The following is a 143,141-nucleotide window of genomic DNA, read 5'->3' as shown; positions in this document are numbered from 1 at the left end:
CGTGTTTCTCAAAGGGCTTGCCTCCCCTGGACCTGGCTGCTGTCATTGTCACGGACTTATCAACCTATCATCACTAAACAGGCACGGCTGCCTTTGCTATTTTCCTGTAACTCTCAGTCTGCAAACTCCACCTGCAGTGAGTCTGTACATAGACGGTGTGGGTGAGCCACCGGACCCACTTCTCCCAAGCAGCTGGACATGGCAACCTGTCTCAGTGTCTTGTGAGGACAAAGGCCCCCACCTTAGCCCTCTAGCTCTCCTCAGTCTGTGACTCAATTGCCTCTCAAGACACACTTTAGTAAATCATCTGGTCATTCTATCTGTGCAATAGTCGGGGACTGGTTAGGAGAAGGGAGCAGGTTCTAGAACACTCACTGGTACACAGATGACCAGATGATTAGTATGTTACATAGCACATTAGATGTTACATAGCACAGAGACCTCAAAACCACAAAGGTTCAGATTTCAGTATTAGCTGTGCCACTTACTGACAGACCATGAGATAGTTAATCAACTTCTCTGAGCCTCCTTTTCCGCTTCCATCAAAAGGCAATGGTGAGAGAGGCAAGCACTAAGCGTGGGGGAGCCAGATGATTGCTGTGTAACAGCTCAGCTGTTCATCCACATTGCATGGCCACCAGGCACTCCTGTATGGGTCAGACATCAACCTGGGTTTATCTGTGATGTGGCTGTAGAGTGGACAACGTGAACACTCTGGATTGTGGGTGGAGTGAAGCAGATTGCTCTCCAGGGTGGGAGGGGTTCTCCAATCAAGTGAAGGCCCAAGTGAAAAGAAGAGAAGCAGGAGAGAGTTCTGCTACAGACTTTGGGCTCTATAACCTCAGCTTTCCTGGGGCTCCAGCTTGCGGAACACAGAGCCTGTCTGCTTCCATGATTGCATGAGCCAATTGCCGTCCTAATCCCCCAAACCATCTGTCTACACCTAGGTGGACACTGATGTTGGTCTGGTGATTCTTGAAGGTGTGGATCCCTCCTGTCTATCCTGGTTTCCTGGAGAACACAGTCTAATGTGCCCTAATGCATGATAGGTCACACTTAGTAACCATGGAAGCTGAAAGGGCCCATTATCTTTATCACTGCACTATACACGTGACCAGTCTGTCCTTAGCCCCATATCGAGACGCTCATTAAGCTTTTGTTTTGTTTTGTTTTGTTTTTCAAGACAGGGTTTCTCTGTAGCTTTTGGAGCCTGTCCTGGAACTAGCTCTTATAGGCCAGGCTGGCCTTGAACTCACAGAGACCCGCCTGCCTCTGCTTCCTAGGTGCTGGGATTAAAGGCGTACACCACTACCACCCAGCTCATTAGCCTTTTTTTTTAAACTCTTAGCCCGCATACAGCATACATATACACATGGACATATACATACTCAAACACACATGCAATACACACACATACAACACACACATATTCACACACATATGTATATGCATGCAGACACACATCTATATATATTCACACAAACAAATCCACACATGCACACATGCACATGAACATACACACATATAGTCCCACACCTACACATGCATATATATATATACACAGAGATTCTACAGACACACACAGACTCACACATGCACACATGAACATGAACACATGCACATGGGCAGACTCACATACGCACACATATACACAGACTCACACATACACATATTTATGCATTCACAAATGTATACATGCACATACTTATGCACATATGCACTTGTACATACAGAAACTTACACATACACTTGCACACATACAAACAGACCCTTGCATACTCTAATGTACACACTCAGAGAAACCCATGGATGCACACATAACATACACACCCATACATACACACATACATACACATGTTCTTGATGCAGTTCTGGATCTATTGGTAGGAGGCAGGGGGCCTTTAACTCCTGAATATGCCTTGTGGTTTCTGCCTCTGGCCTCTCTACTCTTGGTGGTAAGCCTCTGGCTCCCAGAGCCCCTGGGAATCTGAGGTTACATTCAGTCATGCTCCTCCTCCCTCAGATCTGCAGGGCTGTGTCCTGAGGGAAAGGAGGCCTGAGTCACTGGGGACAGCTTCCCAGGGTGCTAGTCAAAGGAAAGCTGAATAGAGAATATGTCCAGTGGGGGCCCCCCAGGACCAGGAAGCTTTCCCCGCCACCTGTCTCTCACCTCCCACCCATCCCAGAGTGGCTTTCAAAAAAATGGCTCAAGGGATAACGGTCATGGTGCTGAGAAGATCCAGATGCAGTCCCTTTAGGGCGCCACACCCAGCCCTAGCCTCTTAGCAGCCCACCAGGTGATCCCCAACATACTCAGCAAGGCTGTCGTGTCCCTTTGCAGCTAGCTCGGACCCGGGTGAGCAGGAAGCCTGAGAGTCAGACTGGGGTCCTGCTGCTGAGCTACAAACCCAGGACGTCAGATGTCAGTATAAGCCAGGGGCCTGATAAACAGCTTCCTCCACAGCTGGAACAATGACCTCCGGAATAGGAACCCAGTGTCCCCCCCTTACGACAAACTTCCCAAAGAGGGTGGCCTGGACACAGCCACATACAGAGGTAATAGCCCTACTTAAGGGAAAATGTGTGACTTCAGGTCATTGCTGGGCCTCTATGGCCTCTGCTTCCTCATCTGAAACATGGGAGTGATCAAGTTGCTAAAGCAACTTCCTCGGGTATTCGAGTTATAATAAAGCCATGAGATGAGCCACTTCGGGTGGGTCCCTGACACAGGAGACTTATGAGACAGGGAAGGATTGGCACTGTAACACCCAGCATCACCCCAGGATCTGCAGAGTCCCCACTAGCAGGGAGCCCCATTCCAAATGGAGCTGCCTGATCCTAAACTTCCAAACCTTCCAAGACAGGTGCTAAAGAACATTGTTTTCTCTGTAAGTTATTCGGCTGTGGCATTCAGTCGCAGCAACAGGAAATGGGCGAAGATGCCAGCCCACAGAAAAGGGTCAGCGGCCATCAGGATCATCAGTGAAGGAACGCTCCCCACCAAGCTTTCCTTCAGATACAGAAGGAGGGAAAGAGGGGACACATCTTTCTATGTGGGGACTCTGTCTTTTAGAACACACAGGCATGCCTCCAAAGCACTGTTTCTCCCAAATGGCTTTGTCATATGCCCATATGCAGGAGGGGAGTTTACTGAGCACCTGGCATGTCTAGCCCTACCCCATTCCTCCCGTGGTCAATAGTATTCTCATTTTAAGGTAAGAAAACTTGAACGTACCTTGCCAAGGTCACTGGCCCATGATGGTAAAGCTGGGATTTGAACTCGGATCTCATGGTGGCACCCATGCTGCCCCTCTTCCACAATACTAGGACATCTGTTCAGCAGCAGGGGCTCCTGATATGCTCCTGTTTTTCCAGTTAGAGATCCATGTCAATATTTATAGGCAAAATCCGGCTGTAGATGTCAGTCACACGGTCAACACATTCTTCTGCAAATATTAGGAGGAAAGGTTAGTATATGCTTTGATGTGTTAATCTTCACTGAGCAACAAGTCCCTAGAAGACTATGTCCTATTACAATTTAAAGTTAAATTTTATGTTAAGGTTTGTGGAGATGTCTCGCTACTAAGAGCATTTGCTGCTCTTGCAGAGGATCCAGATTCGGTTCCCAGCACCCATACGGTGGCTCACAACTGTCTGTCACTTAGTTCCAGGGAATCTGATGCCCTCTTCTGGCTGCCTTGGGCACTGCATGCATGTGGTGCACATACACACAGGTTCACATATGTATATATAAATAAAAATGACTGAGTAAATCTCAAGTTTTTGTTCTATTCTAATTATATAGAAGTTTATTGAGTTGTATAGATTTCAGGTCCAGTTAATTTTTATGTGTGAAGTTTTTATTTATTTGCAAGGGTTTTTTTTAAATAATAAAGTTTAAAAAAATTTAAAAAGAACTTTTCTTAATTAAAAATTTAAAGTCACGTTTATTTATTTATTTAGTGTGAAGAGGGTTGAAGAGTATCTTGGGGGAGTCAGTTCCCTTCTTCCGCCTTGCAAGTTCTAGTATAAATCTCAGGCTGTCGGGCATAACGACAAGAGCCTTTATTCATGGAACCATCTAGCTGGCTCCTCACACTTTACAATTCACAAAGGAAGAAGCAAAGGTGCTCTCTCTTTCTCTATGGGATATCTCTCCTTCCCCACAGACTTTGTCAGCACCCTCAGATAAGGTCAGAACCCTCATCTCTCTCTCCCACAGCGTGCTGTGTCCCCCAGAACTCCACCGCTCAGGGTTCCTGGGACAGGAATAACAACCCCAGCCACAGTAGTCCAAGTTTTGCATGAAGCAGAGCCGAGCTTCAGGAGTGTGGCTGGAATCCTGCAGGTCACTATGGCCATGCCTTTTTTTTTTTTTTTTATGAGACTGGGTCTATGTAGCTCTGACTGTCTTGGAAAGCACCATGTTGACCCACAGGCTGGCCTTGAACTCATAGAGATCCACTTACCTTTGCCTCCCAAGTGCTGGGCTTAAAGGTGCGAGCCTCCACAGCACCACACATGACCATTTTAAAGGTGAAGAGGAAACTGAAGCATCCTTTTGGTTCAAGGAGCCCTTCTCTGAGAATGCTTACTTCCAATTAGAGAAAGCGGGGGGGGGGGGGCACTGGAGAGATGGCTCTGTGATTAAGAACACATACCGCTCCTCCAGGGGACCAGAGTTCTGTTCCCAGCCACCTCTCAGGCAATTGACAACCCACCTATTATCAACAACTCATGTGCATGCACACACATGCACACACAATTAAAGATAATAAATGGTTTTTTGGTTTGTTTTTTGTTTTTTGTTTTTTTTGGTTTTTTAAAACAGGGTTTCTTTGTAGCTTTGGTGCCAGTCCTGGAACTAGCTCTTGTAGACCAGGTTGGCCTCAAACTCACAGAGATCCGCCTGGCTCTGCCTCCCAAGTGCTGGGATTAAAGGCGTGTGCCACCACCACCTGGCATAAATTTAAATTTTTTTAAAGGAAGAGGAGAAAGAGCAGAAGAAGAAAAGGAAGAAACCTAGCATGGTGGTACATACCTTTAATTCCAGCACTTGGGAGGCAGAGGCAGGCCAAACTCCATGAGTTCAAGGCCATCCTGGTCTACAAGAGCTTGTGCCAGGACAGGAGAGTTCCAGGACAGTCAGAGCTACACAGAGAGACCCTGTCTCAAAATAAACAAAGAAGAAGAAAAGGAAAGGAAGAGAGTAACTGGGACAGTGTGACGGAAAAAAATAGAACACAGACACCTGGGCTCATGAACGAGCCAGAAGTAAGCCCTAGGTAGCTGTTTCAGGCTCCTCTAAAGGAACAGAGATGATGGAGTTAGTTATATATTCAAAGGGGATTTATTAGATGTTTGCAGTATGTGGTCTGAGTAACTCCAACAGTTGCTGTCTCACACTAGAAAAGCTGAGAACCCCGCAGGGTTCCAACTGTGAGGCTGGATGTCTCTGCAGTCCCAGTCTGGTGCTGGAGTCTTGGAGGATCCTGGACAGCTGCTGTCTTCAGTCTATGTTAGAATCCTGAAAAGGTTGGGTTGAATACCTACCAAAGCCACAGAGTAGATGATCTTGTCAGCAAGAGTGAGAGCAGGCAGCTTGGTGGTGACTGGCTTGCCGCTTTAATCCCACGCTGCATTTGGGTGGCAGAGGTAGGTGGAGTTTTGTGAATTCGAGGCCAGTCTGGTCCAGGACAGTCAAGGTTCCACAGAGAAAAACCTATCACAAAAAATAAATAAATAAATAAAAAAGCATGAGAGAAAGCAAAAATTTCCTTCTTCTATGTCGTTTGTCCTTTTTCGCTGCCAACATTTATGGTGGCTCTTCCTTCTTCAGATAATGCAAATAAGAAACTCTCTCACGGGAGTGCCTCGTGGCTTGGGGTTTAGTTGAATCCAGATATCAAGCTGACAACCAGGACAAGCCGTCACTCATCTTTTAATTTTTCTAGTGTTCCACTTTGTAAGGGTTCTGTTGTGCATTTGGTGTGACAGCAGGTGCAGTGGCACCAAACATCAATGCCAGTCCATCCTAACTCTAACAGAGCAGATACAGTGCAGAACCTGGGCAGAGGTGGGGGGATGGGGAGGGATGGAGTTCAGGCCCAACAAGGATGTCCATCAACGACAGGTAAATCTCTACTTTGTTATATTGAGAATTGTTCCATTCTTACAACCAAATCATCACATAGATCAAATTTATCACATTTAGGAAGAAAAAAAAATCTCTTTTTTCTCATTATTATGTCTTTCCATATAGCTTAAAACTAATTTGAGCAGTCTTTCAAAGGAGCCCATGATTTAGATAGCAATGGAATAGAAGAATGGTTTCGTCATCGCACCAAAAGTCTTTGCACTATAAGTCAGAAATAGCTGCACAGGAAGACGTACAAATCACAACCTGATAAAGCGCATGACTTTAGTCCCAGCTCTTGGGAGGCAGAGGCAGGTGGATCTCTGTGAGTTCGAAGCCAGCCTGCTCTACAGAGAGAGTGAGTTCCAGGACAGACAGGGTTACACAGAGGAACCCTGTCTCGAGAAACAAAACAAAACAAAAAACAAAACGAACAAATGCAAATGGCAACATCTACAAGGAGCAAAAATTCCAGAGTTAACGAGCAGTCGTCCCGCCTCCCCGACTGCCCTTGCTGCTTACTGCCACCTTCCAGTGATATTTATTTTATTCATTTTTCTAAACAGACATTAATGAATCTGAGGACTTCCGTTGTGCCCTTTGCCTCAACACAAGCCAAATGGATTTATTCTCTTCTGTTCAATTGATTTATTTTTCCAATATTCTAGTTTGCATTTCATGGGTCACTCATGAAGTACTGCATGTCTTCTGGGTACACAGTTTAGACATTTGGATTTTGTTCATTCCTCCAGGACTACACTGATCTTGTTAATTAAATTATCCTGCGGAGTTGTGTGGTGGAATTAGCAATGAAACATTGGCAGGAAGAGGATGAGTAGAATGGGGTTTCAGTGACAGATCTTGGGGGCTGAGGCATAGCTCAGTGGTAGAGCACCTGGCTGCCATGTCTGAGGTCCAGGGCTTGGTCCTCAATACCAAAAATAAATAAATGAATAAATAAAGAAGCAGGGCTGGCGAGATGGCCCAGACGTTAAGAACACTGACTGCTCTTCTGGAGGTCCTGAGTTCAATTCCCAGCAACCATATGGTGGCTCACAACCATCTGTAGTGAGATCTGGTGCCCTCTTCTGGCCTGCAGGCATACATGCAGACAGAACACTGTGTACATAATAAATAAATAAATAAATAAATAAACAAACAAACAAACAGCAACTGAAGTCAGATGGTGGTGGTGCAAGCCACTCCCAGAACTTGGGAGGCAGAGGCACACAGATCTTTGTGAGTTCGAGGCCAGCCTGGTCTCCAGAATGAGTTCCAAGACAGCAAGGGCTACATGGAGAAACCCTGTCTCAAAAAAAGCAAAATAAAGCAAAACAAACAAAAGAAGACAAACAAAGAAGAAGAAGAAGCAACAGCAGCATCTAGAGAAAATAGAGCCCTTAGGCTCCTAGTTTTAGAGGTTGTAGTCCGTGGTCTTTTTGCCCCATTGCTTCTGGCCTGTAGTGAGGCATGGCATGAGAGGAGAAGCATGTGGTACAGCCGAACCATTCATTTTGGGACCAGAGAGAATGGTCAGTGGTTAAGGACACTGGCTGCTTTTGCAAATGACCTGGGTTTGATTCCCTGCCCCCACAGAGCAAATCCTTAACTCCAGTTCCAGGAGATCTGATACCCTCTCCTGAAAACATGAGGCATGTATGTGGTGCACAGACATGGATACACAGAAGATAAACTATTAAAAAGGGTCGGGAGGACCATTCACTCTATCGCCAGGAAGCAAATGAGAATCAGATGACCTGACTCCCACAATCCCCTTTGGAGGGCATGCTTCCAATAACCTAAAGATCCCCTACTTCACCTCTTAAAGGTTCCACCTCCTCTCTCCCATAGCAACAAGACGACTGGGTGCCCCAGCCTTCAGCACATGGGCCTAGGCAATACATGCCAGACCGAAGCTGCAGTGGGGCCCACAGGCAGCTATGGTCCTACCCCATCATAGTGATGGAGGTATATGACACCTCACAGGATCTAAGTCTGTGGATACTGTCCTCGGCACTCCCGCCCACATTGTCAACATCCTTCCGTGTTTCTGTCCTGAGTTCTGGGACTTCTACCCTGGAAGACAGACGATGGCGCTTGGATCTTTGGTGCTTCTCCCTCCCTTCATTGTTGTGGAGTTGACTTAGAGCAAGCAAGCTTCCTCTTGATGACCCAATTGAGTCCAAATCCTCAGATTTTCTTCCTAGCACACAGATCCAACAGCTCCCCACTTCCTCATCATGAATGCTGTGCTTATATCCTCCATCTCCAAGACAACCCTCCCAGGAGCTTCCTAGATACTCTCTAAGTATTATGAGCCCCAGGGGACCAGGCCACCAATCAGCATGAGGCTGGGACAGGGACAACAGGCCATTAAGCTCTGTAAGAGCAGTCAATCTGTTTTCCTGTTGAGTCATTTCTAGTGAGCTGAATCCACTCATGGAAGCCTTGGGGTTCTGGGGAATCTGCTATTTGTGATGCCGTGGACAGAAATATACAGCATTACACTCTCTACTTAGCTCATCAGCCTGCCTGAGCGCACCCAAGCCCAGGACTCTGAAACTGCCCTGGGATTCATCTTTTGAGCCCTGTGAGCCAAACCTGCTGCTTAGCTTTGTTATTGAAAATATCCTAATTGGGTGTCTGATCTCAGATTGTTGCTAGCAGAAGGGACCCTGACACCAGGCAGTGATCCGAACGCGCTGTAGTCACGGCGATGATCGGGGACTCAGCTCTTCCTGAGTCTACATGCACAACCTAAGATTCCTAGGAAGAAGCTGAACCGTGTAACAAGTCACCTTTGTTCAGAGGGTGTGAAACCCAATGAAAGAATTAAACCACTTTTCCAAAGATTATAGGATTCTAAGTAATATTTTTCAGTGTTTAGAACCTGTCCCCTCCCACTATGACACATGCTGGGCAAACACTCTACAACCCAGCTGTATCCCCAGCTCTCCTTTTATTTTTTTATTTCGAGAGTAAGTTGGCCAGGCTGACCTTGAACTGACAATTCTCCTGCCTCAGCCTCCCTAGGAGCTGATACTGTAAGCCTGCACCACCAGATCCTGCCTGCATAGTATCTTAGACACGAACTGTTTAATTTTCTTGACTTTCTTTGGTATTGCAGGTCTGAGTAGAGGCGTGCTTGGGTGGAAGAGTAATGGCCTGTGTTATAGACTGGATCTAGAATGTTCTCACAAAGTCTCATGCCCAAACCTTGGTTGCAGCCCATGATGGAAGCTTTAGGAGCTGGAGTCTAACGGGGAAGTTAGATCACTGGGGCTGTGACCTTGAAAGGGATCATGGGACTCCAGCCCCCTTTCTTCTCCCTCACTGCTTCCCAGCAACTACACAACCCGAAGCTCTGCGGTCCCATAGGTTCCTGCTATTACATTCTGTCTCCACACAGGCCCAAGAAAACGGGCCAAGTGACCATGCACTGAAGCCCTGAGCTGGCAAGTGAAACCAACCTTTGTTCCTTTGAAGATGATTTTCCCCAGCATCTTGTCACGGTGATGTCAGGTCTGCAGCAGCTGAACTGTCAGCTCTTTGCAGCCACTGCTTAGTAAAAGTCATTTAAAACACCTGTCCTTATTTTGCAGGTGTCCTTATTTGCTTCATTATAATTTCCTATTATTTTCCTTTGGCACAAATAAGAGAATAGAACATTCATTCAGTTGTATGCTTACTGAAAAATGATTATTCCCGGCTCGGGACGTGCCTCAGCTGGTAGAGGGCTCTCTTACAGTGAACCCTGGGCTTAGTCTCCAGCCCTGCAAAAAACTAGGTGTGTTGGCGCATGCCTGTAACTCCCGCGTACCTGGCTTTCTTCGACCACCAGCCCCCCAAATCATGAACGGAGATTAATTACAAATGCTCAACCTTAGTTTGTCTCTAGCTTTTTTTTTCTTTCTTTAACTTAAATAAACCCATATCTAGTAATCTGTGTGCTGCCCGAGGCTTGTTTACCTCATCCACGTACTATCCATCCTGCTTTCCTGTTTCTTCCACGTCTGGCTGGCTGGTAACCAGCTGGCGGGCTGACTGGCTGGCTGGCTGGCTGGCTCCCCTTTTCTCTCTGCCCACCAACCCTGCCTCTCCCTTCTCTGCCTAGCTATTGGCCATTCAACTTTTCATTAGATCGATCAGGTGCCTTAGGCAGGCAAGGTAAAACAGCAACACATCTTTACATAGTTATACAAATATTCTATTCCACAACATCCCAGTACTCTAGAGGTAGGGACAGAAGGATCAAGGTACAAATGGAATTCAAGACTCGCTTGGGTTACAAGAGACCATGTCGAAACAAGACAAGACAAATGAAAACAAAATGCCTCCTAGGCTGTGGGTATTAGCAGAATGAAGCCAGTATACAAAGTCATAAAATGTGGTTACTGCCCTTGGGGGCATTCCTTCTAACATGAGTGTTCCTGGTGCTGGTGGGTGATAGAGCATGGATAAGGACCCAAAAAAGGCATCCCAGAGCCAACTCTAACATATAGCATGTGACATGAGTCCTGGAAGAAAAGTAAGTGCTTACTTGGGTAAGGACTAGGTGAAAGTATGTGAGGCCTAGGGATAGTTTGTGCCAAGGTGGGGAGCCTGGAAGAGCCTGGGGTATACTGAGAATGCACATGGTCTTATTGGAAGAGCCTGGGGTATACTGAGAATGCACACAGTCCTATGGGAAGAGCCTGGGGGTATACTGAGAATGCACACAGTCCTATGGGAAGAGCCTGGGGTATACTGAGAATGCACACAGTCCTATGGGAAGAGCCTGGGGTATACTGAGAATGCACACAGTCCTATTGGAAGAGCCTAAAGTATACTGATAATGGCACACAGTCCTATTGTGTCGATTGTCAGGTAGAGTGGGTGTGTGTATACACGTGTGTGTATATGCGTGTATACATGTGCATGTCCTGTGTGTTTGAGAGAGAAGATAATAAAATGAAGAGGTGATATGTAATCTTCATGGCATTGCTCATTTATATGTCTGCCATAGGTAAGTAGAACCTAGTTAAGTGTGTTCAGTCATGAAAATCAAACAAAAACTGCTGTTGGTGAGGTTGTTATGGTATGAAAAATTAAAAAGATATTATACAGGGACCTGGAGAGATGGCTCAGAGGTTAAGAGCAGTGACTCCTCTTCCAGAGGTTATGAGTTCAATTCCCGGCAACCATAGGATGGGTCACAATCTTCTAAAGGGATACCTAATGCCCTCTTCTGGCATTCAGGCAAACATGCAGACAGAACACTGTACATATAATAAATAAAATAAATCATAACAAAAAAGATGTGGCTGGGCGGTGGTGGCACCTGTCTTTAATCCCAGCACTTGGGAGGCAGAGGTAGAAGCACAGGCAGATGGATTTCTGTGAGTTCAAGGTCAGCTTGGTCTACAAAGCAAGTTCCAGGACAGCCTGGAACAAAGCAAGTTACACAGAGAAACTGTGTCTCAAAAGACAAGAAACAAAACAAATAAAAGATCTTACACAGAAACTCAGAAAATAGGCTTTTTGGGTTTGTTTGTTTGTTGTTGTTTTAATGTGTCTGGGTGTTTCTGTCTGCATGTAAGTCTGTGTCTGTACATGTAGTGCTGGTGGAGGCCAGAAGGCCACCAGATACCTCTGACTGGGATACAAGCAGTCGTGAGCAGCTATGCGGGTGCTGGGAATCAAACCCAGGACCTCTGGGAGAACAGTCAGTGAGCCTAACCGCTGAGCCAACTCTCCAGCCCCTTGTCTGATTTTTGATGCCTGGTTTAGAGAAGAGCTGTGAAGTCCTTGATAAAGGCAACAGAGGACTTTGAGCGCACAGTACCGACAGTGCCGGTGCCTTGAAAGGAGAGTCTTCTCCCTCCAGCAATGTCCCATGAGCCTTAGTAGACTCCATCTGTAAGTTAGTGTTCCACTTACTGATTAAACTCTGGATTTCAAGACCCGTATGCACTTGCGTTTCCCAGCGCCTCCAAAGCTGAAGCTGAGGCCAGGCTCTCCCTAACAGGGTCCTGAGGCGCTAAAGCCCTCGCCCTTCAACCTCTGCACCTCCTTCCTTGTTTCCCTCAGTGTCCATAAAGCCCAGCAAGTCAGCTTCTTCCTAAAGGCTGGGGTGAAGCTCAGCGCTGGAGCGTAAGGCCCTGGGTTCAGTTCCCAAACCCTCCCCAAACAAGATATGTCAATTATACACTCTTTTTCTCACAGGCTTCCACCCTGATGCTGAAGGAGACACCAACCGCTTTGGACCTTGCTCACCAGACAGTCAGTGCCCCTCAGCTATGGAGGGTCTTCACTAGGAAATCATGTCACACCTGTCTCCCACTCTGGTATTGTGAGCCCCAGAAAGCCGTCTTTGGGTCGTGAAGTCAGACTTTGGCCATCTTATTTCCAGATACAGCAGAGGGCCTGGGATGCAGGGAGGGAAAGAGAATGGAGGCCACTCTTGGAGGGTAAGGCTCACTTACTGACATAGTCCTGGGAAAGGGGATTTTCTTTCCTCTCTGGACTACTGGGGAATCCAACCAAGGGCCTTGAGTCCACTAAACCTGCATCTTACCACTGAGCTCCGTCCCCAGACGCTGGTGTTATGACAGAATTGCCATACATAGCTCAGGGAGGGTCTGACATTTGCGCTTCTGTCCCAGACTTCTGAGCGCTAGGGTCACAAGCATGTGCCAGCATCTAGCTGGGCTTTTGTTTTCTAAAATCTTCTGTGCAGAGGATACACTGTCGTTTGTACAGATAAGTAATAATGAGAGCTTGTAGCATTTGGCCATCAGTTCCCAATGAATCAACTGTGCTAGAAAACCAGCGTTAACTTCCTGACTGAAGAACTGTCCTAATTAAGGACATCCTGTAGCTATTCAAACCCCCTTCCCTCCTCTGCATACCTCTCTCTCCCACAGCTGACTCCCTCCGCATGACCCCCCCTCCCTACTGCAAGACACCAATCAGAGTTCAGACTCAAGACCAAGCACTGAGCACTTCTGGGCTCTGGTGCAAGCAAGATTTCTATAAAAAGACATTCAGAAAACAAGGAATAGTACTGCCATTTTGCCTTTAATGGAAAAGTGGCTAACAGTTACAGTAAAAAAAAAAAATCCAACTTCTAGTCAATCATTGTTTGACTTTTCAGAAATACACATACACTTGAAAGTCAATAAAGTCATTATAAAAATAAACTCTCAATATGTTTTAAAGCAGAAAGGCCCAGTCTTTGTGGCTGCACAAATGCTGAATAATAATAAAAGTCACCAGTCTGTCTGAGATGGCTCACCCCAGGGAAGAGGGAGCTTTTACTTTGGAGGACAGGGCCTGCCTGAAGCGCCTCTTCAGGTCCTGCATGTTGGGGGAGCGAGGCCGGGGGATGATGGAGGCCCTCCTCCGCTCCCCACTGAGGCCGTGCAGCTTGCTCACTTCTTTGCAGAGATGTTGAAACACGTCACAGACGTCTTCGTAGTTTTCACTAGTGGAAATTTCAAGGAAGAGACTGCCTAGCTCATTGGCTAGCTGAAGACCGTCCTGTGTCTGCACCTGCCGGGCATGCAAAAGGTCTGCTTTGTTGCCCACAATGATGACAGGGACTTTTCCATCAGGGTGGACCTTCCGGATATTCTGGTAAAGGGGCCGAATGGACTGGTAGCTCTCGTAGTCTGTGATAGAATAGACCAGCAGAAAGCCCTCGGCCCACTGCACGCACTTGGACAGAGAATCTGCTGTTTGACTGAGGTTGTCTTGGGCCTGAGGAAGAACAAAATGTGACCTGGTCAAAGAAGCTCAAACATGACACTGGAGTAACCCTCGAGGGAACACTGACTGGGCGGAGTCATGGCTAAATACAGTTGTCAGGCCTCACTTCTGCAAGAGGCTTTTACAGAGAAAGCCTCAGACCAGGGCTTGCCCTGGATTCTTTTCTGAGCTGGTATGGATGTACATGTCTAACACCCCCAACTCCCACCCCACCCCACCCCACCCCCAGCACGCAGTCTCCAGTGAACTCTGACGACTTAGGAATAATCACAGACCAGAATGGCTTAGTTTTCAGGGAACTAATTCATAACAAACAAAACTCTGGAAACTATCCAACATAAATATCTATTCCCAAGCCTATAAAAAAATATTTTTAGCAGTCAACTTCTTGAGAATGTTACAGAAACAAATTCCTTTCCCTGCACTCTTCCACGCGACCTTTCCTCCCCAGAGGGGCTGAGCAATTAATTAAGTTGCATTCCTGACTGATGGCCAGGAGGTTATCTGATTGTGATTACTGGCTTGGAGAAACAGCCGCTAACCATTTTGGCAGCCCTGGTCAGGAAGCAGGCTCTTTCCCTCCAGAATCCCACCTACTGCTTGCTCCTTTAATGTGGTGCTAGGATTTGGACCCTGGACCTGTGAGCAAGCCCTTACTACTGAGCTACATCCCCAGCTACAGCCACCACCGCCACCACCACACCCCACTACATCATCCCCCCCCCCCCCGCCCCAACCCTGAGCTGTTGTTTTTAAATTGTTCCTGAATGTTCTCTGAAAATGTTCATACCTGCCTAAGCAGCCCAGGCAATGATGATTAGCCAGGGCTGCAAAAGAAGGCATTGCTGAGGGGGACCGCTGAGGGGGAGGGATGTGCCTTAACCTGTAATCCCCACACTTGGGAGGCTGAGGCATCAAAGATTATGGTAAATCCAAGTCAGGCCTGATCTACAAAGCAAGCGATAGGTCAGCCAGGGCTACATAGAAAAACACAATCTTTAAAATAATTAGGTAATTAAAAGTAGTGTTTAAGAGCAAACTAGTTCTGATCAGCTATTCCCTTCCCCCTTGGAGGGCATCCAACATCCCAACCTCAGCTCACCTGTGACAGACAGCCTACCCCGCCTATATTTAAATGCACATTAGACATGCTGAAACATCTCACCTGGGTCCCGGAGGCAATCGCCTCAATGTTAGATGTAGCTAACACACACTACACACCCTACTGACAACCCTTACCTGGATACCTCCCGGAGTGTCCTGGATCTGCAGGGATAGCTGGTCCCCCTCCACATAGACGAGTCTCGAATACAGTTTGCCTGTACAACGAAGAGGAGTTTGCATTTGAGTTCCCACGCTCTGATCAGCGAAAGAAAGAGAAGAGGAGGAGAGGGAGGACAGACTGACTTTAACACAAAAATCAAAGAGCATGAAGCCATCTAACCTGTGTTGGGTTCATAGTCGCCGATGAATCTCTTTGTTAAGAAGCGCACAATCATTGCTGGAAAATGGAAAAAAAAATCAACTTAAGAAGTGGGTCGAGTTGGTCACTCTCACCGGAACAGCGCGCGTTTCCCCAGGTTCCCGGGGTAAATTGACTTCCCCGCGGGACACGACGGATGAGACTGGAGTGACCCTCAACAGCCACCAACCCCGTCCATAGCTCAGAGAAGACAGGCGGTGGTCTTCCCGCATCCCCGGGGGTGGGGACCGACCCCTGCTGTCTTTGGGCAGCGCGCTCCCTGGCCCCACTCACCGCTTTTGCCCACACGACCCGCGCCTAGCACCGCCAGTTTGATGTCCTTGGGCAGGAGGTAGTCGGAGGAGGATTCGGGAATGGGAGCCAGCAGAAAGTGCCCAGACATGGTTGGTGGACGCATGAGCGCGTCCCGGGACCGCGTTGCAGGATAGCCGACTGGACACGCGGCAACACAAGGCGCCAGGATGCGGCGCGGCCAGCAGAGTTGTCCCCAGCTCTCGGTTTTTAAAGAGCTCGGGGAGTGTGGTGGCCGCCTTTAGCGCCTCCTATTCCCCGCCCCTTCCTGGAGGCGTGGGAGTCGCGCGCGCAGGGGACCGTCACCCGCGGGCGTGCGCACCACCTGGCTGCCTGACGCGCTCTGCTCACCCAGTTGCGCGGGTCCCAGGCGGTGGAGCCCAAGGGAGTCTCTGCTCAAATTGAGCCTGCCGGGTCCTCATGGCACCCGCTGCCGCGGCGGTCAGCCTGGGTCACTTAGCCTGGAGCTGAACCACCAGAAAGAGCCAAAGCGGCAACTGACTGGATGTTTGTGGGACAATGGGAAGAAGAGATCCATTTTTTGTGCCTTTGATTGTCAGAGTGCTGATGGGAACTCTGGATTTGATCTTCAGCACCCTGTAAACTGGGTGTGCTGGCACACACACCTGCGACTCTAGGAGGTGGAGACAGGAGGGTCATAAGTTCAAGGTCCTCCTTGGCTACAATAGGGTTTGAGTTTGAGGTCAGCATGGACTACATAAGACCCTGTCTCAAATGTACATCTATAAATAAATAAGTAAATAATAAAAAAATTAAAAAAGGTCCCGAGGGGTGACATCATCGTGGAAAAGGGTAGGGCCATGGCAAGGGCCCTAATTTACTCATTCAGTATCAATCAAGGTAATTGCAGTCACTTACCTGTGACCTCCTTTAGGGGGCAGTCGTTGACTGCAGCTCAGCATCCAAACCCAGGCAGTCCCTTTTCTGCTGTTCTAGGGTGAACTGACTCACTCAGACTCAGGGAGCTTGATTCTGGCCTGATTCCCCCTGGTAAGTACCACCCTGCGCACTTGGTTCCTGGATCTACTTCACTGTTCAAGCATTTCCTAGTAGGTCCTGGTGGAATTTAGGATAGAGGGTGTGAGTAGAAGGAAGGGGGCACAGGAGATAATTTGGCTGGTTCTTGGATCCCACCATAATCAGACAGAAGCCTTGCAGTCTCCTGCGGTTCAGTCTCATGCGCCCAACTGCCTCCGAGACAGCCCTGCTCTTAGTCATTCCCTTTCTCTATCCCGGGTTTATCAGATTGTACGGCATGACAAACCACACAGAACTTAATGGCTCAGCGCAACGTTTACTTCTGTTCTTAATCTAGGGCAGTTTGACAAGCTTGATTAAGCTCACTGAGGCTGTAGCTGAGAACTTAGGAACCCTAGGGAAATGAGAGGCTGGCTTGCTCCACCAGACCCACTCTGGGCTGGCAGCTAACTGCTGGCTCCTCCAGGAGGTTGGTAAGGCTTGTCTTCAGAGTGGTTGAGCAGAGCTCCAAGACAGTGAGTGGAAGCGGACAAAGTCCTTGGAGGCTGGGTGGCTCTAAGGCAGACCCCCATCTCCTCTGATGCATTCTGTCAACCAAAGCAAAGCACCAGGCCAGTCTAAGTTCAAAAGATAGGGACATCACGCGCCACTCCTTTAAGGGCAGAGCAGCAAGCCATAGTGGGAAAGGACAGCATGTAGGAAGGGACAGAATGGGGTCTAGTTTTGCTGTTGAAAATGCTAGCAGATGTGCTTCCATTCAGCAAGTTGCCCAAATCAGGTCCTGTGACTGACCCTTGCTGACCACGCCCTTCACATTACTGGTTTCTGTTCACATTTCTGGGTGTCTCCCTGCCTGCCCTACTCCTTCTTTCTCAACTAAAGAATACAGAATGTTCCTGGTCATCTAGAATAGATGCTTCTCTGCTTACTTGCCCCCTCTTGAAGACACGGTGGGATCCCTGCCAGCATTGCTACCTCCATCTTAGCCTTTCAGGATCCCTTGGCAGTCTCAGCCTCAACTGTCACTACAGTTGGAATATTTGTTTGCTGTTTCCACAGGGAAGGAATCCTGCCTACCCTTATCCCCAGCAAGTGGGGATATTTAAAGGGGCAAGAACCCCCCCAAAGAAACACAGACACGTACACACACACACACACACACACACGCGCGCGCGCGCACGCGCGCGAACATACACACGCCTTCTGAATGACTAGATGGACGGATGTTGACTCCATTGTATGAAATGGAATAGTCAAAAGTCCTGTTTACATCTATTTTTTTATTAATTTATTTATTAAAAATTTCCACCTCTTCCCTGCCTCCCTTTTTCCTCCCCCTCTCCACCTCCCCCTCCCTCTCTAGTCTTAAGAGCAGTAGGGTTCCCTGCCCCGTGGGAAGTCCAAGGTCCTCCCCCCTCCATACAGGTCTATAAAGATGAGCATCCAAACAAACCAGGCTCCCACAAAGTCAGTACATGCAGTAGAATCAAAACCCAGTGCTATTGTCCTTGGCTTCTCAGTCAGCCTTCATTGCCAGCCACATTCAGTGTCCATTTTGATCACATGCTCCATCACTCCCAGTTCGGCTGGCCTTGGTGAGCTCCCTTTAGATCAGTCCCACCGTTTCAGTGGGTGGACGTACCCCTCGTGATCCTGACTTCCTTGCTCATGTTCTCCCTTCTTCTGCTCCTCATTTGGACCTAGGGAGCTAAGTCCAGTGCTCCAATGTGAGTCTCTGTCTCTATCTCCATCCATCGCCAGATGAAGGTTCTATGGTGATTGTTATGATGCTCTTGTGTTGGGACCATTTGGAGTCCTGGCCTCCAGTTGCTTTTCCCTGCTAGAGATCGTTGCTTTCCTTCTGATTTGAGTTACTAAAGGCTGTGTCAAAGTTGTTTACCAACTCTGCTTCACGAGCACGTGTTGCCTTGGCCTTGAGGATCAGAGGATAAGGTTTCACCTGTAGGCCCACTTGATGGTTGGATATATAAGCCTCCAGGGTGCGATTGAACAGAGGGCTTCTTACCAGTGACTAGAGGTCCATGTCTCTGTCTCTCTCTGTGTGTCTGTGTGTTTCAACCTCCAGCCCCTTGCCCAAAGCTCACGAACTATACGGTAGTGCATAGAGCACAGACACCCGTTGTCAACCTCCAGCCCCTTGCCCAAAGCTCACGAACTATACGGTAGTGCATAGAGCACAGACACCCGTTGTGCGCTGCACTCTTGGAAAAAGATGCTCCAAGAAATGCCTGGGATGAACTGCCATAGCAGTACTGGTTTTAATCTTGTCACAGGTAGGCATCTTTCCCTTTCAGTTTAATCAGAGACATGAAGCGGGGCTTTCCTCCCTAATGAAAGGAAAAACCTGGGCACCAAGAATACAAGACCCGTTTAAGGAGCCTCTGAAGCACTGCTGCTTTCTAGGGCCTGTTGAGAAGCTCTGTGGAGGCTGTACTATTGTTTCTTGGAGTCTTTTGGCCTCTCCCTGATGGACACAAGATGATTTCTGGAGCATCAAGTCCAGAAATAGAGAGGGAGGGGAGGCTTCCCTTGCTTTCCCTCTTTAACTATGAAATTAAACGGTTCTTGGGGGTGGGGACATAGCTCAGTGGCAGAGCCTATGCCTAGTACACCCTGGGGCTTGGGTTCTACCCTTAGCTCAGGAAATAAAGGCAAGAGGATCATAAATTCAGGGCTATCCTTGACTAATAGTAAGTTAGAGGCCATCCTGAGTTACAAGAGAGCCCGCCTAAAAGAAAAAAAAATATTCACATCTTAATAGCAAGAGCAGGAAAGTTAAAACAAAGGAGAGCAACGATACAAACAGCTGGCAAAGAGGTTGGGATGGCCATGCCGGCCATGACTGGCGTGGACGATCGTGATTCCTCCTGGACAGAGACACTATTAACATCATGAAAAATGAAACACAGAGAATGGGGGTTGAGCAGGGGCTAATTCAATCTGTCACAAACTCCCTTAGCTTTCCTGAGACAAAAAAGCAGAATGTCCAAGAGAAAACCAACAACAAAACAAAGCAGAGGAACTGCCTTGTTCTAAACTTGAGGCTATCACTTCACTCCATTTACTGCATTCCCTGTCCCTCAGTTTAAGGCAGCGCTCTCAGCCTTCCAGTGCTACCTCATGTTGAGGTGATCAGCCATAAAACTATTTCGTTGCTACTTCATAACTATTAATTTTACTACTGTTATGAATTGTAGATGTAATATAAATGTCTGTATGCAGGATATCTGACATGTGACCCTTGTGAAGGGGCCTTTCGACCCTCAAAGGGGTGGCAATTCACTGCCTTAAACATTCAATAAGGAAGATTCTACAGCCTGGTCTCCGGTGGTGATTATGTTCCAGTTTGCATTTACAGAGCACCTTGCTTGGAAGAGCTTGAAGTGTGTCTCTATTCTCCTTGGGAAAGCTCGTCACATTTATAGATACACAAAATAAGCTGAAACTTTAGTGAAGACAATAAGCCACCATGCTGGGGAATTATAAATAGGCTCTCCTGAATCAATGCTGCCTGGGTTCTATTTTGTTTCATTCTTGTGTCCACAGTTATGTAAAGCTATGGTAAAAGCTTTAAGCCAATGTAACACAGACAGGCTGAATGGTTTTTATAAAGATAATAGGAATGCGTGGGCATAAACACTACACAAATCTGTGGATGTCTAGAATGAGTGTGAAGGACAGAATCTGCAAATAGCAAATAATACCGACTGGGCAAGTTATTAACTCTTTCCCAGCCTTAAACTCGAGCTCTTCAGTGAGATTTGCCCAGGGACCTTCTCTAGCTCATGACCACTTCCACATACCATTCATACGTATGGTCAACCAACGCTTTGCTTTGTGTCTAAAGTCCCTGACTATTGAGTTTAAGGGCACTTCAGAGACTATCTGTGAGCTTCTCCCCAGGACAGGAATCAAACTTCTGCCCTCTACCAATTCCCTCCATTATCTCAACTTAACCATCAGAATAATTGAAGACCCAGTCTTTGCAAGGCCCTGTGATGGGTGCTGGTACAAACCACAAGAGAACTCTGTGGTGCCAGAACTGAGTACCAGACACCCTGTAGTGAAAGAATCAACTTAATTCATCAACTATAAAATACTTGCATTTAAAAAATTTTTCAAATATTATTTTCTCTCTCTCTCTTTCTCTCTCTCTCTCTGTGTGTGTGTGTGTGTGTGTATGCCAGAATTCAATCTCAAGCATTATTCCTTGTTGCTTTAGTTTTGGTTTTGGTAGGATTTTTATTTTTGAGACAGGGTCTCAACTGAGTAACCCTAGATGTCCTGGAATTCACCCTGTAGACCAGGCTGGCTTCAATCTCAGAGATCCACCTGCCTCTGCCTCCCGAGAGCTGGAACTAAAGGCGTGTGCCGTGCCCTGTGTGGTCTGCATTTTCAGCAGGTTCATAGGTGACTGGTACTGACAGCTAGAGAACCACAGAAAGTGACCCACGGGGGGCTGCAAGGACCTGCATAGAGGTGTGTCTGAGTGGAGATTGCAAATATGTGGAGGTGCAGAAGTCCCTGGAAAGAAAACCGGTTGATCTGCCAAGTATTAAGGAGATAAAAAAATTAATTTGAAAAGTCTCCAAAAGTGTTAACTAGCAGGATTTTGGCAGCCTCTGTGGATAGTTGCATCACAATGGTGGAGGTGGAAGCCAGATTTGTAGTGAGCAACCAGATTTAGCTACAAAAGGGACCGGGAAGGCACAGGAAAGGCTGCTGCTCGTCTGTAAGCTTCCCAAGTCTGGAGGCTGAAGTCAAGGAAGAGGCAAGTAGAAAGGGACAAGACGCCAGGACCAGAAGAATCCGTGACCATGGAGGGCAGAAAGCTGCAAGCAGCACTCCATTGCAGTCCAATCCACTGCTGTCTCACTGCATCCTCAATAAACTACGGAGGATGGGGCGGCCAGGAACAAGAGTTCTGTCACCAACTGTCCTTTGTGTCCTCCTTTCTGTTCCCAGTGCCCTTTGGCTTGTCTCACATAAGTGTCTGCCTTCTCTACCTTCCAGGTTGTCACAGCTTTCAGCAGGGTTGTGTGGCAGGGTCTTCTTTGCCCTCTGTTGATGGCAATAAGTACTCCTGACCTTAACAGGAAGCTGCAAATGATGTTGATTAAAAACTCAGACTCCCCAACAAAAAGATATATTGGGTCATAAATACTATAAAGGAACAAAAAAATGATAAAGGATCTTGCTATTTTTATAGGCCATTAAGAGACAGTCTTGACAAAATCTGGGCAGAGGTCGAATATGGAAAGGGGACAGACCACAGGCATCTATGTAGGACAAGCTTTCCAGCAAAGGAAACACCAAGCACAAAAGCTTTGAAGAAGGGTGTGCCTGGCATATCAAAGGCACAGCAAGGAGGGGAAAAGTAACCAAATCCAAGCTCTGGGCTAGAAGTCACACAAGGAAAATGTCAGAAAGCCACAGCTTGGGTGGAGGGCTTTGTAGGTCAGGGTCACTGTCTGGATATAAATGATATTCAAAATCATGAAACCAAAAATCATTTGAAGAATTAAGGCACTTCAATTATGGTCAGAAAGCCCGCCCCCAACCCCCACAAATTGCAAAGATGAAAGTAAACAAGATCCAAACTCATTTACATTTTCTCCTGCCAAATTTGCAAAGCCTTAATAACTGATGCTGGTAAAAGCCCTTAGAGAAAGCGATTTTTTGTTTTGCTTTCTCAGCACAGGGTTTCTCTGTGTGGCCCTAGCTGTTCTGGAACTAGTTCTGTAGACCAGGGTGGCCTTCGAATTCAGAGATCTGCCTGTCTCTGGCCCTCCAGAAATGGTACTATATATTGTATTAACGGCATCAGCCAGCTTTTTTTCAGTTTTTAAAGATACATCCTTTTTTAATTTATGTTATGCATGTGTTCAGGTGCATGGGTAGGCCAACAGTGTCAGATCCCCTTGGTGCTGGAGTTAGAGGCAGTTGCAAGCTGCCTATGCAGGCGCTGAGAATTGAACTCAGGTCCTCTGACAGAACAGCACATGCTCTGAACCACCAAGTCATCTCTTTTTTAACTTGTATTTTTTCTCCATGTTATGGATGTGTACCACTTTTGCGCAGAACACTCAGTGGCCAGAAGAGGATACTGGATCCCCTGGGACTAGACCTACAGATGGTCCTGTGCCACCATGGAAGTGGGTGCTGAGAATTAAACCTGGTCCTCTGCTAGAACAGCCAGTACTGTTAACCATTGAGCCATCTCTCCAATCTCCTTGTTAATCACTTGCCAAAATAACTCAAGCATCAGCAAATCACATTCTTTTACCCAGAATTGTGAAGAAGCCTATCTTTAAAGATTATGCATATTCATAGCTTGGCCATTTGTTTTAGGAAATTGTTGTGCTGTACACCAAATGATAAGAAATTTCTGAATAGGTGTCCTTAAAGTAACAGTGCCCCTAATCCAATGGTTCTCAACCTTTGGGCTGCAAGGGAGGGCTACACATCAGATATTTGCGACTCATAACAGTAAAGAAATAATTTTATGGTTGAACTGAAGAGTTACAGCATTAGGAAGGTTGAGAACCACTGCTAATCACTTCTGCTGGTGGTCATTCCTTTCCTCATTGTCAACTTCATTACCCCTTCTGAATGGAGGTTTCTCTTTGGGTCAGGGTAAATCATAAATCATAGACTGTAAGGGCACAAGGACCTTCAGGAATCATTCTGGCCCCTGTGCCATGTTATTAAAAAGGCAACAGATAGTGAAGACTGCAAGACTTTCTGGGAAAGAACAAAGCACTGTCTTAGACCTCCAGCTTTTCCCACATCACAGAAGGATCAAACAATCCTAAGTACTCATGAGCAAAATGGTAACCAGACTTCAGAAAAAGACTTATAAAGCATGGCAGAAAATAAGACCAGTTTGGCCAGGCGGCGGTGGCACACACCTTAAAGGATTAAATCCCAATGCTCAGGAGGTAGATCTCTGTAAATTCAAGGCCACCTTGCCCTTGTGATCTCCAAAACAATCAGGGCTACACAGAAAAACCCTCTCAAAAACCCCAAAGTCCCCAATCTTTGTTTTGTTGAGACAGGATTTCTCTGCGTGGTAACAGTTCTGGCTGTCATGGAACTCACTCTGTAGACCAAGCTGGTCTTGAATTCAGAGATCCACCTGCCTCTGCTTTAAAAAAAATGCACCATATTTTTTTAAAGGCCATTCATACATATTTGCTACTGGAGTCAAGCTGTGTTGAAGTAACTTTGGTGCATACTGGTGTCAAGGCTCAGCTCTGCCAGATTCTTGCAGTTAACTTATGCATAAAACACAGCAGTCCTCACATCATGAGGATGAAATAGCATACCCTAACAGATCATCAAAATTCTTGGTACTAGCCAGGTAGTGGTGCACGCCTTTAATCCCAGCACTTGGGAAGCAGAGGCAGGCGAATATCTGAGTTCCAGGACAGGATCCAAAACTACAGCAATACTAAGAAAAAAAAAAAAAACCTACAAAGGCAGAGGGCTGTAAGTTATTCAGATGGTGGCCTCTGATAAAAGCGGTAGAACAGATGGTCAAGACCCTGCCTTGCCCAGAGCTGCCAACCTATATTGCTTGCAAGCCTTACCTTAATAGCAAACACAGCAGCCAAAAACTCTTATGGAGCTCTAGCAAAACCCTTATCTTTTGTGTTCCCGCTGAAGGAAACCAAAGCCCGGGTTGTGAGAGAAACATTTGAGAACTGTGGCTTTTGTTTTGGAACAGGGTGTCACTACGTACTAGCCCTGGCTATATAGCTGCTTCTGTTATAGGAAATTTAGCAGTCACTGTATCCTAGGTAGATATTAGAACAGCTGTTTTTTATTAAGTGCTTTGACCTTAAAGAATCTTTGTAGAAAAGAGATGTTTTTCATGATGCACAGAATTGTTTTGTTGAAAGAGCATGGGTCACAAGACACCTCGGGCACACCTGAGACTTGTATTACCATGTACTGCAAATGATACATAAGAACTAGAGTCAGGGGCATGTGATACTCTCCTTCAGTGAGACATGTAAATTATATTAGGGACCTTGACATGAGGAAATATTTTCTAACAATAAATACACCCTTGTATGGCTGTTTGGGCTTCTGTCCAGAGACTGCACCTTCCTGATGCCACAAAGACCTTAAACTTTCATCAAATACCTTCTTTCTTCAACCAACTAGCACTACATGTGCACCCTATTTGGCCCCACGCATACCCAGTAAAGTGTGCAGGGCACACAGCAGCCAGCTGGGAACTACATTTTGAAGTATTTTAGATTTGGATGCAGGGAAGCTATTCTGTACTCAAAAGAAAGCTAAGTCCACAGCTGACTGGCACTTAAGAGTCTGGAATAGGAATATCACCTAAATGGACCTTAGAGAAAAGCTAAAGGCCAAGACACTAAATACAACCTATAGAGTACCAGAGGGTGAACCCTGTATAGAACCAAGAACATGAAACTGACCAGACCTGGCAAGGGCAAGATTTTGTTCCATAGATGGAGACTGAGCAACTTGAACTATTTAAAATGGGGTCAAAGACATATGACTTTGCTACTCCTAAGGTGACTGCCATGGCTTTAAATGAGACCCTTCAAAATTCATGCTGGACTCACACTACCCACTGTAAAGAAGTGAGGCTTTGGGGGAAGGTTAGGAAAAAAAGGACCAGGGCTTTTCTCACCAACCAGTGCAAACTGTCCAGGCCATACTTCCACCCCTCTCCTTCTGGCTTAAGTTTTGTTTGCCCCTTTGGAGGATACAGCTATAAGACACCATCTTCACCTCCTGCCTCAGCCTCCAAATACAAGGATTAGCATTGCACCGCCACGCCTGACTAATTCACTAGTTTTTCTATGCTGCCCCCACCCCGTGATTTAGAATAACCATCTTGCTATTTTCCTAATCAACAATGTATTTCCAACACACTAAGTTGTATCAATTAGCAGGAAAAATTTAGTAAAATCTGAATAGGAAAGACAGTGAACCAGCATTTTCTTTCAGGGAGAAGGCACCACACTTCAACTTAAGAAGAACCCTTTACAGTCCAGGTCTTTTATTTCTTTTTGTACATCAGGCCATGAATTCGTAGGGAATGGGCTCCAGCAGCTCAGGTTCCTTGCCATTAGTCCTCACAAAGTGTGCTTCTCTGGGTGGAGCAGGCTGGAAAAGAAAAGGATTATGGAAAATTTTAAAGTGCTCTTTGGAATCAATCCTTACACTTACTAACAAAATAAAGGGAGCAAAGTTTTAAAGATTCCTCAATATTAACAGCAATAAACATTGCCTGGTAGGACTCACCTGGCGCTTCAGCTGAACCCAAGTGCCCTTCTCTTTGGCTTCCTTTTTCTTCTGGTCGTTTTCCTTCACCCGCTTCAGGAAGCTGTCCCTGCTCTTCGAGTGCTTGATGTGTTCAATCCTCACATTAATTCTCTTGGCAAGAATCTTGCCCCTTGAAAGACCAGTAAGCTTTCTAAGTGCTTCATTCAAAAACCCAACAGAAACGTACACTGTTGCGACAGTAAGTTAGCACCACACTCACGCTTATGTCAATTGCTCTCACCCAAAGGAAGAAGCCCTGAGAGCACTTTAGAGCTACTTTTCTGATGAGCATGGTCTGAAACTTAACCAAACCAGGCTAATGAAGCTAGTGATGAACTTTTAATACTACCAGCAAACCCGCACCAACCACTCCAGACTTCTCAGTGAATGTCAATGTTTCCCCTGACAGGTTACAAGACAAACACTTAAGTTTGCCTGAGTTTTAAAAGGTTATTTCCTTTGCCCCACTTGAATGGCCAATGAAGACATTAAGTCCAATTGGCAAAGTGAAAGGGGGTGTGTGACCTACTAGCCACAAACAACAGCATTCTACTTACTTAACTTGCTTGTTTACAATGATGCCCACAGCATGCTGGGTGACATTGTAGACTCTTCCGGTTTTGCCATGGTAACATTTATGGGGCATTCCTTTTTGAACAGTGCCCATTCCCTAGTCAAGAGACAAAGTATTTTTTTTAACAGCAATTCCTCTTTTCAAATCCTTTTAAGTAAGCAAGGCTCCCTTTAAATGGCAACTCAAGAACTCTCAGAGCCGGTGAAATGTGGTTTTCACATTGCATCAAGCAATCAAATTGACAATCATCATTAAGTTCCAGAGCGCCAGAACATACCCAACTATTCAGAGTGTAGCCTTCACTGGGGTTTTCATAAAAAGTAATCTCAACTGTAACAACAAATTTTGTTTATTATCTCTTTAAGATATGGTCTAACTGTATAGCCCCAGCTGTCCTTTAACTCAAGAAATTTGCCTGCCTCTGCATCCAGAGAAAAGCATGATCCAGCACTCTTTTTTGTTTTAAGACAAGGTTTCTATGTTGCTCTGGCTGACCTCAAACTCAAGAGATCTATCTGTCACCGCCTCCTGAGTGATGGGATTAAAGGCCTGTGCCACCAAAAGTTGCCTAAATTCTCAACTAATTTTAAATTTCTTCTTTTATCCCTTCCCCATTTGTATTATTAAATTCACATCATTAAATCAACAGCTCTAACTTTTTTTTTTCCAAAACAAAGTTTCTGTTTAACTGCACTGGCTGTCCTGGAACTTGCTTTGAAGAGCCAGAGATTCATCTGCCTCTGCCTTAGTCCTGGGATTAAAGACGTGTATGACCACTGCCCAACTAGTTCCTAACTTCTTCCCCTGCCCACAGGGTTTCTGTGTAGCACCAGGGGTCCTGGAACTCGCCTTTGTACGCCAGACTGGTCTCTAACTCAAGAGATCCACCTGCCTCTGCCTTTCTAAGGGGTACAACACCCCTGCCTGGCCTAGTCTCTCACTTCTAATATTGACTTTTCCTCTACTCTAATTTACCTTGATGTCTACAATATCGCCCTTCTTGTAGATTCGCATGTACGTGGCCAAAGGAACAACTCCTACAAGAGAAAAAAAGCATCAAGATAATGTCTAGAGCTACAAGGAGCACTTCCATAACTGTACTACCTATCAACACAAAGCACAAATCTTTGGCAGTTCCATTAAGTATAACAGACAATTTCTCATTATTATAAGTACTGCCAGTCGAAGACTGACAGGCTAATACTTCCTTCTAGGGTTAAGCCTGCACAACACAGAATTTATCAGATTACGAGATCCATCCTTTCGCTTAGGACAGTATACAGGTGCATGCTGTTACCCACAGGTAGATTAAAAACAATTATCACTTACCATGTTTCCTAAAGGGCCTAGAGAACATATAGCGAGTGCCCCTCCTCTTTCCCTTTGTGTTTGTCATTTTGGCGAGTTACTGAAACCAGAAAAGTTAGCAGTCAAATAACAATTTAATGTTCTCAACTATCCCCTTAAAATTCATCAATTAACAACATAAGCTGGACCACCATACACACACACCAGGCTCCCTCAAATTCAGCATCTCCCGGACTAGGCTTCCCAAGAGCTAGGATTTTAAGTAGGTGTCCATGATTCCTCACGGATTAAATAGAAAGCTATCTCTCTCTCTTTTTTAAAACGAAATTCTGCCACTAAAACCAGGACTGGATATTAAAATTCAAGCCAAAACACCTTGCTACTAGAATACAGTAAACACCAATAAATACCACAACGTATTTGCGAGTAGAACAATCTAAAAGGCCAAGAACACTGCAACTCTCAACTCCAGGATAACTTTGTGGTTGGAGACCACAGAACTCAAGCCTGCACTTTGATGCTGTTAATCCTTATTAACTTTAATATCCCGTCAAAAGAATCTCTTAATTCTACACTTCCATTTGCTAATGAATTACATGTACAGAGAGAATCAGATCCCTGATAAATCTAAGGCAAGCCTCGACGATTCCTGCTATAAAGACCTACTTAAGCTGACATTCCTAACTGTAAATGATTTTCCATTTTTACAAACATTCATGTTAAGTAACATCTGTAAAGAGCCCCAAGGGGCTCTGGGCACAGGGAGAGTACTCAATCGGCAGCTAGTTTAGCACCATCTTACGTACTACAGATATTTAGAATCAGATCTTGTTTTCCAACAAGCCAATAGGTTTAGGTAACTCCAACTCCAGTTATTCCGAGTATAACTGCCTGCCACTCCTGGTCATTATTCTGAGCCACAATGGTGGCAGCCGTAAGGTTACCGTCCCTTCCTACGCTCTTAGGGCCAAATTTGAAAAGCGCGGACTGTTTCACGCACCCCGAGGGGTCTCCTCCACATCATTGCCCGGGCTGACTCGTCGGGAACCCTCCTTGCCATAGCGAAGTCCAGGCTTGTACACACCCAAGTCTCGTTAAGACCCAATGCGACTTTAAAGCCTTAACCTGACACCACATGCTCATGTCTAGTGTTAGGCGGACGCCCGGCGACCAGGACTGAGCCAGGCCGAACTTCTCCGGATAAAAGCCCCCGCCACCCACCACCAAAGCCAAAGGCCTCTAGACAGTCTCCCCACGACCCTAACACGCAGCCTCAACGGGTTGAGCCCTCGTGCAGCTTGTGAGGACCGAAAGTCGCGAGAGCCACGCGCACCCACCAACCTGAAAGATGGCTACCGCGGCCGAAAGGAAGGGGGCGGGGCCGCGCGCTCTTACAAGGAGGGCGGGCTGCCCGAGGCACGGCCTGAAGAGAAACGCCGGGCCTGCGAGGCTCTTCGAGAGAACCGCATCACCATGATAACCTGGAGACGCTGTGAGAACGCTCTCCCCTGCGCAGACTAAAGGCAGCCGGCAAACCCAAACTCACACAGGCATCATGTTAGACAGCCCGGAATGGGGCCCTCGCGGGCGTGGACTCTACTTCCGGAGCGTGCCGACGCAAGCCGGTGCGTCATGTGACGTAGTAATCTCTCGCTTTACTTCTCGGCCGGAATTCATTTACGTTCTGCGGCGCCGTGAGTTTTAGTGGTTGTAGGGTCTGTTAAGTCGCGTAGGCAAATAATTACGCGTGAACAAAAACCGTTCGTGTGTTTTTCAAGTTTTTCCCCTGTTGTGTTTAAACAACGCATCTACTGGTGGGTTAAAACTTTGACAAGCCGGGCGTGGTGCGCATACTCACAATCCCAGCATTCGGGAGGCAGAGGCAAGAGCAATATAGTGAGACAGTGTCTCACCAAAAATTTCGTTTTGACTTTCTTTCCTCTCATACCTGTAGTTTGAGCCTGTGAAGACACGTATTTTTTTTTAGCGTTCATTAATTGTACAATGTACTAGGTTTCATTTTGACATTTTTCAGACAGGCGTGTGTGAAATAACATAATTTGATCATTTTCACTCCCATTACCCTTCTCTCTTTTCCTCCCCTTCCTGACTGCCTCTCTGATTGTAGATGAGGATATTAAATCAGTCGTTATACTGGAAGCAGCATTCCTAGTCATTAGATCAGTCAATTTACTGTCATAGCCGTATTGGAAATTGAAAACATTCCCATAATAAACGAGGACTTTGAGAGATGGATATTGTTTTTATAATCGGTATTCGGGTCCATTCCTCTTATGCAATGGACCCCCCATTTAATTTTGGAGATATTAATCCTGTCCCTAGTATGCATTCGTGGGAAGGTAACCCCACTGTCAACAAAACAAGAAGCCAGACTCAGTATTCTAGGCCAGCCAGGAAGCTAGAATGCATGTCTCTGGTCTTTACTCTGAATTGAGTATCTTTGGGACAGAGTTGGTGGTGAGATGACCTTACTGAGCTGTCTCGCTTCCCTCATTTCTACTTGATTCCAAGTCTCATCCTTGAATATTTATGAATTCTGCAAACCATCATATCCTACTAATAAACCCCAGTAATAAACTCAGTAAAATCCATTGATGTGTCCAGCACGGTTATGTTCGTTTGTTTGAAATCGCATTAATTCATGCTAGAAGATAAACATCTACCATGAAGATTTTGTAGTGACATTGAAGCGCAATCTCAGTGTATGAAAAACCTGACTGTGCCACAAGGACATGTGCTCAACTATGTTCATAGTAACTTTGTCATAGCCAGAACCTGGCAACAACCAAAAGAATGGATAAGAACCTCAAAGAATGGGGGCTGGAGAGATGGCTCAGTGGTTAAGAGCATTGCCTGCTCTTCCAAAGGTCCTGAGTTCAATTCCCAGCAACCACATGATGGCTCACAACCATCTGTAATGAGGCCTGGTGCCCTCTTCTGGCCTGCAGACAGAATACTGTATACATAATAAACAAATAAATAAATATTTAAAAAAAAAAAGAACCTCAAAGAATGGATAAGAAAAATGTGGTACATTTACACAGTGGAATACTACACAGCAGAAAAAAATAACAACAGCTTGAAATTTGCAGGAAAATGGATGGAGCTAGAAAACATTATTTTGAGTGAGGTAACCCAGACACAGAAAGACAATTATCACATGTACTCACTCATAGGTGGTTTTTAAACATAAAGCAAAGAAAGCCAGCCTACAAACCACAATCCCAGAGAACTTAGACAACAATACGGACACTAAGAGAGACTTACATAGATCTAATCTACATGGGAAGTAGAAAGTAGAAAAAGACAAGATCTCCTGAGTAAATTGGGAGCATGGGACCTTATGGGAGGGTTGAAAAGGGAGAGGAGAGACAGGGAGGGGAGCAGAGAAAAATGTAAAGCTCAATAAATACCAATAAAAATGTATTTTAAAAAAAAGGCAGAAAGATAAATATCCTGTGAAACATTCAGCTAAATGGATGAGATTCCAGAGGCCTAATTAAATGCATGCCTGGCACTACATTTTTCTCAGGCTTTCCTGGTTAAAAAAAAAGAAAAACGTGAATGATCTAATTAGCCAGGACTTTAAAAAAAGCTTCAAATATTTGAACAAATTTTAATATCTGTGACCAAATTATATTCAGTTACTTTTAATTAATTTTTATCTTACTCATAGCAAAGTTTTATTCCCAAAGCAATTTTTGTTTGATTTTGAGATAGAGTCTCATTATATTGTTATGACTGGCTTGGAATTCACAGAGATCTGACTGCTTCTACTTCCTGGGTGTTGAGATTAAAGGTGGGCATCACCACATCTGGTCCAATTTTTTCTGTTCTTGTTTGTTTAGTTTTTCAAGACGGTTTCTCTGTGTAACATCCCTGGCTAACCTGGAACTCGCTTTGTAGACCATGCTGACCTCAAACTCACTGAGATCTGCCTGCTTCTGCCTCCTATGTGCCAGAAATACAGGCGTGTGCCACCACTGCCTAGCAATTTTTCTGTTTTTTTTTTTTAATATATTACTTACCTTAGTTGATTTGGGTAGAGTGTAATCAAAATGATACTAGTATTAGCCCAAGAGTTAAAAAAAATAAACATAGCTGGGCGGTGGTGGCACAGGCCTTTAATCCCAGTACTTGGGAGGCAGAGGCAGGTGGATCTCTGTGAGTTCAAGGCCAGCCTGGTCTACAAGAGCTAGTTCCAGGACAAGCTCCAAAGCTATAGGGAAACCCTGTCTCGAAAAATCAAAAAAAAAATTTTAAAAATTATGCTAAAATGAATACCAGAATTAAACATGTTCTTGCAGTGGTCCATTGTTTTAGACTTTGCCCATTGTCTTTATTTGTCTACTGTAGATAGGAAATCAGTGTGTGTTTGCATGTTAGCATGCCTACACTGTGTACATGCACATGCATGTATATATGTTGAGAGTTCCAAAAATCCTTATGCTAATGTGCAGACCCTATGTGCACTAACACTGTGCTTCATCATCTATCCCTGCAGACAGAATACAGAATGTCACCTCCCCCAAGATCCCTGGAACTTCCCTTCTACTAAATCCATTCTCCCTCCAGAATCATAAATATTCTCATTTCCTTTTTTTTCTTTTTTAATTTTATTTTATGTGCAATGGTGTGAAGGTGTCAGATTGCCCAGGGACTGAATTTACACACACTTATGAGCTGCCATGTGGTTCCTGGGAATTGAACCTGGGTCCGTTGGAAGAGCAGTCAGTACTTATAACCGCCGAGCCATCTCTCCAGCCCCATTTCTTTCTTTAAACGAACAAGAGTGCTAGGGAATTGAGACCAAGGCGTGGTGTATGATAGAAAAGTGCTACACCCTCCCTCACCCTCCACCCCCTGTTCTCAGTAGCCTGATTTCTTTAAAAACGTTGTTGTCCAGTACAGATAAGCAGTACCATACAATCTATGTACTTTTTTTACCCCCTGAGTTTTTATTTTGCATAGGGGTTTTTGAGATTCAGTTATGTTGTGTGTCAGTAATTCAGCGTGATCGGTTGCTAAGCAGCATTCCACAGTATGGTCAGACTGAAACATGACTTCTTGGTCTTTTATGTAAGATCAAGTGAGATACACTACAATTTACTTTTCTCTTGATGGAAATGTTAAATATTATTTTTATCTCATTTAATAACACTGCATAAGTTTTTGTGAACTTGTTTTCTTTGGGGATGAATATGTAGGATTTATGTTTCTGGTCATATCTTAGGTCTGTACCTCACTTCATAAAACGCTGCCAAGTAATTCCCAAAGGAAACCACGGTTTTGTTTATCTAGCATTCTCCTCTGAAGGAGTAAAGCATGCACGTATCTTATTACACGGAGGGGTCTAATTACATTGCTCAGGCTAGTTTTGACCTCTTGGAATGAAGTGATCCCTCGGCCTCTGCCTCCTAGCAGTTGGGCCATTAAATGAGCTAGCTCCCCATCAACAAGGCATTCATTTTTTTTTTTTTTACTACACGTATCTTATTTAGTTTTTATTTGAGACACGGTCTCACTGCATAGCCCTGGGTGTTCTAGACCTCACTATGTAGACCAGGCTAGCCTGGTTTCAGACTCATCAAGCTCTTCCTGCCCCCACCTGCGCAGTGCTGAGACTGAAGGCAGATTCCCCCACACCTGACTATTGTGTCGGTTGTTTCTCAAGCACTAGTGCTCAAACCCAAGCCCTCATGTTTGCTAGACATGTGCTCTGCTCTAGCACTTAGTCTTGTCCCCAGCCTTACCAGTTTTAAACACAGCTGTGTCACCAGCTCCATTGTACAGATTTTAAAACAGAAGTCGTTTCCTGATTTCCTCGTGATCAATTTATCTCTTGTTTGAGGTCATTAATACAAAGGGAATGAGAAAAATGTTGAAACAGTTAAAGAATAGCCAGTCAGTGGTGGTACCCGACCTTTAATCCTAGCACTCCTGAGGCAGAAGCAGATAGATCTCTGAGTTTGAGGCCAGCCTGATCTAAAAAGCAAGTTCCAGGACAGCCAGGACTACACAAAACAAAAATAAACAAGCAAAAAAAAAGTGAAATAAATGTAGAAAGTGGGAGCATTCATACTTCATTCACCATTTATGAGCATCTACATTCAGTCAGGCACTGCACTGAGTGATGAAACTATAATCATGAAACATGGTCCTTTCCTTCAAGGACCCACAGGGAGCCTGGTAGGAGAGAACGGCGAGCCCACACATTATACCAGGTGACAGAATAGGAGACACAGAGCGCAACTGTGGGAGTTGTGCAAAGGAAGCTGATGTTGCTGGATTGGAGGAAGTGAGCCAAACAGGAAGCTTCAGGCAGTGAGTCTGACTTAATGAAAGACTGACACTCGTCCAGACAGTGCAAACAGAGCGCCTCAGGCAGGAAGAAAAGCTTGTGAACAGGCAGAGTGGTGGGTCACGGCTGAACTCGGAGAAATAACAGTCTTCCGATGGGTGCTGGAGAGACGGCTCAGAGGTTAAGAGCACTGACTGCTCTAGAGTCCTCACATGCAGGCAGTGCACTATATACATAATGAATGAATAGATTTTAAAAAAATTAAAAATCATCCAGTGGCTATGGGAAAGAAGGGGAACAGCAAGAAGGTGGCTTTTTACAATGAAGGACATGTATCACCAAACTTGGGTAAAACACTAACCAAAACACAGCTTTGCGCTAGGGATGGAGAACACCCTTAGTTCCTGCATGAAAAAATAAACACTTTAGGTTACGAAGGGATGTTTGCATCTCTGTACACCATATTTTTATGTTTTTTCTTATGAAGGAATTTTAAAGAATTGTGTGTGTGTGCGCCTGAGTTTATGTAGGTGCACCATGTGCATGCAGCGCCCACAGAAGCCAGAATAAGGTGTCAAATCTTCTGGAACTGGAATACAGATGGTTGTGAGCCACCATATGGGTGCTGGGAATTGAATCAGAGCCTTCTGCAAGAGCAGTCAGTGCTCTTAACCACTGAGCCTTCTGTCTAACCCCAGAAAGTTTTTTTTAATATTTATGATTTATTTATCTTTTACTTTATGTGCATTGGTGTGAAAGTGTCAGATCCCCTGGAACTGGATTTTCAGACAGTTGTGAGCTGCCATATGGGTGCTGGGAATTGAACCAGGGTCCTCTGGAAGAGCAGTCAGTGCTCTTAACCGCTGAGCCATTTCTCCAGCCCCCTCCAGAAGGGTTTTTTAAAGTATGTTTGCATGCCAGGCATGGTGGTATATGACTTTAATTCCAGCACTCGTGAGGCAGAGGCAGCTGGATCTCTGAGTTCGAGGTCAGCCTGGTCTACAGAGTGAGTTACAAGACAGCCAGGGCTACACAGAGAAACCCTGTCTCAAAAAATAAGACAAAACAAAATTTTGTTTGCTTTATTTTGTTTGCTTTTTTCAAAAGACATTGGCAGTTAAGAGAACACATTCAAAGCCTGTGGGAAGTGGCCTGTCTGGTGTCTGGGGCTTTCACTAGGCCCTGTTTGAGGACCTTGTCTCTTGTTTCTGATTCACCCTTTGTCCAGACAGTAGAAACAATTAAATTAAGAGCTAAGGAGGAGGCCACTGTACTGACACAAACCTTGATAGGGTGGCAGAAGCACAGGATCAAGAGTACAAAGTCATGCTCAGCTGTAAGCAAGTTGGAGTTTTACTGGGCCACATGAGCTCTGTCACACATGCACACACGTGAAGAAGGGAGGAGGAGTTTCTGTGGTCTACACAAAATTAACGTTTCCAGAAAACTGTCACTGAAATGCTAGCAATAAGGGGAGTAAATAATATGCATAATTGAAAAGTATATCATTAAGAATAATCTTTTTTTTGGGGGGGGGGGGTTGAGATAGGGTTTCTCTGTGGCTTTGGAGCCTGTCCTGGAACTAGCTCTTGTAGACCATGTTGGCCTCGAACTCAGAGAGATCCACATGCCTCTGCCTCCTGAGTGCTGGGATTAAAGGTGTGTGCCACCACCGCCCGGCTTGGTGTGTGTGTGTGTGTGTGTGTGTGTGTGTGTGTGTGGTTTTTCGAGATAGGGTTTCTTTGTAGCTTTGGAGCCTGTCCTAGAACTAGCTCTAGTAGACCAGGCTGGCCTCTGCCTCCCGAGTACTGGGATTAAAGATGTGTGCCACCACCACCTGGCTAGGAATAATCTTTTAAGAGTAGTTAAATAAGACAGTGCTAGTGCACACCTTTAATCCCAGCACTCCCAAGGCAGAGGCAGGTGAATCTCTGAGTTCAAGGCCAACCTGGTCTACAAAGCTATTCCAGAATAGCCAAGGCTACACAGAGAAACCGTGTTTCAAACTCCTCCTACCCCTGAAAAAAAAAAAAAAGATTCAGTACATTCTAAAGACTCCGGACATTCTGATGGTTGGCTTGTTAAAACTCTGAAAGTAAACAACTAAAAAATGCCAAAAAGTCCCTGAACCTGATGAGATAGATAAGGCCCCTTCCTCCACAACAGTGTGTACTCAGTAAGGACTATTCAGGAGGCACACAGCAACTGATCTGCCTGGAAGAGATGTACTAACCTGTGGAGCTGCCTGCAGGTAGTACAGAGAGTCAGGGTTCCAGCTCTCATGAGCTGTCACTCACAGCGGGATGGCTCAGAGGTGCAGCTGCCTCTGAGTCCTTCCTGCTCCTTTAAGTCACCCCTCACCTACACTCCTATAACTAACCCCAATAAACTCAGTGAGTCACTAAATTTGACTTCTGTGGTATTGTTCCTTTGATCTGTTGTCAGTTCCCTCTCTGGGCTGAATAGACATTTGTGTTGTGTCTCCCCAGGAAAAGTGTCACAAGTAACGTGTCTTCCTAGGGAAAAAAAAAATCAGTCTTTGAGTATGAGAAAAAGGGCAGAGGCACACACTGGTTCCACATACATTCTTCATACTGCTTGGAATACTGATGCAGTGTGCTTTTGTCCCTGCTGTGACTGATGGATTGGTGATGGAGGCTTGAGCTGGGAACTTTCTGAGGCTGATGATGCCAGGTTCACTGAGAGTCAAAGATTATGAATACCTGACATGAATTCACTGGGAGGATAAGTACCTCCACCGGCCACACATACAAGTATGATCTGTATTTCACTCAGGAAACAGCCAGGAATATGTATGTATGTATGTATGTATGTATGTGTTTGTTTGTTTAGTTTTGTTTTGTTGAGACAGGGTTTCTCTGTGTAACAGTCCTGGCTGTCCTGGAACTCACTCTGTAGACCAGGCTGTCTTCGAACTCACAGAGATCTGTCTACCTCTGCCTCCCAAGTGCTGAGATAAAAGTGTGCGCCACCACTACCCAGCTTCTTTAGTGATCTTAGATCTGCAAGTTTTTCCAGGAATATGGATTTATAAACTCATTTTTATTTCTCTTTATGAACTCTACAGTTTTAGTACATACAGTCTTTTTGAACGCTCGAAGCTGGAGGTTGGAGTTTTTGTTTTTTGTTTTGTTTGTTTGTTTGTTTGTTTTTGGATTTGTTCTGTAAATGTGCTGATTTTTTTTTCTTAAGACAGGGTTCTCTGTGTAGCTTTGGTTGGGGCCTGTCCTGGAACTAGCTCTTGTAGACCAGGCTGGTCTCAAGAGATCACAGAGATCCACCTGCCTCTGCCCTCAAGTACTGGGATTAAAGGCATGCGCCACCACCGCCCAGCTCTGATTTTTTTTTTTTTAAGCAGCAGTTGTTCTTTTGAGAGAGTATCATTCCGTATCCCAGGCTGGCCTGAACTTGAGGGGCCCTGCTTCTGCTTTCCGAGGGCTGGGATTAGAGGTGTTAAGGCATCATGTCTAGCTTGATCTTGGTGATTCTGTCGTGGCTTTAGACATTTAAAAAACGTGCTCATAATTCAACCTGCTCTCCATGATGAAATAAGTCAGTGGTAAGCTATGCTTGCTTAAACTTTATTTGAGGGATATTTTTCATGAGAGATCCTTAAAAATTTTCTCAAGGTAAATCAGGTGGTGATGGCGCAGGCCTTGAATTCCAACACTTGGGAGGCAGAGACAGCCTGACCTATAGCTCGAGTACCACTACAGGTTCCAAAGTGACCCAGAGAAACCCTGTCTGGGGGGGTGGGAATCTCAAGGTTGTGTTTCCATTCGTCAGTTGAAATGGTGAGTAGCTGGGATTGTAATGATACTAGAAGATGCTTGCAGATAGGGTTCAACACCCCGTTTCTGCCTCGGGCCATCATTCAGGCATGGGGCTGTATTTTCACAATCAGAAGAATGTGGTGGGAATTATCTTGATTGTCATACTCGCTGAGCAAAAACTAAAACTTTTCTATCCATTAGAGAAATCCCTCTGGCTAAGATTTGCTGTGATGCCGGGAAATTCTGAACTAGGCTCCTTTTGGAAACACAATAGTCATCAGAATGAACCACAATGACATCAAAATATTTCTGTAAGATAATTGATACCAAGGCCCTTTAAAGTTTTAGCCCTGGGATTTGTAGCTGAAGCATAAAACATAGAGCAAACGCATTCGTCAGATATTAATGCTGCTAATTTGTGCCGTGCTTTCAAGTTCTGAGGGTGGAACTGCACTGCCGGCAATTTCCTCCAAACCAGCTTCAAAATGTTTATGATGCTTAAATTCTGATTTCTATACTGCCCTTGTAACGATTGCTCTTTTTTTTTTTTATCAGATCAACTGGCTTTGGAGTCACCTAGGAGACACAGCTCGGGTGTCTGTGTGAGTCTGTAAAGTTCTTACTGAGGAGAGAAGACCCATCTCGATTGCAGGAAGTGTCATCCTGTGACCAGGGAACCCAGGCTGAAGAAATAGGGACACAGGGTCTGGTGCGATACCTCAGTGGGAAAAGTGCCTGCCTCACAGGATCAAAGACCTGAATTAGTTCCCTGGAATCCATGTGAAAGTGGGAGGAGGAAATTGAGTTCAGAGATCTCTGACCTCCACATGTGCACCGTGGCACGCATGCCCACAACACACATATACCACACACATAAAACACACATACCATACACACACAACACACAACTACTTGATTGGTCCTGTTGAGAAGGGAGTACTTCCCATTCGTCAAATTTTCCCCATGCTGATGGGCTCCTCTCAAACTGGGAACCCAAATAAGCCTGCCCTTCCTGAATCTGCTTCTTGTTAGGTATTTTGTCACAGAGATAAGAAAAGTAACTGGAGCCAGGCGGTGGTGGCACATGCCTTTAATCCCAGCACTTGGGAGGCAGAGGCAGGTGGACCTCTGTGAGTTCAAGGCCAGCCTGGTCTACAAGAGCTAGTTCCTGAACAAGCACCAAAGCTACCGAGAAACCTTGTCTCGGGAAAAAGAAAAGAAAAGAAAAAGATCTTAGATTTTTGACAATGCTCTGATTACTCAAAGTAGACTTCAGAAAGTCATACCATAAGCACGGAGGTTCTGTCTCTATGGGATTATCATTATGTACCCAGGACTAAACATATAATATCCACACAAAATATATCTGGAAAGAGATAATGAAAAAATTAAAAAATTCTGCAGAATCCCCGGCGGGGGTCAGGCAGCAGAAATGCTGCAGGTCCCCAAGCAGTGGCAGCGGGCCATGTGTCAGCAGGCAGGGGGCCCTGAGAGCAGCCAGTCCCAGGCAGGAATGGCTGCAGGTTCCCAAGCAGTAGCTGGTCCAGGGCAGGGAGACACACGGCCACAGGCAAGAGTCAGAGACATGGATAGGCATGCCATGCCCAGTGAAGTTGGATATTTATTCAGGGAGTTATGGAGGGGGAAGGGAGAAGGGAAGAAGAGCAGAGAGAGAGAGAGAAGAGAGAAGAGAAGGAGAGAGAGAGAGAGAAGAGAGAAGAGAGAAGAGAAGGAGAGAGAGAGAGAGAGAGAGAGAGAGAGAGAGAGAGAGAGAGAAGAGAAAGACAGAAAGGAAGGGGAGAAGTGGGGAGAGGCAGAAGCTGCCTCTTTGAGGGAGATATGGCCTGTCTCAGGAGACGGGGAGTGGGTATGGCTTGTCTCTTAAAGAGACAGAACAGACCATTAGAGGAACAACTATGAAAACAAATAGGAAATGAGCTCTCCCAACTGGATTGTGTTAGTATGGAGTCATTACTTTAAAAATGATTTATTTTTATGTTCATTGGTATTTTGCCTATACATGCATCTTGTGAGAGTGTCATCTTCCCTGGATCTGGAGTTACTGACAGTTATGAGCTGCCATGTGGATGCTGGGAATTGAAGCTGGGTCATCTGGACTAGCAGACAGTGCTCTTGACCACTGAGCTATCTCTCCAGTCCTAGTGTGGGAGTCATTAACTGTGACCTTGATCTTGTCAGGGATTTTCATTCACTAGTTGCAGTCTTGCCAGGACAGTCAGCTGGTTTGTGAGGTGTGACTCTGCTCAGCTGATTGTTTTTCAGCAACATTCAGGGCTTTCACTATTTAATGGAGCACATGTTTATTGGTCACCTAGTAGGTGACAGGAGTGAGATGCTGCTGTAGGTTCAAATGACAAAAAAATCCCTTGCTCTTGAAGTTTACCTTCCAGTGAGGAAAGCGGGTGATACACAATGTGATGTTATTTATATGATACAAATATATGTATATATCTGTGTGTGGCGTGGAGTGGAGTGGAGGCAGGAGCTAAAAGAAAGCAAAAATGAGGCATCATGGATTATACTCTGGCCAGAGAAGACTTCACAGGCAAGGATTTATCTCCAAAGATCTGAAGAAGGAAGGGAGGCACAGAGGCATATCAGAAGGAGGGCAGGGCTAGGACCAAGAACAAGTGTGGGCTGTTTAGATGCACAATGTCTGAAATTGGGATGGATACTGTAGAAAGAAAACGTATTAGTTACTGTTGCTGCAGTGAACACATGCTGAGAAGAAATGGAGGGAGGCAGAGTTGACCTCAGCTCACAGTGTGAGGGTTCATTCTGGCATGGTGAGAAAAGGCAGCTCTCAACCTTAGGGGCAGGACTTAAGACTGCTAGTCACATCGTATCCATAGTCAGGAAACAGGAAGATGGATGTTGGTGATCAGCATAAAATAACCCAACAAAGATACTTTAATTTTAATAAATTTCAGATTTGTTTTATGTGTGTATTTTCCCTGCATGCATGTTTGTGCACCTCGTGTTTGCCCGGTGCTCACAAAGGTCAGAAGAGGACATCAGATCTGCTGGACCTGCACTTCCAGATGGTTGTAAGCTGCCATATGTGTGCTGGCAATAGAAGCCACGCCGTCTGCAAGAGCAACAAATGCTCCTAATCACCAAGCCATCTCTCTAGCCCCTAAAAAGAAACTTAAAAAAAAAAAGAATTAAGAAAGGAATCCTATGCGCTGGACTTAAAGGCTTGCTAATGGTATCTGGCCTAGAATTTTCAAATTCATATATACATGTATGTATGGGCATCTGGAGGCTGGGGGATGGGGAGAGGGCTTCAGATCCACCAAAACTAGAGTTACAGGTGGTTGTGTGTCACAGTGTAGGTGCTAGGACTCAAATAAGTCCTTTGAAGAGAAACTGGTGGCCCTAATTGTTGAGCCATCTCTTCAGCTCACTTTTTAAATCTTAGTTTGAGTGATGGTTTTTTTTGTGAGTTTTAATTTTCACCTTACCTATACGTGATACTTCTGCCAATACCATACAGTCTTGATTACTGTAGCTTGGTATTGTGTTTTTAAACTGGTTGTTGTCAGTTTGCATACATATGCTGTGATTTTTTGTTTGTTTGTGTCATGTCTTTTATTTCTTTTTCTTGTTTCCAATACGGAGTTTCTCTGTGTAATAGCTCTGGCTGTCCTAGAACTCGCTCTGTAGACTAGGCTGGCCTCGAACTCACAGAGATCTGCCTGCCTCTGCCTCTGCCTCCCAGATTAAAGGCCTTTGCCACCACTGCCCAGCATATTGTGATTTTTAATGTATGTATTCTGTGGACTTCAAAGCAGAGTAACCCATGTCCCCACTTTCTCAACAGCACTGTGTTCACAGCCTTCAGTCTTTCCCTCTTCTAGCTCTTTGTGAAATACCGAATAGTCTGTCATGAACAGCAGTGAGGAACATAATTGACTTCATCCATCACCCACTCTCCCTTACTTTCCCATTCCCAGTCTCTAATAAGCTCGGTAAAACATTTAGAGAACTTTACTTTTCCTCTCTTTCCTCTTCTTTCTTTCTTTTGAGACAAGGTTTAGAGTCCTTGACTTCCAATTCTCTCTGCATTACAGCTGAGAATGATCTTGAATTTCTGATCCTCCTTTTCCTCCTCTCCCTCCCCTCTTCCTCCTTCCATCTTCCTGTCCTCTTCTTGTCTTCCCCTCCCCCTCCTCTTCTTTTCTTCTCCCCTTCCCTCCCTCCCCTCCTATCTTTTCTCCCTCCTCCCCTTCTCTTCCTTCCCTGGTCAAATGTTCTTTTCAAGGCTGTTGTTATTATACTTTTAAATTCTAAATTTTCTGTTTTATTTATTTCATCATTTCCGTTTTACTTCCTTTGGATCTTTTAAATGATTTGATTGTTTGAAAATGCGTTAAGGTAGTTGGTTTAAAGTTTTTGGCTAGTAAATATTCTTCAAAGCAAGTGCCAAACATTGCTTTTCTCCTATGAATGGACATTCATTTTACATTCTTTGCATGTCTTTTTTTATTTTTTTTTAAAGAACTGGGACATTTTGAGTAGTGTCATGTGCCATCTCTGGATTTCTCCTCCAAATCATTGCTGCTTGTGTCTAAGAGAATCCTCTGAGCTCCGGGTTCACCTAGGATTCTATTATGCCTCCCAGACTGGCTTCAAACTCCTTAGCAATCCTCCTGCCGTAACCACAGCTTCTAGGGCTGGAACTACAACATTCAGAATCCAGCAATTGAACTCATTTTAGAAGAACCTATTTCATTAGATTTGTAGACCAAATTTGCCAGAATTTTCTTTAAATATGTGGAGCAAAACAAACAAAACACAGCACAAAGTTCCTTTCAGAATGGCTCTGTGGCCTGGCACTGCTTCAGTGCTTAGCGAGACAGGACTTGAAGGTCAGGGAGTGTGGGGAGGGGGTGCCCCCAAGGGCTTCCCAGGGCTTTTCTGAGCATGCCCCAGGCGTTCTAAGTCCCCTGGAACAGAAAGCTTCTTCCTTGAGGTGTGTTTTCTCTGACCTCTTCATTTCTAGGCCTTTTAGTCAACTAATCCTCCCTGTAGTATCCCTGCCCAGGCGATAAAAGTTTATTAGCGTCTCCTTTAAAGTATTTTCCAGCAACTCCACCAGGAAGAGGTCTTGCCCCTTCGAAGCTCCAAGGCAGGCTCCACAAAGACAAGCTCGCGAGCACCTCCTCTAGACAGCTTGCCGGGTCCAGGCACAGGACTGTCATTTTTTGGTACCAGCAGTCTAATGCAAGCTTCCACCCTCAAGACTGCAGCCAAGTCACCAGGCTGGGAGAGCAGAGTAGTTACCAGAATGCAAATGGCCACAAGAACTCTTAGGGTAAGGAAGCCCTACCCTGTTGACTTATATGCTTTTGCTTAGGTTATAGAATTGGGAAAGTGATCAATTTTGAAAGCCCGTTCATTTGCTTTGTGAAGGTTTAAGTTTTTGTTTGTTTGTTTTGTTGTTTTTGTTTTGCTTTTTGAGACAGGGTTTCTCTGTGTGTAGCCCTGGCTGTCCTGGAACTCTCTCTCTGTAGACCAGGCTGCCCTCGAACCCACAGAGATCCTCCTACCTCTGCCTCCCAAACTCTGGGATTATAGGCATGAACCACAACCACCCAGCAAGATTCAGTTTCATGATTCTTTTCTTGGTTAATTCCTCTGGCAGCTGTCCAAAGGAGAGACTAGAGAGATTCGCACGCTGTCAATCGCCCATGGCAAGGACATCAGTTCCTAGTTCCTAGCCTGTCCCATTTGGCTGTGAGTCTTGCAAGGCTGGGTACTCATGTCCCTGTAGGCTAGCAGTTCCACCAGAATGTAAACTATAAAAGTTTTTGTACATGATGAGGAGACACCCATAAAGACGTTCCTAACAAGATGGAAACTGCATGCCTACCTTTCCTAAAGCGCTAGAGGCAACGGTCTGCATCCTTTGCTGAGCACCTAGAACTTAGCTGCAGGTGTAATTCCTTCATGAAGGCTAAAGGACAAAGAAGGAAGGGTTTCTTAAAATGACTTGTTCTCTCTCTCTCTCTCTTTTTAACTCTGGATAATTTTAACATATCATCTGACTAACAAGTCACCTTTAATGAAATAGAACTGGAAATAGATTTTATTTCTTTTTCTTGTCTAGACTATTTAATTTTGTTCTCTTCTGTCATTGTCTACTCCCCAGAGAAGCAACTGAGTGTGAAATTTGTGGGAAGGATGCTATCCAAAGTTTCATTTTATCGCAAAATAACCTAGGAAAAATCCAGCAGAAAGCAGAGATTTCTAGAGGATACTAAGAACTTTTTGAAAAATGGACAGGTCACACACAATTTCTCTAAACTAGAGTATTTGACCATTGAGGTTGAAAATTGAGGCTGGGCATGGTGGCTTATGCCTTTCGTCCCAGAGGCCGGTGGATCTCTGTGAGTTCGAGGCCAGCCTGGTCTACAGAGCTAGTTCCAGGACAGCCAGAGCTACAAAGAAACCCTTGCTCAATAAATAGATTAATTACTTAAAAGAAAAAAGAAAGCTGATTAAGCAAATGGATGGCATAAATGAGTTGTTGATTCAAATGTGATTTTGATGAAGTGGAAACAACTGACCTTGCCATATGTTTCTAAGGATCATTAGCATTGTCTGGAATACTTCTAAAAGTGACATCTGATCCCCGGTTTGGCAGGGGAGGAGTTTGGTTACCTTTCTTCTTTACAGCCCCGTGGGACTGTAAATGCTAATATGCCTGGAAAGCACACCCTGTGACCCTCTGTTGAGAGAGGGACCATGAGCACAGTGCTGGGGCTCTCTGAAACTTAGGCCCTACCCCAGCCTACCGAGTCCGTCTGTAGCTGAGGACTGTCTCAGGTGACACAGCTGACAAATGAAGCTTGAAAAGCACCAGGCTGGGCGATGGTGGCGCCCACCTTTGATCCCAACACTCGGGAGGCAGAAGCAAGTGGATCTCTGTGAGTTTGAGGCCAGCCTGTAACATGAAGGGGCCTGCTTGTTGGGGCTTCTGTTCCGCCCAGCACTCCACAGCCAGCATACCCCAAAGAAAATCACACATAGGACTCCATAAGATTATAAAACTGATTGGCCCATTAGCTTAGGCTTCTTGTTAACTCTTGTAGTTTATATTAACCCATTACTATGTTAGCCATATGGCTTGGTACCTTTTTCAGCTGTCAGCTCACATGTTGCTTCTTCAGTGATCTGGGCAAGAATGGAGGAATTGGCTTCCTCCTTCCTAGCCTTCTCCTGTTCTCATTGCCCCGCCTCTACTTCCTGTCTTACTGACCTGCCTATACTTCCTTCCTGGCCAATCAGCGTTTATTTAAAATATAATTGACAGATTACAGACAATTCTCCTGCACCACCAGCCTGGTCTACAGACTGAGTTTCAGGACAGCCAAGGAAACACAGAGAGGCTCTGTCACCTGACCTTTTTTCTTACTAAAGATATATCTATAAATATATATTTATATCTGTCTATCTCTCTCTCTCTGTCTCTCTGTCTGTCTGTCTGTCTGTCTATCTATCTATCTATCTGCTCTTTTCTCTCCCAGAAAATTCCAAACAGGGACTGGAGAGATGGCTCAGCAGTTAAGAGCACTGACTGTTCTTCCAGAGGTCCTGAGCTCAATTCCCAGCAACCACATGGTGGCTCACAACAATCTATAATGAGATCTGGTGCTCTCTTCTGGGGTGCAGGTACACATGCAGGCAGAACACTGTACATAATAAATAAATAAATCTTTAAAAAGAAGAAGAAGAAGAAGAAGAAGAAGAAGAAGAAGAAGAAGAAGAAGAAGAAGGGGGGGCTGGAGAGATGGCTCAGAGGTTAAGAGCATTGCCTGCTCTTCCAAAGGTCCTGAGTTCAATTCCCAGCAACCACATGGTGGCTCACAACCATCTGTAATGAGGTCTGGTGTCATCTTCTGGCATTCAGGCATACATGCAGACAGAATGTTGTATACATAATAAATAAATAAATATTTTTAAAAAGAAGAAGAAGAAGAAGAAGAAGAAGAAAAAGAAGAAGAAGAAGAAGAAGAAGAAGAAGAAGAGGAAGAAAAAAAAAAGAAAATTCCAAACAAGCTAGGCTAGTATAATACAAAAGGTGCCCAATGTGTAAGTTATGCTGACAGCCATTTCCTCTTCTTTTGAATTATTCTGAAGCAAACCCCAGCTACCAGCTCATTTTATCAAGAAACTTTTCTATATACCACTTTAAAATAACCAAAATAGCAGTATCACACTTTCCAAAGTGACCAATAATTCCTTGATATCTTCAACTACTGATTGCATTGCCTTTTTTTTTTTTTTTTACAATTTTGAAATGACATTTAAAATTTGTAAGCTAAAAACAAGGGTTCAAATAAAGGCCACTTAGGATTATTCTTTCTGTTTTCTAGACTACTTTTAATTTATGTGTTTCTCCGAAACCTTTGTCGCCCTTGCGATTTATTTGTGGAGTAAATAAGTTGCGACTGTGGCATACCGACGGTTTGGATTTTGTTCACTGCGCTCCAGGGTGTTATAGTAACGTTTGTTTTCCTCCTATTTTCTGCATATTATTCGGCCTGAGAAGGACAAAAAAAATCAAACCTGTCAAGTTCTAACAACACCCCATGGATTGGACTGAGGGCGGGCGGTGCTGGGTTCATGAAGGGGTCTCATGTGTTAAGTTACTCAGTTCTAGCTAAACCAGGACTCCGGTTGGAGGCTGAGGTTGTCGGTATGGATCAGAGTGGTGCGGAAATGGCACGGACTCTGCCTGCTCTTTGCCTTACTTCTCTGAGCCTCTGGTGCAGAGTGACTGTGGTGAAGCTGTAGGACCTGAAGTTCCTGCTTTTAGGCCTTTCCTGAGGAGGCTGTAGTTCAGCAGGTCCTTTCTGGATGGTTCCATTCTAGTACACAGATTTGTTAATAAATCTGGCCCTCTCTTCTCTTGCTGTGTTAAGTAGCTTCTAGAAACTTCCTGAAAGGCCATAGGTTTCTGTGGAGAGATCTAGAAACTGGAGAGAATTCCCCTTGCTCTTCCCCCTCAAAGAAGCCATAAAAGTTAGCTGGCTGTCCTCCGGAACCTGTATCATAAGAGCTTCACTTCAGAGGAGCCCCGCCCTGCTCTGGGAGAAGGAATGAAGCCCAGACATTGAATCTGAGCAGGCAGGCTCTGCTAAGTCCCCCAGACTGTTACCGTCGGATCAGACTTGTGTTCTTTCGATTATAGTTCTCTGCACAACTATCCATAAAAATACAGTTCCCGGGTGTGGGCGGTGGTGGCGCACGCCTTTAATCCCAGCACTCGAGAGGCAGAGGCAGGCAGATCTCTGAGTTCTAGGCCAGCTTGGTCTACAGGATGAGTTCCAGGACAGCCAGGGCTACACAGAGAAACACTATCTCAAGCAAAACAAAGCAAAAAACAGTTTCTAGGGCTGGAGAGATGTCTCAGTGGTTAAGGGTATCTCCTGCTTCTGCAGAAGACTCTGAGTTGGTCCCAGCACTATTTTTTACTGTACGTGTCCATGCATGATGTGAGTATGGGAGCATGTCAGGGTGCTGTGTGGAGGCCAAAGGACAACCTTATGGAGTTAGTTCTTTCCTTCCACTCTTGTGTGGGTTCCAGGAACTGGACTTAAGTGTCATTGCCTGCTGAGACATCTCTCTGGCCCCTGTGTTGCATAAAATCTATATTCAAAACATCACCGTGTACTCTTCTGTTGTTGCTCTATCCTGCTGTAGGATCTTGGCTGTGTTGCTCACAATGGGTGAGGTAGAGACCTCTTCCCTCTTCCCTCTGAGATACCATTTAAGCTTTATAATGAATGAATGGTTTTCACAGTGGGCTATTGAAATCACATAGGCATTTGTGGCCCAGGGCCTGACATTTACACACCATCATGGCTCTCTAATAGCCCCAAGCTGATTTTTTGCAAATTAATTAATTAATTTTACATACATTGGTGTTTTGTGTGCATGTATGTCTATGTGAGGAGTGAGGTGCCACATGGGCACTGGGAATTGAACCCAGGTCCTCTATAAAAGCATATAAGAGCAGCCAGTGTTCTTAGCCACTAAGCCATCACCTCTCCAGCCTTCTAAGCTGCTTTTTAAGTGGAAAAAAAAAGTCATCAGTAAAATAGGTGATAGGTTTGGTGTTTTGGCACCTCTGTTTGCTAGATTCACATCCTCTGTGGAGTCTGATGGTCAGGCTTCATGTACTTTGTGTACTGTGTCCTGGACCTGAGAGGGCTTCATACTCTGTTCCCACTCAGAATTGGTAGTTTCGTGGTACCCAGATTAGGGTCAAAGTCAAAACAAGGTTTTAGTTGCCTCTACAGTCTAAAGACTGCTAAGCAATTATTAGGGTCAGATAGTTACTATCTCTCACTTTTTAAAAATGTCCCCACAAGACTCTTGGAACTTCCCCAGTGTAGGACTTTCAATGACTTAGGTTCTGGTCCTTGACATTTGTGTGTTACCGATATCCTAACTCTTGTCTGTTCACTAGGTCCAGTTCTAGGCATTCTTGCTGTCGGTGGCATGGATCAATGTTACTGTGAACTATCCAATGAGGTCCCAGAGGGATTGTATGCTAACAGAACGGGTTGATTCTACCTGAGACAAGTCAGTGGCCATGTCTGCCTTGATTGTGAAGGCAAAGTGCATTCTGCTTCTTTCACTGATAGAAAAGGGTAATAAAAGCATTTCTAGATCATTAGCCACAAACTGGGTGCCAGGGTGTCGCCTTGAGCATTCCACCCATAGCAACCACACTGAGAGAAACTCACAGTGGTAAATATGCAGCCTCATTTGACTCCCACTTCCCATCTCCTACTGGGATCTTCAGATAGCCACATCCAGGGAAAGCGGATCCTACAGGTCAGCCTGTGGGACTCAGAAGAGGAGCAGGGATTGTGGGAGAGGTTGCGAACAGAAGCCACCCACAGTGCTGGCACAGTCCATCGTAACCAACTGATAAAGGGAATAACACACACACACACACTGCTCTGGTGCTAAGGGCTTCTTTCTCAGGCGTACAGGTGAGTCATGGCATCTGGTTGGGGGAAGCTCTCTGGGTCCCAGGATGCACGGGTTCACATGCTCTGGAGCTGAGGCCACAGGATGCACAGATACACATGCCCTGGAGCTGGAACCATAGGATGCATGGGTTCACATGCTCTGGAGCTGGAGTCACAGGATGCACAGGTACACATGCCCTGGAGCTGGAGTCACAGGATGCACAGATACACGTGCCCTGGAGCTGGGGTCATAGCATGCACAGGTACACATGCCCTGGAGCAGGGGTCACAGGCTGCATGGATTCACATGCTCTGGAGCAGGGTCACATGTCGGAGCAGTCTAGGATGTGAGATTCTGGGAAACTCTAGTGTCCTCTTTCGATTCATCATCATTTCAACAGTCTTGATAGTGGTTAGAGCTTTGACCACAAAAGATGATTCTGCTTTTCAGTCAGGCCCAAGTAAGTTCTTCCTTTTGGGATTTAGCAGAAGAAATTGGTTATTGAGACAATATGGATGCTTGGAATGGGGAAGCATGTTTGTCCTTCAGCACTGAGAATTGAGAGGGGCTGCAAATTCTAGGCCAGTCTGGGCTATGTAAGGAGAATCTGTCAGGAATAAACAAAACAAAACAAAATGAACACCCATGGATGACTTTTATGGACGTCACACTCAAAGAAGTAAGTAAACTGTTCAAAGACAAATACTAAAGAATTCCATCTCCATTTGCCTGTTGTGGGTATGTCAGTCAGTGAGCTGAACTTGTAATAGTGTTCACTGATATCAAAAGGTCACCCACTGATCAGACACTCACAGACCTAAGTCAAGGTTTGGTGGTTTCCATAGGTGTGAGTGACCTTTAAGTTCCCGAGAGACAACTTAGACAATGGTCACCATCAGCGCTCATATGTCAGAAGCACCCTCTGTCGTACAACTAATAGGCTATGTGATTCCAAAGTTGGTAATTCACGACTGGAGGGTTGGCTCAGTGGTTAAGAGCATTGGCTGCCCTTCCAAGGAACTCTGGTTTGATTCTCAGCAGCCACCTTGCAGCCAACAACCCATGTGTAGCTCCAGCTCCCATGCAACTGTCGACCCCTTCTGGCCTCTGTGTGCACTTACACTCATGGTCACCCCACCCCCCCATAATTAAAAAATAAAATCTTGAGCACTCACAAAGTTTATTTCTACATATGCTTCTCTTCCAACACTTCGCTGAGGATGTCTGCCTTCTGAAACAAACTGGAGCCCAAAGCTGAGGGGAGCCATGGAATTCAAGAAACAGGAAATTAAGTTAGGAAATAACAAGGAAATCACAGGCATTAATATATCACAGGCTTAAAAATTGTAAGATCAAATTAAAACAGGAAGGGAAAGGCCTCTAAGATGGTCACATTTAAAGAAAAATTGTGCATGTTGACTGTCTCAAACCCTGGAAGTGCTTGATGAGAAACTGAACATTTGAGAAACCGCATACAACTCCACACACAGCCCTACCATATATAAAAGAGATTTGATTTTTTTTTTTTCGAGAAAGGGTTTCTCTGTGTATCTCTGGCTGTCGTGAAACTCACTTTGTAGACCAGGCTAACTTCAAACTCACAGAGATTTGCCTGCCTCTGCCTCTCTGAATGCTGGGATTAAAGGCATGTGTCACCAGCACCCAGCTAAAAGAAATTTGAAACTGTGTGGAAAACATTTTGTATACAAAAGTCCAATATAAATATAAAACTAAATAACCCACTACACACACACACACACACACACACACACACACACATTGTTTGTTTAGACTTAAGGTGCCACCAGAATCACTGACTTGTTTAACTACCCCTTGCGGGAAACAACTCCTAACAGTTTTTCTTACTTTGTTTCAGAGAATCATACAAGATTATGTCCGCCGCTCTTCTGAACCCTGTGCTGGCACATGCTTCCAGCCCTAACCTCTGTGACTTATATTTTTGGTTGTGAGCCTAGCCTTTAACGGCTGAGCCATCCCTCCGGGCCCTAACCTCTGTGACTTAAGCGAACAATAAGGTGCCTGGGGATGAATTCAGAGAAAGCCACTAAGATGACTAATAGCTCAAAACAGTCACCTTCGGGGAACAGGAATGAGTCAGCCAGGACAAAAGATGGCTGGAGGGTGGCTGAACAAGGGTTCCTTATACAAAGGACTGGAAAGACACAGAGGCAGGGAAATGGAAGCCACTGGTCCAGTTCCAGGAGGCCTACCACATTAGACAGCCAGGCTTCCTCTGAGCTGCAGGCCCAGCCCTGGTTTTGTTTTCTAATACAACCTCACTATGTAGCCTAAGCTGGTCTTGAACTGACTATGGAGCCCAAGCTGGCCTCTAACTTGTTATCCCCTTGACTCCCAAAAGCCAACATTTTTAGTTCTATACGGCCACACCTGGCCTGGTGGAATTCCTTTTGAATGCTGAGTCTATCCACCACAGACTTGACAAAAAACTATAGTGAGAGCTCTCTGTGCACACAGGAGAGAAGGCAAACCCAGGGAAGGATGGGCTGGGCTGATCACAAGCCACAGAGGGGTGGGTGTGACCTTTCTGGGTTCGTGCTCCTCTGGTGCTGGCCAGTACGATGTTCTCTCTTCCCATTGATGTGCTTGCAATTGGCTGATAATTGAATTCTTTTCGAAATTCCATAATCCAGTCCTCTCTTCTGCACTCTGTCAAAATTATTCCCTCAAGGTGTCGCATATGGGCTTTCCTATTTCATGCCAAGCATTTTTGGAATCATAAAAATGTTATTCTTCGTAGACGTATATGAATTCTGGAAAGTAGTCATGCTGAGGTTTGCCTTGTGTCAGTGACTCGCATCTGGGCTCAGGATGGAAGAGAAGGAGATATAAAATGAAAGGAATTCATCAGCTTCAAAGTAATACTTGGGGATGTTATGTATGAATTAAGTTACAAACGAGGTTGAATGAAAGGGTTTTTTTTAAGTTCCTTTTTATAAACTAAAAGAAGAGCATTAAAGCAAAATCCTTGTCAGGCATGGTTGAGCACACGTGCAGTCACAGTGCTCGGGAGGAAGAAGTAAGAGGAACAGAGATTCAAACCCAACCTAGGATATTTGAGACCCCCAGCTTGAAAATCCTAAAAATAAATAAATAAATAAATAAATAAAGTATCATTTTAGAAAACTGAACATTTTTGTTGTTGTTTATTTTTTTTTTCAAAACAGTGTTCCTTTGTGTAGCCCTGGCTGTTCTGGAACTCGCTCTGTAGACCAGGCTGTCCTTGAACTCACAGAGATTCCCCTGTCTGTGTGTCCTGAGTGCTGGGATCAAAGACACGCTCTACCTACCACCTGGCCAAAAGTTAGACACGCTGATCATGAAACCTCTCTCTCTCACCTTAGGTCTGGCCACCTAGCCTATGCTGGCCTTGACTCATGACCCCCTGCCTCAGCTCCTGAGTCCTGGGATTCCAGGCATGTGCTATAAACACCTGGCATAAACAACTCTTATTAGTCCTCTTTAATATTTCGGTATTTCTAAGCAGGAGACAGCAGCGTCCATATCCATTTCAAGCAGCTGGTATGGTGGCAATCAGCCCAAATCAGAGCACGCAAGCCTCCTGCCTCTGTGAGATACTCAGAGAGCAACCCTACCATCTTTTCAAATGAGTCTTGCGGAGAGCACTATCGCCCAGAGCCCAATGAAAATCCTACATATCATGACCTCCAGTCACGTTTGCAAATTCTCTGAGTCATCTTTTACTGATACCTTATGACCATAATGCCAGTTGCAACATATAAGAACTATTTTTTTTTGGTAGAAAACTGGCTATCCATTTGTGGCACATGCCTTTAATCCTGGCAGAGGCAGGCAGATTACTGTGAATTTGAGGTCAGCCTGGTCTACAGAGTGAATTTTAGGACAGCCAAAGTTACACAAAGAAAGCCTGCCTTGGGGAAAAAAAAGAAAGAAAGAAAGGAAGAAAAGAAAAAAGAAAAAAGAAAGAAATTAAGAAAAGTTGGTTACCCAAATAATAGACCATGATGAACTAAAAAGAGACAAGTTTAGTATTTTTATTATAAACATAAAAATAAACTTTCTATAGTCAACACATGTTAGATAAAAAAGAAAAGGCAAACTATAAATTTATAGAAAAATTTAAGATAAAAATAGAAAACTCTCAAAAAGAACATTAGGAAGCTCAAGGATAGTAGAGAGGCCAGCAAAATTACAGATAGGTAAATTACAAAACCAGAAAGTGCAGATTGTTAAGGAATATGTAAAGTTGCTATCCCGAGCAAGCAAGGAAAAGCAAGGTGAAATGGAAGATGGTTTTAAAAGTCTCCTGCTAACAAATATTTGAAAACAATACCCTGATAAAGAGAAGTGAGGGAAGAAGAGGACCTCTGCTCCTGTCTGGAGGAGAATGTACAGGTTTCTTTCCAGACGCTATGAGCCCTCGCCTTTTACTGAAGAGAGGGGAAGCGTTTGACTCACCACAAGCATGAGGCAATGGTTGAATGGCTAGAGTTGACAGTAAAGTTGTTTGTTTTGAGCCAGGATCTTTACTGTGTAGCCCTGACTGGTCTGGAACTTAATGTGTAGATCAGATTGCCTTGAACTCACAGAGGTGTGATGGTGAAGCAGAAGGATCTCTGTGAACTCAATGTCCCGGTCTTCATAGTGAGGTCCAGGACAGCCAGGGCTATGTAGATACGTAGAGAGACCCTATTCCAACACAACAAAACAACATCAAAAAAGAGTTCAAAGTAACCCTTGATTATGTAGCAAGTTTGAGCCCCTCTCAGGTTATAGAAGATCCTGGCCTAAATAAATAAATTAGAAAGAAAGAAAGAAAGAAAGAAAGAAAGAAAGAAAGAAAGAAAGGAAGGAAGGAAGAAAGGAAGAAAGAAAGAAAGAAGGAAGGAAGGAAGGAAGGAAAGAAAGAAGGAAGGAAAGAAAGAAAGAAGAAAGGAAGGAAGGAAAGAAGGAAAGAAGGAAAGAAGGAAAGAAAGAAAGAAAGAAAGAAAGAAAGAAAGAAAGAAAGAAAACCCTTCCCAAAGGCAGCTCTGACCTGAGTGGACATATGTTACTCTGCACTCATTTATGGCTTCCTCCCTTATGACAGAAAATTCAGAAAGAATTAAGTATCAATTTGCCATATGCCAAGGACGCCTCTGAATATGTTACAAAGATATGTTATACTCAAGAGAGACTGGCTCAGTGGGTAAAGGTGTTGGCTTCCAAGCCTGATGCCCTGAGTTCAATCCCCAGGACTTAGGTTATCTTCTGACCTCCACATGTGTGTGTCTCCACTTATGCACACACAAAAAGTAAATAAATAAATGATTGAAAAAAAAAAGAATTCTAACCGAGAACACAGACACGAGAACCAGCTGGAATGAGATGCTCAGTGGTAAAGAGAGCTTACTGCTCTTGCAAAGGAACCAGGTTTAATTCCCAGAACCCACGTGGCAGGCTTGTAACTGTCTGTATCTCCAATTTTAGGGCACTTGATGCCTCTTGTGTCCATGGTTTCCTGCATGCACACGATGCACATATATACACTAAGGCGCACACACGTACACATAAAAATTAAATAAATGCACACTGTAAAAAGAATGACGATTCACCCTGGTCCATACAAATACAACGAGACATGTAAAAGGCAGAGGTAACATAGAAGGTACAACTCGTTTTCTTTGCAAGATATGTCTTTCTCGGGACTTCTAACACTCCTGCAGATCTTGAGGGAGGGAGAAAGATATGCCAAGAGAAGAATGGAGAGCAACTGTAGCCTGACTCCTAATCCCTTGCCCAAACTAGGGCTCCCCTGAATGATAAAGGGAGCTGCTGTAAGGACAGGAACAACAGTTGTAAACAAACCGTTCAATGCACAAGTCACGTGATCTCTCCTGGCCGAAAGAGCAATTGTGGGCAGAGGTGGAGGCTAATGGAAGCACCCTGGGAGGCAATCAACTTCAGGACAGAGACTGAGTGTGGAGGTGAACGGGGTGGAGGGGGGGAGAGATGGTGCGGGGAGAGGGGGTGGGGCTGCAATGAGAACCGTGTTTCTTCAGCAGGGAACGCCATGACCAGATTTGCATCCGGGGACAACAGCCATGACCAGATTTGCATCCGGGGACAACAGCCGGGCAAGCATGTAGAGAAAGGACAAGAGGAGCACAGCCTGGAGGTGAAGTGGGGCAGAGGCTGGTGAATGAGGTGCTGGAGAGCCACGAGGCCCTGATCTCAAGCAGTATGAGGGTGGGGGTTCCGAAGGAAACGTCTCCATCATGAGAGACCCCAGAGATGGGAATCACGGGCAACCAGGGCAGACGGGGCTGGGAGGTCAAAGGAGAAACAGATGATGCCTCTGTTTCCAGCTTGGGTGCCTGGTGGCTTCTGCCCAACTCGCCTCAAGGTGCTATAAATAAAGAATGACCTCAGCTGCTTGGTTGACTCAGAGAGTCTACAGTGAGGAAGACTCTTACGGGAGGCAAGTGACCAGCTCAGCGACTGAATCACAAAATCCAAGAAGTGAGCGCTAATGGTGAAGAAGAGGTGAAGGTCCAGTATCATGAAGCATGAAGGCAGTTAGGCTGGGCATCAGGCTCCCAGAGCCTGGTCTATGCTACACGCAGGCAACCTCATGCATTGCTTCTTCTGTATCTTTGAGTCATGACCCTGATGGCGATCTTGGGCGGTGGGGTAGTGGGGGACGACGACGGGGACACGGGACAGAAATAGGAGATTCTGTAAGAAAGCCAAAGCAGTGAAAGTGATGAGTTCTTTGGGTGCGCAGAGAATGAGCAAACTCAAATCCACTACTTCCCATTCTGTCTTATCCTAAGGGGGAGGGTGTTCTCTACTGTTTTCTGATGGTTGCTTTTTGTTGTGGAAGCACATATACCTAATGTAATAGTTACCGTTTTGGCTATTTGCAGATACACGACTCATCGGTTTTGGCTGGGTATGGTCACACATGCCTTTAATCCCAACACTTGGGAGGCAGAGGCAGGCGGATCTTTGTGGACTGGAGACCAGACTGATCTACAGAGTGAGTTCCAGGACGGTTAGGCAGGGCTAGGCAGAGAAAACCTGTCTCAAAACAACAACAACAAACGAACAAACAAAGCAAGAGAAGATATCTATGATTTGGTGGTTTTAAACGTGTCCACTGGGTTTTGGAACTGTCACCTCGGTAGTCACTTGGAACGTTTTGGTCTAGAATACCTCTCCCAGTGCAGATGCTGAAGGCCGGGTCCCCATCCTTTGGCGCTCTTGGGACGTGTGGAAACTTGAGGAAGTGACATTGGAAAAGAGTTATCTTTCTGGGGCCGGGTCCTTCAAGGGAGTATTGGGTGTTTCTCTATGATTCTCCACTGCAACCAAGTGTCTTGATCGCCTCTGCCACATGTTGCCATGGTCTACTGTGTGCCACCACAGGCCCAAAGCAATAAGGGATCAGCTGGTGAAATCTGTGCAACTGGGAGGCCAAAGAAACCTTTCTTCTTTATAAGTGAGCTAGCTCCTGTATTTATGTCATAGTGAAGGAACACTCGCACAAGTTGTAACCTTTGAATTCTTTATTACTAACTAAATAAATACATTTCCAATATGAAATGCTAAAGGAAAGCTTCCATTACTCTGCTCCCCAGACAGCCATGATTCACAACTGAAGCCATACTGTTCAACAAACTATAGATCCAAGTTTGCATCTATTACCGTCAGTGTTACCATGAATGTTGTAGAAGCTAGAAGTGTCTTTGGGGACAGTTTGTGCCAGGTAGTATGCAGGCTGGAGACATAGCACTAGACTTGAGCTGTGGAGGGTTGACCTGAAAGATCAATTTTAGAATGTCTGGTATAGAGGCCAAGGAGATGTCTTAGAAGTTAGGAATACTTGAGGCTCTTGCAGAGGGTCTGGGTTTAGTTCCTAGCACCCACCCATATCAGGTACCTCACAACTGTCTGTAACTCCAGTACTAGGGTCTCTGATGCCATCTTCTGGCTTCTTCAGGAACTGCATGCACATGGTGCACATAAACTCACACACATACACACCACACACACAGGTAAATAAAAATAAACAAATCTTTTAAAAACAAATACAGTTTAATATTCTACTTGTACTATTCAGACTATACCATAAAGCAGATACACACAAGTTGCTCCTGTATGTAATTCTGGTTAAAAACAAGTAAACGTGGGTGTGCAAAGCAGAACTGAGCAAAATTTCCAAGGAATCGAAGAAGACTAAAGTCAATTCCTTGAAAAATATAAAACAAAACCTGAAAAGTCTAAGTGCTTCAGAGGTCACTTGCTCTTCCTCTGAGATGTGCTCTTGTGACTGAGGTCATATGGTGGATTGATCCAGTATGTCTCATTTCTGTCTGTGCCTTGAGGCTAGGACACTAAAAACAACTGCAGCTGGGTGGTGGTGGAGCACACCTTTAATCCCAGCACTTGCGAGGCAGGAGGCAGGCAGATCTATGAGTTCAGAGCCAGCCTGGTCTACAGACTGAGTTCCAGGACAGCCAGGGCTACCCAAGGAAACTCTGTCTCTAAAAACCAAACCAAACCAAACCAAACCAACCAACCAAACACACAAACAAGCAAAAACCCAAAACAAACGAAACAAAGTATAATCAAAGAAATTTCTGGGTTCATTTCCACGATAATGTCTTCCTTTTGGCAGGCAGTGAGAACCTGTTGCTTCTGCCTGGGTACACACACACAGTTGAACTCTGACTCTGCCTTCTTAGGACTCTCTAAGGGCTCTACCTCCCCTTTTATGAGCTCTGACTGATTTATAATAGAAAGATGACACTGTCTACACATGAATTAAAGAGCAAGCATTCATTTGCCTCTCTGAAGAGGGTTAGCTACGAGCCAGGTGTGGTTGTGTACAACATCTGTAATCCCAGTACTCAAGAAAACATTTGAGACCTTTCTCAAAACAAAACAGAAAAAAATAATTTGTGCTCTAGTAATTTAAAAATATTATTATATAACTATGTCTTGCAATTTTTTTTGGAGACAGGGTTTCTCTGTAGCTTTGGAGACTGTTTTGGAACTATCTCTCATAGACCAGGCTGGCCTCAAACTCACAGAGATCTGCCTGCCTCTGCCTCCCAAGGGCTAGGATTAAAGGTTATGTATACACATACCAGAACAGTGTACCAAATCTCCTTATAGGTGGTTGTGAGCTGCCATGTGGTTGTTGGGAGTTGAACTCAGGACCTCTAGAAGAGCAGCCAGTGCTCTTAACTCCAGAGCCATCTCTCTAGCCTGTCTTGTAAGTTTCTGAAGTATACATTTGTGTGGTTCAAATTTAAAAAGTCTTTTTTTTTTTTGGTTTATCGAGAAGATAACTTACATAGTTTTACATAGGTTCTTGTACTTCTATGCATATGGATACTTTCTTTGCCAGATCTATGTCTGTTTGCCATGTGTGTGCCTGATGCTCTCTGGATGTCAGAAGAGGGAGTCAGATCTCTTGGACATTTGTGAGCTGCCATGTGGTTTCTTTGTGTAGCTTTGGAGTCTGTATTGGCACTCGCTCTGTAGACCAGGCTAGCCTCGAACTCACAGAGAAGCACCTGCCTCTGACTCCCGAGTGCTGGGATTAAAGGCGTGTGGTATGCCATTACTGCCTGGTTCAAAACCTAAGTTTTAAAAAGTGGAACTGGAGAGATGGCTCAGAGGTTAAAAACATTGACTGCTCTTCCAGAGGACCAGGGTTCAACTCTCAGCACCCACATGGCAACTCACAACTGTCTGTAACTCCAATTCCAGGGGACATGAAACCCATAGCAAAACACTAATATACATTTTTAAAAAAGTTTAGAAAAGTACGTGGTAAAAATGTTTTCAGTATTGTCTTCAGTTCTCTCACTTCCAGTTCCTCCACTTCAGAAAATCACTGCACAACTGACTATCTAACAGTGTGCGCTCTCTCTCTCTCTCTCTCTCTCTCTCTCTCTCTCTCTCTCTCCACCCCCCCCGACTCATTTGTGTGAGTATACAATGTGTATACAATGTGTGTGTGTGTGTGTGTGTGTGCATGTGTAGGCCAGAGGCCGATGTCTGGTGTCTTCATCGTTCTACACTGTGGGCAGCTGAGGAAGCCCTGAGTGTGAGGTCCTGAGTAAACGGGTGTTGTTGAGATGGGTACAGCCCTATCCAGAGGATCCAGGGAAACATTGGCAAAGTCTTCCCTCTTGTCCTGAGATATTGACAGTGTGTGCAAAAAGAAAAAAGAAAGAAAGAAGGAAAGAAAGAGAGAGAGAGAGAGAGAGAGAGAGAGAGAGAGAGAGAGAAGTCCGTAGTTGCTTTCTATGTCACAGAAGTTTACGGCCTGAAGACTGCTTCTCTCTGGAGACTGCTCCCATCTAGACCAGCTAAACGTGTCCACTTGACCCACACCTGTAACCTGTAAACCTGCCCCTTTGTGACCTGCATGTAACAAGCCGCCTCCTTTTTCAGCTGTGTTCCCGCCTCTGTGTTCAACTCTAAATAAACTGAGCTTCCTGGAGACCAAGGTTTCTCTAGCCAAGTCTGGGTCTCCCAATCCCCGATTTCTGTTTGCGTGTGTATCTGTCTTTTCTTCACTCCCTCACCGCCCCCGTGAGGTCCATCCCCGGGACACAGTGGCACACCTTATCTTTTGAGGTAGGGTCTCTCACTGAACCTGGAGCTCACTGATTTGGATGACCAGCAAGCCCCAGGGACCTTCCTGTTCTCACCTTCCCACTTCTGGGGTTGCAGTTACACATGATCTGTGCCTTGCTTTAGTGCAAGCGCTAGGATCGAACTCAGGTCCTCGTGCTTGTACAGCGAACACCTTTATCAGTTTGGTCATCTTTGGAGCTCCAAAAATTTCTTTATTCTAAAAATATTTCTGGGTATTTTTTGACATTGCTGTTTCTTGCTATTATAATCATGGACTTTTTTTTTTCATAGAAAGAAGTGGAAGGGACAGCTATCTGTGACCCCTGAGGACCCTGCTTGAACATTTTTGGAATTCTCCCAGGGGAGCACTGCCACTCAGCAGGCATCTTCCGTAGGCTGCTGAAGGTCAGGGGGAAGGAAGGCTGGTGGGTGTCGATGTAAAAATCTGAATGTGGACGGGACGGCGGCGACGTGACAAGTCAGAGCCCAAAGTTTGCCTGGCATCCTAAGGTGCAGCTCAACTGCGCCTCAACAGATAGAAGAAAAATCACCCTGTGGAGGAGGAGAGGTGAGCTGCACGGAGGAAGAGTTTGGGTTCTGGAAGTTAAACAGCTGTGCTTGAGGCTTCCTCCCACTCAGGGGATTTTGCATCTCCAGAGTTATTTGAGTTGAGCAAAATGAGGAAGAAATGGGGAGACAAAAGCCCGAAGAACACAGAGAGGTCAGCAGGATATCACCAGGGCCAGGGGAAGCTCTTCACATTTATTGTGCTGGCTGGCGAAGGCAAATGCCTTTATATATCAGAATTATCTTAGTCCCCGCTCAGTAGTGGGGATTGAACCCAGGGCCTCCTTCAGAGTTTAGGGTTTCTCTGTATAACAGGTCTGGCTGTCCTGGAACTGGCTCGGTAGACCAGCTGGTCTCGAACTCAGAGAGATTCGCCTGCCTCTGCCTCCTGAGTGCTGGGATTAAAAGTGTGCGCCACCACCGTCAGGCTCAGAATTTAATTTTTATCTGCTGTGGAGTTGGACATGCATTTATATCAGTTTTGGTTCATTCGATAACAACTATTTACTGAACATGTACTATTTTCTCTCTGTTGCTGCGAACAAAAATACCAGTCAACAAATTTGACATGTAGGTTGAGATCTGATGAGGAAAGTCTCCCGTGCTACAAAGCAGGGGAGGGGGTGAGTTCTAGAGAGGAGGAATGGTGAGTGCGGACACCCAGAGGCTCTCTGAAACTTGTTGGCATCTGAGGGAAAAAAATGGTGAGACCAGTGGGTGACACAAGGGCCCTATGAGGGGAGGTGGGAAGATAGGAAACGGAAGGATCCTAAGTGGGGGAAGAGGAAGGGCATTGAAGAAGAAGGGGGAACGTTGGAGAGACGACTCAGTGGTTAAGAGCACTGACGGCTCTTCTGGAGGACCCAGGTTCAATTCCCAGGACCTACATGACAGCTCACAAGTGTCTGTAACTTCTGTTCCAGGTGATCTGACACAGATAGACATACAGACAAAACACTAGCATACATAAAATAGAAATAAATTATTTTAAAAAAGAAAAATGGGGGAAAGAAAGGAGTAAGGGGATGCTGCCTATGTGTGCTCAGTAGATGACTTACAAAGGAGAGTTATGTTTTCAATGAGCCCCATCATGCTAGAAACCACATGATTGGCACTTGTCTAATCTGTCTCAAATGAGGATGTTGTCTGAATTTTTCGGAAAACTCCCAGCATTGTATACTGCCCCCGAAACTTGTCTCTTCAACTGGATGGCACAGTTTGAAGAAGTCATAATCTCCGTGTCTCTCTCTCTTTCTCTCTGTGTCTCTCTCTTTGCACTCTGTAGACTAGGCTCACCTTGAACTCATAGAGATCTACCTGCCTCTACCTCTTGAGTGTTGGGATTAAAGGCAAACGCCATCACCGCCTGGCTGACTGATTTTTTTTCTTTTTGAGATAGATCCTCACTATCTTGCTGTGTAGACCAGGCTGACCCCGAACTCACACACCCTCCTGTTTCTGCCTCCCAAGGGCTCCGACAGCTGTGCAGTTTTTTAAACCCCACCCACTCTGGCTAATGTGTGGAGGCTATTTTATATACTGATATTGCCCAGGTCACAGATATTTCTCAGGGGGGTTGGGAGAGGCTGTAAATGAGAGAAGTTGAAGCACTGCTGCCCCCAGATCACCCAACGATTGATGCTGCAGCTGCCTGCTTGGCTTTTGACATCATTTTCTGTGCTGTGACAGGCCTGTTAGTTTGATTTCTTCTCTAAATTCTTTGTTATGTTTAATTTTGATGAACTGCAATGCTAAGATTCCAACGATATCATGAAAAACAAAGAGCAATTTGTTTTTAGGTATTTTTTGAGACATCACCTCACTCGGTAGCATGGTTGGCCTGGAACTTGCTGCAGGTTCTAAGATAGGCAAGTGTCTCCACTTACTCCTGGTGGATAATGACAGTGGCGGTCCCAGAGACTGCTGTTTAAGCTGGCATCACCGAGGGCCAGATTGTTCCTTTGATATTTGTATCATCTGCAAGTCACTTTGCAGCATACCCAGTGACAGCTGTTGACAGTCCACATCGCTTCGTCCAGCATTCCGGCATGCAATTTTTCCTTTGCTGGGAGACCTCAAGCTTTCCTTCACCATTCCATGTTCCAGATGGAGAAGCCGCCTCAGCTCGTGCCTCCTGCAGAAGAGCTACACATACCCGCTTGGAGCGGACAGCATTGCTCTTCATTCTTTGAGTTCATTTTTCATAAACCAGTGTCTCTTGCAACAAAGCCTGACCTTTCTGAAGGATGATGATTTTTCTTATTATTAACATATGTTTGTGTATATCAATTATATATATAAAATCATATATATGTTATGATATCCCATATCCCAAAGCATAACTTGAGAACCACTTTATTGCTAATAGGTACAACCTGGTCCCTCACTTTATTGTCTCTTTCTCCATGCATCAAGTATCTTCAGTGGCCAAAAACCCCTCCAGTGCTGAGGATCTGCTGGCCCAGAGGCAAGGGACACAACTTGACTCTCGAGCTTGCTGCTAGCCAGTCTCTCTCATTCACGCTCGCTCTACCTTCTTGCACACCAAATCAGTAAACAAGGCTTCAGGCATGGCCCAGGACAGCAGCGACAGATCTGTAAGTCAGGAGCCAGATCCAATCACCCAGCTCCTTCCCAAGCTTATGCGACAGGTAAGTCTGATAAGCAAAATGGGCTGACCTTTGCCATACATTATCAAAAATTCCAGATCCTGAGCTCCAGCCACTCTTGGGCTCACATTTAGGCCTAAGTGGCAGATGGCACGGTCCAGTCCTCTCTCCGGACTCCTCTGATGGAGGTCACTGTTACTAGTTCTTTTCTAGTTGCTAGGGTTGGGAGATGAATGGAGGGGTGTGTGTGTGTGTGTGTGTGTGTGTGTGTGTGTGTATGCATGAACACATACTTGGAGGTGTGCAGTTAGACTGTAGCAGTCTGTCCAGTCCAAAGGCTTGGATCAGCTCTGTTTTCATGACAATCATGAGGGTCTTCACCAGACTGTGGTGAGGTCATGGAAGGCTGCCTTGTTAGAGAAACCTACCTAGTTGAAACATCCCAAGCCACCCGGCAGGGCCAGTGAGATGGCTTAGCAGGTAAGGACACTTACTTCCAAGATTAATGACCCGAGTTCAGAGTTCAGCCCTTCCCCTCACCAAATCCATATGGTAGAAAAAGAAGAAACTATTGCACCGTGTGCGTACACACACACACACACACACACACACACACACAACTTCTAGGTCAGCCAGCAGGTCAAAGCAAGCAAAGGCCTTCTGTTCAGTTCCAGAGAGGACAGAATGGCTGAGTTCCTCGGATCAGGAAATAGACATACTTCCTAAAGGTCTAAATCATGCCATCTGGCTCCACAAGAGTGGAGATCTGTAGGAGAAACCTGGTGTGTGTTGGGGGGAGACCTCACCCAAGGAGGCACCTACATGCACTCATTGATGAGCAGCTCCTGGTATGGATGACCACAGCGGCAGAGAGTGCCAGCAAGCATAGCACGACTGGAGGGGTAGCTCAGGTTCTGTTGCTGGGCCTTCTGCTGGGTCTCCAGCAGGACCCTCTATGTCTGCAGAACCAGGGCCTGTCTGTGAAGCAGCAGCCCTCGGCGGTAGGCAGATGGCAGCAGGAAGGACTGTAGATCTTCAGGGTCAGAACTGCCTTTTCAAAGGCAGAGCAGTTCAGCTGTTCTAACAGCGGAGGCCTGGCCAGCACTTTCTCAGTGCTCCTGAGTGTGCAGGTGAGTCCTAGTGGACCTCAGGGAAGGAGATGCAGGAGTAGAGGTAGCGGAGGACGGAGAACGTGTCCCCCAGAAGTCACAGGGCGATTTGCTGCTGGCCTTGTGGCTGTCCGCTGTGGCTGATAAAGAATACCAACATCACTGCCATCAGACCTGGCCCGGAACATCTTTCCGGAGTCAGCAAAGCCCTCAGACTCCATGAAGAAATATCCAGCGGGCATGAGGAAGACGAGGGACAGGTTGGAGGATAGGGAAACACGGTTCCAGAGGTCCCAGGTAAGGCAGCCGCTGGATGTGACAAGGCTTTCTGCAGCGGGGTGGCCACAGCAGTCTGCCGTGGAAGGAGAAGCGGGGAACGGCAGAAGCAGGCGAGCTCCCAGGGTGACCACCAGGATACAGCAGGCACACAGCTCTGGCACCATCTTGTTGACTGGGACATCTTCATTACTCACTGTGGTGGTGAACTCAGCCATCAGAAACACCTGGCAGAAGATGTAGTGTCACCCACGGAAGTACCTAGACGATGTGTCCTGGACCCTGTTGTGAAATGGCCGCTCTCGTCTGGATAGCACTTCGCAGCCAGCTGCTTCTGTATTTTGCTCAGCATGACTGGAGGGGAAGTGAGGTGTAAGGAGGAGTGCGGGGTGAGATGTGCGTGTGGTGAAGGTGGTGGGGTGTGGGGTGTGGATTGTTTCTGAGCTCAGGGACCTTCAGGGATGAGGAAGCACCACCTGCCGAACACCAGTACTCGGCCAAGGAGCCCTTACTCTAGTGTCTGTGACAGATATAATCTGATATATATACAATGAACGAAGCCATGTTTCAGTTTTAAGTAGAGGCTGATAACCCTCTTCTTTTAGTTAAGTTACATCCCTAATTTTGACATTGGGGACTGACCCGTGTCAGTCTTGGCCTTTGCTAAGTATATGCTCTATCACTGGCCTACACCTTACTCTCCCCGCCCCCTTCTTTAAATCTGAGTTTAAATACCGACATGATTTTAGACCTACAGGTTTTATGTCATTTTGAGGAGCCTATATAAGACCTACACCCAAAATATAGATAACTCAATGTTCTTTGCTGGATTAGAAGTAAGCCTTGAAAAGTCATTGCACGAGAGGTGTAACTCAGTGGTGTAATGTTTGCCTAGCCTTAAGAAGGTCTTGGGTTCCATTCCCAACACTGATTTAAGACTACCACTATCTTGATTGATACCTACTAGCAGTTGTACACTCAGACCATATTAATAAATGCAACTAAGGATGTTGATTCATTCGGCTGCCAACAGGTAGAGATGGGGGTGGGGGACCACAGACTGCTGAGACCGAGCCTGTGTAAGAGCAGTTTCTGTACCCAGCACCCACGTGGTGACTCACAACCACCCATAACTCCAGTTCTATGGGATCTAAAGCCTTCTTCTAGCCTCCATGGGTACTGCATGCATATGGGCAGGCAAGCCGCTCATACAAATCAAATAGAAATAAATTAAGCCTTAAAAAAACTGTATTCAACAGACCACCTGGCATATGACAGGGATTCTGAAGTGGCAAACTAAGCTTGAGGATTTTATTTGCTTACCATTTTAATTAATTGTTGATTTTTTTACTAATTCGTTTCTGACAATTTCATATGTGTATTATTTATTCTTCTTTATATTTTTTGAGGCTGGGTCTCCCTATGTAGTTCTGGTTGATCTGTAGACTTGCTGTGTAGACCAGGCTGGCCTTGAACTCACAAGAGACCCACTTTTCTCTGTCTTTCGTACTGGGGTTGGGGAGGGAGGTGGCTATTACAGGTGTGTGGCACTACCTCTGGCATGATCATTTATTTTTTGAGACAAGAACTCAAGTGGTCCAGGAAGGCCTTGCTTGAACTCACTACCTAGCTGAGGATGACCTTACCATACCAGGGTTTATGAAGCGCTGGGATGGAACCCAGGACCGCCGACACACTACACAAACTCGTTGCCAACTAAGCCATATGTCCAGCCCCCACCCTGATCTTTAAAACATAGATGGCGTAGGCCCGCGCTCTATGCTCCACGGAGACTAGAGAGCCAAGTAAGCAGACAAACACCGCATGGACTTGACTGGCGTAAACCGGAGTCCAAGCTTCTGGCATGGTATCTACAGTAAAGAGGGAGACCCGGGCTCTATACAGGTAGGCACCTGGAGAAGAGGCAGCAACCAGGGGAATTTAGCTGTACTCAGTGGTGCCCCTCCCCCCACGCTTACAATAGAATTGCTATGGAAACAGCATTCATGTACCAGGAATCTGTTTCTTGACTAAATTTTGTTCGAATCCTTTGTTTCTCGAATGCTTTGTATGAAGTGAGGCTCACCCGATTTTAGAGCTTTGCCCGAAGTTCCACAGATGGGGTGGGGGTGGTATGGGGTGGGGAGGGAGGCAGAAAAGGTTCCTAGCCTTAGACCGCCAATCAAAACAAATTACAGGTTTTCTAATGTAGCAATTTTTAAAGTTATCTCATGAATTTTCTGCCGGTAGAAAATAGGAAGGGGCCGTCCACTGCTAACACTACGCATGTGCTCCTTACATGCTGGCTGCTGCTTCTCTCTTCGGACATCATCCACCCACCCCTTTAAAAATTCCCACTGTTGATATCCCACTGTCAAACAGGATTGGCTCCCTTTCCTCTCATCGTCTCTCCCCCCAACTACTGTTAATTCAAAGAGTTAAGGAAATTGTATCTTTTTATCTAGTCTTTTCTTAGTGAGTTTGGCCCAGATGATTTCACCCCAGAAAAACATCAAGTTGCTTGGGACGCTTTGGTAGGGTTGCCTTCCAACCCATCCATACACAGTTTCCCAGACGTAGCCTCCGTTTTCTGTTTCAGCAGTCGGGGTGGTTGTCCTTTAGAGCTGTAGGCCAGTCGCTCGGAAGGATGCTTGAGGTCACAGACGCCGCAGGGCAAAAGCATCGCACTTTTCCCTCAAAACACGCTCCTCAGCAAGGGCAGTGGCTGCGTACCCGCGCTAGGACCCAGCAGCAGGCGGGACGCGGCGCCCGTCTTGCCCCGCCCCCGACGCGCACTGGGTGGAGCCGCCGGCCTCGATGCCCGCTCCCTCGAGGGAGGGCGGGGCAGCATGGGCGTGGCACAGCGGCGGTGGGCGTGACGGCGCCGGAGTGGGCGGGGCTGCACGACGCCGGCAGGTCGGCCGGGCGGAAGGGCCTTGCGCGGTGCTAGCTCCCCAGCGCGCTGGGCGGGGTGTGCGGCGAGCGGCTTCCCGGGCAGGCGCGGGCCCCGAGGCGGCGGCTGCGCCGTGCGCCGGGGCGGAGCCGGGGGCGGGCGGACCGGCGGGCGGGGGCTGGGCCGGAGGAAGCCTGAGCGCCCGCGGCGACGACGGCAGCGGCGGCCCAGCAGGCTAGAAGCGTGGGTCCACGGCGGCTCCGGGTGCGGCCGCGGGCTGCGGAGCGAGCGGGTGGCCCGGCTCCCCGCGTCCCCCGCCCGCCGCTACTGTCTGGAAGATGGCGCCGGGCGGATGGAAATCCTAATGACAGTCTCCAAATTCGCCTCCATCTGTACCATGGTAGGTGCGGCGGCAGCGCGGCCCGGGCGGCGGGTCCCCGCCTTCGAGGCGCCGCCCGCGGGCCTGCTCCTGAGCGAGCGGAGGGCCGCGGGGCCGAGCGGCCGCGGGAAAGGCGTGCTGGACGCAGCAGGCGGGGCCGAGACCGACCGGGACTCGGAGCTGGGGACGGGGAACTCGGGGTCTGGGGACCGGGGATTTGGGAACTGTGGCTGGGTGCTAGGGCCTGGGGACTCAGGAACGGGGGTTGGGATAAGGGCTGCGGACTGGTTTAGGGATTTGGGGCTTAGGGGTGGGGACTGGGGATTGGGGGCTGGAACCGGGGACTTTAAACTGGGGACTGGAAATAGGGACCAAGGGCTGGAGACTGGGTCCGAGGACTGCAGACTGTAGGTAGGGTCGGGAACTGAGTACTGGGATATGGTACCGGGAAGCCAAGGGACTGGGGCAGGAGACGGGAGGCTGCAGCCGCTGCGTTTCCGTGGGGCCGAGCGCGGGATAGGGCGGGGGTCTGCGGCAGGAAGGAAGGGTCTCGGTCCTGCGGGAGGACGGAAGTCCTGGCAGAGTTACTCCTCCGGCTAGGTGGAGCCCCGGGGCCCCGGCTCGGGAAGGGGGCGTGTGACGGTGGAAACTTTTAAGAGTGCTGTTGAAATCTTCTCTATTTTCTACTCGCCGGGGAAAAACGAACTCTTGCGGTTTCCAACCTGTGTCCGTCCAGATGGCAGCCTTGTCGCTGAGATTCCGCGTTCATCTTGAAAAGCTGCATTAACTTTCCTGTCATTTGTTTACTTTAATAGAGCAGACGCCGCAGACCCCCCCCCCCCAATAAAGCGAAACGTGGGTGGGGCCCAAACGTTTTTGTGCGTTGCCAAAACCTCCATGGTTTCCCACATGATGTGACAAATTCATTAGCTTCTTTCTGAACTTCTACGTAGAAGTTGCGATTTATAAATCACCACCGAAAAAGTTATTTGCAATGTGGACGTGGAGTTACATTACCAAAGATTTGCACCATTCAGTTCCGTTTTTATGTCCTGGATTTCATCTAGGAGATCCCCAGACTTTCCACTTGAAAGTGACCTGTGTTTTTCTTTAAGGAGTGGAGAATCAGGTAGGAAAAGTGGATTCTCTACTGTATTTTGTGGAAAAGTATTTAAAAATGGATGGAATCTGTGGGCTAAAAATCCACTGCATCAAAAAAGTCATAGCAAGATGGACTCATTTTCCCATATGGGTAATTGTTCTTTCCTGGTCTTCAGAAGGGTACTATATCAATAATTTCTGGGATTGGTTGTACTAATTACTTTTTGACCTGCCACATGGGATGATTGAATCTTTACAGTGATAATTTTACCAGATTGCTGAGCTCCAACACATCTTTTGGGGTCATAGTTCATTGTCCAAGTCTAGGGCTTCAGGAGTGGTGTGATTCCGGTATACTGCTCATTCACTTAGTTGTGTCAGGTATACATCTAGCCCCAGCTGACTAACTAGCACTACGGTACAAATATGATCCTGACAGTCCCTGGCAGGACTTCATAGACATGCTTCTACGTCCAGGACTCTGGATGCAGAAAGATCACAGGTTCCAAGGAGGTGGAGTTATACACAGTGAGACCCTTTCTCGAAAGAAAACACTCACAACACAAGATAGCCCCTAGTTTCATGGTTACAGTCTATTTGAGGTAGACAATTCTCGTTTATATAATAGTATAGTGTAGCTGGGCAGTGGTGGCGCACACCTTTAATCCCAGTGCTGGAGAGGCAGAGGCAGGTGATGAGTTCAAGGCCAGCCTGGTCCACAGAGGTTGTTCCAAGACAGCCAGAGAAACCCTGTCTTGAAAAAAACCAAATAAGTAAATAAATAAACAAAAAATAAAAATAGTGTAATCAAATACGAGCAAGAAAGAACAGACCTGCCAGGGTTCTGTAGCGAGTAAGACACCGATGTCAAGAATGTCCACTCCAAGCTCACTTAGGGCTTCTGCCCAGGGGCACTCTTTGCACGTGGTGTGTGTATGTGTTTCGGCAAATATATAGACATCCATTTCTGGCCTGAGTGAGATTGTTCCAAAGGTGCTATTATGATAGGGCGTGTCTTGTTCGTACTTGAACAAATTCTACTTCTCTCCCTGAGTAGGTCCTGGGTGTGTCAGAGTGATTTCCACTCTTGAGTGGAAGGGGAGGGTTGCTGTCCACTTTTGAGAATTATGAAAGTGAAAATCAAGAATGGCAAAAGCCCTGTAGGTTCTGTTTTGTTTGGAATGAGAACTGTCTGTCATCCTTCGAGTATGTTAACTGTCTCTTAAGGAGTTTGTCTGACCTGAGCACCACTCTGCCCAATTGCCTCATACAGTTGCACAGCGTTTTTGTGATCTTGGAAGTACTGTGCTGTATATGTCCCCTGCCCCCAATCTTTTATTAGATTATGAATTTGTTTGTTTATTTTTTTTTTCCTTCTTTGCTGGTGTTTTGAAACAGGGTCTTCCGAAGGTCGTAATGTGTTTGAATTTGGTACATAGTGATGCCTGATCTTGAGCTCCCGATTCTCCTAAAATCCCAGCCCCTGGGTTTTCAGGTGTGCACCACCACACCAAGTTTAGACTGTGAGGGCTTGAAAGTTAAGAACTTAGCTGCCATTTGATCAGGAGCATTAGCCCCTGCGTATAATGGGAAAAGTCCTTCATTTACTCACAGGGAGTGAGTTTGAAGTAGAGGTAAGGCTGGATGTGGAACAGTGGAGAGAAGGGCCTGATTTAGGGTTGGATGCCTCAGAGAGTCAGCTGCTGTGAAAACATTTAGAGAAACACTTAGGGTGAATTGAAATTTTATTCTGTAAATATGGAAGTTTACATAATTTATTCACTTGTCAAAATAAGGTGCAGAATAAAACTGCAGTAGCTTAATTGGGTGAAGTAAATTAAAAATAAGTCTCTTCAGCTATGTCACAGTTTAGATCGCTGCATTTCTGCCTTCATGTGAAAATGGGTGAGCTTGGTTTCTCTTGGTGCTGTAGCCTGGCTCAGAGAGTGTCTTTAGACATACTGAAGGTACTCTGGAGACATCCTCTTATCTGTCCACTGTTAGTGCGCCTGCAGGTTCATGCAGTGCTCTTAATGCAATTTCTGTTTTCACTGCCCGGCGCAGCTCATGAGATGGCTTTAGTTCTATACTTACTAATTGGCAAACAATAGGGAAAGTGGCTGGACATACGCAGAGGGGCTCTGGGTGGAAGTCAGCAGCATCTTGTGGCTAATCCTGGTGTTTGGGCATGTCTGCTGGTGACCCGTGCTGCCCACTGGGAGTTCATAAAGAGAGCGCTGACGCTGGCCACAGTCTGGTTGTGATTCCCAGTTGGGAAAGACTGGGGAGGGGAATTGGTTATGGCAGAAGTGAGGAGGTGAATGGTTTCTCATGAGATGGCACTGGTTTGGCTGCTTGCCTAGCTCAGTCACCAGGGAGGTCTGTGTGTGTCTGTATGTTAGACCATTAGAACATGGTGTGAAGGAAGTCACAGCCACAAGGTAGGTGCTAGGCCAGTCTGTTAGATTGTGCTTCTGAAAATACCTGTGCCTAGAACTGGATTCTGAAGTGAATGAAAACTTTAAACCCCTTCCTGGTGCAGTCTCAAGTAAAGCTGACTAATTTGCTGCCTTTAGACTGCCAGGTAAGTGTGTGAGTATGTGGGCATGCAGCTTACCACCCTTTCAGAAAAGGAGGAGGCATGGAGCTCGAAGCCTGTGCTTTTTTAAAGGAATGTGGAGAGAGAAAGGGATCCTTGCTTTGCCTTCCCATTCTCCGCTTTCCCCTTGCCTCCCAGTCTCCCCTCCCTTCTGTTTGGAGACAGATTTTTATATGGCTCAGACTAACCTCTTGTTTGCTACACAGCAGAGGGTAACCTTGAACTCTGTTTTTCTGCCTACCCCCCCAACACTGCTGAGATTATAGGGGTGCACCGCCATTCTTGTCTTTAATTCCTGCTTGAGGTCAGCAGGATTGATGCTTTGATTTTATAAGTGTGGTGAGATGTGGATCACATAAACATGTAGTATGATATGGCAGAAGTATGTTTAGGGCCATGTAAGAAACTCTTAGCCGCTCTGCCCTGATCGCAAGTCAAAATTCACTTAATGGTGTGTTTTGGCATGTGGAGCAGAGGATAGAACTTGGGTGCTACATCTACTTTTTTTTGAGAGTGTGTCTTCATCAGCCGGGAGCTTTCTAATGAAGTAGGTGTTTGATTTTGGAATTAATTTTGGGTGATTCTTTATTCATAAACCCTTGACTCTTGCCCAGTTTGTCACAGCTGTCCCAGATTCAGTTGTAAGACCGTAAACTGGAGACCCAGGTGAAGAAGCTGAGCCTGCTGCCCCTGCTGTAGTCTCAGTAAACCTGTTTTCTGCCCTTCTCCCCAAGCCAGGCTCTAGGTAGCAGTTCAGGTTGTCCCATCAGTGGCCATCCTGTTGGTTTCAGAATTGCTCAATAAACATGGAGAGTTAAATGCTCTAATATAATAATTTGGCGAGGTTGACTGGGCTATGGGGGCAGATAATTAGGTGGCAGATAACTATGTGTTATGATAGAGCAGTGGTTCTCAGCCTTCCTAATGCTGTGACCCTTTAATACAGTTCCTCGTGTGGTGACCCCAACCATAAAATTATCTCGTTGCTACTTCATAACTCTAATTTTGCTGCTGTTATGAATCGTAATGGAAATATCTGATAGCCAGCCCCGTGTGGTCGCCACTCAGGTTGAGAACTGCTGTATTAGAGGGTAAAGTGATACAGTTACTAGACATGAAGTTGAGTATAAGATATTAGCTTTTGCTAATCTTGAACACTTATGTAGATAAAGGTTCCATGTGAACCTGCAGTACAACAGTGCAGTGTGGGGTACATAAAGTGGCCCGGCCGCACACCCTGTGGCCTTCTAGTGGGCTCCTTTCACCCACCTCTCGCTAACGCTTTTGTAGGAGATCCTGAGTTGGTTGCTCACTCCCCTGTCCTGATCCACTGGCTAACTTCTGCTACTCAATCACTGCACGTCAACTTTTACTCTAGGCTTTTTTTTTCTTTCTTTTTTTTCTTTTTATTCTAGGCTTTCAACCAAGCTACTGCAGATCCTGGTCCCTGACCACATTCCTTTTTCCCTGCCTGTAAAGTCATGTTAACCTCCCTCTTCTGCACCTTACCGCCTCAGGAAAGACTGCACGTCCTGTAATTCCAGAAACCTTGACTCCCCCCCCCCCCAGATTTAAACACTTGTTTTGAGGGTGGGGGGTGTCTTTCAGTAGTCACTTCAGAAACTTCTTTTTTGTTTTTCCAGGCAGGGTTTCTCTGTGTACCACTGACCGTCCTAAACTCACCCTGTAGACTAGGCTGTTCTCGGACTCATAGAGATCTGTCTGCCTCTGCCTCTGGAGGGCTGGGATTAATGGTGTGTGCCACCACCCAGGCCACTTCCAGAAACTTAATAGACTGTTTTATTATGTATTTTGCAGCATGCTCTAGTTAAAGATACCTGTTGAGCCAGAAGGTAAATTCTAGATTTTGACTTTTAGATGTGTGTGAGAGAGTGTTCTTACAACTCTGAGCTGCTTTTTTTGTTTTTATTTTTGTCATCTGTGGATGTAAGGATTGAGACAGACATTTATTTATTTATGTTTTGGTTTTCGAGACAGGGTTTCTCTGTGTAACAGCCCTGGCTGTCCTGGAACTCACTCTGTAGACCAGGCTGGCCTCAAACTCACTGAGATCTACCTGCCTCTGCCTTCTTAGTGCTATGATTAAAAGCATGTGCCATCACCACCCAACTCAGACATTTCTTTTAATTAAAGAAAATGACTATTAGTGTGTGTACATGATGAGTGTGTAAGCATGTGGGCCCTGGTGAGCATGTGGGTGTCAAAGGACAGCGTTGTGTCGTTGATTCTTCCGCCCATACATAGGGGGACTCTGGAGGTTGAATTTAAGATTGTCAGGCCTGGCGACAGGCACCTTTACTTAGGGAGCCATCTTGCTACCCAGATTAGACAATTTTTGGTATGCATTGCATTGTTCCTTTTGGATCTGAAATTGAGGGCTCTGGTCGCTTGGGAATTTGTAAAAGGCTGGTGATGTGCACTTTAGGAGCTCATAATCATTTTTATTTTTTTACTTCCTAGTGTCGCAAAATTTATGCAAAATCGCAGTCCAAAGTAAACAGATTTTTTTCTTTCTTTCAAAGTCTTCAGTGTAGGTTGGTGATCACAGTACTTCAGTCACCCACAGACAAATCCACATAGCTGCTTACTGCCCCCCCCCATCATGGAATTTGAACTCAGGACCTTGTATGTGATAGGCATGCATTCTACCACTAAATTACATCCTTGACGCTTTGTTTGTTCTGGTTTTGGTTTGAGATAGGGTCTTGGTGTGCAGCCCAGAGTGGCTCCTAGCTTGTGATCACTGTGTTGGCCCCTGAGAGCTGTGCACCCTCACACTTGGTTCACTCACTTTGGACATCCTTTGCCTGTACTATTGGAAAGAAAAGCTTGCATTTGAATTGGTTCCCTTAGTTGAGGGTCTGCATCTATTTCCTAACTGTGAGCGTGTCTTTAAACAATGACTTCTCGGGCTAAGACAAGCTGCCGCTCAGAGGGCTCTGCACAGACCTGGTGCACTGCTCATACTGTTCCCGCCAGTTCCTCCCGTTGCCCTGGTGAACCCTGCAGCCCAGCGAGCACTGGGCCAGAGTTGGAATTAATCAGTCCATCATTTGTTTATTAGCAGCAGGTGCCTTTAAGGAAGCACTTACTTATGTCTAAATTAAATCGTAACATTAAAGCTAAGAATGAAATTGATCATCTTCTGCTTTGAATAGTTTATAGCAGCTACTGTTTCATCTGACCACAGCAGAGACTATCCAATTCGTGAGGAGACAGACCGATGTTTGCTTCTCCCCATGTTGAGGGTTGAACCCAGTGTTTTGTACATGCTAAGCTTATGCTAAGCATACGCTCTGCCTCCCAGCAACAGCCAGCCCTACTTATTGAACACCACCTCAGAAGAGGCATGTGTGCTTCAGTCAGCCTTGAACTTCCTCTGGCATGTTCTGTTACTAGACGCAGGCCATGGCTTATACTGAGCTGCCTCATTGCCCATCCTTATCTTCCTTGAGCCCTGTTCTGCTGGTTTGTGTTGCACCTGTTCTTAGGTACGTCCTGGGTTGAAGATTATTTAAATACCTATATGTTACCTTGAGGTATTGGGAGAAACATAGTTAAGTACTAGATATGAATATGGGCCTCTCATTTGATCACCCAGAATCAATGTTGTGGGAAATCCTTGAAAGATCTGATTGTTTAATATGCATAGAAATGAAAATGAAATTTATGCCCTGACAATGCTGAAGCATGCATCGGCAGCCCGTATATGGTGGTTCTGTTGAACTTGTCTGTATTGGATTTCATGGTCTAAGTTGATGAGAATGACTGACCTCGAGAGGGCACCAGATCTCATTATAGATGGTTATGAGCCACCATATGGTTGCTGGGAATTGAACTCAGGACCTTTGAAAGAGTAAGCAGTGCTCTTAACTGCTGAGCCATCTCTCCAGCCCTTAACATTTTATATAGAATTTGTGTAAATGGAGGTAGGAATAATGTAAAGTGTTTGTTTTGAAAGAAAATCATCAAGGCGTGGCTTCCCATAGAACCCTGTCGAGAAGAACGAAATGGGATGTGGTGCCTCAGGCCTGAGACTGAGGCAGGAGGATCATGAGCTTTACCAAGAGACCAGCTTCGGCCATGTATTGAAACCCTGTCTTAGGGAAAAAACCAGACTGCTGATGGTGCAGTGTGAGACAGAGAGCCGTCTGTCTGAGGTGCTAAACACTTTTTATTTTAAATGTGGAGTTGGTACTTTGACTTGGTTCTTTGGCTGTTACAATGAGCAGTAAATCACTCCTCTCTCTCTCTTCTCTCTCTCTCTCTTTTCTTTGGAGTCTTTTCTGGAACTCACTCTGTATATCAGGCTGGTATACAGAGATCTCAACAGAGATCCACTAGCCTCTACCTGCCTCCCAAGTGCTGGGATTAAAGGCATGTGCCATCACTGCCTAGCAACCCCTTTTTTTTTTTTTTTAAGTGGCTTCTCAAGTGTTCCTGACTGACCTAGAATTTAGTATGGTAGCTGAGGATGATCTTTGGACTTCTTTCTTTTTTTTTTTTTAATTCAAAAAAGTTTGTGTTTTTTTGTGCATAGACACACACGTCACAGTGCACATATGTGATACAGGGGAGGTCCGAGAACAGCCTTTCAAATTTGGTTCTCATGGGATCTGGGGATTGAAGTTAGGTTGTCAGACTCAGTGGCTAGTGTCTTAACTCATTGAGTCATGTTGCTGGTGTTTTTCTGAACTTCTGATCCTCTTATGTATATCTTGAATGCTAGAACTACAGGCTCAGACACCTTGCTGGCTTTATGTGGTACTAGGAATTGAACCCAAGACTTCGTGAATGTGAGGCAAGCATTTTACTAATTGAACTGCATCTCTAGTCTAGGAATAGTTAACCTCTGATGTCAGCAGATTCCCTCTACTGGTAACTTTTGTTTTATTTTTCGAGGCAGGGTTTCTCTGTATAACATCCCTGACTGTCCTGGAACTTGCTCTGTAGACCAGGCTGGCTTGGAACTCACAGAGATCTGCCAGTCTTTGCCTCTGGAGTGCTGGGATTAAAGGAGTGTGCCACTAACCCAGACTACTAATCTGTACAGTATTGGTCTACCTGGGCCTTCCACGGAATGATTCTTGAATACTTCTTCCAAGTTAGAAAGTGCCTGTGTGTGTTAGGAACGCGGTGAGGAGTCCATGGGCAAGGAGAGGATGGAGCGATGTCTTGTGTGGAGCAGAAAGTCTGCTGAGAACTGGAGACTTTACATCCTTCTGCTTTGTGGGTGATGATCTTGGCCCATCATCTCTGTTATGACTCGGAAGACATTTCTTTTTTCTAGAGTTTTAAAATATTTTACACATATACACCAGACACATTGTTTGTGCACCACATGTGTACAGCACCCATAGGGACCAGAAGAAAGCATCAGATCCTCCTGGAACTAGAGTTACAAAAGACTGTGGTCTGTGTGGATGCCAGGAACGGAACAGGTCCTTTAGAAGAGCAACAAGTGCTCATAGCCATTGAGCTGTTTCTCCAGCCCCAATGTTTTGCTTTTGTTTTTTCCTTTGCTGACATTGCAAGGATTTGTTGTTGTTCTATTTGCTTTATGAAGACGAATATGGTCCCTGGGCAAAGCTGCTACACAAGTTTGTGGTGTGCTCCATACTTTTATAGATGAAATAATGTGAAATAGTTAAAGAGTTAAGTACTTTGCGTGCTAGAATGGCATGTGATATGTTAGTGAATGAACACACAGGCCCCCAAACAGATTATAATGAACTGAAGACCATCAGACTATGCACATTGCAAACTTTTTCATTTCTTTCTTTAATTTTATGTTTTAGACAAGGTCTCTCTACATAGTCCTCACTGTCCTTCCTCTCACTCACTATGTAGACCAGACTAGCCTCATCAGTGATCCGCCTGCCTTTGCCTCCCAAGTGCTGGAATTAAAGATGTTGTGCCACCACATCCAGCAATTTCTATTTTTTAAAACAAACATTTTGAGGTCATATATTTCTTAAGCCTGTTTGTTTAAAAAAGCAACCAAATTGTTAAATATGTAATTCAGAAAGGTGAGCTAACTGTGTACTTTTAAGTTTTTAAGACTATTAGGGAGCATTTGTTTCTATATGTAATATCTACAATAAATTGAAACATTGTGTGCGCATTAATTTCCACTGGCTCCTGTAACAGAGCGCAGTAGTAGCTCACAGCAGTATGTCTGTCCGTGTGCTCACTGCAGCCCATTTCTGACTCTGATGTGGAGACCAAAAGTTTGAAGAGGGTCACTACCCAGGTTCTTTGTGAGGGCCTGGGGATTGCATGTTCTCTCTGCCTTCTGTTCTCATATGCTGCCCTTGCTCCTTAGCCTCAGCCTCCCCTGTGTCTTAGGGTCAGCAGTGTTTGGTCGCTTTTACATCCCTCAGATACCAACTTCCTGTCACTCACTTAGACTTTATGAAGCCCTGAACTACACTTTGAGGGGGGGCACTGAGGGTGGTGTTCATCTGGACAATCCAGGATAATCTCCAAACCAAGGCCGTTTGATTTTAGCAACCTTAAACCCTTATGTAACCTTAATTTCCCCTTGCCCTGTAACGTATCTTGTTCACATGTTAGAGGGGATTAGAGCATGGACATGGGTGGGGGAGTCTTTCTGCTACATAGTCTGTGTACCAAGGACTGTAGAACGGCCTAGCCTGCTCTCCTTTACAGGCATAGCAGAGGAGATTACTTGAGTCCTGATAGCACACTTAGTCACAGCAGAGCAGTCTTTACTGAGGGGGGCCATCAGGAAATCAGAAGCCCGGATTTTTTTTTTCCTTCTTCTTTGAGACAAGATTTCACTCTGCAGCCCTGGCTGTCCTGGAACTCAGAGATCACTACCTCCTGAGTCCTGGAATTAAAGGTGTGTGTCAGCACCACCCAGCTGAAGTTGGAATTTTTTTTTAATTAAAGATTTTGTTTTTATTTGTGTGTATGTATTTGAATGTGTGCAGATACCCACAGAGAGTCAAAGAGGGTGTTACGTTCCCTGGGATTGGAGGTATCCTATGTGGGTGATGAACCACTGAGCTAACTCCTAGTCCTTAAGCTGGGATTAGTGATTTACACTGAATAAAAGAATTATAGGACAAATCAGTCTGAACAGAGAGTTGGAAATTATTAAGAAAATGTTTCGATACAGATTGAATACATGTGTTAAGGGAAGAGAAAATTGCATTTAAATGTTTTAGCCATAGGTGTGTATATGAAGTTTGCGGCTTTGAAGTTGAAAGATTATTTCATAGGAACTGAAGAGATGGCTCAGTAGTTCAGAGCACTGGCTACTCTTGCAGAGAGCTGGATTTGGTTCCTAGCACTCCCATGGCATCTTATAACTAACTGTCTGTAACTCCAGTTCCAGAGGATCCAGTGTCTTTTCCTGGCCTCCATGGGCACTAGGTGCGCACATGGTGCATGCCACAAAACACTCATACAAAAACTAAAAGTAAACCTAGAACAGTGTCTTGATAGGTTTTTAGCTCAAAGAGCGCTTCTTTAGTGAATGGGACTGTAAGGTGGCTGGAGGTTCGTCTTGAAGGGTTTTGAGATTGTAGACCAGGAGTTGGTAAGACTGATGCAGGTCAGAAAGGTCAAGAGAGTCCTTACTGTAAGCATGGCTCTCAATCTTGTGATACCTTCAGCCAGTGGAAGTAAGGCGCTCCTTCTCATGCCTCCTAATTTCTTCATTTTTTTCTGGCCATTTTAAAAGTTCATATTGATCAAATGATGGGTGGGTTTCATTAAAACCTACCCTGAGGTTAGTGGGAATACTGAACAAACCCTGCCTGTGTGGACGGCAGGGCAGGAAGAGGTGCTTGAGGTCTCAGGGTGAAAGGTTGCAAGATTGCCATGGGGAAGGAGGTGAGTAGTTTCAATAGTTGTCAGCTGTTAGGACTATCAGGATTAGATCTGGAATCTCAGTAAAGCTACTAGGCTAGAATGAAGCTGTAGGCGGAGTTTTCCTGTCCTGACCATACCCAGCAGCTGCTTCCCAAATTACCACCAGAGGCTTATATTAATTGTAAATGCCCGGCCAATAGCTCTGGCTTGTCACTAGCTAACACTTACATTTAAATTAACCCATTTCTATTAATCCATGTATTGCCACTTGACTTGTGTCTTTACCTGTGGCTAGCTGGCTGACTGGCTGGCTGGCTGGCATGTCTCCTGATTCCGCCCTCTTTCACATCAGTCTCAGTTTGGCTTTCCTGCCGAACTTCCTGCCCAGCTACAGGCCTGTCAGCTTTTTATTATCCAATGAGAGTAATATATATTCATATTGTAGAGAAGGATTTTTTCCACAGCATGAGGCAAAAATATGAACAATTTTTAATTTTTCTCATTTTCTTTGTAAGTCTAGAAGAAATTCAAACAAAGTAGGAGAGACTACGGAAAAACTATTAAGGGGCAAGAGAAAAACTAATAAATGGCTGTCTGAAGTGGATAAGGACAAGTGTGCTGGGAGATGAGAGAGAGTGGATTCTCATCCAGTAGAGAACGGTGTCGCCGAGCGGCTGCTTCCTGAGAGTTTGGGAGGGGACAAGTTATAAGATCTGTACTGGATAAACTAGTGGGCGGTAGGCGCCTTTCACTGTTCCAAGCAAGGTGTCCACTCTTGTCAGCCCCACTTTTAGAATTTATGGAACTTTCTCTTTATTTATTTATAATTGTGTGTGTGCTTGTGTGCATCTGTCCCTTGTGTACACAATTAAATATATATTGAAGACTAAAACTGGATTTGAGTTTGGACACAATAAGCTTTAAACACATTGGATGTAGGACCTTGGGGAACATTGGATAGTTGGTGCCCATATCCTTTCTTAAAGCAGCTCCTCTCTGCTTTAAGGGTGTTGAATCCTATAAACCCAGGTCCTTCCTCCTTCACTGTACAGGTACTCTCCCACTGCATTACACCTCCTACCTTCTTTTGGGGCAGGGATTTATTTATTTAATATTAAGGACAGGATCTTGTATGTTGGTGTAGAAGTGTATATGCTACTGAGGAGGGGCCTTGAACTCTTGGTCCCTTCTGTGTCGCCTCCCAAGTTAGGATCACAAGTGTAAGTGCCAAGGCCCGCTCCAGCCCTCTTCCCCCTGGTTTATTTTGAGAAGGGTCTGACTGAGTTGGCAAGGCTGGCCTTGGATTTACCATTCTTCTCCCTCAGCCTCCACTAGCTGGGGTTACACCCAAGCCTGTGTCACCAGGCTCAACCCTGAAAACATTCAAGTACGTTTACACACCATATAGTTGTCTTTTACAGAATACAGTCCAAGGACTTAGCATAGTGACAGTCATGTAGTTACTGTCAGCTGAGAGCATTTCTTCATCTCAGAAGACATTTCCTATCCTTGAGCAGCAATCCTTCCACACCCTCCTTCTCTACTCTCTTCCCTTCCAGCCTCAGACAATTGTCCTTTGCATATTTTTTTATATGCATGCTGTGACTGACTCTTTGCCCTTATAATTTTCAGGATTCATCTATGTTATAAAATGTACCAATATTTTATAGCTTTTTAAAATTTATTTATTTTTATGTGCATTAGTGCTTGGCCTGCATGTGTGTCTATATGAGGGTATGAGGGTGTCAGATCCCCTGGAGCAAGAAAGATAAACAATTGTAAACTGCCATAGGGGTGTGGGAATTGAGCCCAGGTCCTCTGAGAGAACAGCCAATGTTGTTAACCGCCAAGCCATTTCTGCAGCCCCAGTTTTTACTGTCTCTTATCTGTTGCTTGTTGATGGACATTGATGGGTTTGAGTTGTTTGTACCTTTTGGTGGATAAATGCTGCTATGAAGTCAGGACAGCAAGTTTTTGTGTGGCTCACACACACACACACACACACACACACACACACACACACACACTGGGATGGAGAAGGCAGGCTATTTCCTACCTAATAGCTTTAGCACTTTTGCTGAAAACAAGTTAACCAAAGATGTATGAATATGTGGGTTTATTTCTGGGATCTTGGCTTTTGTTTAGAGTGTTTTGTTTTGTTTTTGTTTTTCAAGACAGAGTTTCTCTGTGTAACCCTGGCTGTCCTGAAACTAGCTCTGGGACTAGTTCTTGTAGACCAGGCTGGCCTCGAACTCACAGAGATCTGCCTGCCTCTGCCTTCCGAGTACTGGGAGTAGAGGCGTGCGCCACCACCACCCGACTTGTTTTGTGTTTTTGAAGTAGTGTCAAGACTGTCTTCAAACTTGTTATATAGAGGATGACCTCACAAGTGCTGGGTGCCAGCTGTGCACCTCCACTCCAGCCAAAACCTCAGCTCTCATGTGTGGAACTGTCCTGACCTGTCCATGGGACCTTCCTCTAGTGTCACACTGTTTGGATTATGGGTGCTTAGTAGTGAGTTTGAAATCAGGAAGTAAGAGTTCTCAAACTTTGTTCTTTCCATGATCCTTTTAACTATTCTGGGTCTCATAATTCTGCATGAGTTTTAGAACCAGCTCATCAGTGTCTAAACAGCTGGAATTCTGGTAAGAATTTTATGGAATCTGTTAATTTAACGGTCTTCCAGGCAGTAAGTGGGGTAGTTTTCTTCTGTTCCCCTCAGTAGCCTTTCATTGCTTTGAGTAACTTTGAGAGTTTGGAGAGTACAGGTCACTTTTTTTTTTTTGGTAGTCATCTAACAATGTTTTTTGTTGCTTCTCTGTCTATTATAACAAACATCTAATGTTATAAAAATAATTGTTAGAAAGGACTTTGGGGCAGCTAGCCCTTTGTGGCAAGTAAGTATTGATCATGCTTCACAGTGATGAGCAGTTTCTAAATGAACCCAGCCTTGTAATTTAGAGTAAGTTCTGTGGGAGCTGGTCTGTGCTAGGTTATTAATTTGCCTTTCCTTCTGAAAAGCTACCCATCAGGAACAGCAGACTGGAAGGAAATGGGCATACAGGAGGCCTTCAGCTAACCAGTTGATTACCAAAGATTCTTTTCTTGTAGCTTAGTTTTTTCTGTAGAAAGTATGTAAATTCAGTTCTTTGGCCCAGAGGCTTTTGTCTGCATTGCTGCTTGAGTTTGATGGGAAGAGCTGTTGAGGGCTACCTCTGTCAGAAGGCGGCAGTGTGGCAGTTAACCTGCTGTCCACGACGAAGGAAACAACCTGGGATAGCTGAGCTTTGACAGCCACTCTGAAGGGAGGGAAGTTGCAGGATCTATTTACTATAATTACCATGAACCCCAGGATTGGTCCAGCAGAGAGTGAGACTCATGCCACCAGAGAGGTGAAGTTGCAGGCAGCAGGGACTGTGTGCTTTTAAACGGCTACAGAGCAATGTACACAACCATTGGATTCTAGGGTGAGTTGTTTTCTGGTACACAAGATGGCAGGATCGTCCCCACACCACCTCCACTATAAACTAGTGCAGTTACATATAGAAGTCCTCCAGCAGAGGGACTTTGACCCATGGAGCAGCTGCCACTGCCATCAGCTTTTCCACACTGCCAGGGGCCAGTGCTCAACTGTCCGAGTTCCCGCATCTCCTGCTTAATAATTCCTGTGTGTGTGTGTGTGTGTGTGTGTGTGTGTGAGAGAGAGAGAGAGAGAGAGAGAGAGAGAGAGAGAGAGAACACCCGTGTGAGCGCTGGTGTGCAAGTGCTTGTGTGTGTGGAGGCCAGAGGACTTCTACTGTAATCCATCAGGCTCCGTCCACTGCTTCTTTTTTGGGGAAGGGCCTTTACTGATTTGGAACTACAAGAAGTAGACTGTCAGTGTCCACCTCCCCATTACCCAGTCTGGCATTATAAACACGCAGCACACTCTACCACGCTGCGTATTTATTTGTCTTTTTTGTTTGTTTGTTTTTGAGAGTCTCTTTCTAGTCCTGACTGTCCTGGAGCTTGCTATGTTGAGGCTGGCCTCAAGCTTACAGATTCATCTGCCTCTGCAGACCCCCTGCCCTCCCCTCCCCCTTGCTGGGTTAAAGGTGTACACCACACCACTATGCCAGGCTTTAATTTTATTTTTATACATGCTTCTGTGACTTTTAGCTTGGGTCCTCACGAATTTTAGTAACCACTGACTGAGCTATCTCCACAGCCCACATCTCCACTTCTTCTTACTCCTATAACCTAGTGTGACCTCTTCTTTTTCCATGCTTAACATGGCCGTTAAGCAGTTGGACTGGTTGTCAGACTGAGGACTCTCTGGGTTTGAGTGTTTCCTGTAGTCTTTTAATTTTCTTCTCTGCCCTTTGATTTACTGTAAAGTGGAAGTAGGTGCAGAGGTCCAGCACATTCTGGGAAGAATGCTCGGTGACTCATTGTGGGACAGAATGGGAGTGTCACTCCTGCCAACCAGGTGGAAACTGTAAGCGTCTCCTCTTTCAGATAGCCAGCCGTCAAGGGGCTTGCCACTCTGCTTTGTTCCACAGGGCACAGAAAGAAGAAACACAGTAATTGGTTATTGAGTCAACAGCCAGCTACGAACCTGAATAAGTGCTCCAGCGTGATATTAAAAAATGAGTAGGCAGACTGGTAAAAGAAACTCAGCCACAGCATCTGTGGACCAGAAGTGCCCACCAGTTGCCCACAGTAAGACTGGAAACTGGGGACTTCCGTTTTTTTTGCTCTTAGTGTGCAGGAGCTGTTCCTCTACTACAGCCACTTGCGGCGAAGCTCCTCATGGAAGATGTCTACCAGTCAGTGTGAAAGAAGAGTGGAATTGGGCCTGGGCCATCCCACAAAACCAGTGAAAGACTGGAACTGCCCTGGCCATGTGCTGAGAAGCAATGCAGGATCTTGTGCATGCTAGTCACATTCACATTTCATGCAGTTTCTTCCAGGTTGTGAATGGAGCCTCCTTCACGGTGGCAGCTGTGTTAATCTAATCTGAGATTTTTAGGAAAGTTGCAAGTGTTGTATGAGAACTTCCGGGACATCCTCTACTTAGGTTACTGCTTTTACATTTTGCTAAATCTGTTTTGCAAATATTATGTTTGCGCATATACCCAGTTTCTTTGGACCATTTGGTAATGTCTTTTTCATAGCCATTCCCAGCAGTTTTGGTCTCAGTTGACCTTGACATTGTGAGCAGAACAAGCCAGCCATTCTGTGTGCTGTTCCTCAGTTGGCTTTGGCTGATGTTTCGTCATGATTAGATTTGGATTATACTCTTTTTCCAAGTAGGAGTACTGGTTCGTCAGGTTTTTCCACTGTGAAGTTATTACTGTGTTTTACTTTGTAATTAATTTCTAGGGAGATACTTTTGAGATGAAGGTAAATATATTGTTCCTCATCAAATTCTACTTACTAGATTTAGGGCTTTCTGTGTTTAGTTAGCAGTTCATTTTAGGAAATAGGGTTCCCGTCCTTCATTCGTTCATTCATTCATTCACTCATTCATGTATTTAAACCTGCTCGAACTTTGCCTGTACAGACTGTGATCCATGTCAGCATTGATGATAAAGGCTCAGATTGTCTCTTACAGGCAGCAGGCCTCAAAGGGCACTTTGCGCATCGTCCTGTTCTATATTTCTTTTGTAACTGCCCACGTCCCACCCCAGGCCTTGCACTCTGCAGCCCCTTTCAGTGGAGAATGGTGCTTAGAGACTGAGATGCTTCCTGGGGGTGTGCTCCTCCCTCCTCCTTCCTTCCCCTCCTTCCCTGTGAGTTCATCATAATTTCAAGTCACATTAGCATTAGTGACTGTTTTAGAAGACTTATTGTGTGTGGTCTTCTGAAAGTCAGCAATACTCTGTTGTTTTGGCTGGATAGTCACCGCCTCCTTTCTTAGAGCAGATAAACATTTTGAAATTTTAAAAGTTGTGTTTCAAGTAAAAATGTCTGGATTCATTATATCAAAATAATTTTTATTTGCATGTGTCCTTGCAGTAGAGGGCACCAGATTTCATTACAGGTGGTTGTGAATCATCATGTGGTTATGGTTGCTGGGAATTGAACTCAGGATCTGTGGAAGAACAGTCAGTGGTCTTCACCACTGAACCATCTCTTCAGCACCCAGAATAATTTTTATTACATAGTGAAAAAAAGAATGTAATAAAAATTTGTTAGAACTTAACTAACATAGAATGCTGGCTTTATTATATATAAAATTAGGATCTTTAAAGAGGTTGTTTTGAGGATTAGTTTTCAAAATTTTAAGATGATGTATATAAAGTTCGTTTGTGTTTAAACTTGTGTGTCTGCCTGCCAGCTTGCTTTCATTGGATGTGTGCAGTGCCTGTGAGGAACAAGAGAGGGCGTCAGAGCCCCTGGAGCTGCAGTTTTAGGCAGGGAGTTCTGGGAACTGAACCTGGGTACTCTACAAGAGCAGTAAGCCCTCTTTCTTGTTGTTGTTGCTTTTTGCTTTGTTTTTTGTTTTCTTCTGAAACAGGATTTCCTCTGTTTAACAGTCCTGGCTGTCCTGGAACTTGCTCTGTAGACTAGACTGGCCTCGAACTCACTGAGATCCGCCTGCCTCTGCCTCCTGAGTGCTGGGATTAAAGGCGTGTGCCACGACCGCCCAGCAGAGCAGTAAGCACTCTTAACTGCTGAGTCATATATGCGCATCCCCCTTCCATTTCTAATATATGATAGTTTTTGTGTTACAGATGCTTATTATGCTTATAGACATAACAAGCATAAAATGCATGTGTAATGTACTTGGTGATTATGGTAGTTTGAATGTAATTGGCTCCCATAACTCAATAGGAAGTGACACTATTAGGAGGTGTGACTTTGTTGAAGTGAGTATGGCCTTGTTGGAAGAAATGTGTCATATAGGGTCAGGGTTTGAGGTTTCTTATGCTTAGGATACTGCCCAGTTCTCAGTGGTCTTCTGCTCAAGATGTCTGCCTGCCTGTATGCCGCTGTGCTCCCTGTCATGATGATAATGGACTGAACCTCTGATGTAAGTGAGCCACCCCAATTAAATGTTTCATTTATAAGAGTTGCTGAGGTCATGGTGTCTCTTCACAGCAATAGAAACCCAAACTAAGACAGTGATATGTAGATTTAAGATCTCATAGTCTAAAACTTTATAATCGTACTACTTGACAATGAAAATTTCACATATACCTCATATTTTCACATATACCTCAGTAAGTTTGAGACTAAATAGACCTGTGTGACTAAGTCTCCTCACTTCAGACAGAGGACTTGGAGGATGTGATCTGGGTCTGACTTGAAAGATTCCTCCTCCTTGAGGACACGCTTTCATAGTACTGGAGGTGCTCTGCGGGCTTCCAAGAGAAGGAAGCAGCCAGTAGTGCTAGCCAACTGTAATGCCTATAACCACAACACCGTCCAGCATGGCAGGGTGCAACAGTGGAATGTACATCTTGAGGGGAGCTAAATGTAGCCAACTCCCTGTGGCTGGTGACATCATGAACCCATCTCTGTCTTACTAAACCACAGATACATGTAGCTCTTACACCTCATCAGAGAATCTTTACATAGGTAGAGACCTTACAAAACCCACAACTGGTCAAAATGCAGAGAAAACTTATCGAGGGGTCCATAGCCCCATCTGCAACACAGTTCTTGCCACTAAGGCTTAAGGATCATCACTTAAGCAGGTGTGGGAAGACTGTAAGAGCCAGAGAACCAGGAACTCTTGAGGTTGTGTCCCCGAAATGACATGGAAGCTTCAACACTATGGCTGCCTAAACAAGACCAAAACAAGTACACCACTAATCACACGGAATGGCACATCTCACGGGGCTCACCCCTTGTTAAAAGGGGCCAGAAAACTAATGACTACTGAGAGGAGAAGTTGTCTTCTCAGGGATGAGTCCCTAGTTGGTTATCCAGTACCAGTTGATCAGCTCTGGAATGGCATACACATAACTAACATTATATGGACTAAGCGAGTTGTATTTATATATTTATGCATATATATTTATGCCATGAGTTTGAGAGAGCAGGAGAGGGCTGGGTTAGCTAGCATGCGGTCAGCCTCTCATGATTTCATCTTTTGCTGCCATAGAAGATTGAAGGTGAATCTCAGTTCTCTTAGCCGTGAGTTGTATAGACAGACTTTGCTCTGAGCTTCTGAGTCATTAGTTGGAAGGTTGCACCTTCAGTACACATTTGATGGGAACTTTGAATTTGTAGTAGCTCTTTAGGTTTGGGAGTTAATATTGTATACCTATTGTTTTGTTGTTCATTTTACTAATGAACTATAAAAGAACCCAAATGTCACTTGTTGCTTCTTTGTCACACCATGTGGTGGTATGTATTCTACTGTTGGATGAAAATGAAAACATGGAGAACTAGGAATTTAAATTTACAATCATTTGACCATTAATTTAGTCACAGATTAAGGTTTTCTGAGTTTACTGATGGGATTTACATGTTCAGTATTCCCATGTACTGCTATGATGCTGGATAGAAGAGAAAACAAACCACTTCAAGTATCCTTTGAGAAGATAGCCATTCTTAAAAATTTGGAAGACCTGCAGGAAGACTTCCCTGTGGGGTTGGAGGTTTTGGGGGTGTGATGGACAGTAGGTGGGAGGGTGAGATAAACGTGTACACACCCTATGGGAAACAATTAGGTGGCTTCTTCCTGCATGTAACCACCTTTCATAAGGCCTTGGTAGCAGCAGAGGCAGTGATTGTCATCATAGAGCTTGGTGATGGCTCGTGCAATGTTTGATCTCCCCCAGAGACAGCAATGTTTGCCGATGTAGGCTTTGCTCCATTGTGTATGCTTTACCCAGGACTGCTTTGTGCTCAGTGAGTCCTCATCCTGGGATTGTTTATATTCTCACGATGCCTACTGGGACACTGGGCACATGCTCTCTTCTTCCTTTCATGTTTTCAGAGAAGTGGTGATGATTAGAGTTCTTTACTCTGTTTTGTGACTTTGTAAATATGGAGCTCAAAGTTTATACTTGAGTTGTGTCTATACTACAACACCATTTAGGATTCTATGCGGCATCCTGTGGGCTTGCAGTGCATTCATAGATCTAGTCTCTTCCTTACCGGGGAGGAAACCGAGACCACATGGCTGTTCCCGGTGATGCTGTGGTTTATGTGAGAACTAGGTCAGGAGTGCAGCCTCAGGATGGGCAGCTGCCCTTCTGCCAGTCCACTGCCAGCCTGCCTGAGGGCTATATGACAGGGCCTTCATTTCCCAACCAAGAAGCTGTAGTAAAGTTCCCCAAAGGGAAGACCCTGGCCTGGCTTATGTACTCTCTAGATGCACCTAGAGCACAGTCTACTGTCTTCACAGACTGGAATAGTCAGTGTTAGAACACAGGCTTTCCCCTTCCTTCCTCCCTCCCTTCCTCCCTCCCTCTCTCTTTCCCTCCCTCCTTCCCTCCCTCCCTTCCTTCCTTCCTTCCTTCCATAATTGTTTTTAATCCTATGTGCATTAGTGTTTTGCCTGTATGTATATCTGTGTGAGGGTGTTGAATCCCCTGGAGCTGGAGTTACAGACAGTTGTAAGCTGCCTTGTGGGTGTTGGGAATTGAATTTAGGTCTTCTGGAATGAGCAGCCAGTGCTCTTAACCACTAAGTCATCTTTCCAGCCCCCTGTTTTGTTTTCTTTTTCTCTTTATTTGTTTTTCCCTGAGACAAGGTCTCAATATTTAGCTATGGCTGACCTGTATCTCATTATGTAGGCCAGATTCATGGAGATTTCCCCGCCTCTGCCTCCCGAGTTCTGAGATTAAAGGTGTGTGCCACTACACACAGCACTTTTATTTGTTTTTTATTTTTTGAGACAGGGTGTTTTGTTTATTTATTTTGTGTGTGTGTGTGTTGGGGGGCTTTGGAGCCTGTCCTGGAACTTGCTCTGTAGACTAGGCTGGCCTCAAAGTCACATAGATCGGCCTGCCTCTGCCTGCCAAGTGTTGGGATTAAAGGTGTGGACCACCACTGCCTGGCTGAGATTTTAATTTCTAAGAACATAATGTTTATACTAAAGCAAGTTAATTATTTTTATGAAAACATTACAGTGTATCGGCCTGCTTTCATGTGATTTTGTATTTCTCATAAAAGTAGAGGAAGGCTTATTATTGGCTGTGTGTTTTCCAATGTCAGTGAGGGAAACCGTAAAATGGTATCCTTGCTTTGCCAGAAATGTTTAACCTGTTACTACTTTCTTATTGTCAGAGTGACAGGCCCCAGGTGTCTCTGCAGTTTCACTGTTATCCTTTGGTGATCTGTCCATATGGGAAGTCCTTACCTTTGCAAGAATTTATCCTGGGTAGTCGAGAGGCATACCTGGCACTTGTGGCCTGCAAATTCTTAATATCTATGTATCTTAATTATTTATATCTAATATACTTTACTCCCTTAATAGTTATAATAACTACATCAACTTCTGATGCTGACTCTTCCCGGTCTTTTGTTCTGGACTTTGGTCGTTGGTGGACTATCCTACATTGTACCTTCCATGTGCTAACAAAGTGTCCCAATCTGATATACCTCCCTGTGGAGGTATATGTATTTGATATATCTCCCAGGTAGAGAAGTATCCTTCATCACTTGATGGTGTGGCCCAGGCCAGACTCTGGCCCATAGCTTTACGGCTCAGCGGTACCCTAGGAAGCCTGGTCTCTATAGCCCTTACATAGTGGAGTCATCCTTTCACGGGATCTTTTTGGTAAAACATTTCTAATTTTAATGAAACTTGAGTTTTAGTTGGCCGCATGGTGACAAGAAATGGATTAAAGCTGTGGCACAGTCCTGGGGAGCTGGCTTCACGTGCATAAATACCCAGACAACACACATACACATAATTAAAAGTAGTAAAAAGAAATTATTAAGAAAATAATAAATAGCATCAGATAAGTCCTAGCTCTCAGGAGGCTGGGACACTGGGCCCAGCAGTCCGGCTGGCCTGTGTTCTCTGAAGAAGAAAATGAAAGAGTAGCGGTAAGCACAGTGTTGGTGAGTGAGGAGGCAGTGGGCAGGACAAGGACAGAGCAGGGCAGCCGCGCACCATGCTGACTTTGGGTGTTGAGCAAAGGGAAAAAGATGTGAATGGGAGGGAGTGGATGCTCTGTCTGTTGGAGAGTCTGGCTCTGTTGAATATTTCTGATCCTGGAAGTGTCTCCTGTTGGAGTTCCTTTGCCTTCAGGGTCACTCCTGCTTACCCCTTGCACATCTGGCTGTTACTTCTGGGTCTTCCTCTCGGACAGTGAGTTATAGATACCGGTCCAGTCCTGGGCAGCCTTTCACAGATGGTTCCCCCATCCTTTAGAAGTCTCTTTGCACATGCGGGCTGGTCCTGTACTGTGAGGGCCTGCCTTCTATAGAATTTCAGCTCCAGGGTGATTGCCATCAGATTGTGCCCTGTCAGAAGTCAGCAGTTCTCTTTGGTTGCTTAGGAGAAGGGGTGTGCTAGGAGCATGCTTCCTGCCTGGTTTCTGTAAACTGGGATTTAGTTACGTGAGTAAAAGCTGTTCATCTTCAGATATCATTCTTTGTTCTTTATTGTTGTGATATGAGTTTGATTTTTTTTTTAAAGGATGTCTCTGCCTATGTGATTGGACATTGTAGAAATATTGTAAATCCTGAGTTTGTGGTTTTCATTTTACAGGGCGCCAATGCCTCGGCATTAGAGAAAGAGATTGGTCCAGAACAGTTTCCGGTCAACGAGCACTATTTTGGATTAGTCAATGTAAGTATCAAAGACACCCAGCCTTAGAGAGTCACATGACACTTTGAGACATTGGTTGAGTGCTCTTCCTCATGCGTTAAAGAAAACCCATTCGTTTGTGCCATTAGAATGCTATGCTGGGACACTGTATTTAGGAATTTAAATTTCTCTATAGTAGAATGTAAAGCTGCCTGAGATCTGAAGACTTTCAGGGTAGTTTCAAAATTGTCGGCTTCATGTTCCCAATTCTGGTTTACACTTTGACACACTTCTGTTGCTTTACCCTTTTCTGTCCAGCTCTCTGCTTCTGTCTTGTTGGCTTGCCACTTTTTCACTTTTAAAATCATCACACTACTTACTCATAGGTGTCCCTTAAATATCAAGATTGGCTCAACTCTCTTGAGACATACGCCCACACTTGGGGTGTACAACTGTCCTTTCCTAAAGCATGAATTTCTGTCTGTTGTGTCTTAATGTATGTGATTAAGTCTGTATTAAAACTCCAGCTTTGCTTAAAAACAGCAAAACAAACCAGTGTTGACTTTGGGGGTGGTGATGTGGAGGATGGCTTTGTTAACTCAGAGATCAGTATTTTAAGTGATTTCTCCTGTCACTGTAACGTATGTGTCAAGTAGGTAGTACTGTAAACAATACTGCATCCTTGGAGCTGTTTTAGAACTTTTGGAATGGGATGGGATGTAGCTGGGTGGCAGAGCACTGTGCAGTGTGCTCAAGACCCTAGATTCTATGTTCCCGAATTGCAAGGGGGTAGGGGATGGGGAGGAAGACACTTCGGGTTTTGTTTAAAGAAGAGGCATGTGTATTTTTTCCGTCAGCCTTTAAGTAGCTGCATTTCCAGGCTTAATTGCTTTTACAAAAAGTATATACTAGAAGAATTGCTACCAGGCCTGCCTTATTGGCGGGGGTGGGGGGGTGGGGGGGTTGGGGGGTGGGGGTGGTCCCTTTTGGGCTATGAACATTAGGGTCACCAACAAGCACTTGTCTGTGGGAGTTAAGCACTTTGTTTGCAAATCAATGAGATAACCACAGTTTAATTAGCCTAGCATTGTTAATGATCACCTGGTTACAGGTCTGTTTTCTTGTGTAGTGGTATCTTTTTTCTTTCTTTCTTTCTTTCTTTCTTTCTTTCTTTCTTTCTTTTTTGTAGTTTTTTGAGACGGGATTTTTTTGTATATCTTTGGTTATCCTGGAATTCACTCTGTAGACCAGGCTGGCCTCAAACTCACTTAGCTCCGCCTGCCTCTGCCTGGGATTGATTTGATTTCACTCTTGTCCTACTTCTCTCCACCTGGCAGAAGCAGCCTACTTGAAGGTTTAGAGATACTAGAGATTTTCTGGTCAAAGAAACATGGCCCTGAGATCCTAGCTAGATTGGTGAGGTGGCCTGTCTACCCACAGATGCAGAGAGACAGGTGTGGTCAGCACCAGACAGTGTGTGGATAAGGGGAGTTGGCTCGCACAAGAAAAGAAGCACAGGCCAGTGGAGTAAGAGTGGGAGTGAGCAACCCGTGTCCGCAAGACTCAGTAACAACCTTCGGATCCCTTGGGGGAGTGGAGAGGTTGGGGTCACTTAAACCAGAGCTGGCTGGTTGAAGAACGTAATTTCCTTAGTGGCCAGGGAGATGGCCGAACAAGTATAATGCTAGCTTGCCATACAGGCACAGGCCTGCACACACATAAACAGTATTATCAATTTTATTTTATTTTATTTTGGTTTTTCAAAACAGGGTTTCTCTGTAGCTTTGGAGCCTGTCCTGGAACTAGCTCTTGTAGACCAGGCTGGCCTCGAACTCACAGAGATTCACCTACCTCTGCCTCCTGAGTGCTGGGATTAAAGGCGTGCACCACCACTGCCCGGCCGTATTATAAATTTTAAAAAGTATTTTTGGGCCTGGAGAGTTTGGCTTTTGACACCCCATGTCAGTTGACTCTCAGCCACCTGTAACTCCAGTTCCAGAGGATCTGACTTCCTGTTCTAAGCCTTGGTGAGCACCAACATACACATAATAGATATTACATAGACATAAAAAAAAACTTTTTAGATTTTTAAAAACTTGTATTTCTTTAAAAAAAAAACTTTTAAGCCAGGAGTGGTGTCACACACCTTTAATCCCAGCGCTTGGGAGGCAGAGGCGGGCGGATCTCTGAATTTCAGGCCAACCTGGTCTACAGAAAGAGTTTCAGGACAGCCAGAGCTGCATAGTGAGACTTTGTCTGAGCCCCCCTCCCCCGAAGCAGGGGGTTATTAATTATTATGAAGATTAACTATTAACTGATTATTGGGAAAGAATTCTGACTCTTGAGTTTTCCTTAATGGAACTGATTAAGGTTAAATAGAAGAAAGCCATCCAGTGGCCAGACTTAGGGCTGGGTGCATGTTACCTGCTGCTGTGTACTCAGAAGATGGTCAGACTGTCTTGGTCCCAGTGGGAATCTGAGCTAGATAGTTTTTTTTTTTTTTTAAATGAGCTAGATAGTTTTATGTCAACTTGACACCAGCTAAAGTAATCTGAGAGGAAGGAGCCTTAGTTAAGGAATTGTTGTAAGATTGGGCTATAAGCAAGTCTATAGGACATTTTTTAAATTAGTGATTAATGGGGGAGGGCTCAGCCCATTATGGGTGGGATGTCCCTGGGCTGGTGGTTCTGGGTTCTATAGAAAGCAGACTGAATAAGCCATGAGGAGCAAGCAGCCAGTAACCAGCATTCCTATATGGCCTCTGCATCAACTCCTGTCTCCAGGTTCCTGTCTTGTCTGGGTTCCTGTCCCAATTTCCATCAGTGATAAACTACGATATGGAAGCATAAGCCAAATAAAGCCTTTCCTCCCCAAGTTGTTTTTTGTCGTGGTGTTTCATTAAATAATAGTAACCCTGACTAAGAGCTATCTCACAGTTTTCTGTATACTTGTACATGTTATAGATACCCTATGGTTTCTCAGCTGTTTGCTGCTTTGAGTTTTACAGGCAGTGAGTCCTTTTTGTCTTCTCTTTTCTGATGGAAGTTCTGATGGAACTGTGATGTATTTTGCCTTTCTCATATTTCTGTGGAAGCTGTTAAATTCCTGTTGCATGTCCTTTGATAAGGACGTCCAAATGCTGGGTATTGTCCAAATCGAGGATGTTGTGTCTTTAGTTGCCAGCACCAGACTGTGCTGCTGGTTAGATTTCTATGGTTGTGGTATAGATTCTGCTTTCCAGATGAATGGATGCTGGATGATTAATAATGGATCTTAGTGTTGTGTGTTCTTCAAGTGCTCTTTCTCTGGATAGGCTGGATGTTGAGTGACCACAGCCTGCACTCCGGTAGCCATCCTGGGAAGTCTTCATTCACAGTGCCTTTCTGAGACCAGTGCCAAGCAGGCATGAAGATGGGCAGCCACATCTGAAAGGCCTTCATATATCTTTCTCAGATTTCTTCAAAAAAGATTCTAACTGTGCTGTGTGTCTTAGTGGATCTTCAGGTTTCTGTTTTCTTAGTTCCTGGGAAGAAGAGAAGCAAACATGAGGTTTCCTGTGGCCAGGCTTTTTAATTCTGGAACTGGTTCTGCCTCACGGCCATTACTCTACACAAATTCTGCATTTGCTTTCAGTTTGACACGTGGTGATTCCATTTACCTCAGAGAAGAGAGAGGGAGGATTATCAGACCAGCTATTCACTCTGTAAGGTAGTGTCTCCTGGGTGCTCTTTGACCAGAGGAAATAGAAGTTGAGTAACACACAGCAGCATATGCCCGTGAGTCTTACTGACATATTGCTGAGGACCAACTGACTACAGCCTTCTCTGTGGGCTCTCAGCCTTGGTTGTTAGACAGTCTCTCCACAACCAACATTCCCAGTCAGCTTGATTTTTAGCTTTTGTTCAGCGTTTGTGCTTAGTACATAGCACCTGAGAGATCTTGATAGAAAAATCTTACTTTAGCATATTTTTTGGAAGAGTTTTGGTGAAAGTTTTTGCTGTTGTTGTTGTTGGATTTGAGACAGGGTTTTTCTGTGTAGCCCTGGTTGTCCTGGGACTTGGCTCTGTAGGCCAGGCTGGCCTTGAATTCACAGAAATCCTCCAATTTCTGCCTCCGGAATGCTGGGATTAAAGGTGTGTGGCACCATTCCCAGCTTGTGAGTTATATTTTTAAAAGCATGATGTATTGAATACTTAGTATACAACTATTGTTAGTGATCATGGGAATTTAGAACAGAAGATTGTGTGATCCTCTGCCTTGCCCAGGCTCTTTCTCCACAGCTGCACTCTTCATTTAACGGTGCTACTCTTTCCTCTTGTAGTTTGGGAATACCTGCTACTGCAACTCAGTTCTTCAAGCACTTTATTTCTGTCGTCCATTTCGGGAAAAAGTCCTAGCTTACAAGAGCCAGCCCAGAAAAAAGGAGAATCTTCTCACGTGCCTGGCAGACCTCTTCCACAGCATAGCCACCCAGAAGAAGAAGGTTGGCGTGATCCCGCCCAAGAAATTCATCACACGGTTGCGAAAGGAAAATGGTAATTCTTCTGTTTCCCTGTGTTATTGCTCCTGTGTCCTTGGAAGGTAAAGTACAGCATGCTGTAACTTGGGTGTTTTTGGACATGGTCGCTTTGTGCCTCCCACTGTTACTGTTTTGTTAGTGACTGTGATGGAAGCAAGCTGGGGAGAAAGGACTCGGTAGGATTTGCATGTAGTTCCAGAGGGCAGTGTAGTTCATGCTGCTGGGAAAACATGGCATCAGGAGCAGGAGCAAGCAGGAGGGGCTGCCCAGCAGAGATCCTAGTTAAGCCCTACACAGGAAGCAGAGAAAGGACAGGAAATGGAGCAAGATTGTAAAAGTTTACATCTTCCCCAGTGTCTACTTCCTATAGGAAGGCTCCACTTCCTGATGGTCCCATAACTTTCTGTGTAGCATCAGCAGTGGGACCCAAGTATTCAAATACACGAGCCTGTGGGGAGGCAGAGATGTAGGGCTCCTGTGTTCAAGGGGGTGTGGCTTAGCTCCAGTGATGGATAGGGTGTGATCATTGTTGGAGTAGGCTACTCAGGTAAAATCCATGTGCCATGGAGTGAGAAACTCTTTCTTTTTTATGCCCTCTTGACACTTCTATCAAGAATAAGGTGGGTTTTTTTGTTATTGTTGTTGTTCTGGGGTTTGTTTTTGTTTTTTGTTTTTTTGCCTTGTGTGGTAGCATGTGCCTGGAATCCCAGCACTCAGGAGGTTGAGACATAGACACAGCTAGTCTGTGGCCAGCCTGGACAATGTAAGATTCTGTTCCTCACTCCTACCCCCTCCTAAAACAAAGCAAAAGAAAACACATATTTTCCATGAAATGTGATTCTTTGGTTGCACATAGCTTTCCAATCTTAATTCATTTATCTTTTGAAAACATCTTAGAGAGTACATTGCTCTTTGGGAAAAGATTTTGTTTGTATAACCCACACCACTTACTAAATAAGATTGATTCTGTCACTTCTCTTACTTTGGTCATAAAACAAAAATCACAGAAGTTGAGACCATTTGGCTTTAGGATTGGTAAATGTTAATTTAGTCTCATTTCTAAAAATAACTACTGGCAAGCCCCACCTCTTTCTTGTTTGAGATACTTTTCATTTAATTTTACAAGACATTGCCAGGAGATGTGCTGCAGTTCGCCTGAGGTTACAGAGTTCCTGAGAGGTGCCAAGCTAGTGTCTGGCTTCCTTGACCCATAAGCAAGCTCTGTATCGAGGTGCTGCTGCCTCACAGGCATAAGTGACAGTTGGAAAACCTGTGGGGTCCAGGCTTCTGTTCACTGTGGATACTTCAGTCTGTGTAGAAGTGATTGAATTGTTGTTGAGTTTGATCTATCAAATCAGTACTCTCAGAAGTATGATTGAAGAGGTCTTTGAGATTGGTGGTTGAACACACTAATGTATAATTGATCCTTTACACTGTTCATTGAGTTAGCTGAAGTGAGCCTAGTAAAAGCCATCCTGTCATGAGGGGCCCCATGCTGAGTGGCACAGCTGAAGCCTCTTCTTGAAGCTGGTAGGCATTCTGAAGAAATATACATTTTCATCATAAATACAAACATTTGAGTCCTGGGCATAGACCACATTTCCCTGTCATGAGAGCTGTTTATTTGTTTTTAGATTCCAGATGTGCTTGGAGTTTTCTGTTTTTAAGAAACTTAGGCCAGGCGGTGCTGGTGCACACTTTTAATCCCAGCACTTGGGAGGCAGATACAGGTGGATCTCTGTGAGTTTGAGGCCAGCCTGGTCTACAGAGTGAGTTCCAGGACAACAGGGCTACACAGTCAAACCTTGTCTCCAAAAAAAGAAAAGGAAAAAACAAACAAAAAACTCGAATCAGTCTTTTGGAATATGGATTAAGCTAATGGGGTTTTGGTCCTCATGTCTGTATATATTGGTCACCTTTGGAAGTGTATCTGATGGGAAGCTTTTGTGCATGGTAATGAAACATGTTTTCTTGGTAACTGTTTTAGAGATGCCTACCATGCTCTGTGTTTATACAGAGCTCATGTTATTTTCCATGTATAGAGTACTATGCTTTTAAAATTGATTGCCTGCACTTTTTAAGTGCATGATGACTTTTTTTCTTAAATGTTGATTGACATATGCTGGACACAGCGTGCATGCACACACACACACACTCTTTCCTTCTGCAGAGTTTATGCCAGCCACTTGTAAGAGTCTGCGCTTTCCAATGGATACCCATGCCCGACCCAGGCTGTGCGCTTCCTGAACTCGGGCCCACGAGAAGGGACGATTGTCCTGAGGGTTGAAAAAGAGACACACATAAAAGAGACCTTTGCTCATTCACAAGAGTAAATGGCCACTTTATTAAACTCAAGTCAGGTATTTATACCAATGGGCTAGAAGGACCGAAAATGCAAGGCCTCCTCCCAACCAGGAGCAGTAGGGAAGATTAAAGCCTTCCCTGCGCCTCGGGCAGGGTCAGCTAGGGGAGGCAGGCTATGGGCCCACTGCTAAGACCTTGAATACAAATGGAGTCACCATAACAGAGAACCAGGTTCTAGCTAGGTTATCCCCTCAAGCCAGAGCTAGTGCAGAGTCTCCAGGAAGCCGGAGATCACACGGCCCTGCGAATCGCCAGGAGAGAAGGGAAGAAACTTTGGTAGCTACAAGTCTCCCTTTTTATATATATAAAATATGACGAAATAACCTGTCTTAGGCATCATCGGAAGTAGCCAGAACAGATCCGGATCCGTCTTTAGGATAACACCTCAGGTCCGACGCTCCCTGTCTTAGATTGGAAATGTCTGCCCAGTGATTTAGACCCGTCTCTGGTTAATGCCATCCTCCAACATGTTTAGCCAGTTTATGCTGAAAGACATTCCGAGGCGAACGCCTACTAGGGCCAGGCCGTGGCGGACCTGAAGCCACTGGCCAGGAGAAGACATTTCAGCGTATGCATGCATAAGCATTCCTGGAAGAGACAGTGCTTGCACAATATCTGAAACGTTGGCTCAGCATAGTGCCCTTGGGTAGGGCTACAGCACTGGCAAATGGGACCTCTGGTGTGACTAGCTAAACTAAATTAGAGCCAATTAGCAATTTTGTATTCCGGGGTCCGAGAAAAAGCAGCACAATCTTAACCTGTGACCAGCAGAGGTTAAAATCCACATCCAGTTGTAAAGATTGACTATAACGTCCAATTGTGAATTTAGATATTTTGAATAGTATGGTAATTTTGCGTATCCGGCAAGGTTTTAGCCTTGAGCATCCAAAGCTGCTATCAGGGCAGGGGGAAGTAACTGTTTTCCCCTCAGGGGGCCAAGCAGCCTTGGCTAAAAGGGACAGATCAGGCGGAGAGACAGAAAGCTGGGAAAGGGGTAAAATCAGGCGCTGGATCATCTGTCAGGAATCTACCAACTCCGCTGTCGCCTCTGCCGCCGTGTCTGTGGGATCTCTTGACCTCGCCTCGTCCTCAGGTTTTTGAACAGAGGAATCCATGGTCCGCATCAGCCGTTCAGGGACCCAGATCGGGAGCTCTGCATCCTGTGGAACTATGCAAACCATTCCTCTTCCCCAAATCAAACCTGGTTCGGACCATGTACATCAGTACATGACCTGGACCTTGTCAGACGCTAGTTGAGGCCAATCCTGCCTGTGTGTGTCATTGAAATTGGCTCCCCTCGTCAGTCTCTGGGAGCAATGTGCTTAGCTGTTTAGGATCTAAACTACAACCAAGCAGATCTTGGACATACAGAGATCTGTAGGTCTCTGTCTCCAAGGAGCAAATTCTATTGGCCTGTGTCATTGCAACCGGCCTAAATATTGGCCTGAATTAGCCAACCTCAAAACATTATTTTTTATTGGCCTGTACCATCATAGCAGGTTTTGAACTGAGCTGAATGGTCAGCTCCAAAACATCTTTTGGAATCAGCTCCATCTGGAACTTTTCCAGGGGCAGAAAATTATTATCTGATCCAGTACATGAGCATTTACCCAACTGGACAGAATTATAAAAATTGTTGTCTTTATGGGGGCATATTGCCTTCCGCCAACATTAGAGAAATAATTAATAGGATCGATATATCTGGCTATAGATTTGGAAATCTTTATCAGTCATCAATCCATATAAAAATATAAGGACTCTATAAATAGTCCTCCAAATATGCAATAAACCTAAATTGAAAACTCTCAATAGACAAATTTAAAATGACTGAAAGACATTTAAAAAATCCTCAAATAATAACATCTTTAATCACTGGAGAAGTGTGAATCAAAATAACTCTTGACTCTATCTTATCCCTTAAACATGATCAAGATTAAATATTGCTCATAACTTTTACTTAAGAGAAATTCCTCCACCATTGGTGGAAATGCAAACTAGCACAGTTTGGATTTTTTAGAAAATTAGGCAACAAACCATCCCAAGATTTAGCTAACCTCTTTTGGGTCTGTAAAACCTTTGAATCTATCAGTCTCCATTTAAAACTGTTGAAGCTGCACTGCATAGCGGGGGGGGGGGGGGGGGCGGGACATAGACCCGCTCCCTCCGGCTGCAAATTGTCACCTGAGATTTGGCGGGCGGATTTTAACTATTTTTTGTACCATCAAGGCCTGGCTATTGTCGCCTTTTTTCGGCCGCCTAGCACTCTCTTTAACTGTCTGCTCGGGCGCAGCCACAACCGACATAGCCCTGCCCCAGGTACTTGCAGCCCGCCGTTCACTGGCTGCCTTGGGCGAGGAAGCCGTGCGACTGTCTTTTTGTGTCTGGTGAGCGCAGATGTGCCTCCCGAACGAGTTTGTATCCGCGGCTGAGTGTACTGGCACACCGCTGCGTTTACCCTCCTTGGCCTGTCTGTAATGGCCCCGCCATTCACAGGCAGGGCCTGGCGGCTGCCTGCGCTTCTCCCTGTGTCATACAGCTGTCTGTTTTTCTGTTTTAAGTGCACCTTGCAGAACTTTAGCCATAGTGAGTGACCCAGTGCGGTCCTGTGACCCGCATTCAAACATTCATAGGAGCTTTCTAGTCTCCCTGAAAGATAAGCTCTGTGAAGCTTTTGTTTGTTACTCAAAAACTCTTAATAGAACTTACAAATATATTTTTAATCCTCTCTCAGCCCGAGGTCCGCACCTTATGTGTCCTCGGCTATGTACTTTGCTAGTTACCAGTTGACTAGCCCTGTTGCCTTGGGAACGGATTCCCGCTGGGAGCTAACTGTGCCCAGCCTGTGCTCTTAGGCAAAGATTAAAGTTCCCTGCATGTGAGAGCCAGGGACTGAGTTTTAAGTTATTCTAAGAGGTCTCTAGTGTAGTGTCATCTTTGATCCTGGTGCCTAGTCTCTTTAAGAAATTTAGTAGCTGATTTGCCCCTTGGCCTTCAGCTCTGGATCAGACCTTTCAGCACCCATATTCCTAAAAATCAAGCTGTTCAACCTATTTACCCCCTTATCATCCGTGCACAACTGCACATTACAAAACTGCAAAATCTGGCCAGATTCCGGATCGTGGCGGGGGCCCTCACCTTTATTTGGGCTTCTCGTGGTGGATCCATTGACGGCAGGACGCGACTCTTCAATTCTTCTTTAAAGCCAAGCCCACCCAGGGACGCCATCTGTAAGAGTCTGCGCTTTCCAATGGATACCCATGCCCGACCCAGGCTGTGCGCTTCCTGAACTCGGGCCCACGAGAAGGGACGATTGTCCTGAGGGTTGAAAAAGAGACACACATAAAAGAGACCTTTGCTCATTCACAAGAGTAAATGGCCACTTTATTAAACTCAAGTCAGGTATTTATACCAGTGGGCTAGAAGGACCGAAAATGCAAGGCCTCCTCCCAACCAGGAGCAGTAGGGAAGATTAAAGCCTTCCCTGCGCCTCGGGCAGGGTCAGCTAGGGGAGGCAGGCTATGGGCCCACTGCTAAGACCTTGAATACAAATGGAATCACCGTAACAATGAGAACCAGGTTCTAGCTAGGTTATCCCCTCAAGCCAGAGCTAGTGCAGAGTCTCCAGGAAGCCGGAGGTCACACGGCCCTACAAATCGCCAGGAGAGAAGGAAAGAAACTTTGGTAGCTACAGCCACTCAGCTGTGGCCCAGGTGCTGAAGTTAGCGTTTCGAACATCCTGTGCAGTTATATACTTGAAGGCTTTTTTTATGTTTATTTGCCAAAGCGTGAGGCATATTTATAGTGTTTTTTTAATAGTTGGACATTTTCTGAAGTTTTTTGTATTTAGGCAGAGTAAATTCATAAAGCAGCAGACCCACAAATTACTTGTTTCAATGAGAGGTATGCAGAATAAATATTTACAATAAATGTGATTTCTTGTAAGTTTCTTTGTTTTTCAACTTCAGAAATAAATTTAGTAGAAAAGAGTTCTCATTACTTGATATTGGTGACATCTGTAAACATGTTTTAGTATCCATTAGTGTTTGCCCCAGGCTTGTGTTTCTCCTTGAGATTTGCATGTGGAAACACACAGATGAAAGCGAGTGACTGCACTATCCATTGCATGTGTTCCTTTGGATGGGAAACATGTCACTCATCTCAGTACTGCTGGTAATGCACTGGGCCACCCTGCCTGACTCCGCCTGCTCACGCTCTGTTAGGAGTATCTGCATTTTCAGTACGCACTCATCCAGATCTGTCCACACCTACTGCCTTACATTGCTAATTGTTTTAGTATTTGGGGAGAGAACATACGTTAACTTGTATTCAATAGTAATTCTGTTTTTTTAAATTTTAACTCCTGATACCTACCCAAGCATAAGGGCTCCCCAAATGTAGTATGACTACTTCAGCTCCACAGTTGCGCTGTCTTTGATGGCAGATTGGACACTAGGTAATTGTTGGCATTGGTTATTATTACATACTGATTTCCTGGTGTTCACTAGTTCTGTAGAGGTCCTGGGAATCTAGAAATGAGCCTCTGGGGCTTTGACCATTCACAGGGGAGGACAGGTACCAGCAACTGTCTATACAATGTGGCTTTGCTAAGAGGAGAAAGGAAGCCTGAGTGGCCTTGTCGGTATAGCTGTAGGTATTGGGAAGACCCCTGAGCAAGGGCAGTTAGAGACTTGACTTGTTGAAGCCTAGGGTAAATGTGATAAAAGAAGATAAAAAAAAAAAAAACAAAAAAAACCAAAAACCACACAAGCTACAGATACACTAGAGAATGGCCAGAAAGTTCACCTGGCAAGAGTATATGGTACCATGATGACTGTTAGATACAGGACAGGACCCAGAACTATGATTTTCATTGGGGGAAAATCCCTATGGGCTGGCATGGGCAGCATAATAAAGGTAGGGTGAGGGTTGGGAGGAGTCAGAGGCTGCTACATTCCTCGTGGAAGATGAGCTCCCCTGGCCATTGCTACTTCCTGTAGGCTCACCATTATTACTGTGGAGGAAGTGCAGCTCAGATCTGTAGTGATTGTGTTAGCTGGTGCTTACTGTCAGCTGAACAATTTGTGGGCACTGAGGCCTTACCAGTAGTTTCATGAACTTTAGCAATATATTATATGAATAACATGTTTATGTATGTGTGTATGTAAAATGTATTTCAGGTTGTTATGAGCCATATCTCCTTTTTACATATCCTCATAGCTGATAGAGCACCTACTTTTTGTTCATTTTTCATTCATTTATTCATTCAAAAAATGCTAAGCACATCCAGTGTGCTGCAGCCCAGTGTGCAGCAGTGCAGCTGGGACTGAGCTGAGGGACCTGTGTGAAGAGCTCTTTCTCAGCCCCTGTGGGGTGATCTCAGTCGTGTGTGCCTGAAGGAGCAGATGGTAGTTGTTTACAAATGACACCGATTAGAAAGACCAAGGAAGTTTCTCAATATTTACTTCATCCAGTTTGTTCACACCAAGACCACCACAGCATATTTTATGAAAACTCTAGCTGCTTCCGTGTTCGGAAGAGAACAGCCATTGTAAGCAGTATTGTTTTTTTGAGTTAATGTTGCAGCTCCCCAGGGACTGTAGGAACTTCTTTTCATACATTATTTAATAATGAAATTGTCTGTCTCTCCCCCTAGACTGTGAGTTCCATGATGGAGGGAACCCATTTGTTTTTCCTCACCATTGTACTCCCAGTACATAATCCAGTTCCTGGCACATAGTAGGTGCTTACTAAATACTTGTTGAATGAGCAAATGAATGAATGAACTTGTTTAATTTACTGAAGCAATTTTGAAGCCCATTTTTGTCATTGTAATATTAGTAGAGTGGAACACCACCCATAAGAAAACCAGTGTTTCAGCCAGGCATTCGTGGCGTACGCCTTTAATCCCAGCACTCGGGAGGCAGAGGCAGGCGGATCTCCATGAGTTCGAGGCCAGCCTGGTCTACAAGTGCTAGTTCCAGGACAGGCACCAAAACTACAGAGAAACCCTGTCTCGAAAATAAAAAAAAAATTTAAAACAAACAAACAGTGTTTCAACATGAAACACAGTATAGCCCTGTGACCCTCCGCCCGCTTGTGCGCTGTTACTGTGGGATTCTGTGGGGACCTTAGCACTGTCAGTCGTTGTCGTCCAGGCTTTGCCGGATCCTGGCGTACTGCACATGGCATTACTAAAAACACACTACAGCAGAAGTCTAGAGAGGTCGATGCGTGCCGTTCTTAAAAGTTCAAGATATTTACGGTGTTTCAGTGGATTTGAAGTCACTGTTAATGTGGATTATCCCTTTCCTCGTCCCCCAAAAGATTTTAATTAAACTCATTTGCCTTTTTTACAATAAACAACAGTTATTTTGAAAGAACATGTATATATGTGAAAGTGGTTTTTAAGGGGGAAAATTATAGTTATAGAGGTGGCATTGATCCACCATGTGCTGCCCACTGCAGTGAATTAATCATGCCTAGCCCGTTACTAGGTTCCCCGCTATTCTTAGAAGACCTTTCCGACTCCCTTCCTTTCCCCTCAGCCCCTGCTTTGTTACTCCTCTCTGTACACCTCTCCTGACACCTAGACTGGCCTTGAACTCTGCAGCTCTTGTTGGCCTCAGACTTGCTGTGCTTCAGCCTCTGAGTATATGTCCCTCACAGTCCGTTTCTGACTTTCCTAAGTTCTTTTATCAGCTCTCTGGTTCCTAAACTAGCGAGCAAGTGAAAACTTTCTTGTTTTGCTTTGTCTTTTTTTTCTTTTTTTCTTTTTTCTTTTTTTTTTTTTTAAAGAAAACCAGTTTGGTCCACGAATCAAGCCATTCTTGGGTTGGGAGAAGTTGGAATTTAGTGTCAGTAAAAGGATCAGGGGTCTCCGTATGACTGCGTCTTGATACTTTTCCTTTGGTGGTGCATTCTGATATTCAAGCAAGAGTAGTAAGTTAGAGATGGCAGCTGCAGACTGGAAATAGTCACAGGTCGATGAGATGCAGCTCCTTTAAGCGGCAGGGAGGGTGGACAGTGAAGGGAGCTCCGGCGTTAGGACGTAGTGCATCTGTAGAGGATAGGGGACTTGGAGAGAGAGGGCGAAGCCATTGGTGCTTTCAGGGAAGAAGGATTGACCTGCACTGGGAGGAAAGGTTAAAGATTATTGACTTTCACTATCTCAGCTTCACTTTTGAGCTTGCCGGGATGGAGTTGTCCTGAGCTCTAGTGGGTTTGTTGCGTGACCGGCAGCTGCGCTCTCTGTAGGGGCAGGCTGCAATGCCCTTGCTGGGCAGGAGTGGGACGTGGACCACAGTGCTTTGGATCTCCTGTCCCTGATGGGCAAATTCCAGCTTGCAAGTATAGCTAAGGATCAAGTGGGCGTGAAGTCAGTTTGGGCTCAGGCATGTGGCACATTGGGCCTTGGGAAGTTTTTTTTTTTGTTGTTGTTTTGTATTTTTTGAAACCGGGTTTCTCTGTGTAACTTTGGCTGTCCTAGAACTCGCTTTGTAGACCAAGCTGGCCTTGAACTCAGAGATCCACCTGCCTCTGCCTCCTGAGTGCCCCAGAACTAAAGGCATGCACAACCACACCCAGCTAGAAACAATTGAATCGTAGCAGAGCTTTCTGTTTACTTACTCACGTCCATATAGAAAGCTCAGGTTGGGTTTGATGGCGCCTAAATGGGATCCATTACACGTCTAGCTTCCTTTCTTAGTGTCTCAGAAATGTAGCCATGCTCATTGATGAGGACCTGTTTCCCCATGACCATAGCAGAGCCATACCATGATTTAAATAAGCCACCCATTCTTTTCATAAACATTTAGGATATTTTTAGACTTCTGTGTTATAAATGAGCAGCCATGCCTGGCCTTGCTCCGCTGTATGGTGTGGATTCGCATGGTTATTGCGAGCGCTGGACTGTATTCTGTTATAGCCACCACCCAAACTGCTCTTCAGAACACGCTGTGCCATTCCACGACCCTGGCATCGTTGCTAGAGAATGCCTCTTTCCTTTCAAACCAACTAAGTCATGTTTTGATTTTGCCAGAGTGATGGGCAAAGTTGTGATCGCTGTGCTTTAATTTTTGTCTGCCAGTTACTTGTTGAGGATTGTTTGGGTTTCTGAATTTTCAGTCTGCATCACCTGTTCATCCTCTTTGCCTGTTTTCTTCTACCTTTGCCGAGGAGACTTAGGAGCTGGTTTTACTTTTGTTCTAGGACACTTGGGATATTGGTATGTAGATGTGCACTCTTCCTTTGTTTGTGTTCCCTGACATTATCATTGACAGGAACCCTGAGAGCCAGTGCTATGTTCTCAGCTCTCAGAATCTTCACGACAGCCTCATGAGGTGGGTGCCTTAGCACCCTGGAGTTAAGTGAGGGCCGTGGCACAGAGGTGAAGGACGAGTGCCTTCGGCGATCACGTATTTGGAGGTGGTGCTGTGATGGTGTCAGAGAGTCTCACTCCAACAGCTGCACTTGCCACCGGTGCTTTGTAAAGACCTTGGCTTTGGGAATGATCCTAATGCGTAACCGCATTCACCTGTAGCTCTTTAAAAACATCACTTAGATTGTTTCTTAGGCATTCCCTACGCTTTTCCCCAAATATGTATTATTGTTTTTCCTTTGTGTGTGTTTGTATGTGTGTGTACTTGTGGGTGCGTGCGTGTGTGTGCGAGTATGTGTGTTGAGGTGCTACGAAGCAACTTAGGGTCTGGTGACAAATAACTGTACCATTGAACTATATTCTCAGCCCTCTTAGCTTTAAAAGAAACATTTGTGGTCTTTTTGTTCTTATTTTGTTTTTTCCAAGACAGGGTTTCTCTGTAGCTATGGAGCCTGTCCTGAAACTAGCTCTTGTAGACCAGGCTGGCCTCGAACTCAGAGAGATCCACCTGCCTCTGCCTCCCGAGTGCAGGAATTAAAGATGTGTACCACCACTACTCAATTGTGGTCTTTCTTAAAGAGCATTGACGATATAAAAATAAAAGTCCCCTAAGTAGAGTTCTTTTCCATTAGTAGGGCCTACTTTGTATATTGTTTGGGGGGAACGTGTTTGGTTTAATTTTTTTGGGGGGGGGCTCTTTTTTTTTCCTGGCAGGAAGACTTTACCTTCTCCAGTCCTTGTAAAATAAGGCCCCCAGGCCATATGCAAAGCAAGGCCTGAGGCTATTGACTGCAGAGAACTCTTGTGTGCTCAGAGGATCCCAAGAGCAGGTGCGGAGCCCAGCCCTGATGTTAACACTGTCAGTGTTTGTGCCACATCTGCTTGTGGCTACAGGGGACATTCGTGGAGCTCTAATGTCTCTCAGAGTGAACTTTAGTCATCATGTGGTCTAGGTGCATAATTCTTGATGCCACATTCATGTAGTCACTTACCTATGAAGTTTTGAAAAGCTTCAACCCTCTTCTACTTCATCTTTATTTTCCTCTAATTCAGTCATAAATTTTAGATGTGAAAGTTGTCTATTTTCTTGTAAAGTATAAATAATTAGTGTGTATTTCTCGTTCTGATGAAATGTCTTACTTTATTTTCAGAGCTGTTTGATAACTACATGCAACAAGATGCCCATGAATTCCTAAATTACCTACTCAATACAATTGCTGATATTCTACAAGAAGAGAGAAAACAGGAAAAACAAAATGGCCGCGTACGGAATGGCGATGTGGACACTGAGGACAACAACAGCACACCAGACCCGACGTGGGTCCATGAGATTTTTCAGGGAACATTAACTAATGAAACCAGGTGTCTTACTTGTGAAACTGTAAGTCCATCAGAATGCTTGGTATGGAAAATGGTGTGATTTGTTACATTCAAGTTTTTCTTTGAAAACAAGGGTGTGGGAGATGAACTTGAAATTGGAAATCTGAGTCAAGAAATGCGTGTTCCAGGTACTTGTCAATCTAAAGCATCCGCCTACCTTTTATGTTGCTGTGTCCGGTGGTGGGTGCCATCATAATGCAAGGGTGCTAACTGTAGTTTGAATATCTTGATTTTGTTTTTAGAGTCATGTTATTGAAACTTTCCGTTAAGTAAGATTACAGGGGTCATGGACACATAGTCATGAGTCTTAACCACAGGAACCTGCTCTGAGTCAAGATAATTTCATCACCGTGGGACATTCCAGGGTATACTCACACAGACCTTACACAGTCTAGACGGTCTGTCAGGCCCTCCATGTTGAGTCTGAATAGCATCAGAAGACATGCTCAACACGAGAGTGCGAGGTGCTGCCACATAACAGCGGCCTTCTCTAGGGAATACTTGCTAAAGAGCACTAAAGGAATGTGAAAGGAGACTACAGCCCAGAACGTCCAGTGGAGTGAGCATGGAAAGCTGACAGCCACTTAACGGTGATGTGCCGTGCTTCTGTGTGGCTAGCAGCACAGTAAGCTTACTGAGGCCTTTGTCTCCAGGGCCTGAGTTAATGCATTGCTCACACGATGAGATGGCTACAGTGTTGCTGGCTGATGGGGACTTCTCAGTCCCCTGATAATCTTACAGGGCCACTGTCTTCCTTGTGGGCTGTTAACTACAGCAGTGTGGCACGTGACTGAGTTAATTTATTTCTTCTTTTCTACCGTCGTACACAGTGTTGTTGGAATAGAACAGTACTGTGTACTCTCAAGGAGAGGCATACCTTTGGGTGGACACTTGGTAAAGATGAAGCCTCAGTTGGCTGCCAAGAATCAAGATAGATCTACATTAGGAAATAAATAAATTATTTTCATGAGTAACTCTTAGTGGTGGGTCTTCCTGGGTCAGGGAAGAGGTGCTGGGACAGCAGTCTGTTCAGATGCTTTGCGCCTAGAGAAAGGCCGCCGTTGTGTGAGCCTCTTCATTGCCTGAAGCAGCAGTTCCTTGTAGGACAGTGTTTGATTCTAGGTATTACAGCAGCATTTCCATTGGAATAGTGGATATGGTCAGGGAATTGGACAGATTTTTTTATGTTTATTATAATAGAGTTTGATCTGTTAGACATCAACATATATGTGTGCATATGTATGTGGCATACACACACACACACACACACACACACACATTTCCGTCTTCAATGAAACAAAATAGTTACTTGTTGAGAAATGTAGTAATAGGTGAGATTCATCCTGGGGACTTGTGTAGTGCTCTGCCAGACCTTTGAAGCCAGGTTTGTTTCAGAAGGGGGAGGATAGAAAAAAAACAGTTTAAGGAGAAAGTGATAACAGCCATCCTGTTTAGTTATTCATGTAACTCTTTTTCTACCAATAAATTCTTCTGTGGCCTGAAGTATGTATTGCAGAGAATTTCCTTAAGCCTAAACCATCAGTGTGCATATTCACAGCAAGTAATCATGTTCCTGCCTTTGTCAAAATAATCTAGTGGGGATGAAATCTGGGTTCCCTCCAGAGTGTGTAAATGTACATTGTCTCTTTTGGTATCACACACATTAAGAACCAGCTCTGCCAGAGAGGTGAGTAGAGGGTGGTAGACTAAGCTGGAAGTCTGACCTTCAAGATGCCTAGCAGGAACAAAGACTGCCCAGTAATATCTAGATAGTGTTAGAGTAGAGGCAAGGATGGCTTCCACGGGTCCTATCATGAGTACATCTGCTGTAGATCCAGTGGCTGGTGTCGGAGGGGAGCTAGTTGGGGCAGGCCGCAGCTTTACCTCTGTTCTCTGAAGGTTACTCTTGGTCGTATTCCTTGCCTTGTCTTTTTCCGTTTTTCTCCTTAAATGTGGATGTTTCCTGAGTTTCATTGCATGTTGGTTGTCATTGTGCATCAGGGACATTGTGTTCCATGTTCATTATCACATGTCCCAGTGAGTCCCCTCTGAATGTATCTCCTGACTGAAGGATCTATATAATGCAGCTGGGCATGTTCAGAAGTGAAATTCTGCCTCACCGGGCGACAGCCTGTGCTTCTCAGAATGTGTGATACAGTGTACCCACACATCACCGCTCTGGGAAGCTGTGAAATTCTCTTCTTCCTGGCCTCAGCCAGTGAGATCCCCAGGAGCCTTTGATGTCTTTCCATACAGGAGATATAACAGGTGGTCATTGGTTCGGTGCCTTTTAGGTACCTCCTCTTCAAGTGTCTGTTGAGCGTAAGGAGGAAGCATTGCTTAGTCTGTTGGTAGATATGTTTAATCTGGCAGCTGAAAACCGTGGTTCTTGGCGATTGAAATAACTCCTATATTTACAGATAAGCAGCAAAGATGAAGATTTTTTAGACCTTTCTGTTGACGTGGAACAAAACACATCAATTACTCACTGCTTAAGGTTTGTGGAGAATTATTTCTTTGGCAATTTAGTATTTACTTTTGGCATAGACTATGAAGTGAATTTTTTCAAGCGTCCCTAACGTCAGTTCATTTTGCACTTTTCGCAGAGGTTTTAGTAACACAGAGACTCTGTGCAGTGAATATAAATACTACTGTGAAGAGTGCCGGAGCAAGCAGGAAGCACACAAACGGTAATGTCGTGTCTTCTGAGTTAAAACAGTAATCAAAGTGTTAGATGGTGTTGTTGTTAGGGTGCGTGTGCATGTGTGTCCATGTGTGTGCAATGGCACCAAGCATGGACGTCAGAAGAGTGTGTTCAGGAACTGTCCACCATCTAGGAACTGAACTTAGGTTTCAGGCTTGCATAGCAAGTACTTTTACCCACTGAACTATTTGCCAGCCTCTTTGGCCATAGATGTTGGGGGTAGCCTTTTCTATCTGAAATGATCTGTAGAATTGTCCATTGACCGCTCATTCTTAGTTGTGTTTGTGTGCTCTTAGCGTGTATGGATGTGTGTGTATGCAGAGGCAGAGGAGGACACTGGACATTGGATTTTCTGTTCCACTGCTCCGATATGGGATGTCCTTCTGTATATGTGTTGCTTTGTACCTCAGACCGTGCCCTAATAGTCTATTGGCTAAATAAATTCCCCCAACAGCTCTCTGCCTTATTTTCCCTCTGGCAGGGTCTGTTACTGAACCTGAGTTCAGTTCTGAGTTTACTGTTTTGTGACTAGCCATCCAGCTAGCAAGCCCAGGTGATACTCCTGTCTCTGTGCTCAACCCCCCCTCACCCCGCATGTGTGTGTTGCAGGGTCTCACTGTGTAGTCCTGACTGGGTTAAACTCCCTGTGTAGATCATGCTTGTCTGAAACTCAGAGATCTGCCTGTTTCTGCCTCCTGAGTGCTGGAATTAAAGGTGTGTACCACGATACTTGGCTTTGGGTTTTGTTCTTTTTTAAACATGTGGGTACTGAGAATCCAAACCCAGGTTCTCATGCTTGCATAGCAAGCATTTTTATCTGCTGAGCTGTCTCTCCGGTCCCATATTCTTAGTGTTAGTGTTAGCAATTAAGGCTCAGTGAGAATTACTAGCTGAGCAATGCCCAGTCTGTAACCGTATATTACTTCTAGGATTCATGTCTCCAGGTTTTTGGCTTAGATGTCTTGGAAAGGAGTCTTGAAGTTACATGTCTTGTTAAGGGTTACACAACTGTAGTGTGTCCTAGGTGTTTGAGTGCTCAGTGATTTCCTAGGGCTTGGTACTTGGTATATAGTCATGCTCACAGCTAAGATTATCATGGAAAAGATGTAGAGCAAAGGGCAAAACAGGCAGGCTTCCAAGAGGTCCTGTTCCAGTGACACAGGACACTGAATTTCCCGTCTGATGACATCATGGGAAGCTCTTTGCGGGCTCCATGCCCAGGATTCTGATTGTGTGCTTGTCACATAGGCATTCTCTGCTGCCTTGCTTCAGATTCCAGGCTCTCAGAAGGGAAGCAGGTGTTCAGAATAAATGATCCTGGGCAAGCAGTTGGACACAGGGGTAACTGACATGTGTGGGATCGGAGGTGTTCCTTAGACCCAAATTCCCAAGTGCCGCTCACTGTACTGGTCCGAGAACCAGACTTCCTGGGGGTGGACTGGCCATGCTGGGGCTCTGTACACAACACTGCTGTTGCGCCTACCCCCAAACTCTCGGTTAAGATGGTTCATAGAATTCTCCATGGAAGCTACATTTTCCTATTGTAATTTTTTTAAGTACTTAGTGTAGAGCTATGTAAGATTGCGAATACTTCATTCTTCATTAACCTGCCGTTTGAAAAGCTTCAGATGCACTCAGACCTCCATGTTTGAGTGGGTTATAGTCTACCACTGTTCGGTTTTTGTGTTCCGGTTTGTAGCTCAGCCGGTGGCAAGCGGTTTCTTGGTGGCTCCTGTGCCCCACTGTTTCATTACATTCTGAGTTTGACTGAACTTCTTGCACTTACCTGGAAACTAGCCATTTCTGTGAAGGGTTGTATTCCTGTTCAGGGGCTCTGTGGACGTGTGCCTTGCTGTCCAGATGTCACTATTCCTCAGCCCTTCCTGAACTGAGCAGAGGATGTGTGGACGTGCAGAAGTCTGCGCCTGCACCTGTCCATACTAAAAACTGAATTTGCTGGTGGCCTCCATTGCAGCTCGCAGCGTGGGCTTCATTGCTGTGTCTCTTTGTTAACATTTGTAATTCTCTCTGATAGTGAAGATTGGCTCCGGTCATATATACATTTATTTTGGTTGGCAGCCCTGTATGTAACCAGTCTCTCTCCCAGCCTGACCCTTCCATCTGCATGCTGATGCCCTCAGTCTGCAGCACCTTCCCTCCTCCTGTGCTTACACAAACTGCTTTTTTTTTTTTTTGACCCCATATAGTAGTCCAACTGATTGCTCATAAAAAGAAGAAAAATAAGCCAAGATTGGGGGCATGGAGCAGTACTATTGGTCAAAGCCAACATGTAATGATTGAAGAGAATAAATGTGAACTTTGCTTATATAAGAATTGATTATCGAACAAGGATTGAGGCAACCTTGGGAGAAATAGCATTGAAGAAGAAAACAAATATTAGAATGTTTCACAATTAAAAGCCAAACTCTTTAATCCCAGATTATTTTATTCCCTTCTAGTATATGTCATTGTTAAACCTGGTAATTTTTATATAGTGCAAACACCCTGAATTAGTCTTTAATACTGTTGTGGGAGTTTTCTTGAGGAAATAACATTTGTATCCAACTCAGGTCCTGAAGACATACCAAAGAAATTCCACCATCTAACTTGGTGTAGCACCGAGTTTGTTGGGGTGACTCTGTGGGGCGTGTCTGACAACATAGGAAAGCTAAGTTCCCAATCCCCCTGCTCAGCATGCAGGCAGCCCCCATGAAGAGTCTTCTCTTTGCCTGTGTAATTACAGTTCTCAGGGGAAGGTGGGATTAATGGTAAGAGATTTGATTAGATTTAAGGTTTACTGCTTGTTGGATGCTATATCTGACACTGTCAGTGAGCCCAAGAACCTCAGACTAGGCCATGGTCTAAGAAAATCCTACCCTTACCACTCTGCTAAATGGGCATAACACTGTAGATCATTATAATATAAGTAGGCCCAGATATATATTTGCCACTCAGAGTAGGAATCAAAACAACACATTTTTTTGCCAATGAGAAATAGGTTTGTTTATTCCTGTAGTGTAAAAATCTGTGTTTGACATCCATTGAACTCTGGAAAGTGTTTTCTGTACCCTGCTGCTTGTGGAAGTGTCTTCCCTGCACAGTGTTGTCAAGATGCCTGGAAAAGTGTTGTGTGTTGTTCTGCTTTGTGGTGGAAGAGAACTGAGCCCTGTCTGTTGAATGCTGGCTGTAACAGTGTCCTTTGCTGAGCATTGCCTCAGCCACAGTGGTTTTGCTGGGTCCAGAGAGTTGCAGTGGCTCACGGCACAACAGACCATCAGTGATAGACCCTCGGACAGTTGACCTTGGGGTGTGCTCTGAAGTTGCCACTCCACTTGTCCCTCAGTCCACAGTCAGAACAAGAAGTGGGTCATTGTTATATAGAAGAGGGGACAGTGCCGGTCCTGCAACTGTAAGAGGATCAGGCCACTCTGAGCTGGTCATTGTCAGCTTCTGACGGCGGCCACGGTGCTCGTCACCTTCAAGGCTCTCCACTCCCCTGTGAAGCTGGTTCACCCAGCACTGCACTGTGCACTCCTTAGCAGTTCCTGGGCCAGATGAGCTGCTCATGTTGTCAGGGGTCTCTGCTGCCTTATGACCTGTTTTGTACCCAAATGAGAGAACCTTTCACATTTACCTTTTGTTTAACATCAGTTCAATAGTATAAAATAAATGTAAAGTAAATAAATAAACTATTAGCAAAAAAGCATGAAGTGAGAAGTGTGCTTGAAGTGTTGTGTGCGGAAGCATATTTGTTAAGAATGTATTTCAATATCAACGTCATATTTCAACAGGACCAAAAGTGTAATTCCTTTTGCAGCAACTTAATTTTTTTAGTTCACAGTGAGTGTTTTCTGAAATCCTGTCTTCATATTTATTTTTTAGGATGAAAGTTAAGAAACTACCCATGATTCTGGCTCTACACCTGAAAAGATTTAAGTATATGGACCAGCTTCATCGATATACAAAGCTTTCTTACCGGGTAGTTTTTCCTTTAGAACTTCGTCTGTTTAACACTTCAGGAGATGCAACCAACCCTGACAGAATGTACGACCTTGTCGCTGTTGTGGTTCACTGCGGAAGGTAATCGTGACTAGGGCACAGTCCTAGTAGAACAGAGCGTGCTCAGAGTGTTGACAGTGACTGGACAGGGCTGGGGACGACACTTGAGACTTCTTTTTATTAATTTTATGTCAGTGAATGTTTTCCCTGTGTGTCCATTTGTGTACCTTGTGTGTGCCTGGTGCCCTTGGGGGCCTGAAGACATCAGATCCACTAGAACTAGAGTTACATCTGGGTGCTGGGAACTGAACCCGGGTCCTCTGCAAGAGCAGCCAGTCCTCTTCACCACGAGCAGCGTCTCCAGCCCCTCCCTGACTCTTCTAGACAGAGTCTTTGCTGCGCAGCCCAGGATGGCCTGAAATTCCAGTCCTCCTGCCTCAGCCTCCTGAGTCTGGAATTAGAGGTGCTACCACACCTGGCTGGACGCTAGCATCCTTCATTTTTTTCAAGATCAGTTTGCTTTAAAATCAGTTTCTGACATAGGTATTTTATCACTCTTCTTTAGAACCTTTATGTATATTAAATTTATGCCTTCGTTTTTTATCTTGTTTACCTATTAGTCTAAGGGCCCTATGTCACAGCCTTTAGAACTTGACAGTCTTTTGGCTTCCTTTACCTGTTTGATTTGGGCCTTGAAATGATGCCTGAAGAGATTTTCAAGATAAACTGTCTTGAAATGTGCTTAGGTGTGTTTCGTGTCAGTGGCTGTGAGAAGCATTTAAAGTGGCTTTGGGAATTGCCTTCAGAAGTTCTGATTTTTACCTCCGTGTACATTTATCGTTTCCACCCGGCCAGATCACGCCCGGTCCCACTCTAGTCCTCTTTTCCTGCACTCTGCGTGGATACAGATGCTTGGATCCCTTTCTTGCGGGTCAGGGGACAGTGTTGTGATTTGGGGACTGGACCCAGAGCCTTACACATGCCGAGTGTATGCTGTACCCCGAGCTACATGCCCAGATCTTTAAATGTGCATAGCATTCCTCCAGAGTACAGGAGTTAATCCCAGCACCCATCTCAGGAGGCTTACAAGGGCCTCTAACCAGCTTAGGGGATCTGAAGCACTCTTCAGGCCTATCGAGGGCATCTGTCCTCACGTGCACCAACACACACATGCACACACTTTTTTTTTTAATTTTGAAATTTAGGACAAGAAGGTAATATGAATATAACATTTTTAAAAAGTTAACTTTCTTCTTTTTTCTTTTGTTTTAGTGGTCCCAATCGAGGCCATTATATTGCAATAGTTAAGAGTCATGATTTTTGGTTGTTGTTTGATGACGACATTGTAGAAGTAAGTAGCTTCTTCACTTCTTTGGAGTTGTGCATTTTCCCTTCACAGCTGCTCACCCTTGTGTGACCAATGGTAGGTATTAGACGGTTGCTCAGGTCTTTAGATTGCAGCCTGAGCTCTAGTTTCCCTGCTGTGCAAGCCTGTGCTTGAGTTACCAGCCAGCCCTACACAGTCCAGACCAACAAAGGAAGACCTACAGTCCTGTTGTGTCGTTTTGTAAAAATGTTTCTTTTCTTAAAAGGTATTGAGTGCAGAAGTTAACACTTGTATTAGTTAAATTTTGTTACTATGATAAAACTCCAAGACCAAGGCATCTTATAGAAGAAAGAGGTTTGGTTTTGGTATTGTTTTCTTGAGACAGGGTTTTTTTTTGTGTGTGTAGCCTTGTCTATCCTGGAACTCACTCCGTAGACCAGGCTGGCCTTGATCTCACAGTGTGCTGCTTGCCTCTGCCTCTTTTGAGTGCTGGGATTAAGAACGTGTGCTGCCTCCACCTGGCAAAAGAAAGAATTTAATTGCGCTTATAGAGTCCATGATGGAGGCAGTAAGAGTTCACATCTTGATCTGCATGCAGAGAGAGTACACTGGGAATGAGGAGAGTCTTTTAAAATGGCAAAGCCCTGTCGGACGGTGGTGCCACATGCAAGAGTCAGGCGGATCTCTTGAGTTCGAGGCCAGCCTGGTCTACAAGAGCTAGTTCCAGGACAGGTTCCAAAGCTACAGAGAAACCCTGTCTTACAAAACAAAGCAAACAAACAAACAAATAAAATTGCAAAGCCCCAGTGATACACTTCCTCCAACAAGGACACATCTCCTAATCCTTCCCAAACTGTTCTACCAGAGACCAAGCATTCAGACATGTGTGCGAGTTCATGAGGGCCATTCTCATTCAAACCACCACACCCATTATGAGCTTTTCTTTGTGAAGGTGTACACACTCAGATGTGTGCTTACAGCTACCAGCCGGGTGCAGTGTGGTGGGTTTTCATCACCCAGCAGAATCCCCATCCTCTTTGGCCAGCACAGCGCTCCATCTTTCTGTCCTCCATTCCTTGGCTTTTGCTGTGATGATTAATTTTTGTTTTGCTTCACAGTGACTCTAGGCCTGGTCTTGTCCTTACCTACTGTGAGATTCATCCCCACAGTGCCTACTGCGCCACGTAGCACCTGTTCACTGCTATGTGATTTTCTACATAACCTTTTGTAGGTTGTGAACTGTTATGTGCAGAAATGCGTAGATCCTCCTTGTCCTGGTCCTTTATTGAGAGACATTCTCGTTGCTCTTGACTCTATGTTAGGCTAGACTGCTGGAGCGTGCCATTTTTACACATCCAAAATAGTTGACAATTATGTGTTTCATATGGTTCGACTGACACTGGGAAGGCAAGGTGCTGGCTCAAGGGTAGCTGTTGTGTTCAGCATTGGAGCCATTGCCAAAGGTGTTCCCAGTGTGACTGTAACACTTCTCCATGTGGCTGAACACTGTTTCCCCGTCCTTAGCGACCTTGGATACTGTTGTTTTTTGTAGTTTAAAGCATGGTCGCCATAGCTGAATGTGCTAATGTTTTTGTTCTGCCTTACAGAAAATAGATGCACAAGCTATTGAAGAATTCTACGGGTTGACGTCTGATATCTCCAAGAACTCGGAGTCTGGGTACATCCTTTTCTATCAATCTCGAGACTGAAGGGAGCCAAGGTGGAGAGAAGCGACTGCATGCTTCTCTGGTGGTTTCAGAAAGGATCAAGCTATTGTTCAAGAAGAGAGAGATACAGGACGCTCAGGGCAGTAGCACACTTTGCATACAATAAAGCAAAGACTGTGGATTAACATGCCCTTCCGATCACAGTAGTTGAATTTTTTGCTCAGGAATCATGCTGTCTGTGCAGTTCCACACAAGGAAGTGAAATCAGAGATACCAGCTCCTCTTGTAAAGCAGCTGCCAGCTGCCGACACACATTTTCTCTGTAACCGCACCAATGATGATTTGAGTTCCTCGGGAGGGCAGTGGAAGAATTAGAATGTGCTCGGTTGCTGGAGCACGCCTCACTGTGCGCGCATGGGATGCTTACACTGTGGATGGGAGCAGCTGAGTGGTCTTTTCAGACGTACCTTTTGGAAAATACCTTTGGGCCCAACACTTGCAGTTGCCTTCCTGACACCCAGAACTAGCAACACGGAGCCCAGTGTCAGGAAGTCAAGGATACTCTGCTTCTCTGGAGAAGCGTGTGATAATGTACAGTGTATGTACACAGAGGGGACAGTGGGTCAGAAGTAGCTTCTTGGTTCCCCCAGGGGAAAGACTGGCTTTGTAATGATCATTTTCCTTATTTATTTTATTAAACTGGTGGAGTCCGAGCATTATATGAAGTGCCGGTGATTCTGTCAGCAAATCCTAGCACATTTTCCCAGTGTGTCAGAGGAGGTAGTTCTGATGTCTGTCTCTGTTTGTAAGGTGAACTGAAGAGTCTAGTAATCACTAAGATAATCATGACGTGATCGCAGTGAGTGGGTAGATACTGTCAGGAGGGCTCTCCCTGGCTGAATAGTTGCTCTTTGTCAAAGTTTGTCACTTGCTTTTTTAAGCTTTTTTTTTTCCAGTGAAGTAGAAATTCCCTGTTGCTAGAATGATAAAGGAAAACCCCAGTGTGATGTCGGCACACTGTCGGCCAGAACCCCCAAACTGCTCACAGGTATTAGTCTCTTTAGCCTTGGGGAGGACTGCTGGGCCCATTAGAACCTCAGCAGCCAGGGAGCAGCTAGAGCCCTTTGGAAGATTACACTTTGGTGACAGAGACCAGTAATCTGGAGGAGAAGCCCCTCCCCTCCTGACCTGCTGCAGCCATTAGAATGGTGTTCAGGAGCTTGTGACACAGTGCAGGGAGTATCTGTGGACGGCTGAGCATCAAGTGGTATGGCAGGGCTCAATGTAACTTGCAGAAAGCAAAGGAAGATTATGGTCCAAGTCCCAGCAGCCCAGCACTGGGTGGTCCGTCACACTGCACTCTGCATGCCGTGGTGGTGGCCCATTGATAAGCCCCTAATTTTCTAAAGTTATTTTACTAAAACTGTTGACTGAGAAGCAAACAGCAAAAAGAAATGTTTTTGTGCTGCTATTAACATTTATTTTCTGTACCTTTTAGCTCAGGAAATGACCTCATCTATTCATCCCATAAGCCGATTTATAACAGGGTCACTTAGCTAATTGGGCTTCATAGACAGATGTGTTGGGAGAAAAAGATGATCTTTTGACAAACTCCTTTTATAGTTTCTGAAGCCTTACCTGGCTGGGGTTTGTGATCTGCCAGCACTGCACCGAGAGCACAGCCAGGAGTGTGGGGAGTCAGAGCCGTGAGCGCAGGAGCACGTCGAGGGCTCCAAACAAATTGTGTGGGAATTCAGAACTGCGTTTTTTGCAGCTTCGTGTTCAAAGAAAAGGGATAAAGTATGGCTGAGTACTCGAGGCTGCCCCTTGCAGCACTAAAGTACTGTGCTGTTGGTTGTACACAGTTTTCTGAATTTAAAACATACGCGGAAGAAAGCCTAGTTCCGCATGGCAGCAAGTTCTAGCAAGGGTGCTGAGCTGGCAGTCAGCCACTCCCCCGCTCAGGTCCGCTCTGGACAGTCTGCAGGGGAAGGCCTGCTGACTGTCGCCTCTACTCTCCTTTTCATTCTTAGTGAGATGGAGCTAAGTAAAACATTTTGATTTTATCAGAAACTCAATAAACTTAAAAAAAAATCCAGGGTTTGGGTTGGGGACTGGGAATATCAGGTGTAGTAAGTGGAAAAGGTGACCCGGCCAGCACGTGTTTCCAGGTGATTGTTCTTTGCCTGTGATTATGATGAGGCCAGGTGCAAGTTGCGAACAAGCCTAGTTGCTGTGTAATTATGTACATGTTTGCTGGGGCAGCTGTCCCAAATTTTGTATATTAGAACAAAAGTTTCTATGAATTATCGTAACTAAAAGTAAATATTCTAAGTTAAGCCCCACTCCTGAGTCATGTGACTTCTGTCATAGGAATTTTACCTTTAGAAGGTCACTTAAGACAGGAGCCACACGGCTTAGGAAGGGGCAAGGAAATGTGCTGTAGCGGCCTTACGGCCTCAGCCATCAGTGTAGGGTTTTTCTTTCCTTGATGGCCATAGGAAGACCTCACTTTCATATACGCCTGATACTTTCTGTAAAGATTCTTTTCACTAAAAATTCTCTTCGTGAGGGATGTGGCTGGGAGCTGGGAGGCAAGGTGCTGGAGTCCTGGCTCTCCAGTGAACTTAACTGTGTGACCTCGGGCAAGTCACTAACCTCTCTGTGCTTCAGTCTCCCTCCTGTAAATGGGAGTAATACCTACCTCACAGGGTTGTTGTGGGGATTAATTAGAGATAATGTCTGTAAAGCATTTAAGGTTCTTGAAGAAGGCGCTATATAAATACAAAATAATGTCTATTAAAGTTGGCTTATTTGTGATTGTTGGCTTTTAAGTATATATTTTTTCTTTTTGCCCAAAATGTATTTGGAATTAGAAACATACACTTTAGGACTTGAATTAGTCCTTTTGAGTGAGTTAGAGCTTTTGTTACTCAAAGTTCCTAGAAGCCCACATGTGTATGAACAGTGGTTTGTGGGCTCTCGGTTCTGACCACGTGTCTGCTGCGTTTTCCGGCACTGTGATGACTTACTAAGACTTGTGGCTCTGGGGGCTCAGTTCATGGTCAGTTGGCTCCATGAGTTGGAGCTGTGACCGACGGACTATCTGGCTCACAGAGCTGGGGCCGCACCCGAAAGCCATATCCAGCCCTCACTCCCCACTGAACAGCCCCACCAAGCCTTCCCCATGGACCTTCAGGGAACTCCGGGTTCAGACCTGCCTTTGTGTAATGATGTTGTGCAAGGATGTGCCGTTCGAGAGAAATCCCTAGTGTTTGCTCAGAATCAGGCTGTAAGAGGGACGTAGCAGAGGTCAGTGTCTGTCTGTCCCTCCTGGAGCACAGACTTAGCTTCTGTAACATCTGCTCATGCGCTCTGGCTCTACTCTGACACTGCACTTCCCTTGTAGTGTCTGACCACACTAGAGTGATGCTGTCCTCAGAACGGGTCAGGAAGCTGTCCCCGTTAGATTCTTTGGATGAGTTCAGAATAGCAAAAGCGGTTTTTTTGTTTGTTTGCTTTTAACCAGTAACTAATACTTGTAAGTCATCCTTAAGGAATTGGAAGGCATACACAGTCTTGTCATTAAAGCACTCAATGAGGAGCCAGCCGGTGGGAGTGCACACTTTTAATCCTCACACTCGGGAGGCAGAGGCCAGGTTGCTCTACAGAGTGAGTTCCAGGACAGCCAGGGCGACACAGAGAAATCTTGTCTCGAAAAACAACAAAACTGTCTTAATGTCAAGAAAATAATCCTCTTTCTCTGATCAGATGAGCCATTCCTAAATCTGAGTAATTGTAGAATGTTCTGCTTTCAGAAATAAGTTCTGAGAGATTTTCCTTCACAGAGGTAAAGAACCCCACCCCAGTGGAGCTAAGCAGATTGTGGGCTTCCTGACTTAAGCATATTTGGGGCTCTGCACCTCGTGTCTGTGAGCCCACTGCCAGTCTGGTGAGAGTTATCCGCTACTTTCTCAGCCTGGACAGAGGACGCTTACAGAGTGAAGCATACATAACACCTGAAAGTCGCCAGTGGATTGTGCCAGCATTGAACTGGAACCACATTGGGAAGCGGGGAGAGCGTGGGCCTGCTTTTCTGGCACTGCCTTTTCTGCAGTGGGAGGAGCTGACAGTGGGAAATGAAGTGTCAAGCCAACACCATTGGAAGCTTTTTCTTTTTGAGACAGGGTTTCTCTGTGTAGCCTGGCTGTTCTGGAACTCACTCTGTAACCAGACTGGCCTCGAACTCAAAGAGATCCACCCGCCTTTGCCTCCTTCCAGTAGAAGCTTTCTAAGTGGGATTCTTAGAGCCAGCCACAGTGCTGTGTTAGAGTCTCACGCACCTTCCCAGATGTGGCAGCCCACTAGAAGCACACTGAAGGTTGCAGGTAATTGGCCCCATATTTTCTATTCCTGTGTCCGCATTGCTCTTCACACTAGATGAGGGTGGGTTGCTGAAGTTTACTATTGGAAAGTTGCCTCTGCTTCTTCCTCTTCTTAAGAAGAGAGGAGGGTGAGCTGAATACACCAGGGATGAAATTCAACGAGATTTTCTGTTTGAGCAGGCAGGCTGGTCTCAAAATCAAATCAGTGGCATTGGGCACATCCACTCCACATCCACAGAACACTTCACTCGAAGGATGTTTAGGTTTGGAGGGCTGAAAAAACGTTACAGCCTCTGTGATGGAAGATTTCCATTTAAAACACCTGCAATCCCAGCATTCTGGAAGTGGATGCCAGAGGGTCGTGGGTTCAAAGCCATCATCAGCTACATAGGAAATTTGGGGCCATTCTGAGCCACATGAGACCCTTTCTCCAAAATGAAGGATCAGAAGCATGCCCTGCTATGTGATAGTGTTATTTGTAATACTCCCCGTAAAGTCCTGAAAGCACACTGGGTCACTTGTAAACAGTATTGAAGAAAAATAAAACCATCTTACTATGTTTCTAAAAACGTAGGCTACTCTTGTGTTAGTTCCTTTTCTATTACTGTGAAAACAATGACCCAGGCAACTTAAGAAAGAAAATACTGAATTGAGCTTAGAAATTGGTTTCTAGAGGGTTGATGTCCGTGAGGGTGGAGTAACGGCATGGTGGCGGAGACAGCACAGTGAACTTGAGGAAACTCAAAGCCTACCCACCAGTGATGTACGCTCTAACCCTTCCCAAACAGTTTTTACCAACTGGACACCAAGGATTCAAACAGGAGTCTATGGGGGACCATTCTCTTTCAAACTACCATACCCCCAAAAAGAAAGGCCCATTTTAAATGCAGTATGAAAATTGTGGTGTCGATTTGTATGCATTATAGACATTCTATTCTCCATGCTAAACTGTTAGAGCTAATTGCATATTACATTCGTTTAACTCAACATTATGCAGGGTGAGGTGGTTTATGACCTGTGCCAAAGTGGGGGGGGGGGGATGGAAAGCCGCTCCTGACTGCAGTCAGGAGACGGCGTGGAGCGGCTGTGATGAGATTCGGGAGATGTGACTGGGCTGAAGGGCAGGGACAGGAGTGCCAGGGACAATTCCTATTTCTCCAGTTTCCCAATGGGGTGATGGGAAAGACAGAATGCAGGGAGAGGACCATGTCTGTGACCCGAGCTTGGTTACAAGTATTTGCTTCTAAAAAACTGACCTTGCCTGACATTTCCAGCTGCCTGGAGTTAATGACGGCATGTCTATGTGGACATTGTAAGATTTTAGTAAATGTATAAACGCTCCGCCTCCATGTTGGACATATATCACACTTTCCCCGCCTCCCTCGTTCTCTCACTAAATATTTGTGAGCCTCCTATGAAGACCACAGCACAGAGTTGATTGTCATGCTCACTGTTGGTGTCCATCCAGAGCTGCCTGAAACAGTAGACTGTCTCAAACTTGGAAAGTCAGTGTCATCATGGGGCAGCCATCTGTGTGTCTATGAGACCTCTTGATTGACCTGTCCTGTGGATGCCCATGTCCCCTGCACTCCTGATCATCAGCCTTGACTACTGAAGGTTATAATTCTTCGGTTTGCAGAAAGATACTGTGTTACTCAGGGTTCTCTAGGGAACAGAATGACTATATGTATTCATTGAACCTGGGTCCTCTGTAGGAGCACTGTTGAGCCCTACTTTTTTTTTCTAGTTATGTGTTTTTAGGGGTTGCATGTACATGCATACACACATGTGTACATGCATACACACACATTCATATATATTGTATGTGTGTGTGTATGTTCTAATGAGTCATGTATTTATTAGAATGACATGCAGGCTCTGGCCCAGCTTATCCAACAATGGCTGTCTACCAATAGAAGGTCCTAAGAATCCAGAAGTTGTTCAGTCTACAGGGCAGGCTGTCTTTGCTGGTCTTCAATATACACTTGAATCCCAAAGAAGTAGGCTCTCATGTCAGTGACGGAATGGGTGTGCTAGTGAAAGCAAGAACAGGCAGGCAAAGAGAGAGCTGGCTGCTTCTGTGTTCTGGCTGCCAGTAGAAGGTGTGGCCCAGGTAAAGGTGGATCTTCCCACCTCAAAGATCCGGATTAGAAGTGAGTTTTCTCACTTCAAATGATTTAATTTTAAAAAAACAAAACAAAATCCTCCGCAGGTGTGTCCAGCCGTTTGGGTTCGTTACTTCCAGATGTCATTAAGTTGACAACCACGGAGAGCCATCCCAGGTATTTAACCTCATAAACTATGTGTGACTCAGAGTACTGGGTAGTGCCACGATTGACTAACTCAGCCAAGCTCTTTGGTTTTCCAGCAGTGGTTACAGAATTCAGTTTGGCTGTTACTGACAAGTCTGTCAGTCTGGAAATAAGATGGAGAAAGTCTCCCCAGAAGCCCTCTCAGGGTGAAGTCACCGCAGCAGTTAAAGGGAGTCTGTTCGTTTGATATTTTATGTGCCTAACTTCCATGACTTGGATGCGAGTCTTGTCAGACGTGGGTATTGCGACGAGTCTTCAAAGTCAAGGTCAGAAAGAGTTTAATAGGGGGAGCTACTATTTTCCCGAGGATTAAACTAAGCAGAGAATGGAATTATTACATAATCAATTACACTGGCTACTTGATTAAAAACACAAATGCGATTTAGCCCGGAATTATCCTCTGGTTTGCTGTTCTCCAGAATGAGATTACAATAATAAGGGAGCAAAGCCTCCTGAACACAAGCAGCTACTGTGACACCATGGTTCCCTGGGGGAGTGGACGTCTGACAAGGATTTTGTGTTCGTGAAATATTAGGGGAAAGTGCTGGCAATTCCAAGGCTGAGTCATAGCTCCTATGCCCACTGAAGGTCGTCTGAAGACAATATGGCAAGAGCACAAAGCTTGGAGTTTTGGAATCAGATGCTGACTTCTCTGCCTAACCAGCTGGGTAAAGTTGACCAAATTACTTAACCTTATCAAGTCTGTTTCAAATAAACCCGAAAGAGACATAACGGTAGCTGCTTGGCCAGATCGTTTATAGGTTGTTCAGACGCTGTACATAAAAGGTGTGGTGACTAATGCCTGTAATCCCAGTGCTTGAGTGACTGAGGCAGGAGCATTGCCTTGAGCATGAGGCCAGGCTGGGCTACAAAGTGAGACCCTGTCTCAGAATGAAACACTTGAGGCATTCATACGTACTGAACTCAGCCTCAGTATATGAATAGCTAACAGTGAAAGCACTTGGTGTAACACAGATCAGGAGACAGCTGGGACCCAGCCCAGAGCAGGAGCTCGCTTCTGCACCCTGGGAAGGGAAGCCCATAGAGCCAGTGGTTCTCAATCCTGAACACTTGAGAGAATCTTTTGGGGGGCTTTAGAAAAAGCCAGTGTCCCAGCCTTGCTTGCAAGTTCCGACTTTAGCTCGCCCGCTTTGAGGATGGGTATCCTTGTCTTAAGGCACTGATGGTATTAAATGCAGGGGACAGGGGCCGAAGAGGAATGCACTGGTCTCCCAGCAGACGCTTACTGGCCAATGTGGTGGGCCTCAAGATGTTGCCTTGCCAAGGTCTGGTTACACGTGGATGGTTGTGAGCTCCAATGGTGGGTGTTGGGAACTGACCCTGGGTCCTCTGCAAGAGCAGCCAGAGCTCTTAACTACTTAGCTCTGTTTGTTTCTTAACTTTAGTGTATGTGATGCTGGTCGGTGGTGGCGCACGCCTTTAATCCCAGCACTCGAGAGGCAGAGGCGGGTGGATCTCTGTGAGTTTGAAGTCAAAAGCAAAGTGAGTTCCAGGATAGCTAGGACTGTTACACAGAGAATCCCTATCTCAAAAATAAATAAATAAATAAATGTAAAAATAAACAAACAAAATCCCGTGTATGTGTGGGGAGTGTGCACGTGAATGCAGTTCCTGAAGAGGTCAGAGCCTCCGGCGCTGGAGTCAGGATGTGAACACTAGATATGCTAGGGGCAAAGACTTGGGATGGCTGCCATCATGGAATCTCAGTGCCAAAGTGGGGTGCTTTAGAGAGTCACAGATGTGTCGGTAAGCTGTCTGCTGAAAGATCAGCTTAAGCCAGGCTGTCTTTGGTAAAGAGGGATACATAGAGTACCTGAGAATATATCAGAATGTTTCAGAAACATTTGTAATGAAAAGCCAGGTTCACCACCACTTCCTGTTACAGCCCAGCCCTCATCCTGGTGGGAGTGTGTCCCAACCACCTGCCTTTCTCCAAAAGCACCCTGCAGGGCACCTCAAGAGCCACTGGTCTCAGGACACTTTCTAAAGCCACCCTGGTCCTTAAGGGCAGAGAATGCTGTACAGTTCACACTAACTTCCTGTGGAAAGTAGCAACACTGACCGTGAGGGATCCTGTCCTGCAAAGATCTGCAAGAGGAGGAAGCAATTCCGTGCTCTGGGGGCCTCTCTGTATGGACCATTTCCTCCAAGGTCAAGAACGCATTGCAGATGTTCTGCAAACATGTGATCTAAGGGAGCATGCCCAAGCCTAGAGGTCAGATCTTCAGTCTACTCCCATGCTGTGGTGCTTGAAATGGGAAGGTCGAGCTGGATGATGCATGCCCCCAATATACACATAATTTAAGAAACAAAAAGAGCAGTGGGCTGCTTTTCCATAGGACCTGGGTTCGGTTCCCAGCACCCACGTGGTAGCTCACAACCATCCTTAAACTCAAATTCCAGAAGTTTCAGCGCCCTCTCTGGCCTCTGAGAACACTGCATGCATGTGATGTACTTAGAGGCAAACACCTACACACATAAAATAAAAATAAAACTTACAGGGAAAAAAGAGAAAGAAGGTCTTTATGGACCTGCATTGGCTCATTGGCTATGCCTCTCGGTGTTTGGTATCTTAGGAATGGGCACAAGATCACAAAAGACACACTACAGAGTGTGTGGATGGCAGAGGGACACAGGCTGGACTGTGAAGTGGACAGAGACTGGGAGCCCTTCAGTGAGATGACTGCTTGTAGTCAGGGCAGAAAGGAGGAGGATATGGAGTGAGGATTTTCTTCAAGGCTGGGGTGAGGCTGGCACAACCTGCTGTCACGTCATTCCATGTAGAATGCTGAGCTCCAAGCATACGTGGGACTGGGACTCACCCCTGTGTGCCCCTTCCTCCCGCTGCCTTATGGCTACACAGGAGAAGAGTCACGGGCACTCGGGTATTTGGGAGCGATGGCTCCCAGCTCTGTTCAGCTTCACACCCTGCCAGCACGTGCGTCACCACTTCAGTTCTCCAGCTACGAAAACCAGCCATCTGCTCCCACGGACAGCTATTTTGTTATTTATAGTTTAATTCCGTTGCCTTTTGTACAATTTCAGTTTTTAAAATTTTGTTAAGTGTGATTTTTTTTTATGTTCCACATGTAGTTTATCTGGATGTTTCATGGCACTTAAAATAAACATCTGCCGCTGTTCTTCTAGGCCCTGCGCCCTGTCAATTGGATGCCGTTGGTTGATAATATTGTTTATTCCTATTTGCTGTAGAGACTTGCGTTGGTATGGATCTTGGTTTATTGATACAAATTTAAGGTCAATTTTGATATATGTATATTTTTGCTCTTGATTAAGGTATAGTGTTAGTTTTAAAACACTCATTTTAAAATGAGTGCATTTTAAAAGTGTTCATTTTAAAAATGTAATGTATAATTAAGAAATCATCTGTAATAGTCAAGCTTATAGTCATGTTAGTTAGGTTTTCTAGATATATAGAGATGTATATTTGAAGATAGGTATTCTTCAAATCTTTCAGAGACCTTAGAATATGGAATCTAAATGTTTAAGAGCTTAGACCAGTATTCTTCAAGAGGAAGATGGGCATCAAAGAGGCTCCTTATGGAGTTTATTAGCCATTTGGGTAAGCCCTGACTGCTTGATGATATGCTGTGTGAACTGGACAGGCAGGACCCACAGAAAAATGACTGCTAAACTTGCCTAAAGGTGAGACTGCCATTTGGGAGTCATAAAAGAGTCTGTCAGACATTTTACAAAACACACAAAAAAAGTGACTGACAAAATGCCAATGTAGGCAAAACTGTTTCTAAAACTTCCTGTCTCATGAAAATATTTGCTGGATACTATGGGCCTATAGGCTAAAGATGGGTGCTCCAACAATGCAGAAAACTTTGGGTGATTGTCCAGGCAGCAAGATGTCTCTGTCAATTCTAGAGTTATGGGAGTTGTTTACAATGTACTTCCTGTTTACTTGGGTAATATTATATCCTTCTGGATTTTTTGATAGAGTTAAAAATATGTAGTTATAATTTTCCTTAGTTATAATAAAAGATAAAATAAATATACATATTATAACTGTAATTCTTGCTTGATATCTGTTTTTTATGTAATTTTACTATGTTAAAGCCTTCCTTTTTATTTAAACAGAAAAGGGGAGGTGATGTGGGATTCCCCTCTATATGTTGTGAATACCATTGGTTAATAAACTTTCTTGGCCTGCACAGGGTAGAATAGAAGTGGATAGGGAAAACTATACTGAATGCTGGAAGAAAGAAGGCAGAGTCAGGAGAAGCCATGTAGCCCTTGTAAGTCACAGCCTCATGGCGATACACAGATTAATGGAGATGGGTTAATTTAAGATATGAGTTAGCCAGAAATACACTTAAGTTCTTGGCCAAATGTAGTAGGAAATCACTTGTTCATTGCCAGCTGCCCAGACTTGAAATAAGCACACAGAAACTGTATTAATTGAATCACTGTTTGGTCCATTAACTCTAGCCTCTTATTGGCTAAGTCTTACATACTAATTTAATCCATTTCTATTAATCCGTGCATCGCCATGAGGCTGTGACTTACCGGGTAAAGTTCCCATGTCTGTCTCCAATGGGGCTACATGGCTTCTTCTGACTCTACCTCCTTTCTCCTAACATTCAGTTTCATTCCCCTCCCCCACTTAGCTCTATTCTACTCCATCACAGGCTCAAGACAGTTTCTTTATTAACCAATGGTATTCACAGCATACAGAGGGGAATTCCACATCACCTTCCCTTTTCTATTTAAATAAAAGGAAGGTTTTAACTTTAACATAGTAAAATTACATGTAACAAGACAGGTATCAAGCAAGAACTATAGTTACAAAATTTCTATCTACTTTATCTTTTATCATAACTAAGGAAAACTATATTATTACTATCTATTCTTCAATTCCATCAAAGACTCCAGAAGGATATAATATTACCTAAGTAAACAGGAAGTACATTGTAAACAACTTCCAAATCTCTAGAATTGAAAGAGACATCTTGCTGCCTGGACAGTCACCCAAAGTTCTTCTGTATCATTGGAGCATCCACCTTCAGCCTACAGGTTCATAGTATTCAGCAGATGTTTCCATAAAGCAGGAAATTTCAAAGACAGTTCCACCTATACTGGCAGTTTGTCCGTCACTTTCTTCTGTGTCCTGCAAAATGTCTGGCAGACTCTTTCATTAAGCAGAAACCCAGAAGAACAGTCTCACCTTTAGGCAAATTCAGCAGTCATTTCTCTGTGGGTCCTGCCTGTCCAGTTCATACAGCATATCATTAAGCAGTCCAGGCAAGAACAGTTTCTTGCCCAAATGTCTAACTCCATAAGGAACATCTTCAATACCCATCATCCTCTTGATGTTATTGGTGCTTCCAGGAGTAGATGTGTCTCACTGTCATGAAAAGTCCTAAGTTCTTAAAATATTTTAAGTGCCATATTCTGTTAGTCTTTGAAAGGTTTGAAGAATGACTATCCATCTGAAATATATCTCTGTACAACTAGAAAACCTAACTAACATGACTACAAGCTTGACTATTATAGATGACTATCTATTAACTGTATTTCTTAATTATACATTACATTTTTAAATGAGTTGCACAAACACAATACCTTAATAATAGGTATTACCTATATAATTATAATATATATTATACCTTAATAATATATAATATATATATATATACCTTAAATTTGTATCAATAAACCAAGATCCATACCAATGCAAATCTCTATAGCATATCCCCTTTTAAATGTAAAGGAACATTTACAAACAACATTTGGGAATATGGGCATAGTTCTCTCCAAACTGCTTCCTGCTGTTTATTGGGCAAAGTAATCTTTTGAGGAGTGTTCAAGATGACCTTTGGAGTTCAAGGAGTCTTGGTCCATGAAACCACATTAGTCTGGAAGGATTCCACCCATTCTCATCCTCTGTGGAAACAAAAGAAGAGCCTCTTTTCCAAAGCAACATATCCTTAGACCAAAATTCTGAAATCAAGATAACTCTAAAACATATGTTGGTTTAGCTTAGCGCCCATATAATGAAATGTCTCTCTGTACTTAGCTCCTTCACAGTCAAACAATTTAAAGAAAACACAATAATATACATAATCTCTGTGTATCTTTATGTGGCTTTTTTTTTACTCCTTTTAATCTATGACTGTCTGTACTTTGTCTCTTTAAAGACTTTGTTTTATTTTCTTTCTAAAAACCATTTACTTCCTTTTATAACTCACTATAATCTTTTTCTTCTCTCTCCCAAGTCTACGTACATTTATCCAACACTGTGACCCATTTAGAGGTCTTTTCCATCTGGATTTGTCTTTATTGCATATCTGTAATTAATTTTCTGACCAGAAGTGCTTCTTAAAATGCTAAGAATCTTTACTAAGACTAAGGCTACTTTTCCTTTTGGCTCCACCCACTCCAACATGGCAGGACAGAGGTCTGTTTAGGGTGAACCATGCTCACAGCCCCAGTTTTCAGGCACACAGCGGGTCTATATTATCATTAAACAAGTTGTAGCACTCTGCTCACAAACCCATTTAAATGTTCCATACACGGATCTCCTGAAAGAGTCAGCGTTCATGCTGGCAGCACAGCCCAGGAAACCACCATTTCAAAACTGTGTGGCTTTTGTTCTGCTACCACTGAATCAGGAAAACCTCTCTTAAAGGAGCTGTGGCATGCAAAATGCTGGCTACCAAATAGTCATGCTTAAATCTGTTCTTTTGTCTAGAATTACTTTCTAAGCTTTCTCAGGTTTTATGTGAATATAGTTGACCATGTTGGCACACCAATTTGTAGTAGGAGGCCACTTGTTCATTACCAGCTGCCCAGACTCAAAATAACCACACAGAAACTATATTAATTGAATCACACTTGTAGTGTGAAGCTGCAAAACAATCCCACACCAGTTAAAAATTAGAGATAATAAAAAGGGTTATTTATTTGAGGGGAAAAACTTATAGATCATCATCCCAAACAACAGTCCTCTCATCGCAAGCAGGAAACAGAAAGTGTAGTCGCTGGAAAGGGAGCCGGAAGCAAGAGAGAGATTTCCCGGTTCCCACTGCTTTTTAAGGTATAAGAGACCACATTCCAGTGGGCTGGTATCTTAAAGGCTATATTGGCTGAAGGAGCAGAAGGAGCTCCCGCAGTAGTAGTACAAATAATATACTTTCTGTGAGCAGCCAGGAACAAACAAGTGGCCTTCTACAACACCTATTGAGTTGCTGCTGGTTCTCTTTTGCAGTGAGAAGGATGTTGAACACTCTAGCTATAGTTGTGGATTTGGTTATGCCTCCATTTAAGGATCCTATGCTTGATCAATTGAGCTAGCTGGGCTGTCTTACACCGCTTTTTAGTTTTGTCAGTTTTTTCTTCTTGAATTTGAAACTCTGCCTTTTAGCACATACTCATTTCAGATAGTTAATGGCCACATCCTAAAGCTGGTTTAATATTGATAATGAAACATAGCTTTTTTTTGTTTCCTGCTTGTGGAGTGTGAGTTCATGAGTCAATGGCTGTATCATACCCAGAAGACAGCATTGTGCAGCACTCCTCAGGCTCCTACGCTCCTTCCCTTAACCTGGAGAGGGTGGTACAGATGTCCCATTGAGCACTGAGCACTCCACGGGCACTTATACTCAGCTCTCTGACCACTTCTGAGTCTCTGAAGTAAAACGAGGTTTCTCTCACCAGTGCTGAGAACAGCACTAATCTATAGGTGTAAGCATCAATATTTAGAGGGCCATTTGATAAACAGTGTATGCCCATTTAGTAAAACAACAGTAGTAGGTTCCCCACTAGGGCCTATAATCATATCATGGGTGTCTGAATGGGTTTATAGTATCAGGCATAAATGCCCTCCTGCAGCATGAGCCTCAGATCTGATCAGAGTAGTGAATTACCCCCAGAACAGCCGTGCCACTATTGTGCCAGTTAGCATATCTTGCCTGGCAGGTTGTGGCGTAGCATGCCTGATCCACAGCTGAATGAGAGGGCTGTCTTTTCTCTCCCAGCTGTCTGAATAACACCTAGCACCTTTTGACACTATGAAATCGATATGTGGTGGTTTGAATAAGAACGGACCCCATAGCCCATAGGTGTGGCCTAGTTGGAGTAGGTGCAGCCTTGTTGAAGAAAGTGTGTCACTGGGGTGAGTTTGAGATCTGAAAGCCCAAGGCAGGCTTGCTCTCTCTCTCTCTCTCTCCATCTGCCTGCCTGCAGATCAGGATGTAAGCTTTCAGGTATTTCTCTAGTGTCATGGATGCCGCCATGTTCCCCACCATGATGACGATAATGCACTAAGCGTCTGAAACTAAGCAAGGCCCTCTTAGATGCTTGCTTTTCTAAGAGCTCCCTTGGTCGTGGCTCCCTTGTGCCTCTTCACAGCAACAGAACAGTGACTGAGACATTATCCAACAGAGAGGAAGCTTCCGAACCAGTCCCAGCTTGCTCTCTCGATATTTTACAACCAAAGCACCTGGGATGTTCAGCAGTAGGGTCTTACTGCCTAGTTCTGGAAGGCAACTTAGACTACTACCTGTATTATTCTGGGGACTTCAGAGACCCCCCAAAATATAAATTGTCAGTGAAGTCTACCTCCACGTTTTGAGTTGGGATCTTTTTCTGTTGCCCAAACTGGAGTTGTAGGACTCTAGCAGAGTCTCTGCATCTGGGGCAGACATTAGGGTACACAGTTTTCACTGTGGTCAGGGTAGAGTTAGAGGGAATAGTTATTTTCTAGGAGGACTTTGACCTTGAGGAATCATTGTGGGAAACAGTAAAGAATCTTCATGAGAAACAGTGATTGTTTTCTGTGATTTGTAGAATTGTTTTTCTGAAGGGGCGCTGCAGCTTTTGAATGACTTTGGTCACAAGCTGCCTCTGGCGGACCTGGGTTCTTGAGTTACTGTGTACTGCACCGGTACACAGTAAGAGACTAAAGTCGTGAGGGCATGTGCTGCTCTCCTTTAGAGAGACATAGATTAGGTAGGGCCTCAGTATGAGGAAATGCTTTACCCTCAAACAGCTTTGTGTAACAATCAATAAATACGCCTTTGCATGGCTGCCCAGGGTTCAGGTCATCAGAGAGGGTGGACTTTCCTGCTGCCACACAGGCCTTAAAATTTCATCTTGTAGTGACTTCTTTCTTTGACCAACCCACATAACAAAAAACACTCTGACACACTGGCCTTGAACTTCAGGATCCTCCTGCTGCCTCGGGTTCTTGAGTCCTGAAATAACAAGCAGGAGATGCCATGCCACAACCACTCTAAAGGCAGGGAGAGCTGAAAGAATGGAGCCCATAAACATGGTAGACTCAAAGTCATATGCACTGGCTGACTTTATTCAGAGTCCAGACAACTTATGCTCTGAGGGTTAAGAAAAAAAAAATCCACACGAGTGAGGTTCTCATGAGTTCCAGCTGGGTACAATCACAAGAACAAGCCACACGTGGCAAAAACATGTTTTTTCCATACAGGCATATAAAAGATAGCTACAGATTTAGTTGGACAACGTCAACAAGCAATAATGAGTGATCTGAAGGAAACTGTCCTATCCACTACACCTGAGGAGCGTGAAGACACATCCCAAGAACAATTCCGTGCTTTGAAGAAACTGAGGTCACAGGACTTTTTCTTTTCTCCACCCCCCACCCCCCGCTCCACCCCGAGACAGGGTTTCTCTGTAGCTTTGGAGCCTGTCCTGGAACGAGCTCTTGTAGACCAGGCTGGCCTCAAACTCACAAAGATCTGCCTGCCTCTGCCTCCCGAGTGCTGGGATTAAAGGTGAGCGCCACCACCGCCCAGCTACGACTTGTTTTCTTAGAGTGTTCTCACAAGCACTCAGACTTCTCCTCTCACGGCTCCATTCCTGGCCCATGCCCGGCCACTTTTTAAAAAAAAAAAAAATGAGAAACCCACAAGCTATTGAGTCATTGTCCCCTTTGTGTGATAAGTGTATTTACTGTGCTGTCGGCTGACATGGTCACTGGTACTGGCAGCTTTAGATCACCATATGAAAGCTGGACACAGAGCCCGCTTCCTCTTCTTGGACTTCTATGCTTTGGTCTCAGGTCTGATGCCATCAATAAAGCTTTCATGTCCAGATATCTGTATTTTGGGAGGGAGAGCCTAGGTCTCCTCCTACGCTTGCATCAAAGCCGCATCTCTGTTCGAGAACCTTCATTCTCTTTCAGGTTGTCTCTTGTCATTCTCCTAGCCTCCTTCCCCTTCCTATCAGTGAGGGACACTTGAAAGGGGGACCTCACAGGGAAATGCAGTAAGACTGAGGTCTCTTCTACACCAGCGTTTACTTGGCAGTTAGCATCCTATCTCTGTTGATACTATCAAGTGACTAGCTTTTCGCCTTTTGCGATGAGATGAACCGGAGAGTCATCCACAGGGACTTGTAAAAATGACAGAGCTATAAGGCATGCCCAGGCCTTTTAAACATTTCCCAGACGCTTGTTAAACAGAGAACAGCCAAAAGAAAGTTGTGAGAGTTCATAGGCCAATTAAACAGAGCGTTGCTTCTCATCCCTTGTGCGGCGGTACCCACGCTTGCGACAGCATAGTCTCCCTGGAGTGTGACCACAAGTGTCGGCGATTCCTTCTTTTTAAGACAAATGGAAGCATGGGCTTCCGGGAATCACACGCTTATGCTTTCTGCCTTTTCTTTGCTTCACTGATAGAGTGTCCTCCACATTTATCCATGTTGTCAAAAATGACAGGATGTCCTGTTTGTCTAGGACTGAATGCCTTCTACCATGTGTACATAACACTGTGTCTGTCTGGGTGACAAGAGGCTCTTAGGTTGGACTCAGTGTATCCAGCTTCCTCTCTCGTTCATGACGTAACTTCCGGCTTCTCCCCATCAGTGTAACAGAGATTTCTCTAGCTGATTCGCTCCTAGAATCAACTTTGATTACATTGCTTTTTCTCAGCCCGAGCAAGCCACGGGGAGCAAACCAGTAAGCAGTGTTCCTCCATGGTGTCCGCTTCAGTTCCTGCCTCCAGGATCCTGCTTGAGCTCTGACCTTGACTTGCCTCACAGTAGACCGTAAGCTGTAAGATTTTGGAAGAAATCGTTTTCTCCCCGGGTTGTTTCTGGTCGTGATGTTTTATCACAGCAGTAGAAACCCTAACAAATACAAAATGCATAGTAACTTTCAAATGGTTCGTTATTTCCCAGCCTTCTTCCCATTGCTGATCTTTAGTATAATTCTCTGGTGCAGAGTCCACTCTATCTCTTTTAAGTTTTGACTGTTTTTTTTTTCTGGACTAAAATATGGTCTAACCTGGAAAATGTGTGCATTTGACTGTGATTCTATTGTCTTGGGAAGTAGTTATTTTCAAAGGTCTTTATGTCTCTGCTGATATTCTGTCTCTCTGTTCTATCAGTTGCTAAGAAAGGAGAATTGAATTTTCCACTTTATAGCTGGTTTGGCTTTCCCCCTTGAGGACATTTTGTCAGTTTTCATTGAGTATCTGGGGCTCTGTTGGTAGGCGTGTGGATGTTTTCAATTGCTTCATCTTCCTGATAGTTGACTGCATTCTTTTAGTGAGTATTGCTATTCCTCTTTTTTTTTTTTTTTTTTACATTGCTATTTAAAAAGCTTTTTGTGTGTGTGGTATAGTTTTTTTTTTCTGTTTTTTTTTTTCTCTTACCACATTTACGCTGGTGGACTCCAGGGTTACTTATTTTCCTGTGTTAGTTTTACAAGCTGCCTTTTAGGCATTTTCGTTTGCTTGTTTGTTTGAGACAGGGTTTCTCTTTGTAGCCCTGGCTGTCTTGGAACTCTGTAGATCAGTCTGGCCTCAGACTCAGAGATCCACCTGCCTCTGCCTCCCAAGTGCTGGGATTAAAGGTGTGCACCACCAGGCCCAGCAGGAAGGAATAATATTAACACCCCGGTCCAACTTCATCTCCTAATGTTCTTACTTTAGCCGGATGTGGTGATATGCACCTGCACTTCCAGCACTTAACATGGACCACTTAGCTAGTGACATTTCAGCCTGGGCTCTAGCCTGGGCTACATAGTCAAAGAAAGAAAAAAAGAAGAAAATCTTTATTCCAACTTTACCCACATCAGGGGTGGGGGAACACCTACATTTTACCTCAAGACAGCGAAGACTGTTCCTTCCTGAAGTGTCTATTTAATGGCTGCTGACTTCAGGGACAGCGTAGAGGCTCCTGGAGGAAACACCAGAGTCTATCCACACTCAGCACACTTTCAGGAAGTAGTCACTTAGTGATGAAGTGGGGACTGGGGCATGGACCATGGGCAGACAAGAGGCGTGATGCGAAGGACCAGGACCGGAAGGCAAAGGTCTGCAGGACAGAATGAGGGGAGGGTTCTGTGGCTGAAGAGGAATCTGCAAGTCGGGCGCTTCCACTCTGACCCAGCTCCCATGGTGATGCAGTGTGTGGAAGTTTGTAAGGGGGAGAGAAAGACGTGCGTGCGTGTGTGTGTGAGGGTATTGGGAAGTCTCAAACACCCTGGGATAAATGGTTGAGGTACCTATTTACCATCACAAAGTGGACCAGGTCGCCAGGTCCACTCCCAACATCCCTCAGTTCCTGCCTGTTACAGGATTTGATTGGCATACCCCACCCTCTACCCCCAAACTCCCCAGCCCAAGGACTGGGCTGTCCTTCCCCCAGAGGTTTTTCTCTATATAACCCAGCCATTTTGTACCTCTGCCTTTTTGGTTGCTAAGATGCCAGTTGCTGAACTCTGAGGTCCATCCTCGGAGGTCTAAAACTAGAGCTGGAGGCTGACCGCAGATTTCCGTGTCTTGGAGGGACGAGGCAGCGGGTGACACTGCCTTCCTTGCATATAGGAAAGGCTGCCTTGGGATCACCAGAAATGGGTAGGAGTGAGGAACGGACATGGGCGCTAGGAACCGCAATTGTGTGGGTCCTAATTCTTCCATGCTTCCTCCTCCTTCTTCTCTTTTTCTAAGTAAATTTTCTTATAAAAACAAAAGTCTTGAAAGTAAATAAAACCACCACACCAAAATTAACTCTGCATTGTTAGGGAACAAACGACAAGCACCGCTCTGTCTTACTCATGTCAACACTGGTGGCAGCGTGTACAGGGGCAAACCAGGATTGCTTGAGGCATCATGACATCACATTTTTCCTTTGTCAGTATTTAGGAACAGACACGTGATCCAATTACGGCCAATGAAACTCGGGGAGGACAAGTCCGGTGCTGTGACCGTTCACTTTAGCATGGATTTGCCTCGGTCAATGAGTACAGGACTGTTTGCCAAGATGACTGTGGGCCCCGGATAAGATGGACTGTTTGAGTTGGTGTGAGTGAACCTCATACAATCAGGAGACGAGATGCCTTCCGCCAGATGGTCTCCAGGCTGTGCCACTCGGGTTTTTCTTGGCTTTGGATATGAACTGAAACTTCAACTCCTCTTGGGTTTTGAACTTTCTAGAACTACATCACCCACTTTTCTGGGGCTCCTTCAGATCTTGAGACTTATGAGCCTCCACAGTCATATGAGCCGATTCCTTGGGACAAGGCTTTTTGTAAGTGTAGGTTCTGTTTCTCCAGGGCACATTCTGAGAAAGCACTCTCTCTGCTGCAAGGAGCGAGCGAGCCTCTGAGGAGATGCCTCCGTGGTCCTATTTCTGTTTCTGTTACTCTCTTGGGCCATCTTTGGGTTGTCAGAGCGCCAGCTGAGGCTGAGAGCTGTGCTGAGAATGGCAAAGGAGAGAGCTGGTGTCTTTAGTGACATTGTTGGGTCACTGAACCTGATAAGGGGCAGCTTGGTCCAGGCTCCATGTTCTGGGAGATTTAAAAAAAAAAAACAAAACAAAACCCTTCTTGCTTACTTCTTACTACCAAACGTGTGTTCACATCGAACAGGTACTCTGACAGCTGTGAGAGCCAAGAGTGCTAGTAATGGATGCTGCATTTCAAACAAACACGTGCAGGCTGCTTCTGAGTTTTCCAGAGCCCTCGCTCTACTTTTCTGTTATTGATTTCTTTTATTGATTGATTTTTGCCACACTGGGGACTTCACACATGCTAGGCCAGTGTCCTACCACTAAGCCACACCCATAGCCGCGTCTCTCTCTTCCTGAGACAGGGTATCACTCCATAGCCCACTTTAGCCTGAAACTAGGGCTTCTGCCTCCAGCTCCTGGGATGCTGATCTTGTGCCACCGAGCCTGGCCAGGGCCTTCGTTGTAACAAAGTCCCCGGTGATCTGTGTCCACACTGGGGTTTGACACCTGTAGACTTCTGTGACTTCCAGCTGTGAGTTCTGCTCCTTGAGTTGAGGCATGTAACCCCTCTGGGATCCTCAGATGGAAGTTTGCACGCGTGTGCTTATGTTTTCTAACCAGGTCCTTGGTTCTGCTTGATTCTTGGACAGTATTATCTCATACTTCCCCCATCTCTAATTTTCCCACTTGTTTCATGTTTCCTTCAAGACTCGACCAAAGCAACAAAGCCACCTGGAAGCTCCTGGCCTCCCTCAGAGACTGAACACAGTGTTCCATGTCATGTTTTCTTTTTGTTGTTGTTGTTGTTGTTGCATTTGTGTGTGTGTGTGTGTGTGTGTGCGCGCGCGCACGTGCGTGATGTGGGTTTGTGAATGTGAGTGCTGTCTTGGGGTTATGATTGCTGTGACTATGACCAAAAGAAACTTAGGGAGGAAAGGATTTATTTGGCTTACATGTGCCAGGTCACAGCCCATTGACGGAACCAAGGTAGGAACTCAAACTAGGCAGGAACCTAGAGGCAGGAGCTGATGCAGAGGCCATGGAAGGATACATGGCTTGCTCAGCCTCCACTTTCATAGAACCCAGGACCATCAGTGCTTGATGGTACCCACAGTGGATTGGTACACCAATATCATTAATTAAGAAAATGTTCTGCAGGCTTGGCTACCGCTGGATCTTACGGAGGCATTTTCTCAGTTGAGGCTCCCTCCTATCAGATAAGTCTTGTGTCAGGTTGACATGAAACTAGCAAGTGGATTTAGAACTGGAGTTACAGGAGGTTATGAGTCATCAGTGTGGGCGCCAGGGATGGAACTCTGGTTCTCTGCTCCTAACTGCTGAGCCATCTCTCCAACCTCTTCTAGATTTACTGATTTTTACTTTATGTGTATGAGTGTTTTGCTTGCATGTGGGTATATACAGTACTTGGGTGTGGTGCCCAGAGATGCCAGAAGAAGGCTTTGGATCCCATCCCTTGGAACTGGAATTATAGATGGTTGTGAGCTATCATGTGGGGGCTGGGAATTGAACCCCCGTCTTCTAGAAGAACCGCCCGTGCTCTTAACCCCTGAGCCATCTCTCCAGCCCAGTGTCGTGTGTTAGTCATTTGTTTTCTTACTGAACCCTTCAACCAGAACCTCCGTACCTCGAGGAAAACCCATTTTTCCCTCTTTGTATTTTCTACTCCTGTCTGGCGCATGGAACTTGTTAAGTATTTTTCAAAGACGAAATGGGTACTGTGTGGCTGGTCTACTCCTTGCTCCCAAGCCCTCCCCAAGGGAACTCCAGGCCTTTTGTGGAGGCACTGCTGTGGCAGGAAGCCCAGAGGGATTAGGGAATTAGGAGGCCTGCTGATGGCAGCTGCCTCTCCCATCTTGCCCTGTGGCTTTATTTCCCCAGAGACCTGGCTGAAGAGGCAGCTGAGTGCTCTTCCGCCCCCCCCCCCAACTTCCTCAGGAACAAATGTCACAAGCCACCCAACAGCTGAGGAGAACTGCTTCGGCACAGAGGGCAGCCTGCCAGTGGAGATCCCAGGGCTGCAAGCACTTGCCTATGCCACCACCTGTGCAGAAACCCATGCGCAGAGGCCGCCCACAGGAGCCCTACTCTGGCCACTGTGGAGAAAAAGCTCAAAGGTAATGAAACGGAACCCAGTGTGGAGGCCATGTTGGCATCCACTCGAGGAGGTCAGTGGCCAAAGGATGACTTAGGATTGAAGATTTCTCCCTTGCTAGAAGCAATGCGCTCCATTAATATGCTGAGGTTTTTAGTAAAACTGCACTGGCTTTGGCTTGGGATGAGTGAAGAAGTCTGGGGGCGGGGTGTGTGTGTAGGAGAGAATAGCCCAGGCCTGAGCCAAGGAGCCCTGTGCTTGGCAGGCAGAGGTGAGATGCGCTCATTCCCCAGCAGGCTGAGGCCGGGGCTGCTCTCCTCATTAGCAGGGCTTCTGCCTCATTTGCCGTGCACGCGGGCTCTGTGCACTTGGGAAATCAATTCCTGAGTTCAGATGCCCCGCTCCAGCTGGTGCCTGCCTGGCCCAAGGGACAGATGGAGTAATGCCTTGTTCTGATTTCAAGAAAGGATTGGAGAGAGGATTTAGTACAGGAGAGCCACGGTGTCTGTCTCAGAGAGGCCCCAGAGTTACCCTCCAGTGGGAGCCGGTAGAAACGGCGACACCACAATTCATTCATCCATTCTGCAAACATCCGCTGTGCTACTCAAGTGACGGGGACTGGGGTCTGTGGGGGCCCTTGGAGTTCATAGCTAGAGTGCAGCTCCTGCGCAGGAGGAGACACATCTCTGATCCCACGCGGTCAGTGCTGTGTTCAGTAGAGCGTGTAGAGCGCGTCCCTAAGGGGACAGCTAACCTAGACCAAAGGCAGAAACCAGGTGCCAGGGAAGGGACACATGCAGGAGAGAAAGCCAACATTCTTAGTGCCAACAGTGTGCCAGGCACCCGCCTCTAGATGGGGACCAGAGGCTCATGTAGGGGCTACCCGAGCCCAACTCGGGGTCACATTATCCCCACTCATGCCAGGAACAAAGGAGGGACCATCAAGGCCATATTAACTACATTATTTTAGACCCTGCACTGGATGTTTCAACACCTGGGGTCCTGCTGCTTGCAGGGCCTGCCTGTAGAGCCAGAAGATGCCTACAGAAGACAAACCACTTTGTCCAGGGGCATGGGCGAGCCCTCACTCTCTGCCCCTTTCAACCTCAGGGTGTCACGTTCAATGGCCCTTATGTACAAAGTGAACCAACCTCACCACTCAGCACCTGCTTACTCTGCATCGACTCTCCCTTCCCACAGAGACCACAGTGAAAGCCTCCTGTGCCTTTGCCTTCCCCTACCTCCTGGCCACCACAGCACTCCCCTGCCTGACCCCACGTGGTGTGCTGTGCCTCCTTGGGGGGAGTCTGTTAATAACAATAGCTTCCCAACATTCTTAGTGCCAATGGCAGCTGTCTCCTGATCCATTAGCCCTGCCACAGCTGATTAATAATACAACCCACACTTAAAGTCAGTCAGAGGGAGTAGCGGGGGTCACAAGACCAGCAAGTCTTGCACGGTCCCTGAGCTAATGGGGCTGAGCATGTAGGGCGGGGCTGGAGAAGATGGCCAGAGGATGGGCGGTGCTTGGCAAAAGCAGCCTTGTGTCTTGATCTTGGGTTGCCTGATTCAGGGTTTGTCACACACATGGGAGGGTCAGAGATGGGCTCTTGGGGGATGTTCCACTGCAACCAGAACAAAGTCCACCTGGGGTGGGACAGTGGGGTAACGTAGAGTGTCAGATGTCACTACAACAAGGAGAGCGTCAGTCTGGGACAGCGGGGTACCGTGGAGCAGTCTGTCCTGGCCCGGGGCCAGCGGGGGTACCGTGGAGCAGTCTGTTCTGGTCCGGGGCCAGCCCAGACCACAAATTATTTCTCGGACCAGAGGGGAGGTGTGGGAATAAAGACACAACTCACATGACTTTACCGGGAGGGAGTTTTCAGGGATCCCTCATGAAATCTTGAGTTCACATCCTGAAAAATTACCCACGTTTATTTCCAGACAGCTTTTATACCAAAAAGTAAACCGAGGGGGAAATTCATTAGCATTCTGTATTTCCTAGGTAGCCAGGTGAATGACTGTGGTCGCTCTGCACCTATCTGTGCCCACTTTGTCCCCCTATTTATGCCTGCTCTGTCACTAGACTGGGTTAACACCTCTTTCCCAGGCGGACCTCCCAAATTACAAAGAAGGAGCAGAGCAACCTTAGCAGACCCTGACCCTTTGTTTAGGATGGCATCGGTTTGTCTCAGAAGGCCAGGTGACCACCTCCTGTGTGGCAGGTGCAGACTGTGGCCTGAAAGTCTGGCCGCCTCATAATGTAGAGATAAGGGGTTGTATACTATGGCGCTACACAGTCGATGTCATTGCAAGGAGAGAGTTGGCCTAGGAGGCTGGGGTAGCGTGAAGTGGCAGAAGAGCGAGGTCCTGAGAGACAATATTCAGTTTGGTGACAGGTTTGGTGAGATAAAGTGACAACAAGGGAGAAGTTCGGACAGATGTCTTATCCCACCACCTTGTGCCGCCCCCTCAGAGAGCCTAAGGCTGGACACTACAGGAAGAATGGGAACGTATTTCTCGTGGTTTAGGAGAGCGGGAAATCCATGATTAAGTGGCTGCACCTGGCAAGGGCCTGCACTTGCTTTCCCACTGTGGTGGAAAGTGAGTCTGCAAGAGAGACGAAGGGGTCAAGCGTGCAGCCTCAACCCCTTTTCCAGCCAGCACCCAGCTGTGGATGAGGGGAGGGCCTTTCTGGGCTACAGGCCTTCATCCAGACCCACCTCCCAACAACACAGCACTGGGCGAAGTTTCAACATCGAAATTTCAAATTCAAAGTATATCACGGCCGGCCAGCCGGGGAGAGGGCTCAATGGGTAACGGGCTTGCTGTGCAGCATGAGGACCGGGGCTTTGATCCCCAGCATCAGCACCCACATAAAAATCTGGGCACACGTCTGTTACTTCAGCACTGATGGCAGTGAAGGCAGGCAGCTCCTGAGTCTCACTGGCCAGCCAGTCTAGACAATGGTGAAGTCCACGTTCAGTGAAAGACCCTGTCTCAAACAACAACCACCATCAAGACAAACAAGAGAGGTTGGGGCTGGATAGATGACTCAGCAGTTAAGAGCACCCACTGCCCCTGGGTTCATTTCTCTGCACCCAACTCTCTGTGATGTGGCAGCTCACAATTGCTTGGCACTCCTGTCCCAGAGGATCTAGCACCCGCTTTTGGCCTCTTCAGGCACCACGCACACCCAACGCACACATAAGCAAAACATATAAAATTATAAATAAATAGGAAACAATGGAGGAAGACATCTGACTTTAACTTCTGACATGCACACATACACTCACAAGCAAGTACACTGGCACACATACATGCAAACCCACACGCATGCACATGTGCGTACACACACACACACACACACACACAGTACAGTAGCAGGCAAATACATTAGTGGTGCCTGTTGTTGAGACACCTTCTTCTGCATTGTGACCTCAGAACATTCAGCTGGCAGAACTATTGGCCCCTCTCG

General features: G+C 45.3%; 3 protein-coding genes and 2 non-coding genes across 6 annotated transcripts; 1 reads left to right on the top strand and 4 right to left on the bottom strand.

Moving 5' to 3' along the window:
• Positions 1 to 13,176: 13,176 nt before the first annotated feature.
• Rasl11a (RAS like family 11 member A) lies at positions 13,177 to 15,878 on the bottom strand. Its single transcript, XM_048418510.3, has 4 exons — positions 15,642 to 15,878; positions 15,330 to 15,386; positions 15,125 to 15,204; positions 13,177 to 13,876 (listed from the first exon to the last, which is right to left on the bottom strand). The coding sequence occupies exons 1-4, from the start codon at positions 15,763 to 15,765 to the stop codon at positions 13,409 to 13,411; spliced, it is 729 nt and encodes a 242-aa protein (XP_048274467.1). The 5' UTR covers positions 15,766 to 15,878; the 3' UTR covers positions 13,177 to 13,408.
• A 9,817-nt stretch (positions 15,879 to 25,695) lies between these two features.
• On the bottom strand, positions 25,696 to 29,235 carry Rpl21 (ribosomal protein L21). Its single transcript, XM_085685099.1, has 6 exons — positions 29,207 to 29,235; positions 27,895 to 27,973; positions 27,541 to 27,602; positions 26,549 to 26,661; positions 25,971 to 26,121; positions 25,696 to 25,832 (listed from the first exon to the last, which is right to left on the bottom strand). Exons 2-6 carry the CDS (start codon positions 27,959 to 27,961, stop codon positions 25,743 to 25,745), a joined length of 483 nt encoding a protein of 160 aa, XP_085541225.1. The 5' UTR covers positions 27,962 to 27,973; positions 29,207 to 29,235; the 3' UTR covers positions 25,696 to 25,742.
• Positions 26,383 to 26,511, bottom strand: LOC125390555 (small nucleolar RNA SNORA27). The gene has a single exon (XR_007228783.1). It is a non-coding gene; the product is annotated as a small nucleolar RNA SNORA27 (small nucleolar RNA).
• Positions 26,753 to 26,823, bottom strand: LOC125390581 (small nucleolar RNA SNORD102). The gene has a single exon (XR_007228806.1). It is a non-coding gene; the product is annotated as a small nucleolar RNA SNORD102 (small nucleolar RNA).
• Positions 29,236 to 67,308: 38,073 nt separating the features above from the next.
• Usp12 (ubiquitin specific peptidase 12) lies at positions 67,309 to 119,929 on the top strand. 2 transcript variants are annotated; one of them, XM_085685089.2, is made up of 9 exons: positions 67,311 to 67,515; positions 90,720 to 90,800; positions 95,080 to 95,293; positions 107,170 to 107,399; positions 109,819 to 109,895; positions 110,005 to 110,088; positions 113,985 to 114,182; positions 115,374 to 115,452; positions 117,036 to 119,929. In XM_085685089.2, the coding sequence occupies exons 1-9, from the start codon at positions 67,468 to 67,470 to the stop codon at positions 117,135 to 117,137; spliced, it is 1,113 nt and encodes a 370-aa protein (XP_085541215.1). In that variant the 5' UTR covers positions 67,311 to 67,467; the 3' UTR covers positions 117,138 to 119,929. The 2 variants fall into 2 exon arrangements, with proteins under 2 accessions (XP_085541218.1, XP_085541215.1); XM_085685092.2 differs by lacking the exon at positions 115,374 to 115,452 and having other exon boundaries at positions 67,309 to 67,515.
• The last annotated feature ends 23,212 nt before the right edge of the window (positions 119,930 to 143,141 follow it).

Source organism: Myodes glareolus, chromosome 2 (assembly GCF_982192425.1).
Source record: "Myodes glareolus chromosome 2, mMyoGla1.1, whole genome shotgun sequence".
Classification (NCBI taxonomy): Eukaryota; Metazoa; Chordata; class Mammalia; order Rodentia; family Cricetidae; genus Myodes; species Myodes glareolus.
This window is presented reverse-complemented; position numbering and strand designations above follow the sequence as displayed.

Excerpts from the sequence above, each read along its gene's own strand:
- Rasl11a (XM_048418510.3), bottom strand. The coding sequence starts at position 15,765 with ATGCGTCCACCAACCATGTCTGGGCACTTTCTGCTGGCTCCCATTCCC. Across the intron at positions 15,205-15,329 it reads CGACTATGAACCCAACACAG|GCAAACTGTATTCGAGACTC; the intron begins GTTAGATGGCTT and ends TTCGTTGTACAG. Across the intron at positions 13,877-15,124 it reads ACACTCCGGGAGGTATCCAG|GCCCAAGACAACCTCAGTCA; the intron begins GTAAGGGTTGTC and ends GTTCTTCCTCAG.
- Rpl21 (XM_085685099.1), bottom strand. The coding sequence starts at position 27,961 with ATGACAAACACAAAGGGAAAGAGGAGGGGCACTCGCTATATGTTCTCT. Across the intron at positions 27,603-27,894 it reads TAGGCCCTTTAGGAAACATG|GAGTTGTTCCTTTGGCCACG; the intron begins GTAAGTGATAAT and ends TTTCTCTTGTAG. Across the intron at positions 26,662-27,540 it reads GCGATATTGTAGACATCAAG|GGAATGGGCACTGTTCAAAA; the intron begins GTAAATTAGAGT and ends TCTCTTGACTAG.
- Usp12 (XM_085685089.2), top strand. The coding sequence starts at position 67,468 with ATGGAAATCCTAATGACAGTCTCCAAATTCGCCTCCATCTGTACCATG. Across the intron at positions 67,516-90,719 it reads TCGCCTCCATCTGTACCATG|GGCGCCAATGCCTCGGCATT; the intron begins GTAGGTGCGGCG and ends TTCATTTTACAG. Across the intron at positions 107,400-109,818 it reads GGTGTCTTACTTGTGAAACT|ATAAGCAGCAAAGATGAAGA; the intron begins GTAAGTCCATCA and ends CTATATTTACAG.